This window comes from Parasteatoda tepidariorum, chromosome 8 (assembly GCF_982258835.1).
Source record: "Parasteatoda tepidariorum strain Cologne lab strain chromosome 8, Ptep-v5.0, whole genome shotgun sequence".
Lineage (NCBI taxonomy): Eukaryota > Metazoa > Arthropoda > Arachnida > Araneae > Theridiidae > Parasteatoda > Parasteatoda tepidariorum.
In genome coordinates, this window is record NC_141762.1 from 64,023,960 (window position 1) to 64,168,138 (window position 144,179).

Sequence of the window (144,179 nt, forward strand, 5' to 3'; positions counted from 1 at the left end):
TAAGAATAATTATCTAAGAATTTTTAGGAACAAAAATAAAATAAATGAATAAAAAAATTAAACAATTACAGTGAACTTCAATTTGAATAAAAATAATAAAAAAACGATAAACTAATTATTCTAACAAGTAATTAATTTTTTTTCTGAAGCAAGGAACTTAAGCCATTTGGACGCAAGTTTTTCTATTTTCCCGCATTTTCAAATAAAAATGTGTAGCCTTTTTATTTGCTTCAGCATTCAAGTGAAATTTCTATAAATATTTCTATGTGATAGAAACTTCGTATATATCTCTCTGTGCATTAAACAGTTAGAACCTTGCATATTTTTGAGTTTCAGTAACGTGAGGTTGCAATTTTAGTTAAAAAATACACTTAAAAATATTACACAAAGACTGTGGAATACGCAAAATTATTTCAATTTTATATCCATACTAAGAATTAAAATGATTAATTTACATGTTCATTTTACTGAATTTAATCTTTATCATTCACTATTTTCGTACTTTTTTTTTAATTTTAGTTTTTGATTAATTACTCTCGTATTATAATAAAAAATATTTAAACACTCAATTGTCTTGCTTGTCTTTAATCTTTTGTGAGCTTACCTATTATTTAGCTATATTTAGCTTACAATGCGCCCGAAAGAAAAAAAAAAACGGGCAACCCTGTGTAACTTTTAATCCAATGATAGCATCTTTCCGCTCTCCATACTAATGGCTCCAGGGGGTGACTCAAATATGCTAATTTATTAATTCAGACGATCTTTTAAGATACAAAATCGGACCCAAAAATGTACTTTCTCTGAATAAATATGCCTTTTTTCCATGGACTCTGATTTTTGACCCCCCAAATATCGCGATATCGAAAATATAGTCATAATAGTTTGGTCAGGTGAGCAATCCAAAATTTACAACCCCCCCCCCCTCTCTAGTGAAAATTTGTTTCTTTGCGTATTTGGCCATATTTCGAAAACTTTTGAATCGAATCGAAAATTTTTTGCACACAATAAGAAAATTCATTTATTCAAACGATAATTTCATAGAAAAAATAAATTTTGGTAAATATTAAATATTTTATTTCATAATAATCTAAAATTTCAAATTGTAAAGTATACAGTGTTTTTAGATAATTTATTAAGTTTACATGGAAAATACAAAATTTGAGCGAAATCGCTTAAATAGTTCCCGAGAAATCAAATTTTAAATATACAAATTTTTTAAAATTTGATTTCTTACGAATTATTCAACCAATTTCACACGAGTTTCGTACTTTGTAAAATTAAATACTTTATAATGATGTAAAAAAAAATTGCTGCCCCAAATTTCAAAATTTTTCAATTTTTATTAAATAAAATAATAAAAATAATTATTATTAACGAAAAGTTATTTTCTGCACGGAATTATCTTTGGATAAACGAACTTTATATTTATGTGCAACATATGTTCAATTCAGTTAAAAAATCTGCAAATAAGGTGAAATACGCAAAATGCAAAATTAAAATTAAGTGTTCCAAGAATTTGACCGTTCTTCTGACAAAACTAATAGGATCATATATCCCAGATTGCGTTTTGGGGGTCAGAAATCTGAATAAGTCGATAAAAAGGTATGTTTATTCAGAGAAAGAACGTATTTGATTTCGTAGCATAAAATATCGTCTACACTAAATAATTACTTTATTTGAAGTAGCCCTGTCGAACCATTAAGATTTTTTTCACATTCGTTAAAATTTGTGTAATATATTTTGTCATTTTTTGTCGCTTTGAAGCAACTTATGCTTGTGGGATACGTTTTGAGTAATATCACCCCTAAACTGCATTCTTCCTTCTTATTCTAGTCATTTTAAAACAACTTATGACGGTGCAATACGTTTTGTGTGCTATCATACTTAAATTGCATTCCTTCTACATTCTATTATTGTTTTAAAACAACTTTGCTTTGTCAATAGGATACATTTTGAGTGGTATCAACTATCAACTGCAAAATATTATTCTTGTCACCTTGGAGCAACAACTGTCAGTGGGACTCATTTTGAGTGACATCATACTCAAAATACAATTTTTCCATGATTATTATTTTTAGTTTTGAACTACTTATACCACGTTTTACGCTTTATTTGATACTGTGCTCAAAACGTGTGCTTCCTGAATTATTTTGTCATTTTAAAATAACTTACCGAGGTATACATTTTGAGTATATGAAGCATCTTTATTGTTACGTGTAGAGAAAAACTATAAATTATATCCCATAGTCAGATCAAGCCCACACTTATAATTTTTCTTAATGCATGTAACGAAACTATGGCAACTTTGATTCCAGAGCAGTATAAGTACCAACTAACTATAGTCTGGGTTTGACCTTAGGTTTTATGCGTCAAAAGAGATAGTCGATAAATAGTTGGCATAAGCGTCTAAAAATTTTAATTTCAAGTTTTCTCAACATTATTTCTAATAAATTATGCTGATTTAGCCACAAACTAATTTTGATCATTCAACTAGCTTTTTTTTAAATATTTATCTGTTTTCTATACATAGATTTTCTATTATTTGATTTCAGTTATTAATATCAACTGATAATTTATTACGAGATATTTAAAATAATTACGAACTATTGGATGAAATTTTAGGATTTAGGTTCATAATTTTTAGGTTTTTTACTTTTTTATACTTTTACATTCGGTTGTAAAACGTAATTTCAACACATTTGACAGATTAACGCAAGATGTTACTAACTTTTTCCAAACTGAAAATTATATTTCTAAACTAAAATTTTATTTAAAAATATAAAATTGCAAACATTAGGAATTTTATTAATTATATTTCAATATTAGTTTATTTATTTAGAAAAAAAATTAAATAAAGGCACTGTAATTACGTTATAAATCGAACGTTATCTATGAAGCGAATTTATTGATCTGAATGTGTTATTTAGATAAAACTTAAGAATATTTTAATTCTTTCTTCCTTGCCTTTAATTTTTTTTGCATTACTAAAACAGATTTTGTTATTCAGCATTGAGTAAAACTAGAAGAATCAAGAACGCAGTTTGAAAATTACTATGTCTGGTATATTTTTAACTTTTTTTTTTTGGATTTGATTTTCTTTACGTAATAGTAATTTAAAAATAAATTTAAAAAGTAATTAATCTAGTTAAAATACATTTTAAACTGATATTCACTTTTTTTTAAATTCCTCATTCAATTTTGATTAATTCATCAAAGATTTAATGCATTAAGTATTGTATAGTATTAGGAATATTGAGCATTATAAATGTTGTACAAAAGAATTGACCTGTTGAAACATGTTGAAGAGTGTCTGAAGGAAATGCTATTTGTTTTCTTATTACATTTATTTATATTAAATCAAACAAAAATCAACTAATGGCAATAATATTTGCAAAACTTAAGAACCTTTAAAATATTTAACAAGTACTTTTTATTTTGATGAAGATATTTATTAAACTTATAACTAACACGTAGTGAGTACGGATAAATTTCAATTTTTTCTTTTGATATGTTAAGCATAAACATACAGCATAAAAAGATCTGAATCGAATTACTGTAAAAAGCATCGGCCCTTAGGGTGCCAGGGTACTGGTACCTCTTACCGGAAAATCTATTTTTACCGGAACATGCTATTGAACAAAAAATCTTATGCAGCGCAATTTTTACAGTAATAATTTTCCTAAAATCACTGAATAACTCCAATTAAATGAATATTACTGCAGAAATTACGGTATATTATGTTGCGGAAAAAATGTATTTCACGGAAAATGGAATTTACATATGATGTACCCAAAATGATTTATACCCTAATTTGATGCGGAATTTTTTACAGAGTACCTTTCTTTTCTTACAATTACATTGTAATTCTTACGAAGAATTGTTAACTAAGTTTCTTAAAGATGAATATAGTAAAAAGAATTATTAATAAAGTGAATATAGTTTTCTCTCTTTAAAGTAGATGCTACAATATTTTTGAACTCGTATATGAATAAGCGAAAAAAAAATATATTTCATTTTTTTTTACTGTTTTAATAGATTTATTCTAAATTCTAAAACCAATTATGATCCTAATCTCAATACAGCTTTTTATTCTCTTGGCATTATTCGCAAAATGAGAGGGTCAAAAAATTCAACCTCTTCCCAAACAAAATAAAATGTTTCAACTGCGCCGGCGCGAAAAAAATCTACTTGCCGGTTATAGAGGCAAGCAACTATCAGAAGAGAATTTACTGCCGGCGACGATAGTCATGTGAAGTAGGTTCTTCGTTTCGTGAAGCCACGTTGTTCCAAAGAAATTTTTCTTGATTTTAACGAAGTTGATTTAACAACATTTATGCTTCCAAACTTTCATATCAATAATTAGAAACTTTAAATACAATTATTGAATACAAAAACACTAATTATTTGTGCTATAAGATAAGCAGATATATATAAAAAATAATCGGTGTTGATTTGATTAATATAAAAATAAATAGAGATTTCAATTAGTAAACATAAGAAAGAAGTGCTTCATTTTTAAACAAAAACATGTTGACTAACTGTGATAATTTGTTTAACAATCATTATTTGTTCCTAAACTACCTTTATTCTTTTGCCTTGTTTTTGTGAATACAAGAATCACGTGACCATGTGGATTAATATCTGTAATGAGTGATCAAAATATTGTACGCGAGTGGTTAAAATATTTGGATCTTGAGCAATACTATGAAAGCTTTGTAGATAACGGTTATGATGATTTGGAGACGTGTAAGCAGATCGGGGAGCCGGATCTCGATGCCATCGGGGTCCGGCAACCCAAACACAGACAGCTGATTCATCAAGCAGTTCGTACTTTATTGGAAAAGGGAGGAACCTCTGTTTATATTAACTTAGAAGAATGTGGAAGCCAAAGAGAGGAAGATTTTTCCAGGGATCAGAATATTCATCCTTCTTATCAGGTAGAGATTTTTGTATACTTAAGAATAATATTATCGCTTTCATTTACGACTTGCGTTTCTTTTATTTTTGTGCTGTTTATCTTATGAATAAATTGAATCAGACCGCTTTATCTTAATATTATTCAGGAATCGTTATTTAAATCGGTTTATCTTATTTTTGTGTTAAAAACGTCGCAACAAGACTAATTTTAAAATTTTTAGTATTATATTTACATTTAATTAAGTTTCATTTAATGATTCTTCATGAACTTTGTAGGATTTTTCACAATTGTTAGATTGATTTCAATACATATTTTTTTATGCTGAGATGATGCTTGTGATATTCTTCTTGTTTCATGAATATGAATATAGATAAAGATTATATTATGAATTAAGTAAAAAAATAATAATACATCACGTTCCAGCCGTGGGGGCCGGGGAGATAGAGTGCTTGCATTCCGATGAGGTGAACCGGGTTCGATCCACAGCGATGGCTGGGGGATTCACATTCTACACCCGACTCGCACCGACCACAATGCTGACGTAAAACATCCTCAGTGGTAGGCGGATAATGGGTTAGAGTCCCTTGTCGTCAGGCTAATCATGGGAGGTTTTCGTGGCTTTCTTCTTCATGTAGCTCCAAATCTGTGTTAGTTCTATCAAATCCATCAGAAAGCCGTCCACGAAGGCAAATTTCTTCCAATACTTGATTAAGGAGTTCTATTGTCTTCTGGATCGGGTTCAAAGCTACAAGGTTGCGGAGTTGAAGATTGGTAGTTGGGCTAAAAATGGCTAGGCTGTTCAACAACGGTTATAAAATAAATCACGATCAATATAACAATATAAAACATTTTCTTAAAGGTTTAAATAGAATTAATACTTCAACTTAAATATTGGAAATTTTTATAAATTTTTTCTTTTAAATATGGCCCTTTAAAGCATTTTTAAGTTTACTTATAATGTATTTTAATTCCCTAAAATATTTTAATAAATAAATATAAAAGTATAGATGATGGGAAAATGACTAAAATCACAAAATGTTCAATATTTCCCATCTAAAATAAACTTGAAAACAGTGGTTCTCAATTTTTTTCGGCTACGGAACCCTAAATTTTTAATCTTTTCTCGACAGAACGTAAACTTTATAAATAAATGTTCAGTTAATTCTGAACATTATAACCCATAAAATACTATATTTAAAATATCTAATTAGAGGGATGACGATTTTTCATCGTTTTATCATTAATTATCTTAAATTAGGTTTTATGTCCGATAGTTAAATTTGCAGTTCTTGTAAATTATCTAGTCTATTTATGAACTTGTTTCTGGTGTATATATATATAAGCTGAAAATCATTAAAATAAGATAAATTATGGTTTACTTTAAAAAGGAAACTAAAATGAACTGTTGTTGAAAATGGTTATTATGGAAACATGATTCTTTACTTCATTCTTTATTATTCGAATATTCTCTATTATTAGAATTTAGTTTGATAATTAAGTGAACTCCCTCATTACGTGTATTTTGAGTTTCCTATCATCGATTATATCTCTTTTAACGCGAATTAAATCAGAATTTACATATTTTTTTCCCAAAATTCACGAAGTACTACTCAAATACGACAGCAATACATTCTCCGGTCTGTTTTCAACCATGAATATTGTGAAAACATCTGAGCTTGCTGGTGTAAGCTTCATTAATTATTAGTGTTAAGATTTAGCTAGACCCTCTGAAGTATGCATGAAAGCTTGCTTCGGTATTAACTTGATGTCAAAAAATCGGTCACACAAATTTTAGAGTTTTCCTCGCCGAAATCGAATAGGTATTACACCCAGTTTTTACAGCGTAAATGTATCGATCATAATTCAAATAGATAGTTAACAGCGTACAAAACAGATATCAAACCAATTTCAAAATCTTGTATATTTCTCAGTATCAAGTATATGTATCGACCGTAAATGGAATAAATTTTTGAAAATTTAAAAAAAAAACGAAAGAAGACATATCACAGATAAGGTACAAAATCTTGTGTATTTCTATGTTGCTCTAAATGTATAGATTATAATTTAAATAGATATTTTACAGCGCTAAAATCTAAATTCATATACAAAATTCGAAATCTAGCGCATTTCTGAACTTCAAATAACATGTTATACAAATAATAAATAACAGTTAAAACATAATTCAATTACTCATTATATATGAAATTCTAAATCTTGCACATTTCTAAGGGGCTAGTAGAGGATCGAACATAATTCAAATATGTAATTAAAAATGTAAAGAAATACATCGCATACACAATTCAATTCAAATTCTTATGCAGTTCTAAAATGCTAATAGATGCATTAAACATAATTCAACTAGACAATAAAAAGACCCTATCATATACTCGATTCTAAAACCTGTTTGCTCTTTAATTGCCGGTTGATGCATCTCATTTGGTTTAAATGTATATTTAACAACTTTTTTAATAACAAAACAGTACATTGTAAATTACTAGAGACATAAATCTTTACAAATGCTTTACAATGCTTACAAAAGCTTTTCAGATACCGTTTTAGAAAAATTATCAAAAATGCTGTGACTTTCTCTATTATTTGTGCACTCTTTTACTCGGTGGAAATTTCAGCTTTTAGTAACTATACAAAATTCATTCTTTAAGTAACTATAACCATTTTTGGCTTATTCAAGATAAGCTATTAGAGGGCAGTTCAAATGTTACAAAATTAAATTTTTGGACTTATTTGGGTAAAAGTCTATTAAGAAAAGAATCAGAAAATGGTAAACATAATTTCTTTCAGAGTTTTCGTGAGACTGCCTCTTGTGTTCAAGTTGCAATATGAAATCAAACAAGAAAGAACAGTTCATAAGAACTGAATCTACCTTGTCCATGAAAACTGATTCGGAGAAAACAAATCTAAACGTGGAGAGGAAGCATTTTCCCTCAACACGGCCTATTTTTACTGTGCAATTATTCTCAGAGAGAACTGATTTCTCACGTCATCGATTTGTCAAAAGTTAGTAATCTTCAGCAAAGCAACAGAGGCAGATTCAATCACCATCTTTGAGAAAAATGGTTTTATACAAATACCGTTTTCTCCCCTGATCTAAATTTATCATCCAAATGTTATAATTTTTCACAGTACCAGAGGTGTTTCGTTTTCTTTGAAAAAAATGCGTTTAGTATCTTATGCATTTTAATGCAACGTTTTACTAGTACAAATAAACAGACAGCTTGACTTCTCCATTCCTTAAGATATATTTTCACAGTTTCTATTTTAGTGTTTAACGTATTTTATTATGTTTAAACAAAATCAAATTTTAAAAATACTTTTTAGAAAAATTTGATTTCTCAAGAACTATTCAACTGATTTCACTCAAATTTTGTATTTTGCCTTCTAATATTCTTTATATTTATATTCTTATTATTATTCTTATTATATTTATATTCTTCTTCTTATTATTATTATATTTATATTCTTCTTCTTATTATTATTATATTTATATTCTTATTATTATTCTTATTATATTTATATTCTTATTATTATTCTTATTATATTTATATTCTTATTATTATTCTTATTATATTTATATTCTTATTATCGTATTATATTATATTCTTATTATTTATATTCTTTAAAAAATGAAAATATTGTGTACCTTACTATCTATAATCTTTTCAACTATTATTAATTAAAATAATAAAAAAAATTAATATTTACTAAAAAGTATTTTTTGTTATTATTGCATAAATGAGTTTTTGAAATCAGTGGAAAAACTTTTGGATTCGCCTCAAAAGCTCTCGAGATACAGCCAAATACACAAAAAGATATGGCGAGATATTCTCGAGACATGGCGAAACCACATGGGGGTCAGAAATCCGAATGCAAAGAAAATATAATATGCTTATACAAAGAAAGTACATTTTTATATCTGATTTGGTTGGTTAACATGTCGTTTACGCTTGTTAATCAGAATATCTCACGTTACTCCCTCGAACCTTTAAAATTGAGTTCTAGAACGTGAAGATTCAATCATTGAATCAAAAATTAATCAAGGTGGTTTGCTTTCGGTTCTACTCACAGTACATTTTAGTAATTCGAAGTTTAACAATATCTTTTATCTGCTATAAAGAATATACGCAGATCAATACGAAATGTAAATTGACTTCAATCATGGTTAAAAATTCAATCATGGTTAACCTCAATTTATCTAGACTTTTTATTTTTTTTATTTCCAATGGCAGACATGAAAGACAAATTTGTAGCCAAGAACAATATAAAGAAAGAACAACAAACGGAAACAAGAGCTACAAAAATAAAGAGTCCATAGGTCTATAATAATGCATCTCGCCCACCAATATCGTTCCCACAAGGGCCCAGGAGGAAGTGCAGGGCAACGTCTCAGATGGTTAGCGTCCATTTCTTCTTGTAGGTTACATAATAGACAAAAGGGGCTTGGAAAGATTTTGATTTTATACAATCAAAATCTTTCCAAGCCCCTTTGTACAAAAAAAGTAATGTACAAAAAAAAGTATTAGAATTTCTTTAGCTGTTTACGAACTTATTTAACAGTATATTTATTATATTGTACTGAATGACGAGTGATAATCGGGTGAGCATTAGGAAAAAAATACGCATGCATAACACGATACATTTATTTAAATATTTCGAAAATTTCAAAAACTTGCAGAAAATGTATTCAAAATCGTGTAGGGCAGGAACAGTTTTTTCCTCGAAATTCCTCTCAAATCCGTAGAACCCCCGTCGTCTTCTCTCTTATGGCTTGTCTTCGTTCGCCCTCTCTACGCAAGTATAGGAACCAATGTTTTCCAGCTTGCCCCCTTTTCTAAGTGTCATAACTCTCGGGGAGAGCCAATTTTTCCCGGTTATTGATTTGTCAAAACTTAGTAATCCTGAAAACGCAACAGATGGCGATTCATTTGTCATTTTTGTAAGAAATGGATAAAAGCCATTCTTTCCCTTTGGTCTTCATTTGCAATTAGACATAGCCAAAAAATATTTATATGCAAAAATCAATATTATAATTGAGAAGCACAGCAGCTTTTTCAAAGATAAATTGCAACATTAGAAGTCTATTCTTTTGCTTAATGGGTTCTATTTGCGTTTCAATTTTTTGTGTTTTTTGATCCTCACACCATTTTATTGATATGTTTTGCTTTGGTTGTCATTAATACAATATTTGAAAGCACTATTTTTTCGGATATGATAGTGTGAGTTGCTGACGAGATTATATACTTTCCAAATTTTATTTTATTTCCCATTTTTAGTTTTAATGTTTTTTGAATTTGTGAATATTCTTTAAAACATTTTTTAATAATTTATTGCTCTCCTTTGGAAAATTTTTATGTCTTTTTCTTTGCTTTCTTTTTAACTCTTTTTAACAAACTCTTTTTTTAACTATATTTTAATTTTTAATAAGTTCGATACGTTTAAAGCTTGTACGCAATAAATAACACTTATTATTATTTTTCCTAATTTTTCCTATATCTTCTTCTTTATTCTTTTTGTTGTTATTATTAGCATAAGGACTCTAAAAGAAATTACATTGTTACATTGTTTATCAAAAAACTAGAACTTAAAATGTGTTAAAATTTGTTTTTATTTTTCTTCTGAATAAGAATTAATGTAAATTAATAAAACAACTGCGTAAAAAATGTAAAAATACCAAACTTTCACCAAATTAATCTAATTTAGTAGATAGATTCTCTAATAAAATATGAGCTGGTAATTAACTCACATTATCACAGAGAGTTAATATTGACAGCCTATCTCGTAGCCTTACATTTATATATCTGTTTGAAGTCATTTGCTAGTTTCAGTTTATTATCGAATTGTTAAAAAAAAAGGTAATCAAAAGTACATATTAGGATAATTAATAAGAATAATTGTTCATTTCAAAATATCTTCCTCGTTTTTATGAATATATTTTTTTTAAAATGTCGATTAAACAACATTGAAGAATTTGCTTTTCTTATACAAAAATCTTAATCTTTCTAACTCTTTATTTTAATAATCGAATGTGCTATGCAAATGTATCGTAGTTTTGTGAATCTGCCAAATTTAGCAAGGTTTTTTTAGTAATAAATGGCGGAAATATTCTAGCTATCTTAATTATCCTTTTCCTCCTGTATTTTAGAATTATACTGTACATACATGCAGCAACGAAAATAAAATATTCTTGGCTATAAATTTATTCTTCATCATGATTTTTTAATGTGTAAAAAAAAACTCGCTCATATTTATTCATGAAGAAAATACTCAGCTATAAATTTGAGGTCAGTTTCACATTCTAAAACAAAATAAATAAAAAAATATATCGAAGCGGAAGAATATATCCGGGATTTCCTATCGAAAAAAGAAAAACGAAACTGAAGACAATAAGAAAAAAATTATCAAGCAATGTTGCGAATAGTTTCGGCTGACCTTGCGTAAGGGTATCACATACGGACTTAAATTGCTCCCCGGACACTCGTTTAGAAAGGTGAGGAGATTAAAGTAATAAAAAATGAAGAACTGAAGGAAACCTGGTAACCCAGTAGAAGTTGGAGTGTTCTCCTTAGAGTGTTTTTGAAGTATATTTACTCTCTGTCTGCAGTATTCTGATCAATAGTACGTGTTTCGCTGGCAGAATAGTGCAATTGAAATCATTTTTATTCTGTATGATGCTTATTTTTTACCCACCCATATTTTACAGATCTACGAATGTTGATAAGTATTTCATAAAGGAATAATGTTTGTGATAAGTATCTAAAGCAGCGGCTCCCAAATGGAACCCTAGGGTTCCGTGGTAGAGTGCCGCGAGTTACTACTGTTTATTGCCTCGGTTTTGAAACATCTGATTACATTTTGATCCAGCTTATAATTCATAATTTATTTAATTTTTCTGTTGCCTTTATGAAATTATTTCAAGTAAAATGCCAATGAAATAGAAATGGATTTTTTAAAAGGAAATGGTATTTCTAATAACAATGTATTGAGCAAATTGTGAAAAAACAAGCATTTATAAAATATTAAATACCGACCGGCCTATGTAGGGGTTAGGGAACTGCCCTTGCATCAGAAAGGTTCTGGATTCGAATCCCGGGCAAGGCATGGATGTTCTTTCCTTCTCTGTATTATCTGTCTTTACTGTGGGAACAACGTTGACTCACCTAATATGGTGCCCTGAACAATTCTGCCCGGTAAATGCCTGAATTGACGGAAAATGTTAACACAGGTGGGCATTGGAGAAAAAAAAATCTAACTTATTATTTCCTATTGCGCTTTTCAAAATCAATTTTCTAAATTTTTTAAAAAGAATTGTGTTTACATAATAATCATTTTCAACAGCAATTCTTTTAATTTCTCTTTTCGTAATTTGGTATATTTTAATCATTTCAGCTAATGTGTATACATCAGAAACAAATTTATAAAAACACTAAATATAGAGCAAGGACTGCAAATTTAACTATCAGGCATAAAACCTAATTTAAGATTATTAATGATAAAGCGATGAAAAATATTCATTCATCTAAATAATTTAAATATAGCTTTTTTTTAAATAATAAAATTTAATTTTTTAATAACATCAAAATATCGAATCAAAATAACTAAATTCTCCATTAAGGAAATATATTTCCCTAATAAATAGTTTCAACATTTATAGCAGTTCTTTTAAGTCTTCATTTCGAAGTAAACCATAATTCGGTTTATTTTATTTATTAACAGTATATTTATATGCCCCAAAAGCAAATTCATAAATAGAACGGAAAAACACAAAGACTATAAATCGAACTGTTGCACAAATATCCCAATTTAAGATTATTAATGATAAAGCACTTTAAAACCTTCATTCCTCTAACTAAATACTTTAAAAATACTCTTTTATCGGTTATAACGTTCACATTCACCGTGGCAAATTTTATTTATAAAGTCGGGATTCCGCCAACAGCAGGCTGAGTAATTAAGGTACCTTAGCCGAAAATAATTGGGAACCGCGTCTCTAAGAAACTCCAAGAAACATAAATAAATAAATAAATAATTTTTTATTTATTTATAAATAAAAAAGCACATGATAAAGTTTTACAGTATTTGTACAGTATTGAGCAATTCTTTCATAGAATATTGATACAGAAAAATGTTCTATTAACGTAAATAACTCTATTTTTCTTTTTTTAATTTGTATTCAGTTTAATACTTATTACCTATTTTTTTTAAAAAAAATTTAGTCTAGTATGTTTGAATGTTTTAGATAATTTTGTTATTTTTACCCAGTTTAAGTTATTTTCTTATATTATAACCAAACCAAATAAATATTGCATGTGCAAAAATTCTTTATACTTATCGATTTCTTTTCCTTTTGATTTTAGTTGAAAAGACACTTAACAAGCAAAATATAGAGTAAAAAAAGAATATTATTGTCTACTGTTATATGTTTTCTTCACATGAAGTTAAAATGACTTAAGTACTAGAACTAATTTTTCCATAAATTAAAATAAATATTTCGCTAGGCAAACAAAACACTGTTATCAATTTAAACAATTGTTTTTAAGGGAAGTCGGTAGGGCTTATATCAAAAATGCTAAAACTGACATTTTTTTCAATGTACCTTTTCTCAGCATTTAAACAAGAGTTTTTCACAGAATATTTATCTATACATGTTTGTACCATGATAAATGCTAATGCATATCTTCGGCAGAATTTCTTTAAAAATATTATGAACTGAGAACTTTTAATTTTTTAAAAAATTTAATCAAAATTCTTTCTTTACCCAAAAAGTGTTCCGGTTTACGTTAAAATATTATCACAGCATACAACTGATATAATCTCAAATATCCCCAAGAAATTTCAAAGATATATCATAAGTAGTTTTTTAAAAAAGGTACTATGAAAAAAGGTTAGTTTTAGCATTATTGATATATACACTACAGACTCCCCCTTCGCATATTTTATGTTTCTCAAGCAATCTAAAACTATTTAGTTTCTTTTTTTAAACAATTACTCAGAATCAGATAGAAAAAGAAATGCAAAAAGCATAAACTGAAAACTAAATAATTAGTTCACTTAGCGATTTTTTTTTATTTAAGTTAAAGATACAGTACTTTTTTAATTATATATCACGCATTGCTTTACAACTAATTATCATAATATTATTAAAAAAGTAATTTTCACGAAAGTTATTCTAATTATTTTTAAGAATTATAACGATTATAACATCAACATTTTAGTTAAAATTAGGTTTTTAAGATAAACACTCGATAAAAAAATTTCTGTTGCACTGTGTTAGCTCATACATTATCATCAGAATGTCATTATTCATGATTATCGATCAGAAAAAGTTCACAAAAACAATGTTTTCTCATTTAAAACTGAGACTACTTTTGATAAGATTTGGTAACTCGGTCGCAGCATTTAAAGTGCACGCAAGCACGCAGCACCAAAAGAAAGCACGCACACATTCAAAAGTAATAAATCAGGACACATATTAAACTAAATGAGAGACTCACCAACTGTAATTATGAATAGTTTTAGGCAAATCCTGTGCATGCTTCATTTTTTTAAGTAACGATTTTACGCTTTAACAATTTTATTTTAAATGATAGGAATTATGTCGTGATTTGGTTTATGTATTTGCCCAATTGTTTGACCATGGTAAATGTCAATATTTGAGCAATAATTAAAGGCTTAGAATTCTTATAATTATGCACCTACTGAAAATGTCATAATTTTATTTAAGTTTATTGATTTTATGACAAATCGTCGATTTGTACTAAAAAACAGGTTATATGATAATTTATGATATGTTGATAATTATTTTTTTGCTTGCTGAAAAATGTTACGTAGCGAAAAGGTTCCCTCGGTAATACAATGCTTAAAAATAGAGCTTAAATAAACTCCAGAAAATTTTCTTTAAAATTAAATATATTAAATCATATTCTTTTAAATTCTTTGCCTGAAAGAGTATTTGTTTAGAAAAGTCGTTAATGAACGTGCTTTATTATCAATAAATAGATCATTTAATATTTATAATTTTAACTATGCAGTTTAGATCTGAAAGTGTTTAAACTCACCGAAAGAACGTTATATTTGACCATGCGAATATAAACTGATGACTTTTTTCAATGATAAATATGGAGTTAAAGAGTACTTTTTTATAGAGTTATTTTTTCCGACGGACTCGGCTTTCTGACTCTCAAAATATGGAGGTTGCCCAATCTAGGGCACTTGGTCAAAATAGTTTGGTCAGGAGTACAGTCACAAGTTTATACCCCTTAATGTTAATTTTACTTTTTGCGTATTTCATCACATCTCGAAAAACTTATTAAGCAAATCGAAACATTTTCGCACACAATTATAAAATTCGCTTATCAAAATACAATTCCATGCAAAAAAATAATTTTGATAAATATTTAATATGCATTGCAAAGCGCGAAATTTGAACGGAGTCTGTTGAATATTTGTGGATAAATAAAATTTTCAATATATGTATTTTTTAAAACTTGATATCTTAGAAATTGTAAGTTGTTCCTCATTTTTAATGCATTTTATTTCATAATTTATATATTTAAAAGTGTTCTTTGATGAAATATTCCGTAGTTAAGAAGCAATTTATTGAAATGATCAATCGTATATTTACAAGTCGTATAAAAGAATATCTCGATGCCAAAACGTATGGACATTTCGAATACGAAATTTGAATTTACATTACGAGGAACTTTGGGCATCAAAGGCAGTTTCCCTTTTGAATCTGGTTGATAAAGTTTCTGCAGCAGTTCTCGAGTGCGTTTGTAAAATTTAGCAATGGAGATTCCTTCACAATGGAGGCTTAGTGCTTTAGCTCACTCATTAGAAATATTTTGGCAAGTTCATGAGTGTAAAAGAGGCGTATGGCGCACTTGTGTACGCCATTATTCATCGATAAAATTATCGTGCCATTTTGTTTATTTGAAATTCTGCATATGTAAGAGTTCTGCATGGTACTGTTTTTACCAGATTTCATTCCAGCAAAACTTACTGCTTAAACTAAATCCAGTTATAATTAACACATTATACTCTTAACTTTAAAGGTACAGCTTAGATAATTAAATCATGTGAAAATATTAAACCGCCTCGAACCGATATTTTAACACTACCACTAAATAAACATCTCGTGTATCTTTCCGCCGATTTTCAGAAAAAGGGAAAACACATGCTAAAATATTTCTGTACAGATACAGAAAGTTTAGCAAGAATCTCTATTAAATAAGTTTTTGATCAGAAACATATAATCTAGTTTCTGTTCTGTTTTTTCCCTGTTTATTTCCCTGAAAGAGTTTTCCTTCAGATATTTCAATTAAGTGTTATTTATTTCGTAGGCAATACGTAGTAGTTTATTCGGTGAATATTCAAATAGTGTAGGTTTATTCATAAACAAGAAGAAAACTAAAGTATGAGAATAAATCAAAAGAAAAATGACAAAATTAAAATCGAAAATCACGAAATAGATGAGATAGAGTCATTTAGCTATTTAGGTTCTATTGTAGATAAAAAAGGTAGAAGTAGTGAATATATTAGACAGAGAATAATCAAAGCAAGAACATGTTTTAAGGGATAACATAGGTTTTGGAGAGAGTCACATATTGAAATAAAGACAAAAATAATTGTTTACCAAGCTATTGTTAGAGCAGTACTATTATATGGCGCAGAAACCTGGAAACAGACTAAGATCAAAATACAAAAATTAGAAACCTTTCAAAACAAATGTTTAATATTTATTTTTAAAATTTTCTGCCCTTACAAAGTATCAAATCAAAATCTATTAAAGAAAGCTAAAATAAGAACAATAGAAGATGAAATTAAAAAACGAAGATGGAGCTGGCTCGGACATATCCTTAGAATGCCCAAAGTAAAAATTACATCTGTTGCGCTTAAATGGGCCCCTGATGGTAAAAGAACAAGAGGAAGACCCAGACTTACCATCCAGCGCATGTTTTTGGGCGAATTAAAAGAATGTAGAATATCTGGCTGGGAGAAAGCAAGATCTATTGCTAGAGACAGGAGGCGTTGGAGGGATATGCTGGAGGCCTTAAGTGCCCAAAGGCACGTAGAGGATAAGTAAGTAAGTAAGTTATTCGGTGTGGTGTCTACAGTCTTCGTCTATCAGCCGGGTTTCGATTCCTCGTGTTATAAGTGCTAAAGCTTTTAAGGCACCTGAAACCGACATTCTAACACTAATAATAAGTCCTTCGACGTATTCTTCGACCGATATTGTGCCGAACGAAAAATACACTGTAAAAAATTTCTGTAAATACATAAAGATAAAAACAAGAATCTCTATTAAATTACGTTATTCCTCAAAAGTAAATAAAATAGTTTCTTGTACTGTTTTTTTCCCTGTTCATATCCCTAAAAAGACTTTCTTTCAGATATTTCAATTTAGTGTTATTTATTTCATCGTAGCACAACGTTCGGTGTTGTGTGTAGAATCTACGTCTTCCACTGCTTTAGCAGGTTTTCTTTACATCATCTTAAAAGCTAACGTCGGATAAATTTTTCCCCTTTCGATCTACTTTGTATCACTATATTTGTTTAGATAATGAATTATTTCATTATTATATTATTGATTTTTGACTCTGTTTGATAATAAATAGCTAAAAACTCTGTTACAATATAAAGTACTCATGAGCAGATTAGAATGAAATATATCAACAAAAAATTATAACCACATGTATATGGAATATTGAGAAAATTATTAACATTTAATGTTTAATTAAAAATGGGATGAAATATCATGGAGGTAGTAAGTAATTTATATTGTCGCTAATGTCTACTACACCTGTTAGTTTTATAGAGTAAGGTTTCCATAGCATTAAATACATTGAGTTTTGCTAAATTTTTGAAATTTGAAAAAAAATTATTTACCAAACTAATTTAATTACAACCAATTTTACACGCAGAAAAGAGACACATAGTTTAACACGTAGAAAAAAATATATGGTAAAATTACCGTTGTGGCACTTCTGGTTGAAGAGAGCCCCCATAATTCTGGTAATAAAAACCAAAATATATGATATTTACAGCATTCATTTGATAATTTTTCCGTTCCCATTGTAACGGTTGACCATGGTTTTCAAATTTATAGCTCTTATTACGACAGATTTAGTAAAAAATGCAAAACTGAAAACTATATTTTACCGAAAAAAAATTTTTATGTCGTACTTTCACGATAAAATTACCAAAGCTTACCACATTTGCCAAATATTGCCACATAGTAAAAGCCTTATTTTAATGGCTCAAATCATTACCAAAATCATTCCAAAAGTGCTTCGGTAAAAATTGTCAACCTTTTTGGAGCCAGAAAAAGGTAAATTTTACCACATTCAGATAGTTTTGAGAATACTTTCTTTTTCTCAGTGGAGCAAAAAATATCTTCTATAATGATATAAGAATAGAGTAAGATTATTTTTTGTAATATACAATCTTTTCAAATAAACCGTAATTAAAATGCCTGTTATAAAAGAAATTTTTTTCTGCTTTTTCATAAAGAATTTTTGTTTTCTTTGTAAAAATATTTGTTTGTTTTGTTTCTTTGTATTTGATTCGAAGGGATTTGCCAAAAAATAGCTTCATTTTTAAATTATAGTTTGTTCTTCAGTATTATAAACTACTAAAAACATTTCCTTTCCAATCGAATTTTTCTGCTCTAAGTTAAAATATGATATACTTGGGAAGTTCAATTGTTTCCCTAAGGAATGGAGAAGAAAAATGAACTGTAAAATTGATATAGAACAAGAAGCTCCTATTTCACGTGGGAACTCTGATAGATGAAAGCATAATTTATCCTTTTACGTATTAGACATTTTTTTATCCTCTTCTTTATCTTTTTTATAGTGGATACAGTCTCAAACAAGATCGTTTCTGATATGCTCTCGAAATATTTGCTTCATTTCTATCAGTACTTTAAAAATTTCGCAATTGATATTAAAAATGAATTTAAATTGAAAATTTTTTGGTTTAGGTTTAATAATGTTATACCGTTATTTTTAATAGAGCTGCTTAAGACGTATATTAAAATTTTAATTTCAGTTGCTACACTTACTTACGTGGTTTGCGTAGATATTAACTTGACTTTTTGAAGATCTTTCTCCAAGGAAAAAGGAGCCACAGTTTAAATGCCTTAGGCTTAAAGCAAATCTAAGGTTAAGGCCGAAAAAGGGCCACTCGTCTGGTGCCAAACTCTCAACTAAATACAAACTCGTCAGCAAACAGCGCTTGAATCTCGATGTTCAGCAGCCTACTTTGTTCTGGCCACACGATGGCTGGCTGTCAACAGAACACACACCATTGGCCTACGCGCTTACAGACCACCATTATGCAGCCTACTTTGGACTGTTTGGTTTTAGACCTTCCGTTCTGGTGCCAAAAGAAATTGCATTTGAATTAGCGTAGCCTTAGTTGTTCTGTCTCAACTAGCTGTTAATGGGACATATCGGTAATTATTTGTTGTAGTCTATCGCGGGTAACCTTATCCTGGCCGACGTCGAACATGCCCTGTTTCACGGAATTGATTCCACAGTCTAGCCATGACACTTATTGCCTCTCCAACAGTCTCTTCTACACTTGTTTTTGTCTCCAAGGATTCCAGTTCCCCGATAATACGCCAAGACACGAATTCTGGTGGATCGCATTTTCGTGACATTTTCTGGTATACTATTCCAGTTCCCCCATAATACGCCAAGACATGAATTCTGGTGTATCGCATTTTCGTGACATTTTCAAGTAATCTTTTCTCAAAATAAAAGTCAAAAGGTAAAGCTAAAAGTCAAAGGCTAGAAAACTAAAAGCAAAAAGAAAAAAGCTAAAAGACAGAACTTCCCCACTAAGATAACGAAAAACAACAGCTTCTGCGGAAACAAGCTTTCTGCACTTATATCCCTTTTTTGGTTTCTGATATCGTGCACGTTGATTTGCGCATGAAATTTTCTTCTTCTGTTATCTGTTATACATTAGATAATGGATGTTTTGTTTTGTCTTTGTTATTGGAAGAAATATTTGCATAATTAAGTCAAATCCATGAGCATCCTCTATTTTTTGAGCAGGGTATATGCATAGATAATCATTTTAATAAATTACTCCATAGTGTGTATTTTTCAATTCATTAATCCTACATGGTTTGAAATTTACAGATTACAATGTAATACAGAACAATGTAAGCATTAAATATGCATATTTTAAAAGTAATTCTTGATTTAGAAAGTTAAAAACACTATGTTAAAGGGTCAATATATCATCTACACTTTGGTTCACAATAAAAGCTGTCTATAAAATAAATAGATGGTACTTAAAATAATAATTAAAAAGTATCATTTTAGTCTTGGCGTAATTAATTTTTTAACAATGAAAAAACGATATAATGTTGGTTCATTTATTCCTAATTTTTTGACAATAAATTTCTCATGTCCTGAATTTGAGTACTTATACGATTATACGAGTTTTAAATATATATATGAGTCGTATTTACGATAGAAGAAGTCAAATATTCTACTTTAAGACATAAGTTAATGGATACTTTTATATAAGAAGCTATCTGTAAAAAAGCAAATTTTCAGAGTTTAGAAAAAGCAATTAATGAGTTACTAAGTAAAAATTCGTCTCTGTGTTGAAGTTGGTTGGTTGGTGTCGTATCCTCTATAGAATCATATTTCATGGTGTGCTTGAATAGTTTTTGTTATTTCTATGGCATTAAAAGAATACAAATCCTCTTCTGTGGGGTAGTTTAAGAGGTGAAGGCCTGCAGCGACTGCAGGGCAGTTAAAAACATGATATGGTGTCAGTTCCACATTAAGACAATTGCCACAGTTTTGATATTTTCTAGTCTTATCTGTAGAAATTATCATGTTTTTATGATGTTTTGTTCTTAGTCTGATGAGAGTAGTGGCTGTCTTCCTATCGATGTCAAGATTAGTTATTTGATCGTGGGTGTGTTGAAGTATTTGTGCTTTTTACTAGTTATTCATAAAAAGCTGCAATTTTGCTAGAAATTTCAGAGGATATTAAACCATAATATTCCTCAATCTCTGCTGCAACACTATAATTATATGGTACTAAGTTAAATCATGTAATCATATTCCTCAAAATTGTCACACTGTACTGTAGAGTCATGCATAGTGTGCTCACCTCAAAATGAGGAGACAAAAATTTGAATCCCAGCTACAGCTGGTCGATACAAATTCAATTCCAGGCTTGCACCCCCCACGGTGCTGAAGCTAAATTTTTTAAGTGGTAGATGGATCATGGGTAAGTGTTTCCTTACCGTTGGGGTAACTGGGAAATTCTGTGATTTTCTTTTCCGTATAACGCAAGTGCTGGTTAGATCAATCATAAAGTCCTCCACGAAGGATAGCATTGCCCCAATGCTTGATCCAGGAACTCTCCTGTCTTCTAGTTCCAAATAACAAAGCTCAAGAGTTAAGCATTGATAGTTGTAAACTTAAAAAAAAAAGCCGAGTGTTCAGTGTCGGTTAATATAAGAAAAAAACCCCCTGGAAAACTTAACGTGTTGTATGGTAATAACTTTTCTGATAATAAATTCATAATTCTGGGTAATAGAACCAAAATTAATAAAATAATACTTTTTTTCAGTGAATAAAATAAAATAAATATGGTACTATGGTTTCACTTAAATAAAAGCATTGCTCAATTTGAGACATTAAGGTTGTTGCAAATTTGCACCATATGATGATTCAAAGCAACAGTGTTATGATTTAACACTAAATCAATTTTCTGAGATTGTATTTGCTAATTTTGAGCAATACTTTTTGTAAAAATAGCAAACAAATTTCAATTTTTTTTTTTTTTGCGTTTAAGATTTATTGTCAAATACATTAGCTATGTACAACGTTATTTAGGGCAAGAGGGTAAAAAGTGACTATGTCAAGAATAAAAAGGAATACCCACGAGAATCATTAAGGCCACAAAACTTTAATCCCAAAAATAAAACTCATGTTAGAGAGAAGTCTGCAATTTTACGGGCGAATGATTTTTCCAACTCGTCGAACGTTTCATAACCTTTATGGCACTTTATGGAATAAAGTGGCAGTATATTCACTGTCTCGTTAAGATTTTTTTTGTAATATAGGTTGTTGAAACTTAATAAAAACTGATTTAATGCCTAATTTTTTTCTTGGTGATAGTTTTGATGGTGATTGCCTGTAAGTTACTGGTACACGTGATTAGTGTATGGATTACTATTATAAATCTAAGGCATTTGCTGCAGATCTTTCTAGCTTATACGCCTGCTTAATGAGAATATGCAGTTTTTATATAATTTAGAAAATTATAAGGAAATTGAAAAGTTTATAATATTTTTAGATTATGCGTTGTGGAATTATGTAAAAAATCGGTAATCTGTATTAGATTAATAAGAGATTTATATAATTATGCACATTTAATAAAGTATGATAATTACTGATAAATTGTTAAATTATATAATCTAGAATTTAAAATAAATTATAATTAACTAATTTTATGATGTAAAAAATTATAGCTTACTTCTAAGTTTCTACAGCCAACAAAATCAAATTTGGTACAAAATTAAATGTCTAATTCGGAAAGTGATCAAAACTAATTTACAGAAATATTAATTTCTTTTTAATGATCGTATGGTTACTCAAAATAAAGTTTGAAACTAAAACTCATAAAATAAAAGTTCTAAAGCTTTTAGTTGTTTTTTATATGCAATATTTAATGCACATATTGACGATGACTTAAAACAATTGCATTTCTAGGATATTTAAGAACACAAATCTTACAATTAGAGTTTCACTTTTTTTAAGAGTTCATCAAAGTTTATAGAAAACAAAAATGCAAACCTCAACATTTTTCAGTACAGTAGACATACTCTCTTAGAATACTTTTTAAATTAGATTGGAATTTCAAACGTTTTATTAAATATATAAAATATTTAAGAATGCATTACAGTTTCTAAAACACTGGTTTATTGACACACAGTTCCTCTTAATTTTCTCCTGAAGATTACTTGTTAAAAATAATTTATATTTATATTCGATAGCTTTTCCTGTAATCACTAAGTTCCTTTTTAATTATAAAAACAAAAATAAAAAAAAAAAATAATTAATATCAGATATGATTACAAAGGATTATTAGTGTAAGGAATATCGGGAATAATATATGCTACTTATAGGTTTTTATATCAATGTCATAAATTTGATAGGTTAGGTAGTGAAAAAGTATATTTTGGTGTTTTTTATCTAACAAGAGGATTCTAACCCACCCATGATCTGTCAATCACTTATATTTTATGTGGTGCGATCCATTAGCAGAATTCGCATCAACCAGCAACTGCTGGAATTCGAACCCGGGTCACCTCATCGGGAAGTGAATGTTCTATCTTTAGAGTCACGGCTGAAATATAAATATAGTTATTGTTCATGATATCAAACAATATAAGCAACAAAAAAAAAAGGAATAGCGTAAGGCAAACACTTGGTGTATCACTCCGAGAAAGTAGGCCCATTTTGAAAATTTTGGAAACCCGTCGCACCGCTACTCCACCCAAAAGATCAGTGCGATTCAAAGCTCATTAGCACAAGGCCTTGAGTCACGTATGACTTTGGGCACCGCAATTAAGTTGTTCAGCAAAGGCAACATGTGAACATTGTAAAACCGAGCCCAAAGCTACAGGGCGCCAGTACCTACTGACTAAAAATGATGTGGCTAAAACAAGCAGACAGCAATATAGCAGCACCCATCCTGTGACCCAGGAGCAGGGCCTTCCATCTAATGTATATTTTTGAACCTAGAGCTTTTATTAAAGCTATTACAGAAAGTACTGAAGTACAAGCAAGCACACGCAAAACACAACAAAATAATTTTTTTAAGTTTTTCAAAATAGTAAGACCAAAATTGTAAGACATTCCAAAGACGGAGGATTAAAAACATTCTGAAAACACAACAAATGTGCTTGACTTTAGGAATTTTCAAAATCCGTTGTTGCTCCATATCTGGACGATCAATAGAGTTGTGTGAAAAAAGTGAACAATCATACCAACATTAAAAAATTAAACAAACCATTATTGCTAAATTAATGCAATTATAGTACACTGTTAGAAATTTCTCTGAAAAAATGGATAAATAACTATTTATTGAATGGTTACTTTACCATATTTAATCAAAGCAGTCAAGTAACCATAAATAAAATGATAATCAAACTGTTAAGTTTGAGAAAAATTGTTTATTAACTGTTTTCACCTAATACGGTTAAACAACCCGAATTTTATCGCACCAACTAGAACCACCAAATGAAGCTACTTAGTTCTTTGCAACTACGGACATATCATAGCCGAGAGGGCTTATGCGTCATTCTCATGACAGGCAGAACTGGAGTTCGAGTCCTAGTGTTGACATCACAATATTTCCTCCATTCCCTTCAACACATGAAGAATTTCCAGTGTCCGGCACTCTCCAATGCCCATTACCTCACGAAAAGCCAAGCTCCTATGTCTAGTTAAATAATTAAAAAAAATTTTGTACGTTTTTGAAAAATGCTAGTAGTAAATGGTTAAAAAACAGTATAGTTTTGTATTCGTCGTTTTATAACCATACTTTTTGTAAATGGCTTCAAAACCATAAAGGAAAAAATGTTCCTTACCTTAAACTTTACGGTTAATTGGATGGATAGATAGCTGCCAGTTATTTTACCATAATTTTAGAAAGGAAATTTTAACAGTGTATTAGGTAATGTAGTAAAACTTCGATTTAACGAAAAATGATACCTGTTCAGAACTATTCGGCATTCAATACACAGTTCTGAATTTGCTAATATAAAGAAATAACGAAACAAAAACATCCCACGTTCTCAAAAAAGAACGTATACGAGGAAAAAAGAATATTTTCCTAACTCATGATGTACATTTCTTTTGAAAAAAAAGGAAATATCTTGTGATATTTCTGCAGCATTTTGTAGAAAACCGTGTAGAAACTTTTTGACAGCAAGTGATATACTGGCTATTTTCTTCTGTTTGAAAAACCTCTTTTCGATCTCGAACCCTAAAGAGGATTTAAAGAATAAAAAATTGACTCCAATCCGACCCATAAAACGATATAAAACATTTTAGAATCTGCGAAAAATGTTTAACAAGCTAGGTTTTTTTTCTTTGAAATACCTGTATTGATACCTTTTGCATGGTTTAGTACCTATAGATTTTATAGGGGGAAAAAAAGCATTTTTGGATGAAACTCGTAAAATATAACGAGACAAACTTCTTCGGCTTTTATGGCATAAGAGAAAAATGGTGTTTTTTTATCCGTTTATGATATGATGTCATTATTTTGTATTTTAGGAATAGTATTTGCTTCGTATTTTCCTAAATAAAAAGAAATTTCGAAAATATGCCACTTTGTTTATTTTTTAAAAGAAATTTTATGTTCTTGTTTGGGGGGAACATATAATTCATATATAATATCTTTGACATCGTTGCATATGGAGTAAACATAAATCGTTCATCTTAATTTTGCCATTGTTACTCTGCATTAAAGAAATTGAATTATATATTTGATTATGTTAATCTGAATTATAAATTATATTCTGTTTTTGTTAAATCTCTGAAAAATATGCAATTGTTGTAAAACTTGCAGCATAGCTGAAATGTTTATTAATGATTATTAATGTAAAAGAAATTCTTACTTTGAAATATTTTACATGGAAAACATTCTCTTAAAACAGATTTATGAAGAAACGAGTTTTACATTATTATCTTTGATATTTTCGAATTTTGCCTATTGTCTATCGTAGGTTTTCTTTATCGCAGATTTGCTTATTTTCTTGGAATTTTGTTTAACCCTTTTAGGCAGAATTTTTATTAAACATATTTTTAATACTTTGTTTCATTGTTTTGCATTAATTTAGCTCAAAATAAGAGAAAAATATTATATCTTACATTTTTAATGATTTATTTTTATGAAATACAGCAAGCAACACCAATGTTTTTTTCTGTGTTAAAAGTAAAATCTGTCAAACACGGCTAACTTCCAAATAACATTTTTTCATATGTGTACTTATTTGAAGTTTTGTACCCATATGCGTCAAAGGATTATTACCGTCTTAAACTACCATTTTATTAATTTAAAGGTGGTTGTTACGTCATTATGAAACACTGCTTCTCTGAACATTATCCTTTTCATTCGCTTATTTTCGAATAAAAAACAACTTCTAATTTTTTTTTGTTCAAAAGTCATTAATGGTCATATATCTTTTGATTCATAAAGTACGAGAAAAGGGAAATAAAGAATTTTGAGCAAATCTTTCAAGTATTAAATATATATACATGAAAACAAGAAATTTTTGATCACCTGAATCAGGTTGCATATATAATATTCAAAAAACGTAATCAAGAAGTACACTGTATTACGAGTATTTCTGTTTGAATCTTCGCCTTTTTAATGTTTCATATAGCAAAACTATAATTATATAATTTATGTATATATAAAAAACTGAATAGCTCACTTTTCTTATTAAATACCCTACTGCATAATATAAAATGTCTGATAAGATTTTAAAATATCTTTTTGTTAGTTGTATTTAAAAAAAATTGGAGTTTTGCTTTTATAGTTACGTATACTCTAAAAACTTAAAGTTTATTTCTTTTTCAAACATGACGATGTTTATTTTTTTATAAAACAAAACTAAATTTCTTTTGCTAAGCAAAATTACAAGCTTTTATTGCTTGATATCAACATAATTCCCTTTCTTTCCATCACTTCCGCAAGTCAGTGGGTAGAAGTTCCAGCAACCATTTTACCACATCATCAATCAAATCATATCTAGTTTTGTAAGCTGTTCCAACTCTTCATGACGTCAGGTAAATCCATATCGTCATGTTTTGTTCAGTTTCGCATTCCAGACCACGTGATGAATGAGGCGCACTATCAACACCAAGCTTTTCCTTCAAGTCCGAGTTTGGATTCATTCATAGATACGAGTATGCATAATTAACTTGGTTTTTCTAATTATTTTGTTAATATCTCTCTTAATATAAGGCTAAGCATAATGGTAGTTTAAACGTATAGTCACATTTTCAAGAGAATATTTATGTTAGGTTTTTCGAATTTTAAATTCGTAGAAAAACGTTAATGACATAATTGAATTTCTCAGTTTTGAAAGGAAAAAACCACTTAAATGTATAATATTTTTTAATGCCCTCCCATATATTGACATTCGTAATTTGGCATCGGAAGGCAGATGTCTTGACCACTCTTTCAGGTGGCACCATATTAATTGGATCTTTACCAAAGAAAGGATAGCACGCTGACAGGGATTTGAGCCCGGGACCTTTCATCCATGGGGTCAGCCTCCTGACTACCATACAAACAGGCCAGTCTGTGAAATATGTTTTGGCACACTTTGTGGCGTCATTTTTGGCTTTGACTGTGATAAAAGTAAGGTAATGCTCAATTTTGAGAACATGCAAGTTTGAATTTGATTTTGAAGGCGAGAGAAACGAGGAAGGTAATGCACAATTTTGTGAACATGCTGGTTAGAATTTGATTTTGAAGGCGAGGGAAACGAGGAAGGTAATGCACGATTCTGAGAACATGCAGATTTGAATTTGATTTAAAAGGGAAGGAAACTCGAGTGTCACTTTTCTTGATAGAATAGCCTTTGCCGATGACTCTTCGATTGAAAATATCTCTCATATACTCTACATTAAGATAGAATGCGAAGAAAAAAATAATACTCATGATTATTGCTACGGACATGAGAATCTAACTATTGATCTGTATTTACAATATAATTCATATATTGTCTGAACACTTGTTTCAATGGAAATTTAAAAACTCGATATGCATCTGCTGACATCACCGTGATACGAACCTGTGGTGTCCATGTTAGAAACGAGTGCTTTATCCCCTTCTAGTGCTTTATTCTGGATTTGAAAGTGTGTGTTGTATGTAATGTAAAAAATATTAAAACAATATTTTGTGAGATTATTTAAATTGAGGAAATAAAAGAAAATTGAGTGTTTTTACATAAGTTAATAAATTGTCCATTAGTTTATTTCATTTCCATATTTTCTGACATTTAGGGGTATATACAGATAAAATATTATAGTTAACCTCATTTTGTAAGCTTTAATAGGCCTTATGCTAAATTTGTTAAGCTTTAAAATGTCATACTTTTTTACGTCAGCGTATATTGATTGAAGGTGCATGTAGCATACTTCTACACTATTAGTTACAATGAAGTACTATAGTAAGTGATTACTTATTAGTATAAATTGAAACTTCAAAATAATAATTGAGGTAAAAAAAAATTACTGCGTTATTTTTCAAATTATGATTTTACGTTGTTGTTATTAATTATAGTGACATTTTCAACTTTTATGATGAATATTAAGATTTCTGGAACTTGATTACTCATGATTATTATTTTTAAAAAAAAACTGATTCGAGAGAAAAACGCTAATACTTCTTTTTATCATGTCAAATCCATCATATTTCAATTAAATAAACCATCATCTAGTGAAATGATAAGCACAAAGGAGTTATTATAATAATGTTGCAGTGCACCGCAATGTCCACTGGGAAATATGAGGACGGCGTTAAGAAAGGACGGAATAGTTTGGAAAGGGCGTTTAATACCTGCTTTCAGAAAATGTGGATATTCTAAACTGTATGGGTGTGACTTACGTTGCATACAATAACCGATACTGATCTAAAAATACAAGCAGTTAGACGGAAAATTAGTTTCCCGCTGCCTGGGGGATGCAGTGTAACGGTGTAAATTATAACAATCTTGCGATTTTTAAGCGTTATCGATCGCTCGGCGGTTATTAAATGAGATAATTTAGAGGTAGAAATTGTTAATCGATATAATGTTTCCGGCGTGAAAGTGATTAAAAAATGAATAAAAATGTTCTTTAAATTAATGAATACATTTGACAAATTTTATAAACTTGGAGTAAGTGTAACAAAAATGTCGTGGAATAAAAAACTAATTCTAAATTTTGCGGTTAAAGTTAGATTTTTTGAAATGTATGTTTACTTTAAACGAATTAGTGTAATACAATTCAAAAGAAACGCACAAAGTCATTGCCAAAATTAGTATACGATGTAAATATTTGTCTCGACGAATGAAAATTTCTGTAATCTTATTGTTTATTACTGCTATCTTATTGTTAGAAAAGATTGCTTACAACCACCAACTGCAAAGAAGTATTTATTATTATTTCTGCAAATTCATTACTTTTATTTTTATGCAACAAATAGGATAGATAGAGATTTGGTTGCATTTAAGGAAGCGTTTTTTTTTAGAAATTAGCAACTTTATTGTTTTTATAGCACTTTAAATTGCAAAGGTTTGATTATATTGATAACTGTAAAAAAGTAAGTAATAAAAAGTTTAAGTTTTAAATTCATAGCTGTATGTAAAGAAGTTTAAATTCCAGCTTGTATCAAAGTTAGCCATTTTTTTTCAATGGACATACACAAACATTCTTATTTTAGAACACATTATGCTGCAGTAATCTAGAAGAAGTAGCGTATAAAAGGAATAGTCTTAAATGATTAATATATACTTGTATGAAATAAAGCAAACTATTTTACTTGTAAATAAAACAATTTTCAGTACCTAATTTTTTTCATAAGTTATTGCACGCTAAACTGTCTATGTCTAAAACCGATGTTAACACTTAATAGTTTAAGAGATCTGTATGTGTGCAAAGATTTTATTTGTGAAAAAAAGCAATAAAATTTGTTTACAATTTAGTTATTGCAACTCGAGAGGAAATGAAGTGATTATGTCAAACCACGTGATTTAAATCAGATTTAATTGGATACCCGTAAGTGACATCACGCGTGTGTCGAACCTGATTGGTTTCTGAATGAGCAAATGCCGATATTTGCCTACAATGATGTTACTTGCAAGTACCCATTTGAAAAATCTAAGTTTTTCGACTGAGCACAGCTACCTCGCTAATTAAAGTATTTTTGAAAATCAAGCCATAAGAATTCAGAAGAAAATATCAGTAACATTTAAAAACATATCGATAACATATAGTTGAAGAAGCCATAGTTGAGCTAGAAGGAGCAGAAAATTTGACTTAAAAATGAAATAGCCTCTCCTGTTTTGTTCCAATTTAATACTTGTATGGTAAATATTTTTTAAACTACATAAAATTTAAAGGAATACAGTTCAATCTTAAGAATTCTGATCGTAAAATAAACAAGTAGTAAAAGTAGTACTATGTTTTTCAGGTTACCTAAATAAAACGTCGAAAAATCGTTCATGGAAGGAAAGGAATCTCTACTTCTGCAAAGTTTTACGTCTTACAGTGGAGAAATGAAGCCAATAAAATCGCGCCAAAGAAGCCTTTCAGATTTGTGTTTTTTTTTTCTATTTTGTTTTACGTTTTCAATTTCTTTTTCTATATCACAAGGAGCGAATTTCACGGCATGTCAATTTTCCCTCCTGCTGCCAGATTGATCGAACAAGAAAGTTTTTTTTTTCTTATTACTTTCGCTTCAACTTTTTGTTTATTCTCTTCAAAACCTAGAGGCGCAGAATATGTCACACAGAGCGAAAAAGCTACCTCGATATAACGCGCTTGTAGTTTCTTGCAGGGTAAAAAGAGTCTACATGTGATATGACTTAAAAGGAAAAGTTACCCGGGTAAAGTAAACAATAGAGAATTTTTATATAAGAAGATTGAAAGAGAAAAAGAAGGATTTTTTAAAAATTCAGAATAAGGCTCTTCTTCCTCAGATATACTGACAACGGAATATTCTGTATTTTTCAAAATGTTTCTAAGATAATTACGTGTTCGAGCAAAAGATGTTTTAAAAAATTACTTGAACTATTTTCCTTTTTTGAACAAATGTGCATTTGTGTGATTAAATACTTTGTAAAAAAATACCGACGATCATGGTGTAGATACTTATTACTTATTACCGTAAAATTCATTTTTACTGGAAGGTATTACGGAATAAAAAAAACCCTGAAAATTTGTAGTTTTTACAGTTATAATTAGCATAAAATCACTGAATCACTCTAATTTAATAAATATTACTGTAAGAATTACGGTCCACTATTTTCGGTAGTTACACTCAAAGTGACGGTACTTTATACCGTAACTTGAATCTGCAATTTTAGCACTGTAAAGAAAGTGACATTAAAGGTGAAGATCATTGACTGTAGGATCACAAATTACAGATTTGTAAACGCTTTACATATAAATTGATTCACTAATCCTATCATTCACTAGTATCGTGATTCACTGATTCTCTCAATTGATAATACTCTGATTCTCTGATTTAATTATACATTCATTTTTTGATACATATCCTTTTACTGAGAAGGATGTATCAAAATTTACTCAATTTCTGATTAACTAGTTCAGAATGATTATATAGTTGCAAACTATTTAAAATTCTAAGAGCTAGGTGAATAGTTGCAACAAAATTGTTTTCAGCTATTGTTCTTTATTATGTTGTTCTTTGTTTGTTATTATTGTGTTTTTGTTGAGAAATAACTGTTTTAAATTCACAACCGTTATGAAAGTACATTTTATTCATTAAAAAAAACGCTATTTCATCTGGTGATATAGATTCCGAGTTAACCTTAACAAGAAGTTAGTAATTACATAAGCAGGGTTTTAAAAGTTAGTCAAAAGCAATGTTTTAAATCTGCTATGATTCTGCTATAATGATTCAACGCAGTTATCATTCGTTTCTGAATTTATTGTCAACTGCTTTTTTCCTCAGATGTTAAGAAACAGTATTAAATATCAATATAGTACTTAAAATATGCGATTATTTTTCTCTAATGAGTTATAATAAAATTAATTATAATTAAATAACGTAATCTATATTTCGAAAAAAAAATAATGTAATAAAGTTATAATTCTTCAGCGCTGACAGGCCTCTAGTCTATTTAAAACTTGTTTCACTAAACGTTCGTTGATAATAACCATGAAGCGATCGATAATGGTTAAACAAGTTCACCATAACAGCAAATTGAAGACTCTGCGGTTAAATATCAGGAAACCGATTTTTCAACTAAATGTTCGCATTTTCAGATCAATATCTCTCTTTTTACGAGTAAAAGTCACACCCATTTAGTTTAGAATATTCATATGAGGGGAACGCAGTTTTCCGCTGATGTTTTGAAGGAGTTGAAATTTTGAATAATAAGTACTGTTTTTTTCATAGCCAATATAAAATATGAGGGAATCGTGATATTTTTTTTTATTAGAATAGTCTAGTATTTACCTTACTGTAATTAAATTTTTTATCTATTTTGCGCAAAAAATTATAATTTATTTGTTTCCTTTTAATACTCATTCTCATAAATAAAACTCTCACTATTGAGGATTCAGCATTTTTCGAGCTGTATTTCGTTAATTTTGAGTATTAATTCGTCACGAAATCATGTGATTTGTGATAAAACACGAACTTTAAAATCTATGACGAAAATGTTTCCTCAATTCGGAACCTTATCGTAATGCATTGTGGGAGATAACTAACTAAATTTACGAAACTGGAAAAAAGACTAGACTATCGAAAATAAAGTTATGAAATAAGTCGACCGGAATGTATGGTGGTCTCAACCCGGGAAGACCCGGGGTTCGAATCCCGCTTTGGACATGACTGTAATTTATCTCTCTGTTTTATCTATCCTTCTCATGTTGTTAGGGCACCATAAATCTACTTATATGGTGCTCACGATAAAGATATTACTCAGAATGTTAGATACATATGGCACTGCGAGTTTTTTTTTTTTCAAAAAATAGATGACAAAATATTTTTTCTTTTTAAATTTTGACGAAATTCGTTTCCTTGAAGAAGTGACGAAAGTAATTTCGCCTCTTTGACGAAATATTTACTAGGGACATATATCAGGAAATGGTTTTTTCAAAAACGAAGAAACCTTTGTGATATTTGAGTATTCATTTTCGACAGTGCGGGCGTAAATGATACTTAAAATAGAACTGGATACTATTTATAATACTACTACTTATAGTAATGCTAGTATTTATATTTTATAGCACGGCTGAATACTGCTAAAACTGAATTTTAAACATTCAGTCCGATATAAGCATCGAATACATTGTTCAGATTCACGATCTCTGTCATTATTGCAAAATAATCACAATCGAACAAAACACAGAGTGATTATATTTTATTGTACCTTGTTTGGACTCATCTAGAGACAGCTTTGTTTGACAGATGTGGATGAAACTTGTTATTCGCACTGCATGAAACATGAGGAAACTAAATGCACTTTAAAAAATTAGTAAAGTTTAAAAAATTGTCTTAATTTAGACAAAAAGATGGCGTTTTTCATGTACAAAAAATGATTTCTACAGGCTAAGGTGTAGAATCGGGGGTCACTTGGTTTGGCGATAATTTTCATTAACTTTTGCTGAATGAAAATTTTGCTGAATGAGAATGCCGTTTTTGGTGAACACGATATTCTCTCTAAATGAGGCCCCTAATCTATCACCTTCTTACAATTTCTATTTGGAGCAGCATTTGATAGCCAAAATTACTGACGTTTTTAATTATTCATCCCCATGACATTGCAGAAGAAAGAATGTGTGTTTTTAGCAAAATTAATTTATTAATAATATGTCAAGTGCATAGCGAAAATATTAGTGGCCCTGTTGCTACAGTAGATCGATAATCCCATAGTCTTAAAGTTAAGGGATTCCATCGTGTTTTGAACACGTGTTAGGCAAAAAAGAATGCACATTGAGCATTTGCTTTGATTTAATAAACTTTTGCAGCCCAAACAATGGTATTTTTTTAAAAATTTATTCCATTATGGGTTGAAATTTAAACTAATTTTTGTTGAAGATTTCTTTACTCCATGGAGCGTACAACGAATATGCCGATCTTCTACATTCGACTACCAGAAATAACTGTATGGTGGACCAAACAGGGTATTCATATTATACAGCAAACACTCTCAAATAATTCTTACAGGGAGTAAAATTCTGGTGAAATTATAGAACTGTTTTTTAAGGACATTTCTATTAAAAAAAGAATGTATTACTTATTTGAGTGTACTACTATTCTTTAAACCTTTTTTTACTAATCGTTTTTTATAGTTAAAAAGTATTAAGCATGTTGTACTAATGTATACACCCTTTTTTTTTAATTAAAAAAAAAGAATGTATTATTTCTTTGAGTGTACTACTATTATTTAAACCTTTTTTTACTAATCGTTTTTTATAGTAAAAAAGAATTAAGCATGTTGTACTAATGTATACACCCTTTTTTTAAATGACAAAAATGATTTTATGTTATAAAATTTTACCTGATGTTAAGTATGAAAAATAACTTTTTCGTTATGAAACAAGAAGAATTATAACTAACGAAAATAAGTCTTTCCAAAAATAAGGCTCTGGAGATAGAATACAAGTTAAAATCAATGTTTTATTTTCACAAAATGAAGTCGCCTTTCAGAAAAGCTAAATGCTTAAATTATTTCATACATTCATCTAAAAGATATTTTTGAGCAATAAAATTAATGTAAATTTAAAAATGGTTTTTATATTGTATCATAAATGGTTATTTGAAACTTCTCTTTTCATTTAAATAACTATATATCAAAGGCTTAAAATATTATTCGAATCAGAATCATAAATTCTACCCGCATTCGAATTGTTTGATAAAGAAAAATGTTTTCGTATCTCCATTCGCTGTCTGATAGTGAAATTTGTCTTTGGGAATTTTTACACAATTTATTTCATGATTTGGCATTGATTCACACAGCCGGCTTCTGAGAAATTGTTTCCCTATTTTGTGTTGGCGAATGTTTCCTGTCAGTGAAGAAAAATGAACCTCTATTGATTGCGAACTTTTAATGGATTTACCGGAAAATGACAAATGCTCCACTTCCGGGATTTTCTGCGTATTTATTCTATTTGAGTTTGCTTTTCTGATCTATATGGAGAGATAATTACCAAATATTGAGACGTTAGTTTTGAAAAAAGACCTATGTACATTTTTTTCAAAACAATATTGTGAAATTTCGTAACTTACCTGATTTAAATTTGATTCATTAATATATGTTCAGACATGAGTTCAGCAGAATGATTTATAATTTAAAACAATCATTCTGATACAGAAATTTATCCCTTATTAAGAGTCAGTCTAGTAATATTTATTATTTAGTGACTAGCTAGATTCAGTAGAAAACTTTTTAAAAAAATTCAGAAATTATAGCTGAATTAATTCAAATTTTTAACGAAAACTTTATCATTGATAACTACTTGGAGAAAAAAAATGTTTAATAAACTATTTCAATGCAAAACAAAAAATAAATATCTTGCAAAGGATTGTGACCAAAAATAATTATGAGAAGTTATTGTAAGAAATTTATTTAAGATAGTGATAAAATTTGTGTGCATCATTTTGTTCCTTATAAAATGCTCTAATTGAATCCGCTTTTTACAACAGATGATCCAGAAAGGAAATAAATGAAAATATTTTTGAAATTAAATTATTAAATAATGAAATTAAATTATAATTTTGAAATGAAAATATTTATTTAAATTACTTAACTGAACTCAAGTGAATAATTTAAAAATATCAAGCAAAAGTGTCTTATTTTACTTAAAGTTATGAAAATCACGTAATTCATTCCATTAAATCCATGACTATCTGTGCATGATAATAGGCAAAGCATTGTTTTATATGAGTTTATGCGTATTTTATTTCAATCTTGCGTTTAAACAGTTTTTAAAAAATTACATTATATTAATTATTAAATATATTTATTATGTAAATAAAAGTAATAATTATAATAATTATTTATGATTATTTAAATAAAAGTATCGCCTATAACTCAATAGTGTCCAGTTTAGGATTCGTCAGCAATAATGAGTTACTTCGTTATTACATTAGCTTTATTAAATTAATTCACTTTTGAATATTTATGTTTTTTATTTCTCACTCAATTAGTAAGTTAATTCTTTTTTAATTAGTCAGTTATTTCAGCATAAAATATATTAATTTCTTTTTTTGTTCATTAAAACAATGAATTTCCTAAAACTCATAATTAAATTATTTCGAGAAACATTATATTAACTAGTTTTAATAATGATTTTCTTCTTAAATAATCTCGAATTTTTCATCTGTAATATTTGCTAGAAAACAGCAAGTTTTGTCATTTCTGACAAGTTTACAGTTATTTAATATTAAAGTTGTTATAAATAACAAATTTCACTGTAATAAACTTTTAATCAACCTTGTCATTAAGTCATAGTGTTATGACAAATTTGGTTTTTGAGTTCACATAAAAACGGCAAAAACAATCATCACAAAAAAAACTATCTCCAAAAACAATCTAAAAACATTACTTAAAGCGCTATTCAGCATAAAGGAATTTATTTTCTTCTTTTTCCAAAATTAAAACAGCGCATGGAATGGAATAGTTGATTTTTAATCACATTTAAATTCTTTTATTATGAATTAAAACATGAAACCACATTCCATTTGGAGGTCAGACGTGACAAATTGTTGCCACCAATTTCAACCAAATATATATCTTCACGCTTTCCAGATTCATGCAGACGATAAAACCTATTAGAACTATAGAGTTACTTGCACTTAGAAAGCAACAGAAACGCAGTCACGTTCAAGCTATATTCCACCCATCTCCACACAACTGCTCTTTCCGAACGCGATCTTTAATCATCTGTTTGGCGTAACTGCAACCATGCCATTTCGGAACTGAAGATGAACGCGTGACCATAGATACAATCAGTAAACACGATGGAACAGTTTGAGAAACGTCTTATTTTCAGAATCTTCAGAGCCTACATGACTTTTTTTCCTTGATGCTAATTACATGTTATTTTGGCAACAAAGGAAGATAAAGAATCATTGAGAAACATTATTTTCGAACATTAGAAGAGTTTGAGCTTTTAAACTTTTAGAATGGAAACTCATAAAACTAATGATTCGATGCTCTCAGGAAATGAGATAAATTTGTTTACTTAGTTTTATAAGTTTAGTGTAATTAAATTTTGTATGCATAGCTTTCCTTATCTTTTTTCCTTTAAATATATTTTGTTCGTAATATTTTGAAAAAAAAATCTTTGGCTCATAAATAAATTAAATTGCGAAATATTTCTTATCTTATGGTAAATCATTTAATTTTAAAACTACGAACAATTTTTATTTCATTTTGGAACGTGTATTAAATCTCAGCTTGATCCATTATTGGGTAAGTGTGGCTAAAAATAGCAAAATGTTACAAGCTTTAAGTGAAAGAAATTATGTGAGATAAATTTTTTTTTCTATTTTCTCATTTCCATTTAAAATATTATAATTTATTCATTTTGAAACTTACCAATTTTAATATTTATTTAATTATTATTATTATTATTTTTTTTTTTATATAAAGTTAAATACTCTTTATACCATATTCTATGTATTTGCTTCATGCTTTTCTACAAAAATAAAAAATTAAAACTTTAATGATTAAAAAACTAAAATAATGAAACAATTTAAACAATTGCTTTAATGATTAAAAAATAAATGAATTTAAATGATTATAACAAATAATTTAAATGAATAAATAAATAATAAATGAAATTTATTCGAATGAGAAATTATTAATTAAAATCTAATTAAATTTATAAATAAATTATTAAATAGAACTCGTAACTTAATGAATAATGTTTTAACAAAAAAAATAAATATATGTCTTGAATATTTAATTGAATACTTTTAAATTCGAACAAGTAATGAATTTATTAAAATTTAAAATGATGAACAATTAATGTAGCAACTAAAATTAAAAGAATCAATGAAGAAATCAGAATAATTAAAAATTATTCTATAAATAACGAAATAATTCAAATGAAATTTTAAATTAATAAATGCATGAATGGCCGATTTTAATTTAAATGACTGACTGAACTAAAAGTTACGCAGTATTTATTTATCATTTATTTTGAGATTACTAGATTATATTTAGATATAATTTTTAAATATATTATTTTCTTGTTTTATTCTCATTGTTCGATTATTAATTCTCTTTAACTCGAAAAGAATATATGACGAGTTATTTTGCTACAAGAATAGGAAAAAATCAGAGTTTTAGAGATCTTTCAAATTCAAAACAGCGCTAAAAGTACTAATAAAAGAAACTTGAATATTCTCTAAGGCTAATTAAAGTTTTAAGCTTTTCAAACAGTAATACTATCAAACCTTTCAGAAAAAATTTCGATCGATTTATAGGAGTGATCTGTTATTATTAAAATCATTATTGATCTTATATTAAGTTTCAGCACACTAAGATAAAAGTGAATAAATGAAAAAAAGTGGAATATATAACTGCTTCTGTACTAAAAGTTTGAATTAAAATCACTAACATGACGCAGAAATATGTCGAATTTTTCCTTTTTGTTATATATTGGGAAAAATACTAACATTTCTCCCTTACATTATCAAAAATTAAGCATGTCTCCTTAATTTCTTGGTGATGGATAATTTTTCTCTCCTAAATATTTACTCAATTTGTCTTCTTACTTCGTTATAATTTAACGCATGAGCCAATCTTTTATTTTTATTGCATAGCTGATCTGTAATTTTCAAACTTTATATTTACTTTAGATTTTTGAAACTCGCAAAATATAAAAAGAGCTCACGTTTTCACCACTTTCTTAATAAATATGTATTTTCAGAAACTGCGCGTTTTCCTTTAAAGTACATTAATTCCGATGGTTTTTCTTTTGTTGAAAAACTATATTTACAATGATTTTACCTGCTCAGGCACATTCTTGTCAAATTCCTGACACTTTCACATCAAACTGTTTCTTAGTATTGTTTACAGATTTGTACTTTATCATTTACTAAATTGAAACAGATTTCTGGAATTTTTAGAAATCAGCACACACTGTAGGAAAATTTAAATCAAATTCAAGTTCTCAGGGTTACTGCATTTCTTACCATGAAATTCACTTTTACCAGAACATGTTTCAGAACAAAACAATCTGACAGACCGTAATTTTTACAGTAATATTAACTGCATAATCTATTAATTACCGTAAAATTACCGTAATCTGAATTTTTAGAGTAATATTTACCAAATCAGTCTAAAATAAATATCACTGTAAATATTACTGTATAATATTTTACGGTAAAATAAATTTCACGGATGATGCACTCATACTTAATCCATGTGTCGCCGGTAAATAATACCGTAATTTTATCCGGAATTTTTACAATGCAATACGCAGAAGCGCCTTATTATCTCTTATTTTGCAATTATTTTAAAATTGAAAATTTATATTAAACTGGAAAAAAATAGTTTATATTTTTTTCTAGTTTCTATTTTACCTAGAAAAAAAATTTTAGTTTATGTTTGAACTACAAATTTTTAACTAGAATTTTTTTCTAGTTAATAATTTCAATTAATAATTTCAATTAATAATTCAATTAATAATTTAGACTATAATTTTTTTCTAGTTTATATTTAAACTAGAAAAAAATTTAAGACTACTAAAATGATGAACATCAAAATAAATTCCAAATTCAGTAATTCCTCTCAAAAACATCAACGGAGAATCTTATTAGAAGTAAAAAACATATTCAACCACGTAATTTACTCAAAGAATCAAAAATAATAGCAAGTTATGATGAAAAAATAAATAAAAATCTCGTGTGTTTAAAAAAAAATTGAATAATTTTATATCCATTATGTTAAAAATGTTTTTTCCTCATAACATATTTTCTTCTTCTAAAGTTCGACTAATTTTCTTCTTCTCCATCTTTTTTCAGGATCATGAGGATGAATCTGGTAGAAAGTCATCAATCTCAGTTGATGGCCATCCTCCCACATCCTCCCTCTTTTCATCATCACGGTAAGAAAAACACACTTTTATTTCTTTTTTTTATTCTATTACTTTGTGACTATTACAAGCTTATGCTTCTGACAATTGATTCGTGTTTAGTAAATGAATTTCTAACTTAAAATGTATTTTATTAAAAAAATATTGGGGATTTTGTTTATGCTATATACGTAAAGACACTAAAGATCGCGATAAATTTGAACAATACAAGCATGTAATACGCTCATTGACAGGCTCATGAAAAGCCTGTCTATCATGGAGAAACTTATTAAATATAAGTTATTAAATATGAAAAACTTATTAAATATGAGTATTTCATTATTTAGTATCATACAAAATTATTAAAACATTTCATTTGAGTAAAAGAATTTTTTTTATCTCTACCTTAAGGTCAATACAACTGCTCGGATATTATCAATAATGAAAGTATAGATATTGATATTTGTTTATTAATAATAAACAAATAATTCAATTGAATAGAATAATAGATTTTAAATATGCGATGCACCACGTAGTGGCAATAAAGAAATGGTGATAAATTAGAACAATACAAGCATGTAAAGTGATAAACTCATTATCAGGCTTACGAGAATTAAGTCAATCAATGAAAAATCTATCATGATAACATGAGCATTTCATTACATACAAAATCACTGAAACATTTCATTTCACTGTTACGAAGAAAAAAATTGTCCCTACCTTCGGTGAATACAACTACTTGGATATTATCAAGAATGATTGACAAGACAATTGGTTCAGTTGAATAGAATAATAAATTTTAATTATGCTACGCAACACATAGTGACACCAAGAAAATGGCGATAAATTGGAACAATGCAATCAAGCGATAAACCCAGGCTATAAAACTCCGACATCAAACTTTTCGGCAGGCGTATGAGAAATCTGCTTTTTTAAAAAATAGCTGAAACATCTATCATAAAATCATGAGTATTTCATTGTATACAGAATTATTGAAATATTTCATTTGATCAGAAGGAAAAAAAATCTTAACTGTACATGAGGATCAATATTACTACTTGGATATTAATAATAATGATACTATCTCCGATTATTAATAATAACCAAATAAGTCAGGTTAAAAAGAACAATTTCTGAGAATGTATCACATTAGGATTAAAAAAAATATGCCCCAAAATTCGATCGAAAAATTCAAAGGGTTGATACAAAAATCTAAAATCTAAAAATTTACCCCAAAACATAAACCATGATGAGAGAGTGAAAATCGCAGAAATATCATGTAGGCTCTGAATTAAACGAAGAAGAAAGCTGTGTGAGCATGATGTTATTCTTAATTTGAGTTTATGTATTCCGTGTATGTTAGCGCTGCAACATATTTTGTCCTCCAAGCGCATGATCATAATCTAACCAATAAAGTAAACAGGTTGCGTGGGACCAATTACATGGCCTCTATTTTCACAGTATTTCAATCGATGTAGTTTTTCCAATAGAGATAGTCTTAAATCAAAAAACACAACTGCCATCACCACACGAGACCAGGAATCGTTTTATGATCTGTTTCGTGTCCTATTAAGCTTTAAAGAAGCTTTACAATTAATTTGAATACAAATACTCGTCGTGGAACAATGTCCAGAGTCCATTCTGTATTCCACGTGCTCTTCTCACGTTTTTGTTATTACGCATGTTCAATTTTTGTTTGCATAATTTTTATAACAAACGTAGTTCTTAGGGTACATCTTGCGGACATTTTAATAATTTTTTATAATTTGTTTAGTATAAGTGAGATTTTCTATATTAATACCCGGTTAAAAGGAAGTCAAATTTTTCAAAAATCTCTAAATAGACTAAAAAATATTGATGGAAAATGCTCAAAAAAATTTTACACGCTCAAGATTTACAGAAGATTTGCTTTTATCGAATATCATGCAAATATAATATCAGACGGGCTGTTAAATGAGGCGTATCCCTACATTTTAAGTGCTTAACTCTCTGTTTTGTTACGACGCATGTCTATGCCGTATTTACTTAATTTTAATAATGTAGGCATTATTTTGTAGTTTAGAAGGTTGTAGTCTCTTTGTAATTGTTTTCCGGCGTCACCTCTATACCTGCATGGCTTGTCCCCTTCGCAGTGTAGTTTCCGACACCATGTTCAATCCGCAGAAGTGCCCATGTATGACCTACATGAGCAAAGATGCATGTTGTAATGTCACAAAATGTTTCAGCCCACTCTAGCTGGTTAGAATCGGTAATGAAAGCGATCACTTTAGGCAACAACAATTACTAAAACAATTAAACAACAATTACTACAACGATTCTCTTCTGAAAATATAATAGAATTGTCGAAACATTAAATTACAAATTGCCACTAAAAGCACACAGCAAATATCACCACCACCAGTTAGGTGACACTTTAATATCTTTCAGCGGATTGATGGCAGGCATTTATCAAAGGTTATAAAGTCTGTACTTTCCTAATCATAGTATAAAGGTATTTCCTGCCCTTTCTTCTCGAGTGGATTTGTGAAGAAGTTTCGTTCTATCATTCTTATATACAGTTGGCTAGTTTCAAGATGATGATGCGAGCAGAAAGGGTGCCGCGTGGAAAGAGAGCATCTCTAAAGGGATTTAAATTATTCAGAGTTCGAGAAGGGGTTGCTTTTGAGAATCGATAGAGGAAGTAGTTTTCGGTTGATGCACTCTTCGAAGTTATGAGAGAAGTTATAAGTGACTGTACTTATCGAAGAACTTCCATGAATTTACTGTTTTGGAGAAGATTTCAGTAAAGGTGGATTTCATTCCTTTTTATATTAAATATCTTGTGTTTCACCAATTTTATTTCGTATTCAGTAAATTTTTTTAACGAGTTTTACTTCAATAGTTAATATATTAAAAGACAAATGTAATACGATTTACATCTGGGAACTTTCACTGCTCTACTAACAAAGATTTAGGGAAAGCTGAATCTGTAGAAAAAGGTAAAAATGTTCCATAATTTTTTTTAGTTATATTACAATTACAAGGATCGTTAGTAAAAAGTAATTGAATAGTTGTATATGGCTATTTTTTCTATGCTTACGATTGCAAATATGAAAAAAATTAGAGAAATAAATAAATAAAATGTCTGCTGAACAAAGAAATTTATAATTTTTCAAAAATATTATATTGTTTAGAAATTTATAGTTTTTTTGGTTACTTAAAAAAAATATTTGCTCTTATTTTAAATTCGAAGAAATTTAAAGAAGAAATTTGTATTTCTATTGAATTATTTTTATATTAAACTATTTTGAAGGACAATCGATTTATAATTACATTTTTGGTAAAAATAATAAAGGGTGATTATAATTAAATTTAACTTATTTAGACCATAGAGTTCGTTCTGGCAGTCAGATGTCAAAAAAACTTGGTATGAGGGTTACATATTTCTTTTTATCATACGTTTAGCCAGGGTTGATTGGCCATAAGCTGATTTGCTATAAGGGCAACATATCAAGACGAGAAGTATCTGTAGTTTCAACATCTTTTACTTTGGAGCAAATAAGAAGATACTATCCATGACATGGGCAGCATCTTCGTGGATGAAAATTATTATGTAGAACACCGATTCTCTTGAGATGCTTCCCTTGAGAACACAGATTTTCTAAATGTTCTTGGCAAAAATATCACCATTCCTAATTTTTAGCCGTGATGGCTCAGGGAGTAGAGTGCTCGCCTCTCGATGAGGTGACTCGGTTTCGATTTCAGGGATGGCTAGTCTATACGAATTCTGCCCCCGACTCGCACCAGCCACAGCGCTGACGTAAAGTATCCTCTGTGGTAGATGGATCATGGGTTAGAGTCTCTACGCCGTTACATTTTCTGTGGAGGTTTTCGTAGTTTTCCTCTCCATGTGACGCAAATGTGAGTTTGTTCCTTCAAAAAGTCTTTCAAGGAGGCTGATTTCCGCCAGTACTTGATCCAGATGCTCCTTTGTCTTCCGGACTGGGTACAAAATTACAAGTGTTACGGTGTTGGACACTGGTAGTTGCCGAGGATGTGCGGTATTGGCCCTCGTTAAACTGTTCTACCTTAAAGTGGTCGACCTCGCGTGCAGGTCGTTGGGCTACCGAAGAGGGGGTGTCATCCCCTCTGCAGAGGATCAAAATTGTGATGACATGTCTTCGGACCATTCTCAGGGATGCTTCCCAGACCGTCGCCAATAGCCCATTCTGCAGCTCTAATTAGAGGTAAATGAGCTACTGCAGTAAATGAACTACAACTAAACGTGTGATAATAAGGACAACAATTCTTAAAACTAAAAATTTTTGGTAAACGGTTACCATACAAACGGAAAAAGTTATTAAAAATGAAACGATTAAATATCGTTTATTTTGAATTATGTTTTTTTTTTGCAAGAAATCTCATTGCCACATAATACGGAAATTTTACAGGAATGTTTTTCACCATGCGATCAGTATTAAAATTAATTTCAGTTATTTCAAATTGCTCTTCTTGACACAGAGTTTATTATTCTGTTATAATACTCAAATAGATTACAATAGAACAGAAGAAATAAAACATTTCACAATTTCTGAGAAATTTTTTATGTGCTATTATTATGTTTTTAACATATTTTCATGTTATTATTATGTACTATCATTACGTTTTTGATTAAATTATTTATTATGTTATTTATTGATTGATTTCAATTCCAAAACTGCATTGCATAAATTATTGATATTAAAAACACTTTCGAAATGAAATTGCTTGCGCTGCTTTTGTAAAGCCTAGAATAAGGGAAATACAAAATGTAATTTAGAGTTATAAATGAAGAGTATGGAAATGATACAGATTTAATTAATCTCATCTTCTAATAGTCAATATATTTTTCCGAAATGGCGGGGAAAGTATCAATCTTATGGGCTGAATATATCTCACTTTCTAATAATCAATATATAGTTTTCGAAATAACGTAGAGAAAATCAGTAAGGCAGCGCTTTTCAACTGTACTTGGTTATCGGATCCTGAGCTTGAAATTAATTTCTCTACGATCGATAATTTGATATTGAAAGTAAAGTTATTACGCCATCTAATTTTGAAATATTCTGAAAAGTAGCATAAATTTCCTAAATTAGAATTCTTTGCGATGTTGCATGGATTTTTTAAATTTACCACAACTAATTAAGTTTTATGTAGAAACCAAAATGAAAATCTTAGTTTTCTTCTAAAATTTCGCTATTTAAAAGTTCGTAAAAAGTGACATAATTAAAAATAAAAGTTTTTTTTTCTTATTATTCTTTGATTAGGGTATATTTTACAAATATATCGGTTTGAAATACAGAGAAACTGTTATTTAAAAAATAATAAAAATATTAAATATTTGTTATAAGTTATTTTTGCATGGAATTATCTTTGGACAAATGAATTCATCAATTGACTGCAAATATTTTTCAATTAGCTTAAAACGTTTTTGAGAAGTGGTGAAATACGCAAAAAGCAAGATTGACATTAAGGGGTTCAAACTTTGAACCACTCTTCTTAGGTAACTCTTAGCACCCTATTTCCCTGATTGCGGCTACCCTGTATGATTTGGGGATTAGAAACCCGAATCTGTCTAAAAACAGATACGCTTTTTCAGACAAAATACGTTTTTGTGTCAGATTTCTTAACCCCTAACGATCGGTTAATTTTCAAGAAAACGGTGATAAAAGTGCCTATTTTGCCAAATACACGTATTTGATTAGTGCTGACATCTACTTCAAAATAAACTAACTATCTACAATTACCTTAAAAATATTCTGGTACTGCCATCTGGTCTGTAAAATGAGAAATGAAATGTTTTCTGGGTAAGAGAAATGAATTATTTTATTCTTATTGGCGCGTTACTACTGAACACTCCAGTCCGGAAATTTCACGAGAGCGAGAAATAGAGGGCAAAACCTCACCCCGTCATTTTCAAGGGAGCGAGAAGGTATGATCTGCTCTAATTATTTAGCATATTTGTTGTCACCCCTTTGAGCAATTAAGATTGAGTCCTAGAAAGGGAAGATCTGATCACTATATCAAATGTTATTTAGGGTGGTCTGTTTTTATTTTGTGCATTATACCAGAAAATCTTTAATAACAATAGAAGACAACAATACATTTTAAAGGAACTTTCTCAGAAATGCATACTTACTGCATAATCAGACTTTTTAGAATTAGCTATTTGCGTTGTAGTTTATTTAACAAAACAACTTCTTTTTCTATTTCTAATCAATTGCAAAAAAGAATTATCAATAATTTGAATAAATAATCACTTTTATACTTTTATGATGTGCATGAATAAAATCTTGAGTCATGAAAATTTTCATAAAACTTCTTAAAATATAATATCAAGTCAATATATTGTTATCACTCAGTTTTAGAATTCATAGTCACTGGTTGTGATTAAAGAACCCATTCTTTTTCTTTTGTCAAAGAGATTATTATAAATAATAAAACTGGAAATTTTGCAGCAATTGTAAAAATTATGAATGTGGGTATTTAAATTGCTTGACTGAAATTTTAGACTATAGTAAAAACATTATTTATCGAGAAATTTTAAACTTATGCACCACACATAAATAAACATGCCCCACGTATTGAAGGCATATTGAAGTTAGAACATGTAAAAAAAAAATAATTAAATGTCTTTTCAAGCAATAAAATACAAAAATTTCGTTATATTTTAAGTATCTCATATTCATTATTATAAAAGGACAATACAAGGAGAATAATATAACAAAATTATTTTACCAGTTTCATTAGAATATGCCAGTTATGCAAACATTTTTAAATTTTATAATAAAGCTATGCATATCTATAAGGCTTGTATTAACTTTAATTCGGCATTATCTTGGTGATAAATAACTTTACTTAAAGAATTTTATTCACCCTTCGAAGAAGTTACACACATAAAGTTTCATCTTTGTCTTTCAATTAGAGATTCTTATTGCAGACTAAAGGAAACTAAAAAGTACATTCCCTTTCACTCTAAGTCCCGCATTGCACTGATCGTTTAGACACAATTCCCAACAGATCACCGAGGTCAAACCTCACTGGCTATGGTCAGTGTGCGGGTGGGTGACTTGAATTATTCTGCAAAGGGACCGGGGGTGTGAGCTAAGTCCTCGTTAAACTGTTCTACTGTAAAGTGCTCGACTTTGCGTGCAGGTCGTCGGGCTTCAGAACCGGGGATACCACCCCCTCTGCAGAGAATCAAAATCGGATCCTCCTCAGGGATGTTTCCCAGACCGTCGCCAATAGCCCATTGTGCAGCTCTAGTGCGAGGCAAAAGAACTACTACAATAAATTAACTACAACTAAACATGTGATAATAAGGACTAGAATTCTTAAAACTAAAAATCTCTGGTAAATGGTTATCATATAAACGGAAAAAGTTATTAAAAATGAAGCGATTAAATACCGTTAATTTTGAATTATGTTTTTTTTACAAGAAATCTCATTAACATAAAATACGGTAATTTTACCGTATGACTACAACATGAACTACAACAACAACCCTTTCACTTTAAGTATTCATTTACCATAATAAATAAATTGAGTAAGAAAATGCTATTTTCACTTTTTTAGAAGGAAAAAAAAGAATTATATTTACTCTCAGAAAACATATTACACGAAACTTTAATCATAAATATTGATAATTATTTTAAAAACAAACTTAAAAAAAAACGAGTTGTAAACACAACGAGTTGTAAACACAATCGAATGACAATCAATGCATCACGACAAGTTGTCAAATCGAACCTATCAACTCCTGGGATTAATTCCTAATTAAAAACATTTCTAATCAAAAATATTTAATAATTTGAATAAAAATATTGTTGTTTGAAAATGGAAACTTTTGGACAAAAAAAAATGAAGACTAAACGCACCTTTTTATATCGGAATATGAACTCTTTTAATTCAGAAAGTTATGTCTTCATTCCTCAATTTTAAATGAAACAGCGGTTTGGATATGGACAAATGGAGATATCGTCATTCTTTTAACGAATCAAAAAGCAGCTCATACAGAAATTTCCTGTATATCAGTTTGAAAACCCTTAATTCTGTTGAAAAACTGCATCATTTGAAATACTATTCGGAAAAACTCTTTTTAACTGGATAATATTGTTAAAATATACTGCAACGTTTTTTGTCTGCTTAATATTTTTAAATCATTAAAAACTACATTACAACGATTACTGTTACAACGACTTTTTATAGTGTAGGCCGTATTACATAAAAAAACGTAGTTTATTTTAGAAGTTTTATATTAAATAAATATCAGTTAGGAATTTTACTTTGATATAAAAATTTATTTTTCAAAAAAAAAATTTATCCCAGCATTTTTTTAAAAAAATATATCATCTTTATTGCTTGTTTTAATTTCTTAAAAAATATTTTTATTAACTACAAACATTTTTTAAAATTGATTTAAACTTACGTTTTTTTTTCTTCAGGTTCCGTAGTTCTAGCAGCACGTGCATCGATTCGGATTCTAGAGGTAAATATTTCATTCTGTGTATTTAGCATCAGTGTTCATTAAATGAATTTTACAACTAATAGGAAAATGGTAAAATCCATTCAAGAGTATATGATAAATAATCCTTTGTGGAACAAGGGAGGAAATGTTCATATATGACAAAGAGATGATTAAAGGTCGAAACCTGGAAATGGATGTTTGATTTATATGCTGCTCTAAACTCACCTAAACTACAGTGTTAACTGTAAAATTTTTATCCACTACTTATCTATGTTCATTAGTTAGATTACTAGAGTAATCCTTGCCGAAGCTGTAATTCTTTTGAGAAGACAGGTATTTAAGACAGGTAATTAGAGCTAACAGGTATTTTCTCTACATGGGTAGAATTTACTTAAAAAATTTTCTGAGTTAGTTCGGCAGAAACAAAATTCGGCCAACAATCGGATTACTGAAGTATCAAATTTCTCAATAATGGAAACCAGTGTAGAGGCCTTCTGCCTTCTAGGTGGTGTTGGGTCGTTTCAGTCAATATGTTTTCTTTCAAAGAGAATGCCTAAATGTCGAACTCAAGAGTATTCTTGTCTTAGGAGTGGGAATTGAGATTTCACGGCAAAGAATTTGAACATGTGTACCTGTAAATCACCCTTGAATTGGATGTTCAACTCTGGTACAAAAAAATTATTTGTAAAATGATTTAATATTCTTAAATTTAATTTGTTCAGAAAATAAGTTTAAATTTGTCGCTCATTAATTCTCATGTGCAAACTTAAGTGAAAAGAAGGATACGTTTTAGATAAGTTTTCTGTGGTTGCATCAATTATTCCTTTTTAATAAACATGCCGTAATTGGAACTAATTTCAGTAATATCAATTCCATAACCTTTTACAAAAAATTATCAAAACAAAACATACTTTTATTTAGCAAAATATTCCCGGTACAAAAAAAAAGATTAATAAGGTTGGATTTTTCCTTTTCCACATTGATGTTTCCCAACTAATAATCATGTAAGTGCTCAACATATACCATTTTTACACTCATTCAAGGTCAGGCAACTATTTTATAAGGTCCACACCCAAAAAACGCCCACGCCTACTCAGTATTCTTGTCACGTGATCTTGTCTTAAAAGCCAATAGGATTGCATGTTTGAAGAAAAAGTGATAAAATTAAAGATTGAGAGATGTCGGATGAAAATTGAAGATCTTTCCTACAGTCTTCGAGTGAACACGGTGTCACGATTTGTTGAATTGTATTCATTTTTATGCAATTAGTGTGATTAACTGATGTATTCCTGATAAAAATCTGTGTCTTAAATCACATTAACAGCTGTTACCGTTTTTTAATCATTACAGCTTAATATTATGAAGAAAATTTATGAGAGGATTTTACAATGCATGTTTAATTCAGCATATTTCAGGTTAAAAGACTGAATTATAGGGATGGATTGTCTTCAGAAAGTGTAGTGAAGTTTCACAGCACCATAAATGACGAGCATAATTCTAAACTGTGAAGTGTTATTAAATATTAATTACTAGTTACAAATATAGCCATGTTTGTCAAAGAAAAACTCCAAACATTCGATGCGAAAACTAAACTTTTATCTTTCGTGGGAGAGAGTCTTCATTCAAGAGTTTTCATTAAAAATCATTAAAAAGAAGAATTTCAGAGCAAATAAACGTTTATTACAGATTTTTTAAAGTTTGGATCTTACCATAGCTGTTTGTTTATAGTTGTAAGTCAATTCTATCAATATCACCACTCTGTTTATAATCCAGATCTAAAACTCCAGGATTAAAAAAGTTGTTAAATTTATTCAATGAGGATGAATTCTTATCAAAGGATGATATGAATAAATCTATGAATTCTGATCAAAGTTTGACTTGCAATAAGAGAGTTTACAAGATATGAAGGAAAGTATTCATTAGAACGATGTTGATAAAATGCTTGAATGGTTTGTAAATATGGTAAAAAATACAAACATTTACGATAAAAACTCACAAAAAAAAAGCAAAAATGCATTTATAGTAAGTACTAAAGTACTCAAAGTTCACTCAAAACGTTCTAATTGTTTTCACCTTTGGTGACAAGATTTAGCTTTACAGGAAGGAAATGTTTGCATAGAAAATGTAAATAATTACCGGAATTATTATTAATAGTTAATAGTCAACGGAATATTTTTCATGAGAAGCAAAAGTTCATCAGAAATGTTTTTGTTAAAAGTATGTATTTTTTCCAAGTTTGACAATATATATAAATACCTTCATGAGACATTATTTAGATAATATTAGCGTAAAAAGCTTGCATTTTCTTACAAATCTGAGAGAATACATTGAAATTAACAAAAATAACCAACGTTGAAACATTTCTTGAGCAATTTCTTTAAGAAAGTTAGATTAGTTTCGAAGTATATAAATGTTTTTAAGGAGGTTAAAGAAGAAGAATAACAAGTGAATATAATGAAATTTTATAATAACTATTGTACGAAAAACTATAGTAATTAATATATGGAAAAAAATATACAAGAACATTTTATTTTCTATAAAATATTAATTTGAAAAGTAGAAGAGAATAACAAAGAAAAAACTGCAAATCATCATTGCATTTTTTAGAAGGCTGAAATGGATACCGAGAAAAAAAATCTCGCATATCTAAATTCCGGCAGTCACTTAATATAAAGTTTAGAGAATTGAATTTCCACTGAATAATTTAAAGATTCGATTTCATTTAACTGTTGAAAAGACGGAGAAGATTTCTTGAAAAATACGTACCGTAAATGTTAACCTTTCAAAACTCATTATACATTCTGAAGGAATAATTATCTCTGATTGCAATAACTCCAGCAGTTTTTTGAAGATAATGTAATTTTAAAAATTTAAAACCTTCCGTTTTTCCATATGCATACTTAATGAAACAGTTTTAGTAATAAATTATGGATTTAAGCGCCATATCATTTCTGCATATAGAAAATTAATAGCTCTTTTACGAAAACCAATTAGCGTAATCTAGGACAAGTCAATTTTCCGGTTTAAATTATGAATGATGTTAAACAGTTTTATTTTCTTGGCATGCGAGTTTAAAAGACATAATTAATATTTCCCGTTTTGAAAGGATTATTGAAGTCTACGCTTTTCAAAATTACCACCATTTATTGTTAAATCTTAAACAGATTGTGGTGTCTTTTTCCGTTATTTAAAAAGGCAATTATTGCACGCGGTTTAACTCGAAGTTCGTAATGTTTAGAATTTTTATATTCATGAATATCATTCGTAACGGAGAAAAATGCAAATCATTTATCTAATTACTTGAGTGGCCATAATTATTTTTATGATGTGTTTGTAAAGTTGGCGTGTTATTTATTGTGTCATTAGATAGAAAATCGGACAGAGAATTTTTCAAATAATTTCTATCATTTTCAGAACTGAAAAACTGTTGAAATATTTTTTATAAATATTTTCGTTTACAAATTTCCTCAATGATGAAGTTTAACGTGTTTTATTATCTATCTTTTGAAGTTTCCATCTGTTGATAATATTCATATAAAATGTTTTAGACCGTTTAATGTTTAATATTTACGTTGAAGCATTTATCTGTTGATATAGTTCCATATATTTAACAGGAATTATTTATTAAACATGATCAATTATGTATGATTTTCACGTTGAAAAAAACAATATGGATTGCTGAAAATTCCAAATGAAGAATGAAAATTTTAAGACATTGAAATATTTATCTGTTGTTTGAATTTAGTACGATTCACAGAAACCAGTGTAACATTTGTGATACAACTAGGAAAAAATGTTTTGCAGTAGTTTACCGAAAAGCATCAGCTTCGTCTTAAATTCTGCAGATAAGGAACCTAATTGTAAGTAATTATAAGAGTATTTTTTTATTTAGTTTTTTTTTCAAGAACTCTCTAAAATTGTTATTACCATTATAGTTTTATTTCATTAACGAAGAAGAAATTTTAAATCTTACTTTTAGTTTCCACTTGGGAAAAACAGTTTCATCAGTAAAAACTATTTTTTCATTATAAATTATGATTAACTGCGATATTTCGTGTTATATTTCTTGAATGTTTGAAAACTCTTACTTTTAGTTTTCTCAAGGGGAAAAAACATTTTCAACCTTTAAAATATATTTGCAACTGTTCCGTTATGTTTTAATATTTTCCTATATAATTCAATATTTCTCTTGGAGATGCTGAAAGCTGCTTGAAACAAATGAATTATTTAATTTCAAAACAGTATGGTGCATAAAAACTAGTATTTTGAATCATTCCTTAATAAACGAAGTTGGACGATTAAGAGCTACTTAGAAAATTTAAAAGAATACTAACTACACAAAAAAATAAAATGCAATCGTTTCCTATAACTGAAGTAGGAAAATCGGGCTTAATTTTTAATTTAAAAATGAAAATTTTAAAAATAAATTTTAAATCAAATTAATTTTGCTCCATTTTTTTAATTTTAATTTTTTAAATTATTGTTCAATTTATAAGAAATAATATCGGAATCATTATCACAGTGGAATTACTATTGGAATATGGTAAGATTTACTGTGTTTTTGGCTGTATGAGAACTCTAAGTAACTCGGTAATTTTAATCGAAGCCAATTCGTAATTATTTTTGGTGAAAGTAAAAATTAAATATAATTTTTTAATGTATTATACAATTTGTTAAATGTGGTGGAATATTTTAATTTTATCATGAAACCTTAGAGATGGTATAAAAACCATTTGTTTGGATCAATTAAATTCTCATTTCTGTATTTTTTACTACATGTGTGGTAATAAAAACTATAATTTTGAAAATTAGAATTTCTATTAAACCGTTACCATATGAATAGATGAAGAATTTATTTGTGAATAGTTCAAATATTTAATATTTTGGTTCTATTAGCCTTTTTTTTTATCTGAAGTGTCATTACCAATCAGTATGGTCATTTAACTAACATTTTGTTCTCTGCGAACACTGTTTTGAATTTGATTGTTAATTTTCTTGATTAGTTACATGTTTTAAAAGGAAACTTACATTGAATATTAGGAAACTTTATCGATTTTATGGATAAATTTAAAAACCTTTATGTTTATCAACGGTAATTTTCATATAAATTTATGCGTTTCATAACATTAACTAATTTCATTCTTGCTCCTTTTTTGGTGTTACCAAGACCTGAATTCTACAAACCAAATATGAATACTTCAGATATCGTCACGACTTTACATTCTACAAGAATTTATAAAACACCTTATAGTTTAATTTTTAAACTTGTTAACTGAACTTTATTTATTAATTTGAAGACTTGAATATGCTTGTAGAAATTAAATATCAGAAACACTAAAAATGGTCAAAAATTACTTTCTTTTTCACTTTTTTTTACAAATAATTGCTTAGAATAGCATTAGAATACATTTATTTACTTAATTTTCACTCCTCTTCAAATAACATAACCAAATTTTGATTTCAGAATGATGATTTAAGTTACCTCAAATATTAGGGTAACATACGCAAACATCTTTTAATTTTTTTATTTTGTCTTTAACATATAGGATTTAGAAAGCTTTCAAACTATAAAATTATACCATAAACTTAATAAATAAAGAGTATAACTATAGATCTACGTTTTAACATAGTTGATTACACGAGAGAGCAATTATTTATTGCTTTCTGCTGTAAACTAGTACAAAACCAAAAACTGGAACGATTCCATTACTGTAGTGTCTGACTAGTACAAAAACAAGACTTTGGGCAAAATTTTTGAAAATGAGTTTATTGTAAATTTAGAATCCCTTTACTCGTAGGTTTCTAAAAATATTTTACTTTTGTTTGTACTTTAATTATTTACAAAGTTATAGCAATTTTTGTGCTAGGTGATAACAGTGGATTCACTATAATAATTTTAAGTCTTTAAATGCGTTTATTTTAAAATCACCTTAAACACGATATCTCATATTATTTTTAAAATAATTATCTACAATGATTCATGAGTGTTTATGATTATAGCTCACATGTTTTGAACAACAGATTAAGAGAAAAAAGTAGAATTTACTTTTTTATGCGTGCTTGTTGGCAAAGAAAAGTGCAAAAAGTTTTAAAAATTTGCTTTATTATTTACATTGATCCCTATCTCAGTAGTAAGTGCACTTGATGTCAACTTTATAGTTCAAAACGTAGTTGATAGCCTTCGAAATTAAATGCTCTAAGGATAATTTTATTTTTCGCGATAGAACTTTTCTTACAGACTTTAGTGTATATGTAATAGGTATGCTTTATTTTTGCCTAAAAAAGACCATTAAAATAATAACAGTAATTTTTACCAGTTGCATAATATTTGAAAAAAACTTATGTAACTGGCAAAAATTATTGTTATTATTTTAATGGCCTTTTTTAGGCAAAAATAACGCATACCTATTACATATACGCTAAAGTCTGTAAAATATATATATATGTATATATATATATATACATTTTAACAAAATATAGACTCGAAATGTAATTTTTTTATAAAAAAATGTAGCTTTAAGAACAAAACTAATTTTAGATTTGAAATCTCTGCACCTAAATTAGGCAATATCGAGTATTTGTATAAATGCAAAAACAATTTTCTTCCCGATTGAATTTTTTAAAGTGGGAATTTTAATACGAAGAAAATTAGTGCAGTTTTACTTTTACAAAATTCATATAAAAATTTAACAGAAATAATGTCCATAATAATGTCTTACTATGTTTTGCATTTATGATTTATTAATACAGTTAATTTCATTCACTCTTTTAATAGCTTTTTTTCCCCCGAATATATTGTCAGATCTTAAAGTGAAACACATCATTATTGAGTGCATATTTTTTCCCTAAAAAGAGTTTCTCTCATGAAATAAACGATTACTTCAATGTTTCGTTTCTCGAATTCCAAAACAAATTTTGAACTAAACAATTCGGGATCCAAAATAATTAACATACCCGCAATTAAATAATTGTAATCAAAAGAGCCTTTCACTGAATCGCTAATTTCCCAATTTTCTTTCTTAGATAAGTACTGTGTAGATGCAACAGGAAAAAGGAAAGCAGGAATCGGAAAATTCTTTCGCCACCTGAGCAACGCCAAAACATCCCCCAGGCATGTTCCAAAGCCAATTGCTAAGGGTAACTCTCAAGTCGAAAAAACAGAAATCGATGGTGAGTAGTAACTTCTGTCTTATTTGGCAGACTGTCGATAAGATAGTCAATCAATGGTAGTTTCCTTGGAGTTTATCTATTTTAGCTTTTCACGAATATCTTACGTGTTCCAAACTCACTTTTTTGAGCTACTATTTTGAAAAGATTTATTTTTCAACATGTTTCAACTTTTTGGACTTATTATTGTTCTCCCTTTAGTCGACGCGTTGTTCCATCAGTAATAAGATAAAAAAGAAACTTATTTTTTATTTTGATGCAATTTCGTTTAATATTATTTATTTTATATTTACTGTGAACTGAGAAAAATTGCATAGTTAAATCTACCAGAATATGGTAAAATGATACCGCAGAATATGGTACAGCGTAATTGTCTCTAAAGGAACATTAGAAAGCTTGATAATTTTTACCGATGGGCTTTAGTAATGAGTTTGGCAAAATTGGCAAAGAAATATTGTTTATTTCATATTATTTATTATATTATTAAAGAAATATTGTTTATTTCCTATTTTATAATATGAAATATGTCATGAAATTTAGTAATTTTATAGTGAAATCTTAGAGCATGGCATAAAAATCACTTATTCGGTTAAATATAATTTTCAGTTTCGTATTTGTACTAAATGTGTGGTAATACGAACTATAATTTTGAAAACCAGAATAACCAGGTAAACCGTTATTATATGAATGGAAACTGATAGCATACGAATGGTTTAAATACCGTATATTTTGGTTTTATTAATAGAAATGTCTTTACGATGCAACATGGTTATTTTACCACAATTTCTTCCTCCGCGTGGTGTTTCAAGTCCTATTTTACTAAGTAATATGTGGTATGCGTTGAAAATATTTCTTTTTTAACTTGGTGCAACTTTATCTTCATAACTTTTTTTTCATAATAATCATCGTGTTATAAGTTTTTTTTTTTCAGAATTACTATGTAGCACATATTGAAGAGATGTGATTCATATTCTTCATGCAAATTTGCTTCATGTTATTAACATACTCATTATTGGGCTTACAAATCTCTTTTTTGGAATTGCTATGTAATGCATATTGAAAAAAGTTGTTTTTCTTCTCGATGAATTTTTGTCACCGTATTACTATTTTGTTTCTTATCTTGTATCAAACTCTCTTTTTCCGGAAAACTATGTGGTACACGTAGAAAAGATTTGTTATTTAAATTTTGTCTACTTGTAATAAAAATTTTTTACAATTTTGAATGTTATAAAATCTTTTTATCATTTGAAGCTGAAACAGTGATTTTAAGCTAATTCTTTGGCAGAAAAAATTTAATTTTTGTTTTGAGTTCTTGGCTGTTGTTTATTTTTAAACAGTCTAACACTGACATAATCATTTTTGATTTGAATCAACCAGATCGAGATAATATGATTATAAAAATAATTTAAGTGATAAGTAATAAATTAATTAATTTAAGGGATTGTTAACATTTTAGGCAAATAAATAAGAATTTGTCATGAGGTTGAAGAATTTCGTAATTTTTTATATAAAACACGTTAGATTTTTAAAAGAAAAATATTTGCATTCAAAAAAATTTCCTTCCTTATCTTATTTCTTTTAATAATACGAATATAAAATATTATGCTGTATTCAAATGAGATAAGTTATGATATAAGTTATAGTACAATTAATGAAAGCTATTGATTTATCCGACATCGAACTATTCTATTACAGATTCACTTTTCTAATTAAAATAATATCTATAATTAACAAATATTTATCGTAAAAATTTACAACGAAGAATTGAATGAAGGAACTGAAACAAATTAAAATAAAATAATAAATTTATTATTTTTTGAAATAATTAAATATATTACTTTTAAAATCTGTTAATTTTTAAAAGTTTTTAATAATGTGCGCTTCATAAATTAACTTAGTTAAAATTAGCTTTGAATACTCATAAAGCACACCCATTTGGTATTTAGTTAGAATTGAAAATATTTCCTTATAGGCTAAGAATACTAACAAATAAATTAAATTTGTTTTGTTATTGACAAAAATAAGGAAACAAAATCAAGAAATTATACTTTTATAAAATCATTTAACATAAGAATGATAAAAGCAAATTAAATCCAGGGTCCTCAAGAACCAAAAGTAATAATTTTTGGGGGATTTTTTTAACTAAAAAAATAATTATAAGCAATTATTCTAACAAACTAACTTAGACAAATTAACGTAGGTACATTTTTATTTAAAATGAAACATAACACTTTAATATCGAAAACTAAAGACTTAAGTGTTTTAAAATTTTTAAATTGTTTTCTCTTTTTTAAAAAAAAATATCTTATGGAAAATTTGTAAATATTTTTTGTATACTTATTGTAAATTAAGGCAAAAAAAAAATCCAAAACAAAAAATAGGTTTTTAAGAATAATACACAGATGTGACTTGGATCTTCTTAAATTAACAATACAGTAATTTTATATATGGAAATAAACAGTTTCATCCAAAAGCAAATGTTGCAATTATGTAGAATAATTACTATTTTGAAGTGCCAATTTTTCATTTGTCCCTAATTAGGCTATTTTGTTTGCTTCAAGTAATCTAATCTTTTGACTTAAAGGCAAAATGCAGCCCCTATGCTATATAATTAATGAATGCAGTTCTACATAATTACCATTATGCATCCTCTTATGCAATTCCCACATCAACGGAAATGTATTTCACGAAAACTGATTAGATACTTCCTGGTAAAGCATTCTAAACAACATATATCACTACACTTGTTGGCTATTTCTATTATTAAATAGCCAATAGGGAACTAGTAATTTAACTTATTTCTCGAGTGTAAGTCCCAAACAATGTAACTTTAGAGTAATAAAGATATCAAATTTTTTTTAAAATCTTATACGTAAGAATAGTAATATTCATTTTAAAAAAGGCCATCCTTTTTATGATTTTAAAAGCTATTTTGCAGGAAAAATTAAGTTATAAAATTATTATTGAAATTTTATTTTGTTTAATTTTTGATAAAAATAAAATATCTAAATAGCTGAATTTGCCAGTTTTATAAAGTCTAGCTATAATCATAAAATAAATAATATCAAATGTTAATATCTGCTAAAAATATAAACTCTTATTTTTAAAAAAATTCCTATTTTTGAATAGACAAAGTTCAATAATTATTATTTTGCAGTATGCTAAGTTACTTGAATAAAATATTTCAATATTAAATGGGGAATTGAAAATATGTGCTTATTTTTTTACCTATATGTCAAATGTTAGGTTGCCTAATTAAATTGATTTAAGCTAAGTTAACTGAAATGTAGTAATATGTCACTGAATATTTTTATTATTTTTATTAAAAATTTTCTATATTTATGAAGAAGAAATTTAAATAATGCAATACAATAGTGATATCAGAAAGTGACAAAAATGTGTCTCAATATTTAAAATTGCATAACAAGTCAAAAAATTAAACAATTAAGCTTTAATGAAATATGCTTTTCCATCAACAATAATTTGGTTTTTATAAAAGACTCTTTTTACATATGAAACTATTTGCAAAAAAAATGTAAGAAATTTAAATAATGTAAATATTTTATTAAATTAGTACATCTATTTATTTTTCAACGATTGACTTTAATAAATAAAATAAACACTGTACATCGAAGTACTACTTAATTTTAAAGTTCCTTTTTGATTACATAGACTTTAAGTTCATGGTAAGATGTTTATAAATTTTTGAGGCTTTTCAAAAAATATTTCGATAATATTCGATATCGAAAATATTTCGATAATATTCGTTCTGTATTGAATATTATTTATCTTTGTCTATTATAAAATATCATTTAGGTGCTGGATTATTTATTAATAAACAATTTATGATTAATTGATTCGAAATAAAGCAATGAAATAAAATAAGTAATACTTCTCATAATTTATTTATCAACAAAGTCTTATGTAAACTGATCTCCAAGTAATCAAAATATGACATCTTAAAATGAAAAAAAAATATGGCAATGGAATGATATCAAGTAGTGAAATAAAGGAAATATGAATTAGAAAAATATGCGTTAAGTTTGAAAATTCTCCTTTCTTTACTTTTAAATATAATTTATTACATTAAAATTTAATGACAATTTAAACTACAGTTTTTAATATGAATTTCAAGCATGACAAATTCATGAAATGATCACGAGAAACTCTTTTAAAAATCTGTAATTTTGAGTTGAAAGTGAAATTCCTTTTTTTTATATTTTAGACACAACCAATGAAAAAAAAGGAAATGTTAAAATTATTTATAAATAATAATTCATGCAAGAAATTCATCAAGTCGATATAAATGATTAAATTCAAAGTTAAAAAAAATAAGTTTGAGATGACGTAGATACAGTTACTAAGCATAAATCTTTTCCTAACCTTAGCTTAAACAAGCGACAAATAAGAAAAAAAAATTGAAATGATTTCAAAATTCGTCATAGAGTGTGACAGATAAATGTTACTATTACTGGTGCTGAGCTATTTTTTTAAGATCTCATTATTATATGATTCTTGGAAAAATATTTTTTTATACACAGCTGCAGCTCTTTTACATTTCTAAACTCATGCTTAAAATAGTATTTACAATTCCGTATCTCTTCCAATGTCAAAACTTTTCGTGCCGTTGATTGGTCAGGAATCATAAAAGCAACTCAAATTGCCAAACAGAGTTCAAACGTGACTTAACATGCTAATTTCAACGGCCTGTTACATTTTGGAACATTTCGATTTTGGCGACACAAAAGCCATCGGAGAAACGCCGAGAACGCCAACGCTTTATCAATTCAAAGTGTCTAACATGCCCATTTGTCAGAAAACTACCAGTGCAATTCGCGTGCTTCTGTAAAATTCAATGCCGTCGGTTACGTGACAACAAAACAGATTCGTTAGTATCATTCAAACGCTTTGATAGAAATCTCACGTTGTTGCAATTTTTAGAATCTGATATTTGCTACATTTGTGCCTCATAGTAGAATGATTCTCTTTTTAATAATTATTTCTGGCTTATTATAAGCATAGGAGTTATTTTAATCGCCATTAGTACTTGATATGATGCTTGAAACTACTCTTTTTAATGTAAATACAATATTGTTATAAAATAGATCGTTGTAACTAATATTAGTGGCTATTTTTATTACCAAAAGTAAAGGCTATAATTTCAAAATTTAACGCTAGAAAAGGTAACCCTGAATATAGTTGATCTTCTTCAAAAAAGAGATTAGAGCAGTTGAACTTAATATAATCTTTAAAAAATTAATCTAGATGTCAGAAAGAGTTTAAAAGGTTTAAAAGATTTTAAACATTTGGAAGATAACATAAAAAACTTAAAGGAAGCATTTCTGTAAAAATAAAATAAAACTAGAGAGCACAGAATTTAATATACAAGTTTTAAATCAATACTCTACGGAATGTTTCGATGTAAGTTTGTTCTTAAATTATTTAAAAAAACAAAGCTATATACTGATATGAAAAAGATATTAGTTTGATTCTTATAGTATTAACTGAAACATCTTTTTTAATAATAATATTTTCTTGGAAATTAAAAATCAGCTTAAAAAAATTAAATACTGTATGTTTCTATTTTTTTCAGTTTTAAAAAAATTTAGATTTAAACTTTAATTAGAAAAAAAATAGGTAAGAGAAATACACAAGAAAACCCCTTTTTTTAAGATGAGCCAAGAGAAGTATTTTATTTATTTTATTTTATTATGTTCCTTCCGAATTTTTCCTTACATTTTTGCTTTATATGAAACGGATTTGGATAAAAAATTACTTTATAAAAATACCTTAAATGTTGAGAGGCATATCAAACCTCTTTTCAATATAGTCCATAAAAAGAAAGTAAAAACAAATTTTGCTTACGCTGTTATTTATTAACAGCACTTCTAATGCTCACTTTTATGAAATGGTATTATTTGCAGACCGGATCAGGAAAAGCCCGAAATAGCATGGTTCGTAGGGCGTTGTGTTCATATCCAAGAGGTCGTGCGTTCAATCCCCGTCGGCCGAAGACTGCCATGCAAAAAATGGTGACAGGTGGACATTAAATTTGTCTGATTATAAATTCCTTCATGTACCCATAACAAATTAATATCTCTGAGGGTCCTGAATTAGAGATTTATCGTTCCCTGGTTCAGATCAAAATTGCGATCTGTGGATGCATGAATGTATGTATAAATGGGTCCGCCCTCTAAAAAATGTGTTGTGACGTACGCGTGTGTCAAAAGTCGAATTCTTGGCTATAGGTGGCGCCACCGGACAACAAGAGGAAGTGCACTCCCACTTTTTTTTACGGCATACTACAACAATAACATTTGTAGACCATTTCTTAATAAAATCCAATAAATAAAATTGCGCATCTTTTTTCACACCACTTAGAAATTAAAATTATTCCGTATTGAATTGGGTGATTTGCCATACAAATAAATAAATTATTTTAACTTTCGTCCTTCAAAATTTTCCCTCAACGACTTCTACTTTTTCTCACATATTTATCTTAAATATTTTTTGTCCTATTTGAGATGCATATGATTTCAATATAAATTAGTTGATTCATATTCTTAAAATTCAATAACGGATGTTACTGTTTAAATAATAAATATATAGATAAATGAGATTATTCAGTTTCGCCCAAGGTTGGAGTCATGCCAAATAATATTGCTCAAGAACTTCCTCATGAAAAAGTATAGAAGCAAGGAATGAAAAAATAACTAAATAGAAAGTTTGAAAAACTTTTTGAATGCTTCTTTAAAAGTTCCTGGAGCATTTTATACAGTAAACCAGGGAAGCATTATTTATTAAACGAAACTGAATTTTGATAAAGTGAAATAGATATAGAATTTGTTTTACTTAACAAAAGCTTAAAGTTTCGTGGTATTTGAAATCCATTTTAATAAAATTCAGCTATGGCTTCTTCAATATATTTATTGTTTCTGGTCAAATGGATATTAATTTTATATAGTTTTGAAGTAAGTATTTTCTGTAATATCTGATCTTTCAAATATTAATTAAAAAAAAGTACTTTGTCTATTTAGTAGTAAATGTTTGTCAGACTAAGAGGGATAATTTGTAACAGGACTAAAATTTAATATTAATTTTTAATGAAAATGTCTTTTTTCGAACTACACTATTGGCCATTAAAATTGCTACACCAGGAAGGAATGCGAATAACAGAATGATATTTATTGGGCGCATAAATTATAGTTGGCAGAAAAAGATATTTGAATGAATAGATCCTGAGGAATCAGTACTCAGAGCAGCCTCCCCTGGCAGCAATAACAGCAGTTGTTCTCCTGGGCATCGAGTGGAACAAAGATTGGATAGCATGGAAGGGTAAAGCATTCCAACCAGCTTCAATATTATGCCACAATTCATCGGCCGTTGTGACTGAGAGTAATGGAGTGCCAGTCGTTCAGTAACCATTGACCAGACGTTTTTAATTGGTGAGAGATTAGGAGAACGTGCTGGCCAGGGCAACAGGCGAAAAGGAAGGTCAGGACTAGGACTGGGCGATATTAGAAATTATATATCGTGATATATCGTCAGTTTTGCATCGCGATATAGCGATGTATCGCGATATAGTATTTTTGAATTTCATTTACTTTAAGGCACAGAAAGTCAGATTTCTATCAAGACTTCATACGCATATTGATTTAAATCAATTTATAAATTTGAAAATATATATGTTTTGCTAAAGAAAGATATTAAATAAATTGACTAAGATGTACAAATCTTACTTAAAATATTTATTGAAAAAATGTGTGTAGATACAGAATGAAATATTTGCACTTCTTTATCGTTTATAAGGTATAAGCAGTCTTAATTTAAGTTAACCCTTAAAACACCCTTAATGAAAAAAAATATTGTTATTAAACAAAAGCTGATTTTAAAATTTCAAAATATATTTTAATTAAAATAAAAGTTAGATTGACTAAAAGCCGAAGTTTAAAATTAAAAATGTTCGAATTTTAAACTAAAAAGTAAACATAAGAATTGTAATAATTTCTTAAAATTTTCGTTCTCTGAAAGATTTCTCAGTTTAAAAATAAAAAGGGAATTTTATAAAGATATCTAGCTGAAATTATTGAAAGAAAATTTAAAAAATTAAAAAAAAAGTTTGTTAAGAAATTCATTATACACTTAAAACAAAGTGTTAAAAAAATTTTTTTTTTTTTAAAAAAAAGAAACTTTTTTTAACAAATCAATATTTGCTTGTACTATTATGCGTAAATAATTACAGAATTATTAAGTTCGATCGTAATGTTCAAATTCTTAATAAAGAAGTAAACACAAGTTTTGTTATATTTTCTAAAAATGATCACGCAAATAACAAAAGATTTCTTAGTTTAAAAATAAAAAAATAAATAAAAGTGAAATTTATCAATATATTTACCTAACAGCATAGGAACAAAATTTAAAAAATAAGTTCGTTAAAAAATAATTTGTATGCTTAAAACAAAGAGCTAAATAAATTTTAGAAAAAAAATGCTTCTTAAACACTATTTTTATTATTATTTCATATAAATAATTAAATTAAATTAAATAATGAACGAACGAAAAACAAAGTAAGGCAAAGTTTCTTAATTAAATTCTTAAAAATAGAAACAAAAGAATTGTGATATTCGGTAATATATTTAGCTAATTAACTAATAATATAAAACGAAAATTAAAAAAAAATAATGATTTTACTCTCTAATAAAACGAAGTAGTAATTGATAAAAAAAAAAGAAATGTATAAAATTCGCAAACTTTTCAAATTCTTTTGAACAAATAAAGTTTATTGACTTATGTCCAAAAAATAAGTTTTGTTTTAACTTTATTTCTAAAAATAAAAACAACTCAAGATTTATAAATTTAAAATCAGTAATAGAAGCCCATTAAATTATTAGAAGTTTTATCCGAAAGGTTTTTAATAAATTAAAAGAAAGTAAAAAAATAACCTAACAAATTTATTTACTTTGTAATTTAATTCCTTATGGGTGCCTTAAATTAGATTTCCGATAATTTTCACATTTAAAAATATAAAAAAAGTTTTGTCAGAAAATAAATAAAAAACTTATCTAATTAATGAAGAAACTTTTCTTTATAAATTCTTTTCAATAATAGATTGCGTTCAGAACAAGGTTACGACGGCGATCACGAAGTTAATCCCATTGAAAATAATCTACAAGAAACGATTTCAAATCGCGAAGGTGCAAAAACGAACATGTGATATAACGATATAAAGTCTCAAAAGTGATTCTGATTCTACCGCTCATCAGTCAAGGCCGTCTCAACATAACGAAACAATATCGTCTTCCACAGCGCGAGTTGTCATCGGAACGTAAGAGAAAGTCCTTGCGTGTATCGCTATATCGTTATATCGTCTTCTTCACTCGACGGCTTAAATCAGATTTCAGATGCATCGCTTGGAATGAAAGTTGCTGTATCGGTTTGCCGATATAGGCGTTAAATCGATATGTCGCGATATATCGATTTATAGCCCAGTCCTAGTCAGGACAGTGCGGACAACATGCGGTCGTGCATTGTCCTTGAAACATAGCGTTATGGAGGCCTCGAAGATAAGGCCGAGCTACTGGCCCTAACACATCATTAATGTAACAGCTGCAGTTCAAATTTCCGGCAATGCGAACAAGAGGTGATCGAGACGTGTACCCAATGACATCCCATTTGACGATGTCGAATGTATGCTGTCAGGGGGCGTTCTCCACGATGTCGCGAAACACGATGCGACCATCATGATGCTGTATGCAGAACCAGGATTCGCCTGAAAAGACGACGTCATGCCATTCCTGCGCCCAGGTTCGTCGTTGATCACATCATTGCCAGTGATGCAGGTTCTGACAGTTCATGCAAACGTTTTCGAACTCTTCGTGCAGACACTTGTTGTCTTTTCAAATAGCCCCATTTGTTGACTCAGGGTTCGTGACGCAGCTATAAAATCTCTTAAGGCCATGTGGAAAACATGTCTGTCTTTTCCTTGGCTGTTAATGATGGGTGCTGCTGAGATCCTGTACGGCCTCTCTTATGATCGTCATGAACCCATCGATTCCATATTCTGCTAACAGTCATGGGATCTCGACTTACGCGAGCAGCAATACTTCCGTATAAAAAACCGCAATCCCAGTAGGCCATAATTCGATCTCGATTAAACTCAGACACGTGATGGTAGACATTTCTTCTTCTTACACGACATTACTTCTTCTTCTTCTTACTGTATGAGAAACTTACTGTCAAATCTCTTTTTTTTTAATACACATTACAGTTGTCGCTACCGCCGCCTGCATTGTCTGAATGCACTGATAGGCTAAACATTTGCATGCCACAACATGCTTAACCCATCCTCCAAATTTCACGTTCGTGGTGAGTTGCCTTTCTGGTGTAGCAGTTTTAATGGCCAGTAGTGCAATCAGTTTACAAATGTAATATGGAATTGACAATTGAGAGGGTAACTGCTGTAAAAACAGAAGGAATATACATATATATATATATATATATATATATATATATATATATATATATATATATATATATATATATATATATATATATTGCCAATTTAGTGTGATAATCTATAGGATGGTAAAAAGAAAATAACTATCTGCAGCGGTGTGCTCGAAAGATGTTCATGTTCCACGGAGCCCGAAGGTTCCGTGGAAGGATGAAGGGATGAAGGATTTTTAGCTTCCGAGAAAAGGATATTTTTTAACCAATATTTATATCCAATCAATAATTCGCGATCGCAACGCTCGAGTACGCCGTCTAGCGGGAGCCTGTAAATATCAGACATTTAGTAGTAGACATTTAGTTAGTTTCATTTAGTTCCATCGAAATCATTGACAGAATCAGACGCCATTTTTTAGCAGCAAATAAGAAACAAAATTTCCTTAAGGAAAAGGCCGAAGAACTTGAAAAAAATCTCCAGAATATTAGTAAATCTTTCAGGAACAGAACACGCCAAACATTTGAAGAAAAATTCCTCAATAATTTTTAATTTCTATTATCAACAAACTTGCAACTGATGACTTCCGATTTCGGATAGTGTTACAGATGTGTGTATTATGGTAAAATGCATTTCTTCTGTCTTCAATTCATTACGAATTAAAGTGAAGTCAACATTGCTTTCGTCATTCCAGTGAATAAATATGAATTCAGAACATACAGAATTGTAATAGTTATAACATATTCTTCTTCGTTATAGAATAGTATATAATTCGGAAATCCATATAATTCGGAAAACAACAATAAAAAATTATCCAAGTTACTTGAAATAGGGCCATTTGTGCTGATTCTTAATTAATTTTAATCGTTTTCTTGGTAAATATTTTTTAGTTTTGAAAGAATAAGTTCAACTAGAATTCAGCTATTCTGTTTTTAGCTACATATTCAAATTCATATCAATTATAAAATTCTGCTGTGTAGTATGTTATCGAAAAGTAATGAAGGGATAAACTATGTATCTATTATTTGAGAATAAAGTTTTCAAACATGGAACTTATCATTTTGGTATTCTCCGGGAATTATAAATCAGGTAAGTGCAATGATTTTAACAATAAAAAATTTGCTTGTAAATATTTTTTTTTTTCATTTGATGATAGTTCTCTACAGAATGGTTTTTTACGTCTGATTAAGAACTATAAGAATAATAAAAAAAGAAACAATATGAAAGTTTTTATTTCAATGTAAAGAATTCTTAAAATCGTTTTTTTATCCTAAGAATTCTTTATTTTCCGTTTTTTAGTTTATAATTTTTTGATAAAAATTGTTCTCAAAATACTTTTTTTGAAAAATTAAATGGTATAACATTATGTGTTTATGTATACTTCTTGTATATTCCAATGTATGAAGCAATATGATTCAGATAAGTATGGAATAAAAATTCGGTACTTACGTATTAACCCCACCGCCGCTACAGATTTGGCGGTTTTTAAGTGCTAATCTACATTTAAAATTTTTGCGACAATTCATAAAATAAAACACTTTATTTAAAATCAAAATAGTCAATCGGATTTCGGTGGAAAACGAGCCGATATAGAGTTTAGCATAGATTCAAAACAATCATATTGCCATATGAACTCTGATAAATAAGATTCCAAATGAAATAATATTTCCAAAACGTACTTTTACCAAGATAAAGTTTTATGTTGTGGGAATTGGTACATTTTCGTTTTTTCGGTAAAATATTTCCCTCCTAAAAAAAAATTGAAAACTTGAAAATTGTTGTCAAAAAACTTTGTTTACAAAATTAAATTTCATAAAATTATGAGGCTTATGTATACTTTTTGTTCATTTTAATTTTTGAAGTAATATGATTCTTAAAACTATAGAATGCATAGTTTAAAATGGGCCTTTCATGTTATATCATTAAATTTAGTAAAACTATTTCTCGGACATTAGGTTTTAACTCTTATAAGAATATACATATTTTTTTCTGTTAATGTACAAATATTTTTCCGATGTGTTTTGGATATTCCTTCTCTAATAAGAAGAGATACCATTTTGTTTTCGCTTGCATAAGAAAGAATATCAAGCATTTTTCTTTTTTAAATTTAATTAGCCACAATAAAGAAGGAACGTTGCAATGCTACGTGCTGCATTAACGACGTCTCTAGAGTAACTGAATGACTGTTCATATAGAAATCGCAGGTATTAGTCTCATACAACAACGCCCCCTATAGTTCGTTGCGATCGCGAATCCCTAATTAGTTTAGTTTTTTGTTTACTTATGTGAACCTCTTTATGTAATATACGAATTAAAAGAAGTAGCAAAATTTTAAATGCATATATTTTTTTCAGTGACAATTTAATGAATAAATTATGTGAAGATTACGCATTTCTAAATATTTCTGAAGCATTTCTCATCGACCTTTAAAAGTAAAAATAAAATAACTAAATTAAAGAATTATGTTTTTTGGATAACTATTCTCATTGTTTATAATAGTCTTCCTTAAAAACCAGAATTAATCTTATTTTATTAATTTTAAGCAGTGGTTCCTGAACTTTTTTGCCTCACAGACCCCTTGCCATGTTTTTCCGTTTTGGATAGATATTGTTTTTTTGTAAATTCATCAACTTTAAATGTATTTTTGATAGCTTTAAATTTTAACTGTAGTGAAGTGTAGTGAGAAAAAAAATACATGTTAATTTTATACATTTATCAATTAAATTTAAACTTATTTAATTTATATGTTGATGGAATAAAATAATTACACTATAAAACCCGTAATCCGCTACTGATATTATAATAGCGGAAATAAGTTTGTATACAAAACTGTAGTAGTGTATTGTCGGTCTGTTTATTACGTCTTCACGCAAAAACTATCTCAGTAATCTTGTGCGCAGATGAAGTTGGAAGTCTAGCTAGCTAAAGAGTTGACACAGGTAAGTCTACAATTTACCGCGGAGAAATACTTTTTGTTACAAAATAAAAACCTTTCACGCAGAGAAAATAAAAACGTACGCAGGCAGAGCTGCAGGCAACTGCTAGTTTATAATAATTCAGTTTCATATATCAAAAAATAATCCTAATAACTTAAAATTTAATAAAATTTTTACTTCATAGCGGCTTTTATGAATTATGTAGAATGTGGGTAGATATATGTCTTTATATTATAAGGTAGTATAATGTAAGTAAATAGGTACTATCAGTGTATGTTGATTATTCCATTCATGAAATGCCAAAATTAAAAGTAAAGTCACGACCTGCTCTTATGAGATCCACTATCGTTGACCCCCATTTTCATTTCATGGACCCCCAATTTTTTTCCCTCGACATGAACCCCCAATTCTTTTTTCACTTGACATGGACCCCTTGCTAGTTGTCGTCGACCCCTGGAGGTCGATCAGCCGACCAGCTTCGTTGATCAGCCGACCAAATTTTGGATTTACGACTACCAATGTTCAACACGGTTTTGTGAAGGAATTTTTGATGGGACTAACCCGCATTTGCGTTACAGGGAAGGAAACCACGGAAACATCTTACGGTTAGCCTGACGGAAACCCATGATCAGTCTACAACTGAGGATATTTTACGTCAGCACTGTGGTCAGTACAATCCGGGTGCGTATCGGCCAGCCATCGCTGGTATTCGAACCCGGTTCACCTCATAGGAAGACGAACACTCTCTCCTCTGAGTCACTCTGACTTTCATTCTATATTATTCAGTTTCAAAATAAATATTTGTCTTTTTTTGGTTAGTATACCGATGCTAATGATTTTTTTTATAAGACTGGGGAGGATTCTTTCAAAAAATGCTAAATCGCTTAGTGTTTTAATGCCGAAAAAATTAGCAACCGCTAAACTATTGTACCGTATTGCTTTGTTCACTAAATTTGACTAAAAGTAATTATTATCGAGAATAACATGCTATTCATGCTTTTTACGCAACAAATAATTTTTTTTCTATAATCAAGTAATACTGAGTTCAACAGCTAATTCTATAAATGATTATTACTTTTTGCGTCAACTGACACTTTATACATGAATTATGTTTTTTAAATTGCTGTTTTTAAATAGAAAAATTAAATAAATTGTTTACCATTTCGAAATAATATGGAAACATGTTTATTGACTTTAATTAATTAATTAATGGATGATAAGTCGCAGGCTAAAGGAAAATTCCACCATTTTGTTAAGCTACCAGTACTTTGTTGCACTTAAAACAAAGTAGATAAGTCTTCCGTACTTATAAATAAGCATGATCTCTTGTTGACTTATTACAATCAGCCTATATACATGTGGGCAAATTAAGAAACACACGGAGAACCTCTCAAGCAGACTGGATTTTTTTAAAATTATATATTCAAATAAACGGAAATAAATCTATTTATAATAAAGCTTCTGTACTCTGAACTTATTATAAACTGCTTGAAAGAAATAATTTTAATTGAGAAAGGAATCATAAATTTATAATTAGTCTAATTGTGTGTGAACTCAGTGCAACAAGCTTTAAATGTGCTGAGCTGTGTGGAAAATAATGAGGAGGTTTTCAATTACTGTGATGCATTTAAAAATGATTGCGGCTGTTTGCGAAGAGCCGTATTATTCATTTGGTCCATAAACTTGTTCTATCGTTTACTAACAATGTATACAATATGTATTTAATTATTGTCATACAAGCCTCGGTAGCTCAGGAAATAGAGCATTTTCCATCCAAAGAGATGACCATGGTTCGAATCCTAGTGATGACAGGGTGATATGAATTTTGCTCCCGGCTCGCACAGACCACAGTGCTGACGCAAAATAGTTTTAGGCTGTAGACAGATCACGGTTTAAAATGTCCTTGCTTTCGGTTTACTGTAAGAGGTTTCTGTGGATTTTTCCTCGAAGTAACAAAAAGTCGGGTTAGTTCCATCAAAAAGTCTGTCACGAAGGTTAGTTTGTCTCACTGCTTGATCCTAGTGTTAATTATTTTCTAGATTTGTTTCAAAATTACGAGGCGAAGAACATTGACAGTCGTAAACTCAAAATTAAGAGTGCAGTGCTAGGATGGTTATAAAATAAAAATAAAAATCTTCATTATGAAAGAGCAGTACACTATTTACTTCCTTTTCTAAGTCATAGACTAAAGTAGGGCTGTCCAACTGCAAAGAGCCCACGGGCCAGAATTTCGGTCACTGATCAACTGGCGGGCCGCAGTTCGAAAAAGTAGCACAATAACCTTTTACCTCTTATACAGTAACAATTAATAGTTGAATTATTAATCATAAAACAATGGAACAGAAGGATTATAAAACAATTTGCTTACATTTTAATGGAAAAACTGAGGCCGATCAGCTTGAATAAGAAGTTGGCGGGCCACACAATATGTGTTGGCGGGTCGCATGCGGCCTGCGGGCTGCCACTTGGACAACCCTGGAATAAGGGATTTAAAAAATCCAGATTAATAACTAATCTTTTTTACACATCTGTTTAAATCCTTTTCAATTATGATGTCCCTAAAACTAAAAATCTATTAAAAAATCTTTTAACGAACTTTTTATTCAATTTTATGCGCAACTTCCATACTTCAGTTACCTTTATTGCTTCTGAGATTACATGAGCCTTCAGATGAATTTCTTTCTACGTCATACAATAATACATAAATGTTTATTGTGAAATAATCACACGAAACGAAGAAAAGAGTCCATAAAATCGTATACAAATTTAAAACCCAAAAAATCCCTTCAAATGAAAAAAAATTAAATTCAAATTTTACAAAATTGCTATTTCTTTTATTAAAATTACACTTTCACGAAATTTTATCTAACTAATTATTTTTATTTGCACATTATATTTTGAATGATGCAGATCCTTCTCATTTTTCATTTCCAAAACAAATAAAATGTTCAATCGTAGAGTTACATTCATTGTACCTCCAAATTTCTTTATTTTCCGAATTAGATTACTAAAAAAAAAAAAAAAAAACTCATTTCCCTTTTCATCTAACTTTAGAAAACGCACTCCAATATTCGCTATACGCCTCAAAATATTCCTAATTTATTTCTCGGGAAATATCTCCATTTTCTTTATTTCTATCTCATATTTTCTTTTCTTTTTTCATACTTCCTTTTTCTTCGGTGACAGTCTAGTAATCGTAGCACGTTCTAGTTATTTGCCTGAAATGAAACTAATCGAGCTAACACATGGAATAACTGAGTTAAGATTTCCGTAAGAATCGTCATTAGTATTCGTTTTCAGAAGCTTTAGGTTCGATTTTCATTCCAGTAGCGCAAAAAAAAAATGTCCAAGGAGCATGGGCTCTAAATAACCAAGCTCATTTTCTTCGGCATTAGCTTGTAATACATGTAATAAATTTATGGATGTTTTTGTAATATTTTTGATGTACCTAATAAATATTATCTGTGCTTCTGGAACATGCATTACTGTTAATGACGCACATTGTCATAAAGCATGTCTTTTTTTTATGTGCTTTAAGAGAACATGAATTAGTAATTACCTTAACGATATTTTATTTAATTCAGTGTTAAAAATAGTAAAAATATACTGGGTAAAATGTGATTATGACGAAATGGTATACTGTAAAAAAATTCCGGATCAAATAATGGTATATAGTACCGTAATTTTGGATGCTTCATTTGTAAGATATATTTTTATCGTAAAATATCATTACGTAATTCTTACAATCATATTTATTCAATTAGATTCATTTAATGATTTTACGGTAATTATTACAGTAAAAGTTGCCATATATCAGATTTCTTAGCTCCGTAACATGTTTCGGTAAAAATAAATTTTACGATAAAAAGTTTCTACTTCTACTTTTAACCGTAATTTGATCCGAAACTTTTTACTGTGTATCGAGAGAATTATACTTAGAATCAATAAATTAAAATATTCCATACACACATAAAGCCAAAACAATCTCATTATACGAAGAAAAACCTCATATACATCTTTTACAAAATTGCTATTTAAAATGTTTTTTTTTTATTAAAATTACTCTTTCATATAAATGTGGCTAACTAATTATTTTATTTGAGCATTATATTTCGAATGAAAGAATTTTATCCTTGTTTTTCATTTCAAAACAAATAAAATGTTGGATTGTTGGGTTACATTCCTTATACCTCCAATTTTATTTATTTTCCGAATTGGATTACTCAAAAAAACTCATTTCCCACTTCATCTAAATTTAGAAAACGCACTCCAATATTCGCTATACGCCTCAAAATATCCCTAATTTATTTCTTGGAAAATAACTCCATTTTCTTCATTTCTATCTCATATTTTCTTTTTTTTCCTCATTTCCTTTTTCTTTCACCAGCGACAGTCTGGTAATCGTAGCACGTTCTAGTTATTTCCCTGAAATGAAACTAATCGAGCTAACACATGGAATAACTGAGTTAAGATTTCCGTAAGAATCGACATTAGTATTCGTTTTCCAAAGCTCGAGGTTCAATTTTCATTCAAGGAGTGCAAAAAAATGTCCAAGGAGCAGAGACTCTAAATAACCAAGCTCATTTTCCTCGGCGTTAGCTCGTAATACAGGTAATAAATTTATGGATGTTTTTTGTGATATTTTTTATGTACCTAATAAATATTATCGGTACTTCTGGAACTTGCATTACAGTTAATGACGTACATTGTCATAAAACATTTCTTTTTATTTAATGTGCATTCTCTTAACAAGAGAACATGAATTAGCAATTACAATAATTGTGTTTTATTTAATTCTGTGTTAAAAGTAGGAAAATGTATGCTGGATAAATTGATCATGCCGAATTGGTATATTGCAAAAAAATCCTAAGCAAATTACTGCATGAAATACAGGGTTTTTGAGTGCATTATGCTATAAAATACATTTTTACAGTAAAATATTCCATTTTTATTCAGTTTCAAAGTTTGAATACCTTAATGTTAATTTTATTTTTGCGTATTTCGCTGTATTTTGAGGGAGCTTTTTAACCGCACTGAAATCTTTCTGCACACAATTATAAAATTCCTTTATCCAAATTTAGTTCCATGAAAAAAATAGCTTTTAATAAATATTTATTATTTTATTTAATAATAGTCGAACAAATTTTGAATTAAAAGGTATAAAAATTTTTTTACATCATTTTAAATAATGTAATTTTACATGGCAAAATGCAAAGTTTGAGCGAATTAGATTTCTCAGGAACTATTTGACCAATTTTGCTGAAATATTTTCATTTTGCCTTGTAAAATTACATTCTTTAAAATGATTTAAAAAACTTTATACCTTACAATAAAGAAAAATTTTGATACCTTTTAAATGAAATAATAAAAAGTAATAAATAATTACTAATAGTTATATTTTGCATGGAATTCTCCTTGGAGTGACGACTTATATATTTGTGTGTAAATTTTTTTGAAATCACTTAAAAGTTCTCGAGATATGGGGAAATACGCAAAAAGTTAAATTTACATTAAGGGGTCCAAATTTTGTATCACAAACTATGGAGACTATATTTCCCAGATTTCGGCTACCCCATATAATTTGGGGGTCATAATCCAAATTCGTCAAGAAAAAAAAGAATGCTTATTGAGAGAAAGTTCGTTTTTTGTGTTTGGATTTGTAACTTCAAATATCGCTTGAACTAAATAGAATATTTGAGGTTATCCCCATGAACCTTCAATATTCCTAGAACATAATGTCCTAGAACGTGAAGATCTGATCATTAGATCAAAAGTTAATCTGGATGGTCCTATTTTTTTGTGCACTGTACATTCCGTTATAACCTATTTATAAATGTATTTACTTTTCAACGTTTTTCGGTTTTTGGCACAATGTTCTTATCTTAACTTGACATTCACATTAATTACTCACACGAGAACTAGTTAATCAAACTATCCTACTACTTATTTATTTAAATATTAATTTTCGAGCCTTACTGCAATACTTTTTCGACAAAAAATAGAAAAATGGATATCATCAGTACTAAGGGGGCCTATGCTTCATGTAAGTATTAGTTGTGACAGTAAAATTTTACTAGAATTTGTTTGCTTTTAATTTTCTTTAAATCGAAGAACTCTTTTAGTTCCTGCTTTTATTAATGTAATCATTGTATGAATTTATTTGAGCATTATGAAAAAAACATCTACACATTTAAGCATTTGCATATTTTTTTTAAATATAACCTAAAATCAAAATAAAAGTCTACATTTTAATTTTTATAACAAATCATTAGCAACAAATGCAATTAATTACATAGCAATACATTTCACTAGTATCGGTGGCTGAAAAATAAAGTATTTAAATGTAAATTTTAAGTAAAAGAAATTTCAACAAATCTAATTATATAAAGAAATTTTTTGGAATATCTTAAATCTCATTTCTTATTTTGACGCAAAAATACTTTGCAAAAAATCATAATTTGAAAGATACGTTATAAATGCTATGAAGAACATAGAAATATGTCTTTTTTATTATTTTCTTTTCCATTCCAAAGTATTTCCAATTAATTTTTTTCCTTTCCTATCTTTTCTTTTCCACTTTACTTAATTTACTACTTTAAGAGAAAAAAAATAATGGAAAACCATTCCATCTTTCATAAAGTTTTTAATTAAAACTCTTTTAATGCAAAGTGAAAATTATAAATATACTGAAAATGAGTAGTTAAAAATGAAGCTAAAAATAACGCAATGTATGTAAGCGCAATTTTTCTTTAATTGAGGAATTTTATCGTCTATCTATTTCCAAGTGTAACTGGAGCTTTTCAATAATTGCTTAGTACAATATCTTACTTTAAATTTATTTAGAAGAAATGACAATTATAATTAGTAAATAAGAGTAAAATTAAAAATTATAAAGTTTTTGTGCTGGTATGAGTTATAAGCAATTATGCTATTTTCTTCATAATTTATGAAAATTTGTTTTGCTGATTTAGAAACTGCTTTTGCTTAATGTTGAAAATATTAATGTTGCTCATTTATATTTTAAAGTCAATTTTAGAAAGTAGGGTTATTTTTTATATAGCCTAAATATTTTGTTGAAAATATATTTCTCGAACTTATATTTAAGGAATTTATGTTTATTACTTCAAAAAATATGATAAGTTTTAACTAATATTTAATTTTTGTAGTTTTTAATTAGAAAAAACTGCTCTAATAGTTATTTATAATATAATTAAAAATCTTCTAACAAGAAATATGTCTGCCGAATATATTTTATTTAAAACTCAATTATTCAAGACTTTAATTTCGCGAAAAAAAATATTTTAAAAAATAAAAATATGTAATTGGAAAAAGTATATTTATTAATGTTACGGACTTAAATTTCAAAGCACTTAAAAAGAAAGGAAAAAAAGAAAAGAACCAAAAGTACAAGAAATGGCTTAAAAAGCTGAAGCAGTAGGAAAAATATGTAATTTTTTGGAACATACAAAATGCAAAATATACGCACAAATGATTTTTATTGTGAATTCAATTATTTAATTTTAATCAAAATCTGCGTTACTGATGTGCCTGAAAATTAAATAGTTTTTTTTTTCAAATCTCTCGACATTCTCTAGTTAGACACATGTTATAATCTACTTCACTCGGTACTTCAATGTACTTCACTCTACAAAAGTACTATATAATAATCATATGGTAATTCTTCCATTCATAGTAACCATTAACTGGGAAATTCTAGTTTTCAAAATTATAGTTCTCATTATTTTTCAATTTCAAAAGTAATTTAATAAGCAATTTTAATTTTAAAAGCACTCAAATTTTAAAAGTAAATTTAATTGAGTAATGATTTCTGGGCCAATCTTTTAAGTATCATGACAAAAGGAGCAAATATAACCACATTTATCAAATTGTATCGTGTATTATTGTTAATTTCACCAAAATCATCACTGAAGCGCTTTGGTGAAAATTACCAAACTTTTTGGTGTTCCTATGGAGGCAAAATTATACACGATAAATATTACTAAATTGAGTCAGCTTTAATAAAAACTGTAACTTTCAAAAACCAGAATTTCCAGTAAACCGTTACCGTATGGAAAAGGAAATTAACAAACGAATGGTTTAAATACCTTGATTTTTTGGTTTTATTCACCAGAATAATGATATGTTTATCCGAAGTAACATTATCGTAGACTGCTGTAATTTTACCGCAATTTTTCCGTGTAATGTAATCAAATATATGTTATATTGATTTTTGCTTAATAATATTATCAAATAAATTTAAAATAATAGTAAATTAATATTTTTTTCCGTTTTACTCAATTTTCGTTTTTGATTGTATAACTAAAGAAATGATTGATAATTTATACAAATGTTTATGGAAAAAAATGTTTCTAATCTGAGCTCTATCAGTTTTATGCGCAAGCAAATACAAATTGGAGATTTTCAAATAGATCCACAAAACAGTTCATTTTTTCAGTTTGTCTGGTGGAGAAGATAATTTATTACATTTCTCCTTTATTTCATTTTCTGAATTGGAGGCAGGGGGTTTGTATTTTTTTTCTTTCTTCTCCATTATTTCTTGATGTGTTTTCGATAAATCTTGACCACTGACGTACAAAAGATGTCCAGGATATCTCTCCTCTTGATCTGAGATAATTCCACGAAAAAGGGGAAGTACAGTCCTCGAACAGAAAAGACTTTTATGGTTCGGAGGGGGACAAGGAAGTGCATTAACACGCCATCCTGTATACGTATAATTTGCTCTGTTTTTTTTTTTTTTTTCATTGTGTTTTTTTTTCCATTGAAAATGTCACTTAGATTAATTTATATACCCTCCGTTGTACTATCAGTATTAGTATTAATAAAATATTACTTATTGCAGATTTTTTTTTTCGTAGTTTAGCATTTCTAAATGATTTGGTTTCTGTGAGAAAAAGTAAAACATGGTATTAAATTGAACACTCAAAGCAGCAGTGGGGACGTTCACGATAATTTAATAGAGGCTAAATAATAATTTTTGTGCAAATTACATTTTATTTCTTTGTTTTTAAGGAAATAAAAATCAAATTTTAAAAAAAAAATTATGTAAAAATCGTCATGTATGCGTAAATTTTTTTTAAAATTACCGCACTGCGATATTTCTGATTTAAAAAAATTAATTCTTGATATTAAAACTGAATTAGACGATATTTAAACCACCGGTTTTGTAATTTTTCCGTTTAAATGGTTTACCGGAAAATATTGGTTTTTACGCCCTTGTGCAAATTAATTGAAACAAACTCAATAAATTCAGAAAACTAAGAGAAAATGATATTTTATTTAAATTTATACAAACTCAAAAATTTTTAGTGCATAATATGATCGCCACGACACTTTATTAACATTTGGACATGATTCGGCATGGATTCCACTAATTTTTTACAGTAACTTATAATATTTGTGTCCTTGTACCACATATGAATTAACGCCGTGATTAGCTTCTCCATAGTTGTACAGTCCATATTTAATAGGCGATTCTTGCATATGGCCCAGAGATTCTCAATTGGGTTGATAGCCGGAGAGTTCCGCGGCCATTCCAATGTCTCAATTTGATTCTCAGACATGAATTTCTTGACAATTTTGGACGTATGGCAAGGAGCTAAATCCTGTTGAAAAATCCCTGTTCCATCAGGGTATCGTTTTTTCAACTCTGGAACAACTTTTTTACCCAGAATAGTAATGTACTGCTCAGAACGTATCATACCGTCAATAGGCTGCAAAGGCCCAACCCCATTGAAACCAAAACAACCCCAAAACATCTTCTTTAAAAAATACGAAAGAAAAATTTGTTTCAATTAATTTGCACAAGGGTGTAAGTCACATTTTTTTACCCCATATTTAGTAAAAAATTCAAGATTGAAAATTAAATTTAGCCGAATAAATGGCTTTAATGCAATGCTCTCGTGTTACTTTATAAAATTACGAAATTTCATCACATATTATTACATAAATTTCATCATCGTTTATCAAAATACATATCAAAACCTTTCGGTAAAATTTACCGAGTGTTTTGGTGTTCCCACAGTTTTAAAAATACGGTTAATATTACCTTATTCAGTTAGTTTTGACAATACATTGTTTCTTAATGCAAGGTATCTTGCTTAGATCTGAAACATAATTTAAGTTCTCTATAATGTTTTTAATGCCAAGCATATCACGTTTTGTAAAAGGAATTCTTGCAGTTTATAAATAAGAAAGCACGTATTTAAGATTTTAAAGGTCCACTTTTCCCTTTCGAAGAATGTTTTAAATGAGAAACAAAGTTTAAAATACTAAGTTAAATTTAGTTTAATTTAAGCAAAACTTTAGTTGAGTTATAGTTTTAAGATTAAATTACAGTTAAATGATTACAGTTTTAGAGACAGTGTAACAGTATTCTTCATTCTCAAAATTAACAGCATTAAGAAAACAGCATGCATATTTGAATATTATCGAAATTGCTTTTTCCTAGTAAACAGATACAATTACAATGGCACTGTGTTATGATGTTTCCAATTTGTTAAAGCTCCATAGAGATGTAATACATTTTTTACCACGTAAATGCTTATGTAATGATAAAACATCAATCGAATCACCATCCCCACATAAGTAAACATTCATTTTATTATAATTTAAAATGTAAACTTCAACCCACTCTCACAGAACCAATTCGATTTTCTTAACACAAACACTCACTTCTCCCGAATACCTTTTCTCGTATCTGAGACGCGATTTCCATTTCTATTTGCATATGCAATTTTCACTGTTTATGGTTATTCTGTCAATAGAAGTATCTGATAATGAACGCTTACTTCCAGGAAATTACTCACTCTATTAACATAGCTTTTCACTGCAACCGTATTCACCTTAGTCATTATTCATACTTCTAGAGTTGAAATGCATTTTTGATTACACAAACATCTGGAAACGACGGTCGTTAAACAACGGCCCAAAAATGAAATTAAACGGAAATGTTTGATTACTTTGCCCGATTTTAAAGGAATATACTGAAGAATATTTGATTTTCTCTTTTCAGATGTATCAACAGGCAATAATGATGCGAATGAAGAGGGGCAAATGAAAATTATCAAAATGGTGCAAGACAGTCACATATCAACACCTTCCAAACCTCCGCAATCGGTAAGTATGCGATGCTCAGTATTTTGATTTATGATATATTTTTAATGTTATTAATAAGGTCAATTTATAAGCTGATATAATATTAAAACTGTTATTATGATTTTAAAATATTGTACACCAATTGAAATAAGTTTACCTGATGAAAAGTGATTTCTAAAAATTTTGAAACTTAAGGGATAAGTTAAGGGACTGTAGGGTGGAAAAAAATAACCATATTTGGGAATTTCTTTCTGTAAAAAAATGAAAAAAGTCAAAATTCTAATTTTTTTTCGAAATAATATTAAAGTTCTTTTTTCACTACCATAAACAGACTCTTATTTCAAAAAAAAACTTTTGTTTTAAAAAAATTTTTTTGCAATTTTTTCAAAACATTAATAAAATTAAAGTTTATGGCTTATTGTATTTTTAATTAATTTTGAAACTCGACTTTCATTCGAGCCAATTTTGAAGACACGGTAATTACAAGAATGGCATTATTAAAAACTTCTCAATGATTTAAAAAAACTACAGCATAAATGATGGATTTTAGATTTATTCTTTAAATCTTTAATATTTTAAAGCATTTTTTCTCTTATTTTACGTTTTTTGCTGCCCTTGAGTTAGTTTAATTACAGAGCTAAGCGCATTCATTTCGCAAAGATAGGTGTAAACACTTTTTTTAAAAAACTGATACTTGATTTTTTTACCTTCTTTCTTAACTAACTGAAGTGAGCTGAACTTAGTCATTTTTAGTGAGTGTTTCTTATTAAGAAAAAAATTATTTTTTGCAACTTGACTGCATAAATCCTAACGTACCGAATTATTAAAGAAACACCTCCAAGAACTTATCGTAAGCAAAATAAAATTAAAATAATTTTCATAAGGCTGAAATCACCAAGGCAGCTTAATATACAGTGCTGAAGATCGTAATAAATGCTCATTTACAGATATGTGATATTACTCTATATAGGAAAACATTCAAGTGAAATTACACGTAAGGAAATGACATATCTCGTCAAAAGATCATAATTCTGGTTAATAAAACTGGTATTTGAATCATTCATTTGGTAATTTTTCCGTTTAGATGGTAACGGTTTACCGGAAATTCTCATTTTCATAATCATAGTTCTTATTACTATACACTTAGTAAGAAATAAAAAACTTAAAAGTGAATTAAAATTATTAATTTAGCTCCAAAATATCAAAATAAAATTTCGAAATTTTTACCCATTTACTAAATTTTATCACAGGTTATAAAACCATATTAGACTATCAATTTTACTAAAATCATTGAAAAAGCGCTTAGTAAAAACCTTACTGAGATTATTGTAGTTCCCATAGACCAGAAAATCTTACCATTTTCTGGTAGTTTTGGTTATTTTCTTCTTAGTCTAACTTTTATAAAAGCGGTTATTCTTACGCTTTTTCCCAAAAAATTTTGTAAAAGGAATGTCATTTATTTAAATTGCTGGTAAAAATGCACTTTCAGAAAATCTTTTTCAGAATCTTTTACATATCAAAACAAAATTTAACTTGTCAAATTACTATTTTTTAATGTTGTTGAAGGTGTTGGAGCACCTTATTCTTGTTAGAATTTAGAAAAATAACGTTCCAAAAAGGTTTTTTTCTTCTTTTCTTCAAAAGAGCTGTTTTGTAGCTGTTTTTAAGGGATAAGATTCATCCTTTTCCTTTTTTACCTTCTTAATGTCTTATAGTTAAATAATTGTTATAATGATTTTAAACATTCCGATAAAAATTATAAATGAAATTTATTAAATAAAAAAAATCTATTTTATCTTTTATCAGCTTGTTTCTGAATTGGGAAGAACCATGTCATGGTCTTCACAAGGCTCAAAGAAGAAGGACAAAAACTACGTATCTTTATTTATCAATGGTAAATTTTACATTTGAATATATCATTTCAATTATTCTGTAAGAAAACTTTAAATTTGCTGTATTTATGCTTGATACCATAAGTTTAATATTTTAAAATGCTAAGCAATAAATATATATTCTTATAAAATGTTCCTTTATTCCAAACATAGTATTGCTAAATTGATTTCAAAAAAACTATATATGACAACTTATAGCAGTTTCAGGGTGGCATGCATTTGATATAACTACATTTTCTTTATATTGTGCAACCCCCTCGCATTTCAGTGATCTCTCCAACAAAAAATTCTGTTTTATATTCTATCGAAGCGATGTTATTTTAACATCCATTAGAACATCCGCACATGATTATTCTTAGCGAAATATAGCTGCACTTACTATATTTGAAAGATTCATTTTGAAACTAAGAGTAAAACAGTTGTACACTTTCAAAGCAATACTGTAAAATAGCCCTCATCAAAGTAAGGTAAAAAGTACCGGCACTGAGGGAGACAATTTTTTTTTACCGTATTATCCATATTTACTGTAAAATGCTGCTGAACAAAAAATCTGATCTCGTAATTTTTACTCTAAAACCATTTAACTGTAATGAAATAAATATAAATATTACTGTAATAATTACGGTATAAATTTTTGATGTAAAAATTGACTTAATGGTAAAATGGATTTTGTAGATGCTGCGCTGAGGATGCTTCACTGCCTTGATGCAGAGTTCATTTACAGTGAATTATTTCCATTGACATTTGATGAAAGCTTCAATGAAAGTATTTAAAGTAAAAACTCCATTGATGTTGCAGCATATTAAAGCTGAACCATCCTAAATTCCATATGGATAAAGGGGGAATGATAGGACTCCAGGGATTTAATTTCTAAGTGGTCGTGATCTATAATCAAAAAGTTCATGAAATAGGAATTACTTCTCATTAAAAACTGAAACTAAATATTGGAAAGTCAGGCGGAAATAGGCATGAAATCTTAGATTCATTCATAATAGTAAAACGATGCATTTACAATCTTTGTGGATTTCTTATCGAATGATACAATAAATCTTCCAATTTAACTTTTCTTGGTTAAAAAACTTATTCTCTCTTTTTGTGGCCTTTGGTCCTTTTGGGATGCACCAGGAAAATAATTAACCAAGAGAGCGTAAGCCCTCGTTGTTGATTATTTTCCACTTAAAAGGCATATGCGAATTATACAGTTATCTAATGGTATGTAAGAAATTTAAAGTTGCTGCTTTATACTTTTTTTTAACTTTATTGGTTCTGATAATGGTATTTTCGTTTTTATATAAACAAAAAAACAAATTATATAGTTATTGTGTACTATTTCTTGTTAATAAAATACTAAAATATGTGCATAATGTTTGCAAACTAATGCTTATTTATTTTAATATAAAAACTCCATTTTTAACTTTGTACTTTTCAATTAAAATGCTTTATTAGGAATTGGTATGTGAAAAATATAAGTTTAAATAATACAGAATGAAATAAAAATTACGAAAGAGTTAACAATAATTTATCTTCTCGTAGAAACATCTTCCAACAATTCCAAATCTTTTTCATCCGATCCAGTTAAGGAGCTCCAAAACGAATTATCCAATGCCATTGAACCAAGTCCATTATCAACCACCACAGAACGTGCCAATCACTCAGCAAATTGTTCAACCTCATCCACAATCGACCCACACGACAGCACCGTGCCTACTGCATGTGGCGGTGATTGTGGCAACATAATGTGTAGTCTTAGTCCTGCCTGTATCGATGATAGCTTTGAGGAAATGAAGACGAAACGCATATCACCAACCACTGAAGATGCTTCAGCTGACGACAAGAGCTTACGACGGAGATCTAAATCTGATGGGTGCTACTCGACATATAAGTGCAAAGGTAGCAGTAAAAACGTAAGTATAGATTTGACTTATTTTTAATCATATGCGGTACCAAATCTCTTCTTTTCCGATATTTTTCAAATCCTTCCGCTAGGGATATTAAGCTTGAGTAGTATGAAAATGTGATACAGAATTAGACCACTAAATATATAAGATGTTGTCTGCAATACTGTTTTTTGCTTATTTCCAATGCCCACCTGTGTTAACATTTCGTCAATTCAGGCATTTACAGGGCAGGATTGCTAGCCATTCTTTCAGTATTATCATATTAGGTGGGACAACGTCACTCCCACAGTACATAAGGAAACATAGTACATAGAATGAAAGAGCATCCATGCCTTGCCTGGGATTCGAACCCAGAACCTTTCCAATGCAAGGCCAGTTCCCTGACCCCGACACAGTTCGGTCGGCTAATTTTTTCTTTCTTTTTATCTTTTTCTTTTTATCTTTTTCTTTTTATCTTTTTCTTTTTATCTTTTTCTTTATCTTTTTATCTTTCAGTAATATTTTATTTATATTTATCAAACAATAGATATATTATGGTTTATCCGCAAAAAAGTTTGTTGTTGTTCATTTACGTCGCACTAGAGCTGCACAATGGGCTATTGGCGACGGTCAGGGAAACAGGATGATCCGAAGACATACCATCACAATTTTCATCCTCTGCAGAGGGGACGGCACCGCCGCTTCGGTAGCCCGACGACCTGCTCGCGAAGTCGAGTACTTTACGGTAGAACAGTTTAACGAGGATCAATACCGCACACCCTCGGTCCCTATGCACACTGATCCAAGTGGTCACTCACCCGCACACTGACCGCAACCAGTGATGCTTGACTTCGGTGATCTGCTGGGAACCGTGTCTTAACGATCAGTCCACTGCGGGACCCACAAAAAAGGTAGCTACACTATATGTTATCTGACCAAAGACTTTCTGCAGTAAACAGAAGCATTGCAAGTTATCTATATGCTAATTATGCACGTAGTGGCCATTTCAATTTGACTACTTGAAAGTTTTGTGAATACGATTAAGTCTTATTTATATATTAGGAATTTTATTACTTGTGTATGGTAGTCTGAATAAGACAAGCCCTAACCACGTTGTTGACTAAAAAAATCTTGCAATGAGCTTACATACTTTTAAAAGCTATTGTTAATAAATAGATTATAATTACACAAAGCATTAATATTTTTAAAATTACTATTTTATAAAATCATTTAATTGTATTTTAAAAACTTATTTTTTTCTGACAGTTAGATTCATAAATAAATATCAAAATATTGAAACAATAGTTACACTCAATACTGCTAGTAGGTATATCATTCTATGACGTTTAGATTGTATTTCATACTGAATGTTTTATAATGTAGTGATAAAGTTGACACATTAAAGTAGTAAAAAGTGAGAAAAAAAAACATTCGTTACATAGGAAAGTGTATTTTTAAATATACGTATAGCAGTAAGTTCATTTTTTTAATCTCTTTTTTGCAAATAGCAAGTAAATTTAAAGTAGAATTTTTTTTAAAAATTACTTTTGATTCAACTTTAAAAATTCATAAATTTGAATTTCCATAAGAAATATTAACTATTAGTTTTAAATTTATTTTTTCCTTCCTACACAGATTCCGAAAAAACATATTAATTTAAACCCCAAATCGGTATTTCATATCGTTAGTTTTTTTTTATTTAATTGTGTCCTGAACATGTTAAGTTTTTCTTTAGGTTTCATTCAATAGGTAACAATGTAATAATTTAAAATTTATGCATATTTTATAAAGATTTATTAAGAACTTTAAAGCTATAATATGACAAAGAAACATTTTAAAACACTAATCTTAGTCTTGTGAATAAAAAAAGTATCTTGACTTGCGTCTGAAACTGTATTTTTAATACATTTTTCAGTAAATGAAGACTTCAGTTTCTAAATATATAAACGTAAATGCTAAGCCCTCAATTTTTGAAAATATATTATTTAGTAAATCCTAATTATAAATAACTAATTATGTGCTTTTTCACTACAAACTAAAGATTTATTTATTTACAGAGCCCCAGTTTAGATTCGTCAAGAGAATTATTATCTCCACCAGCTCCAGAAGATTCAGATGAAGTTGAACAGGTAAGACTGGTGTCAAAATTTTTAAAACGAACCATGGAAAAGTTTTTTTTTAAAATATCCTCATTTCCAATAAAAAAAACAAGAAAATTGAGAAAATGACATGGAAGCTAAAAAAGAACAAAAAAATAGGACACTAACAAAGAACAAAATGATAAAGCGCCAACTTTCTATACTCAATTCTAAACTTTTTACTCAAACTTTCATAATAATGCACTAGTACTTAAGTAAAAACAAACGCAATTCGACTTCCGAAAAGACCTCATAAATGGGATTAAAATGCATTTTAGAGTAAAAAAATGCTCATGAAGAAACAATAGAATGTCAAAGTTGAAACTTTTTTAACGTATTTTAGAAGCAAATAATTAAATAATGATATTTGACTATTTTCTCTAATTACATATTTTATCTAATTTATTTCTAGGAACACGTTGAATCTACGTGCATACCTCACAGTTCTTCTTCCACGTCCACGTGGAGTGGTCGAGTTAGGGATCTGAAAAGAGAAGTGAAACACCGAATATGTCGTCTGAGATCTTCTAAATATTCTAATGCATCATTAGTAAGCATAGTTTGATTTCTAACAAACTAAGAAAAAAATAGCCTTGATAACATATCCTAAATTAATTTCTATCTCTTAATACTTTATTCGCCGACCGGCCTGTGTAGGGGGCGGGGAACTGTCCTTGCATCAGAAAGGTCCTGGGTTCGAATCGCGGGCAAGACTTGGATGTTTCTTTTTTTGTCTCTCCTCTGTGTGTGAATGTGACCCGCCCTATAAACGGGTTGTGGTTGTGTGTTGTTGTTGTTAATTTTACGTCGCTCTAGAGCTGCACAATGGGCTATTGGCGATGGATATTTTACGTAATATTTATGTGGATATTTTACGTAAGAACTCTGGTCGGTGCAAGTCGAGTGCAGAATTCAATATCGATCATTCATAGCTGGGATTCAATCCCGCTTTTCTTCATTGAGAGACAAACGTTCTATCACCTGAGCTACCATAACTCTATAGCCACAATTGTAAGGGCTTGTGAAAAATTGCCAAAAGAAACAACTTTCGACTTATAATATAGTCCAGAAAGGTGTAAGAAAAACTGCAAGTGGATGCTGATGTTTTCTTCCTGAAAAAAGGTGAATGCAATAAAAGCAACTAATTAAGGATATAGAATCGTCATTATTAAAATTCACAACGAATATATATCCGGACACAAATATCAGTTTTGAACACCATAAACTAATTCAACATACATTGAAAGCAAGGGCTAAATTGAGTAATCAGTGCTTCTTTTCTGAAATATTTTGCTCTTCAGAGACATTTTGCTCGCAGACATATGAAAACACGTTTATTGGATGCACTCTATTTCAAAATGAACATCACCTCATGACTATAATAAGCCTCGTGTCAATAATTGCAATCCGAAATTTGAATTTATTGATTGTTTAATTATAACACTATACACCTATTTCTATAAAAAATGAATCGTAATTGTATTTATTTATGCTCCAAAATTATCGAAACGACTCACAATATTAAAAATTTAATCTAATATAAGGCTTTAAATACTAAACACAGAAAAAACATTTCAAATGTTTAAGGAAACTTGTTATAGTTTTCTCAATTGCTACTACGAATAATTAAATACATTGCATACATTTTTTATTGCGGAAAAAATGTCCGTCAATCTTCTAGTCTCAGTGCTGCCATCCAGTGTGGCAGAAACTAGACGTCCAAATTAACATGGCCAACGGTATCTCACCCACTGTGGTGGTCCTCAAAGAATGGATACCACTTCTGGAGAACGCACTAGGTCTGCTCATGAGTGCGTACTTGTGCAGCTCATTGGAAATAAAAAAAAATAATCTTCTCTCTTAGATATTTCAAATGCCTGTTAAGAATAATGGAATTCGAGTTTCTAATCGTAGTCGTTATCTGACTGAACTTAAACACTCATATAAAAACAAATTTTTTATTTTGTTTAAAAATTACGTCAACCCTAAGCCTAAGAAAATTAAACAACTGTGAAAACATATTTTTCTGATTGCAGTCAAAAGTACCGTCAAACCATGCTGGTTTACTAAGATTAAATTTCACTGCGAACACTCGCATTTAAGACACGGTTTAAATGAGAGATACTTTAATTTTTTAAACACATTCCTGTCTGGAAGTTTTATTTCATAAACTGACAACAAATTAATAATATCATATCCCTCATATTTTAAGATCTAAACAGCTTGTGAGTTGAGCTAGTAACGACGAGCATCCAACTGGATAGTCGTGTGAAATACCCTCGAGTTTCAAAACTGTCTTGATCAATCCTTTAACAGCAGCTGGGGGTGGCATGTCTTCGATTTTGCAACTGGAATCAATATAAAATGACAAGAGATAGGGAGAGAAAACCTAACATGCCTTCGTTAACCGTTTCAACATTTTACGAAGATTGACTGATAAATTAATACTTTCTCTTCTGCGCCATTAAAATGTAATGTTGATATCGAAGCAGTTTATCTTAATTGATTGGTCGTGGATATTAATTTAAGGATTAAAATTTTGACAGATAAATATAAACTATGGTGAGATACGTAATATTTAATCTTCTTTTATTGGTTGCAGTGTATGATGGTGGATTTCAAGATTTAATTTCCGTTAAAATTATTTAAAATGTTGATTTAGATAACAGATGAGGGAACTAGTTCAGAAGACTATGTACAATTATTGAAAACAATAGTACCTCCAATATTTTATTTTCTACTCTAATGCAAAATTTTAAGTGATATTTAAGAAAATAAGACTTATTTCAAGAATATTAGCATGATATGAATATATTTGACATTGGAATGTGATGAACGTAGTATATTATCCTAATATATAATTGTAACATGATATAAAGCAAGATATAAAAAGTATGAATCTTTTTAACACTTTGACGCATAATTTGTATTCAACATATTTTTTATACTTTTTTAATTATTTTGTAATAATTCAGGACAAAATGAGTGAAAATTTTTATATTTAGCACTTTAATAGTTTATAGTTATGAAATAATGCATGAAACACTGGTATCTTTTTCTACCTTAAAGGTAAAATCCTCCACATACGGCTCACTTCCAAACCATAATTATCACTTCCAATAATTTTTTAAATTTGCACTTATTAATTTAGATCAAGAAAAAAACAGTTATTCATCAGGGAAAATTCTTTAACTTACAAAATCAATTATTAATAATAGTTTGAAATATGAATGATAAAAAAAAATTTTTTTTTAGATTTTATATTTTAGCATTTCTCAACTTAAGTGTAAAAGATATACAATTGTTCACAATAACTTTTTACTTTTTTTTAGGTTAATGAAAATACTGTTGTGGAAAAAGAGCCACATTCAACCGAAAACCTCGCAAAAGATTGTGATAATACATCCAGTAAGTGACATAGATAATTAATTTAATTTGAAACCAAATGGGAGAAAATATAAGATATAAAATAGGAGATAAGATAAATGATTGAAAATTAGACTCTTCCGCTATCAATATGCAAATAAATGAATGTGGGTTTGTATAAAAGTGGATAAATAGGATATCTGCATGCCAAACAGGTACATCTAGTAAGTGGCATAGTTCAAGATTGTGATAGTACATCCAGTAAGTGACATAGTTCAAGATTGTGTTAGTACATCCAGTAAGTGACATAAATAATTAATTGACTTGAAAAAAATATTGACTTATGCCGATTAAATATTAGTCTCTTCTTAGCTGCAAACAAATAAGTGAGCATGGTTTCGTTTAAAAGTGGTTATATAAAATACCTGGTACGCTAAACATGTACAGATCATACAAATTGAGCTTCAGGTGCAATTTTTATTTACAAAAGGTAGCATCTTTTTTTCGTGTTAAGACGAGAAAGGGTCATTTTTGAATGAGTTCTTCTCGTTTTGATGCAGGTATGAAGAATATTGTAAGCTTCAGTCAATAAGTGTTCAGTTATTAAGCAAATCACAAATTCATTTGTTTGAGCATTTACTGTGGGATGTATCATTTATTCGTATATAAATTCCCACTTTCAATCCTTTTCCTCCATAATTTACTCCATTATTCATTTATCCGCTTATATATTCATTTGCTCACACGTGCATGAGATTTCTTTCGTATTTCTTCGTCTATTTCTTCTTTAATTCCTCGTTCTTCATTTAGTAATTTTTGTTTCCATCATTAGTTGATTCAATTTTTTTTAGTCTCTACTGGATTTTTTTTTAACTTTAAACCACACATTTTGCAAACAAAACCCCGTTTATTCCTGATATTTTCACCAAACTATATAATAAATTTTTTCCCCAGAGGAATTAATTTCAGATGAACTTATTTATTTCTTAATTTTTCCTTATTTAATTCTAATTAATTCATTTATTCACTTGAGTATTTTGTTATTTACACTTCAACCATTTCTTCGGTCATTTAACTCAATTGTTAAATTGATTTTTGTCTTTCTTTTTTTGGTCCTTGTTGCTTTTAGGAAAATGCAAGTTTTATTTTCCTATTTTTCGCTTTATAACGAATCTGTCAAAAATAATTTACATACCTCTTTTGTTCTAACTTCATTACACAACCATTAAAATATCTTGTTTTTTAATACCTTTAATGCACATATCAATTTAATATGATGCTATATTATTAATTTCCTGTATAAATGTAACGTTTTATACATTTTATTAATTTGAAACGTCTCTTAATTACATGTTTTATACGAGATTATATGCAATACTTATGTTCAGACATACATATAATGGGTTTTTATTAGGGAGATTAACCAATTGACACATGAACGTAAACAAGTGCAAACCGGTTTCAGGCGCGGTCACACGGTTCGTCAGTTGAGGACGTGTTTCTGTGACTTTTATGTCCGGTGTTTATGTGTTTCGCAGTTTTATACTTAATTGCAGTTATTTGTTTATTTTTTGTTTCGTGTGCAGTGTGTATAAATAAATATTTTGTGTGTATAAATAATGAGTTAGAAAATTTTCATCATAGGTAAAAAAGGCGATCCTTCACCATGTAACAAAAGCTGAAGTAATGGCCCTCGGGAATACTAAAATATTTTCAAACCGCGAAATATCACGAAGATTAAAGGTTTCCAAAAAGATATATATATAGAACAAAGACAAGCAACGCCATCTAATAATTAACCAACTCATTTAATGTATAAACTGTTACTTTAGCTAAATCTTCAGATAATTCAAAAGGATGTTTTTCAACCACAACAGCGTAAGACCTAAAACTGAATTTCTTGAATTAACTAAAATTTTATTCAACAAGTGAAGATAATCAATTAATTTCAAGTTATAATTTAATATCATAGCTACTATTTATGTATTTCAGATCATCCAAGCCCATTATCAAACAGTAATCATGGATTTAGCTGCTCAGGAGATGAAGAAACTTCCATGGAATGCAACAGGGTATTGGGGAAAGCAAGGGCTCTAGTTGATTATACTCCCAGTCCATACGATAAAGACGGTCTCGCATTTAAGGTACAGTATAAACTGCAGCATCCTTGAATTACAAGTTAAATCCAGGATAACTCTTCATCTTAAAAGGGCAATTTTAGTTAAACACATGACGCGCAAGGCACAATTGACTTTTTTATTTATGAAGCATATTTGTGATGTTCTCATTAGCTAAAAAAAACTAAATTATACTAAGTGGCATGGCAGTCCTTGAAGGGTCAAGATCTACTGTAACCATCACAGTTTTCTTGACTTTTGGCTCCGGGGTGCCGGAGCAGATTTTTCGGTTGGGTGGTCAGCCAAAAGCAGATTTACCAGGGTTTAGTCTCCAAGTATGTTTGATACCTATTTTATCGTACCATTGAAATGATGAATGAACTCTGTCGGATCGGAGAATAGGACCCCAGGCCTGTGGCATGGCAGAGCTAAGTGCTACAACCCAGCCACAGGGCCTCCATTAGAGTTAATCAAGTTAAAAATTCCACACTAAAATGTATTTCATTCTTGTAAACACATATTTTAAAATCAAGAAGAGGCCCATTGCAAAGCCAAAATCTTATTTTTACTCCTATGAATTCTCCTTTGAATCTTGTTTCATTCATTGTAAGAACGTTTGAGGAGGTTGCATATTCTTTGCAACAACGTTTGTGTTTGGAAAAACATTAATTTATGATATATACTTTAAATACAAGAGTTTAGATTGCATCTTCATAGATAAATAACTCAACTAACGGATATCAATGTTATGAATTCTTGAAAAAACTTTCTAGCTTTAACCAGAAATTGTAATTGTGTAAATTAAGCTCATTTAGCTGTCCATTAGTTCCGTGGTACATATTTGAATTTTTTCATAATTTTCATATGAATACCGTTTGATTAGTAAGTGAATTCAATACTGATCCAACTCTATAGCCCACGGATGTGTTTTCTGTCCTAATTTATCTCCTTTTAAAAACGATGTCTTGGATTCATAACTTCATAACTTTTATATTATCCCTTTCATATTTTCGTTTGGCCACTGCGTCTTTTTCTTGTCTTTAAACTATTCTGCTTTCTTGCCGTTGACGTGATTTTGTCCTGACACGAATAGTTGTCTTCAGCTGCTCAAAACGTGCAAATTAATGTTTGAATCATAAAGCAAAAGAATTTAAAAATGCATAAAAATTTATTTTCAAGTTCAGTTGGCAATTTTTATTAAATAGTTTGCAAGAATATCATGTATACGTATGTGCTTTACAGGAATTCATATTTTAATAAGAATTGATTTCTTCAGTAAGTTAAAACTGATTAATAATTGATTGGTTTCCGTGCCACGTATCGAGAGGAGCACGTTCAGAAAATTTTAACTTTTAAAACAGTCATTAGACTTCCAACTTTTTCATCAAATCAGTTTATAATATACAGTTAGTTTATAATATAATTATAACTCTCCAATAGATTACGAACATTCGGATTATGGAACAGCAATAGAATTCAGTGTGAAACTATAGTTCCATATAGTGAAACACGTCGATTTTGTAACGTGATCTGAAATAACTAAATTTCAAAGTAATTGAAAGTATATCATTCTACATTCATGAAAATATATTCCATGATAATGTTTCTTTTTCACGATGTTCGAATTGTACAGAAAAAAATAAAGAATTTATTGTAAATCAGTTTTTGCCTAGAAAAATCAACATAGCAACAATTTATTAACCAGTTTATGAAAATTAATGCTTTTATTATTATTTCGAAAATACGTAAAGCGTGCTTCTTAAATTATAATTATTACGATAAAACATTAAAAATAAATACAAAAATCAAGGTTAAACTTTGTGAGGAATTTTATTCTGGAAAATCTTATATCTAAACAAATAAATTTCATTTATTAACATTTTTAAACGTTTAATACATGATAAAATGCCTTATGTAATATAATCAACTATATATTTTCATCTAGATTTTTTGTATTTTAATAGAAAGGTGATATAATTGAAATCTTGGCAAAATCAAGTTCCGGTTACTGGGTTGGACGATTAAATAACCATATTGGAAGTTTTAAATTCATTAATGTGGAAGAAATAATAAACGATGAAAGGCGTTGTTCACAGAGGCGTATTTCATATTTTCAGCAAACAGCCGAACAACCAAAAACATTAGAAGAACTGTTGGAGCAGTTGGATTTACAGGTAATGTTTACTAAATGATAAAAAATTAAAATTTGCAAAATGAAATTAAATTTGTTTGTTGTCAATAATAATAAAGAAACAAAATGATAACTTTTAAACAAAGTGACTACTAAAACTATATTAACTGCACTTTAAAAAATTAGGAATCAAGTTGCGGTAAAAAGCACCGGCACTCTGGTTGACCGTACTTTTTATCTTAATCATTTCTTAAATAAAACTTATTTTTGATTTATAAAATAAGAAAAGTCATTGAATTCTTTTCACTTAGCAAAAGTCTAAAGTTGCACGATGTTTGGAAATTCTTTAATTGAAATTTAGTTATGCTTTCTTCAATACATTTATTATCTTTGGCCAAATTTATTTTAAATTTACGCAATTTTTAAGTAACCTATTTTCTCCAATATCTGAGTTTTCAAAAAGTAATTAAAAGGAGACTTAGTATATTTAATATTAAATATATTAAATGCTTATCAGATTAAGAAGGGGTAATTTGTAATGGGACTAAATATTAAAATTTAACTAGTCTAATAATAAAGTTTTATTGCTAATTAAACTACAAATTTAATAAGTAACTGACAATGGGGAAGGCAACTGGTAGCTAAACAGAATAAAGTTTTATCCTAGGTGCAAATTTAGAAAGGAAATTTATAGCAAGCTAAAAAATAACTACTCTGAAAATAAATCCGAATGAAATTGATGCATTTTACGGTAAAATGGATTTGATGGATCGTGCACCAAAAAGGACAGTACATTATTTCGAAATTTGATTAAGAGTTTTTTACACTGTGCTTATCGTAATAAACATTTACATTCAGAACGTGTTTCGGAAACTTTGCTTTTTCTAGATTCAGAACAATGTAAATTTAGACTTAAAAAATTTAATTTACAAAAAAGAACGCTACTGCTACATAATGCTTCTCTTTGATCTAACATTTAAGTCTGTGTTACTGATGCCTTGCGTTTGAATAATATCCATGTAAAAATTACGAGAAACACGTTAAGAAATGCTCAGAAATATCAAAAACATGATTTTGATCTATTCACAATAAAAAAAATTAAAAAATTATGGAATAGATTTTTATATCTTCAAGAAAGAATACGAAATTTTTTCTTCCTAATGAGTCACTTTCATCAAACGCTTAAGTGCGTGTTAGGAATGTTTTACGTTCACCATGAAAAGATTACGCTAGACACATTTAGAAATGCTTAAAAATGTCAAAAACACTATAGATCTAGATCAGGTATTCCAACTTACATGAGGCCGGGACCGCAATTTAAAACACCAGTCAAATGGCGGGCTGCAACTTTATCAAAATTTTAAATAGGGCAATTTTATGTTTGAAGGAACATTAAATATTACTCTCAGATTTCTATCAAGTTGTACAAGACAAAAGTGTTGAATTACAAGCTAAAATAAGTCGATTTTTACCTGAGAAATACATTTTTTTGCACCGTTGGGATGTTAAATTTCACAGAAACGAAAGAAATTAGGTTTTTTTTCAACGAAAGAAAAGTATTTTAAACCAATATAGATTTTTTACGAAAATTGTTCACAATAAAATGACAACTAATATATTTTAGCTCGCGGGCCACAAAAAACGGCTTCGCTGGCCGGATGTGGCCCGCGGGCTCTCAGTCGGTTACCACTGATCTAAATTCAGAACAATGGAAAATCGAGAAATGAAGTACAGTGAAACCTGCCAAGTTGACCACCCTTGTAAGTTGGACACCTGCATAAGTTGACCTCAATTATCAAGAACGGAATTTTTCCTATATAATATAAAGAAGCAAAACCTTTGTAAATTGACCACCTGTCTATCTTGTATGTTGACCACTGAAATAAGTCAATTTTGTCTAGGAGTATTATGAAATTCTATTCTAAAACCCTCATAAGTTGACCAGGAAAAAAAATTCTGAAAATTTTCTGTCATTTTGCAATGTATGTTAAAATTTCACTTGTTTGGTGAAATAGCGCAAAAAGCTAATCTAAACCCTTTTGTGAGTTGACTTTGCATAAAAATCTGGGGAAACTGTAGGGGGTCAGGTTTTGACCATTTCTTTCATTCAAAACATTGGGCTGATGTAAAGTCTAAACAACAGCGCCAAACAATAATGAGGGAATATTTTTATAACAAATAGGTTTGTAAGTGTAGTAATAACAGAATAAATTTCAAATGATTTTGTTTTGTTAAAGTTTTCAAATTACATGTTTTCGTGTTCTGATATTTTAAGAGATTATTAAGTCAAGCGAAAAAAAGTTTTTAAACATATAGCAACATGATATAGGAGACGAAAAAATAAACAATGGCACAACCCCTCTATAAGTTGAACACTTGTCTAAGTTAACCACTAAAACAATGCACCACAAGTGGTCAACTTACACAAGTTTTACTGTATACGAAAAATTTTACTTCATAATGATTCAATTTGATCTTTAGTTCAAGTCCGTGTTACTATTTGTTTTGCGTTATCCATGAAAAAATAACGCAAGACAAATTTTGAAATAATTAAAAATATCAAAAACACAGTATATCTATATTCTGAACAAAGGAAAATTGGAAAATAACGGAAAGAATAGGAAAAATTATACTTCGTAATGACTCATTTCAATCTAAAGCTTAAGTTTGTGTTACGGATCGATTACGCTTAGGCTAATATTCCTGAAATAATTGCTGTAAACGGATTATATAATACTCAAAAAATCTAACAAGCAATTTCTCTAGATTCAGAATCTTAAGAAAATTTGAACTAACTGTTGAAGGACCATGAAAGAATGAAATAGTTTTTACTTCGTTATGCCCCACCTCGATCAACGTTTACGTGCACATTTATGTTTAATTCCTTATCCCTAAAATAATTGCATGAAATTCTCAAAAATGAATTTAATTTAATAACAATCAATAACCAATAATTATTTAACTTAATGACACTATTTTACTAATATGTTTATCTAAAATTGCATAAAAATCATCTAAATAATTTTTTTTCATAAAAGCATTGTTACGAATAAGACAAATCTTTTAAACATTTATATTAAAAAAAGCTGCATTTAGTCTGCTATTGTTATATAATTTTAAAAATGAACCATCAAGATGGCAATCCGATTAGATATCAAGAGTTATAAAAGTATCGATTACCAATGTATCCTAAATTATATATTTTTTTCGTTTTTTGCAGCACTTGTGCTTTGTGAAAAGAATTTTGAAAATTTAATATTAAAAGAAATGTATCAATTTTGAAAATAAATTCTTTAATTTTTTCAAGATTCTTTTGTTCCAATAAAAATCAGTTCCTTATTTCAGGAAATTAAAATCCTTAATAGTCAATTTAACAACCTTTTCGATCCAAAATTCTTTAATATACTAAATCAGTTAAATTAAACTGTTTTGACTCATTTAGACTGTTTTGACGAATTCATAGCCAAACGATTATTTTACTCTGAATGAAAAATAATTAATTGAAATATTCGTTTATATTTTCAGATATATATGAACGTATTTGTGTTAAACGGATATCATAATCTAGAAACATTGAAAAACATTGATGAACAAGAGCTGATTTCACTTGGATTGTCCAATTTTGAACATAGAATGAAACTTTTGAATGCATTAGATCAAAATACAGGTAAATTAAAGAAATAATAATAACACCAATACATCGAATAACATTGTATTTAAAACTTTTACTGTATAAGAAGTTTTATAAAGCTGTTAATGATGCAATTAAAATGCAATACACTCTTTTAAAAACAAAAGTCATTTTAATTTCTCCTCGCCATTTAATGCAAGTGCGTGTTACTTCCAACATAAAGTCCTCCACAAAGAGAAATTTGTCCCAATGTTTAATCCAAGAGTTCCTTTGTCTTCTGAATAGTGTTCATAATTATTAGCTTACGGAGTTGAATATTGATAGTGATAAACTTGGGATGGTGTCCTCTATTCAAAATCTGATACTCGCTGAAATTGCAAAATCTTTGTGAATGCAAATATGATATGTGATGAGTTGTAATGAGCTCCGTAGTCGTATATTTGAAACCTCCCACTTTCGATTTCATTATTTTGTTTACGCAATATTATTAATAGCTGCATTCGACGGAATCATTTGGCGGACAATATATTAATTATATATACTTTAATATTTATTTAAAGTTAAAAAAATGGACATCAATATTTTCCTAAACACCTACGTATGCTAAAAACTTTTTTAAGAACATTATTGGAAAAAAATTTATTTTGTACTTGTTGGTCAATATCTATTGCAGGAGCCGTAATGGCTCAGGTGATAGAGCCCGTGCCTTTCCGATGAGATTACCCGGGTTCAATCTCAACGTGAGCCAGTCGATACGAATTCCGCACCCAGTTCGCACCAACCACAGTGCTGACGTAAAAATATCCTCAGTTTTTGACTGATAATGGTTGGAGCCCCCTCACAGTAAGGCTAACCGTGAGAGGTTTTCCTGATTTTCCACTCCATGTAACGCAAACGCAGTTTAATTCCATAAAAAAGTCCTCCACGAAGGCACATTTATCCTCATACTTGATCCAGGAAGTTCCTTTGTCTTCCGGATTGAGTTCAAAATTACAAGGCATGCGTGGCACTGAAATCGCTTATAATATAAATACGATATAATACGGGATGTAAAAGGTTATGTAGACCTGCATTTAAAGTACCATATTCGTCCAATTTGATAAAACAATAATTGTTATAGTGGATATTTTATTTATTTTAAAATTATCCATTATATGACAATAATACCTAATATTTCTTTTTTACTTTTTAGCAGTTTTTTATGCATTTTATAAACTGGAGTAAAAAATAATAAGAAACAGTTAAAATTTACGATAATGTGAATTACTATGATGAATTACTATAATGAATACTTGCATTACTATTTGTCTAAGAACAATATATTTTTCTTGCTGGTTTTGTTCAAAATTCTTGAAACTTATTGACAGTAGATTGGCATTCGTTAAGAGTTACGTACTTTTATCAAAAAATTGCACTCCCTACCTTTTAATGCATCATAATTATAAAAAAAAGAAATGCCGATAAATCTGCTAAAAATATTTTTCATTCCTAACTAAATCTTTGATAATTTTTTTGATTCAAGCAAAAATGTAATTATTTTTATACTTTTTTAGGTTTTATTAACAGCCACGCATGTGATGAAGCACCTTTATTCACACATCAGAGAACTTGCCAGGACATGATTCCTAGTCCCCGACGCTTTTCAGCAGGTAGAAAAGAAAGTGATCTTCGTTCTATCAACTTACCTCCCACTTACAAAACACATCTATCGAACTCTATTAAGTCAAATCTCGAATCTCAGTATAGAAATATTGAGACCAATAATCTAGATCATGGATTACCCTCTGTTTCTAGATCGAAACCAAATTGCAGTGACACTAAGCAGCAATTTGATTTGGAAAAAAAGAGGGATATATTAAATATCCCTCTACAGGAAACGCCGGACAAATTTTGTTTCTACTCAGACCTCCAATCGAAAGAAAAAATACACTATTCATACGGGAATGGTATAAGCGCTTATTCAGAACAACTCTACATTTCGAGAGCAGGACTTATTATAGACTCGCCCATTAAAGAACAATTTTTTTCGCATGTAAACTATTTAGAGAAATTTTCTGATCTTCCTGTATCTGGTCAAGTTTTGAACCACCACATGAATGGAGCTGTTTATCCCAGCAGTGGAGCTTACCTCACCAAAGAGGAGAGATATTTAATGGAGTCATCAAGGAAAAAGCTAAAAGACCAAATCCAGGCTTATAACCCAGATCACGAACCTTTCGGTGTGAGTCCCGAATCAGAGTTTAATGGCTATGTGAACCCACCTCAGGAAATAGAGTATCGCAAGTCTTCTTCCGCTAGTCAGAAAAATGGTGGTAAATCTTTGACATTGCCTCGCAAGACTAGAGACAGTTTAAGTAATGATTTCCTCCTGTATCAAGTGGCTGATACTAATCCAATAAAGTCAGAGAAAAAGTCAAAAAAGTCTAGGAGGAGACGGGAAAATTCCCAAATTCTGCTACAGTGTCCACCTCAGTATTTTTCTACCCTAGACTATTTCGTGGCAAAGAAACTTCAAGATGAGCTCATTGATTTATGCACAGAACCCTACAGTGATAAGGTAAATATTAAAAACTAGTGATAAATATATTTATATAGCTTTAAAGAACTTAATTCCTGACAAACCAAGACGTGATGCAGTTGCGGCCTTCCGCTTATATACAGGCCACGATTGTCTTTCTGCTCACTTATACAGCATAGGCCTTTCCACCACGACTTTTTGTCCACTTTGTAAATCTGGAGAGAAATTGGGTAGGGACTACCTGCTTCTATGTGGAGCCCTTCATGGACACACTGAGTCCTCAAGATATTGGGAAGCAAGAGAACTTTTAAGGCAATGACTTCGGTCTTCTTTCTTTGTTATTCGACTTACATTTGTATTTGTTATTCATTTCATTTTTTTTATTGTGCCTTTTTGCCTTGCCGTTGGAAAAAAACTTTAAAGAACTATAGAGATTGTTCCATATGTATGTGTGGAAAATAAAATACCCTGCATAACTTTTGATGTAATGATCGGATCTTCAATTTTTAGGACTCAAGTTTAAGGGTACGACAGATTGACCTCAAATATGCTAATTAATTAGTAGAGACGATAAATTAAGACACGAAATCCCACACAAAAACGTGCTTCCTCGGAATAAATACACAATTATTATGATGGACTCAGATTTCTAACCCCCAAGATATAAGACCTATGTAGGACGTATCCGTAATCTGGCAAATGTGGGCCCCATAGTTTGGTCAAGAGAGCGGTCAAAAGTTTGGACCCGCTAATGTTAATTTTATTTTTTGCATATTTTGCCATATTTCAAGAACTTTTTAAGTGAATTGAAAAATATTTGCTCACTGCTATGAAATTCGTTTATTCAAATATATCTCATACAGAAACATCCTTCAGTAAATATTTATCATTTTTCAACATTCATTTAATAATGGTTGAAGAAAAAATTTTATTGCCTGGTATACAATTTTCACACCTTTTTAAAGAATACAATTTCATAAATAAAAATTCAAAATTTGGGAGAAGTCATTCGAATGGTAGCTGAGATATTTCATTTTTAAAATATCGTATAGTTGGAATTCGATTTTTTTTATTTGGAATTAAGTATTTCGAATTTTTTATTTCACCATGCAAAATTACGTTCTTTAAAATAATGTAAGAAATTGTGTAACTTACATTTCAAATGTTTTTAGGTTATTATTAAATAAAATAATAAAAAGTAATAAATATTTACTAAAAGCTATTTTTAATGAAGTTATTTTCTAATAAACGAATTTTATAACGGTACGCAAAATTTTTTCAATTCACTTTAATCTCCTGACCAAATTACGGGGACCATATTTCGCAAATTGTAACTATCCCGTATATTTTAGGGCCAGAAATCCAAATCCATCAAAAACATGGCGTATTTTTTAAAAACAAAATACGTTTTTGAGTCTGATATCGTAACTTATATCAATTGCACTAATTAAATAGTATATTTGAAGTCACACCCTCGAAAGTTTACGATTGAGTCCTAAAAAGTGAAAATCCGATCATTACATCAAAAGTTATTCAGGGTGGTCTGCTTTTTTTTCTCTTTTTTTTTGCGCACTCTACATAGTTTAGAATCCATTCCAAAAATATAGTAAAAAAGTATCGACGTTTCTTACCATAATATAATTGCATAAAATAAAAGAATTATACGGACTGACAACGTTTGAAAAAAGAAAATTTTTAAGCATCGAAACCATTTTGACCACGTGACGAATCTTTAATTATTTTTTACTAGTCATATTTTAACTGCTATCAGTTTCCTCTGACAATTAAACAGTTTTAACTAATATTTCTAATCTATCTTCTCGTGATTATGATTCGTGTATATTCTATTAATGTTTTACCTTTTTCCGCCCTTAAATATTAATTCACTTCTATTTTAATATCTGTGATAATAGAATATTATATTTGGGTATGTTCGTAAACGATCTATTATTTTTTGTAAAGAAAGCATCTCTTTCTTTTATTGCAGACTGGCTTTTGTGGTATACCACCGGCCTTGGTTCAAAGATATGCAGATGAGCTTCAACAAGATATATTTGACGTTGCGGAATCCCTTGACCGAGAAAGAATTCATTCGTTACAGCTACGTGGTAGACAAGCTGTAAGTAATTTAATCTAGCTCTTATCATGTAGCTTACACTAATACAAATTTCTCGGACAAAATGGTTAGATAACAATTTATTTAAGTGTTATTTTGCCATATTAACACAAAATGAAAATAGATAAAATGGTATTCTAACTGTTAGCAGTGAGAAAACCCGTTCATTAACTGCTTTCACATAATACGGTTAAACCAAATCTTAAATACACCAACTAGGTCCACCTAATGAAGCCACCTAGTTCCTTGCAAATAGGTTTATATTATAGTCAAGAGAGCAAGTCTGTCAATCTCTTGAGCGACAGAACGGTGTTTAGAGTCCCAGCGTTGACACTACACTATATGCTCCATTCCCTTCTGTACATGAAGAGCATCTAGTGTCCTGCACTCCCCGATTTATAACCCTGGTCACTAAGAATACGATACTCTCATTCCCTGCATAGATGGCAACACCATGCTATAGCTGCTAAACTATCTAGTTGTAAATGGTTAAAGAGCAGTATAGTTTTAGATTCATGGTTTTTCAACCAGTCTAATTGTAGTAAACTGTTTAAAAACTGTAAAAGTAAAAATATTCTTTACGGTAAACTTTATGCTTGATTGGACGGACAGACTGCTGTCAGTTATTTTACCATAATTTTAGAATGAAAATTTTAACTGTGTACTGTATAGACATGTAAAACTTTCCTTTTATTCGTTTTTGTAAGATTTCCAAACTTTGCTACTTCAATAAAAACTTTTTTTTTTGCCATGTGCAGTATAAAATAATAATTTTCAAAGCATTAATTCCTAAATTATGCTCCTCTCCATTAATATTCTTAAAGACTATTCGTTAATCACTATTCTTTTCGTGCCTGTTCCTTAAATCATTTTGAAAGCAACGTTGATTTGCAGGTAATCAAACAGTATCTAAAAACTGAATTTTTCCAAAATTGACCTTCATGCTATAAACTTTTATGAAATATTTAGGATTTTCTTTAGATTTTATGATTTCTAAGAAGATAATTTTTTCTATTTTCATTTTTGTTTTTGAAAAGATATGTGTTTTTTTTTCCATGCTGGTTAAATTATAGCTAGTGATGAAACAATAAAAATACGTTTTTTTAATATTGTATGTGAATAAATTGAAGTAAGGGGAGAAAAAAACATTACGAAATGACAAAAAAAAAAGCGGACTAAGTCACAGGAAAACAATTCTATTTAATTTTCAGCCATTCGAATGCTATTGAAAATGGTGAAACAATCCATTTTTGTTTTTATATCGTGTGCTTGCTGCGTATTGCAGAAAAGTAGCCACCCACCCCTCGAAAATTAGAAAATTGGCCAAAAAAGTGCATCAAATCACTGCTCTTGTTCCCGAGATATTCGTGTAAATACTATTATAATACAATTTGAATTTTATTATTTTTTTAGTATAATTAATTGTTAGCTTTAAAAAATCGAGAACTCTGATATAGTAACAGTAACCTTGAAAGGGATATTAACACCACTAACAATTCACAGGTGACTTTTGATTCACTGTTATATGTGTAAAATATGCTTTTTTTACACATGATAAAATATGGTAAATGTGGTAAAATTTTTAAATTTTATTGTGACACCTTAGAGCATGGCATAAAAACCTTTTATTTGGTTTAATTTACTTTTAAGTTTTGTATTTCTTAAATAAATGCATTGTAATCAGAACTATAATTTTGAAAACCAGAATTTCCCGTAAACTATAACCATATGAACGAAAAAATTACCAAATGAATGGTTTAAATACCATATACTTTCGTATTATTAACCAGAATTGGGGCTTCTTTGCTACAGAAATGTCATTACCATAAAGAACAGTTATTCAGTTTGCAATTTTGTACCATAATATTACGCATATTTGCTGCAACCATGAAGTCATGTTGAACCATGTTTTGTTCAAGCCACAATCGTGTTAATACCACACTATGGTTTAACTTATTAACCCTTTTCTTATGGTGTACTATGCTGTACAATCACATGTGGTCCACTTGTTGTACCTGCCGTAAGCAAATGGTTAAGGTTTCATAAGTGTGAGTGGCATTATAACCTTACAAGCTGCAAGAATTTACTAGCAGTGTGTGGCACAAATCACGAGGAATCTTTTTTACTAAATCAACGTAATGATTATTTTCCTTAATAAACAAAACATAATTATGTTTCAGGTACCAAATGATTTTCTGGCTGATTCCTGTTGTGAGCCAGTTGTTGAAGCCAACTATAACAGCCTTTTTGATTGGTTAATATCTCTAGGTCTCCCAATTTATGAGAAGTTGCTGAACAAAAATGGCTGTACTGAGCTATATCACATGATTGGTGTAACTGATAAGGACTTGCAACGTTTCGGAATAGAGAATGCTAAACATATCCGTCTATTAAAAACTGCCATAGAAGCTCTGCATATCCATATAGAGCATTGTCAATACATAGCATAACACTGACGTTTTGGTGAAACAAAGTTTGGTGAAACATATTAATAAGCACTGGCAGTTAGTAATTTTTGTGATCTACACCATTAGGATAAAAGTAATTTCTTCTTCTAGGGAAAAAATTGAATTACTAAAATTTAAGAGCTTGAGTAAATTATTTGAACTATCATTTTCAAATTTTAGTGAAAAAATGTTATGGAAACAAGATATTTAACGAATTACTATTTTTTTTGTCATATTCATTTAAAGTGTTTAAGAAAGAATTGTGTAATTGCAATCCAATTACTTGAAAACTGTAATGAATAACGTTAAATGTAACAAAATTGATCAAGTTTTAAACATTAAACTAGACAAAATAATCGGACAGTTTTATAAAAAAATTTTTAAAACATTCAACGTCTTTTAAATTGATTCAATAGAGCATAAGTAAATAACTTGAAGTATCATTTTCTTAATTTTATTCAGAAAGTAAAAAACAAGGTGTTTAACAATATCAATTTAAAGTATCTATGAATTAATTATGCAATTAAAATCCATTTACTTGCAAATTATAGTTACATTAAATTTAACAGAAGCTTACAAGATTTAAACATTAAATTAGACAAAAAAAATCGAGCGGTTTTTAAAGAGGTATTGTGTAATTAAAGTCCAGTTATTGGAAAATGATAATCAATAGTATAAAATGTAACAAAAATCTACAAAGGTTTAAATAAAAAATCTGACAAAATAATCGAACAGGTTTGAAAAATAAATTTCAGCGTCTTTTGAATCGATTTAATACAAAATTTCAATCAAATCATGAATATTATTTAATTAATTTATTTTGTTATTAAATTAATTAATGTATTAAAATATGTTAATTAATTTATGTTATTAATAAATCAATTTATTTAAATTCATATATTTAATTCTGCTGTGGTTAATAGAGAATTTTTTTCATTAAGTTTCAAAATTAGTTAAGAAGCTCACTGAAAAATAGCACTGCTAACTAAGCACTGAAATGTGTTCATGAACTCAAACAGGAACTTGTTAAGTTTGTTATCAAGATGACGCTTTCATTGCAAATAGCTGTTACTATAGAGATATTGTTGTATAGTTTTTTTTTCATTTGGTATCATTATCTGTTGTGAAACATTACGACAAGATTTGAAACTTTTGGTGAAATCTAGTTCCCTAAGAATAACACAGCAAACTGCTTTTTCTTCCCACTTCCTTTTTTTTCTAACTTAATTTCACAGTTATTTTTTTTTTATTTATATAACATACAGTAATTGTTTTCAAAATTTATGCACATTAAAAATGGCTGCCTGAGCCATTTCTATAGAAGAAAATTACATAGTATTGTAATACTTTCACATTACAATATTATGTACACTGCAGAAAAAAATCGTCAAATATAAGGGAAAAAACTAGCCATTGCATTGGTGTTTCATTTTAAAACAGTTTATTTTGCAAAAAAAGTTTGTTTTGCCTAATTTATCATGTTAAATAATGCATACTGCACTTTTTAAGTAGATAATTTCAGTTAAAATAGAAAACAAACTTCATTTTAACAAAAAAACTATCATTTTAACAAAATATTGTTATTTTAACAAAAGACTGTTATTTTAACAAAATACTGTTATTTTAGCAAAACAAATTGTCGAAATTGTTGGTTAGAGTATCAATTAAAATCGGTTAGACCAGTCATTGCTAGGATTTGAATATGAGTAACCTCATTGGAACGCAAATGCACTGTCCTCTGAGCTACCGAAGCTCTTATTCTTTAAGTGAGAAAAATTATATAAACTGTCTTTAACTTAAAAATTTTGTTGAAATCATAAAGTGTAAAAACATTTAAAACTATCGTGGCCCCATCCTCAGAAAATTGTCTGATAACTTAACTTATCAGAGCGTTATATGTAAAGAAAGCTAATATCTTCTGATTTCTCAATTTCATCTTCATATACCTTTTTATATTGCTTTTGATTGAACCAATTTTTTCTTTCTCCCTATAATACTGATTTAGCATGCTAGAATGACAAGAAATCGAAAAAAAGATAATAAATAAATGAATAATTGTAAAATGATTACTAGTTCTGGGTGTTTAATTACTTCAAATTACAAAATCATGCATTTTGCTTAATTTTCAAAGCATTTATAAATGTAGAAAACAGTAATGTGAAGCAAATTTATAATTGAAAGGAGTTTTAAAAATTTATTCACTTTTGTGCCTTTATAATAACTGAATTCGGAAGGAAAATTTAAAATATTTCTTTTATATTTGTAAAATGAATCAAAGTTATTAATTGTATTTCAACATTTAATAAAATATAAATTCTTTGACAAAATTGTATATACGTAAAGAATAACACGCATTATATCTAGTCCATTTTATATTTAATTTATGTACATAAATAAATATATGTGTATAAAATTGTTAAATGAGTGTAATATATGTAGATGTGTATATAAATAAAAATTAATAAAGTATCTTTTAAAATTTGCTTGTGTTTCTTTAGGAATTACTTAAATAGGTAATTTGGTCTTGATGTTTGCATTTATTATTCCATCAACTCATTTTATTTTATATTTTTTAATTGTGGAATTCTTGATATATTCTAGAGAAATTGAAGCTGATAAAATTTTCACAATATCATAAATTAAAAGTCAATTTTTACTTGCTAACCCAATATACTGTGCGAGTACAGGGGTTCGTTTCGATTGGAGATGAATAAAACAGTCCTTAAGATTCCAAAAATCTATTCGAAGTATCTTCCAATTTTCAGCACTCAATTACAAGACCAATAACCGGCTAGTATCCAACAAATCAAAGGATTTGAAACCTCAGACAGTTAACAAGAGACTCGAAAATCAGAACACCATTGCATATCCAATATACTGTATGAGTACAGGGGTTCGTTTCGATTGGAGTTGAATAAAACAGTCCTTAAGATTCCAAAAATCTATTCGTAGTATCTTCCAATTTTCAGCACTCAATTACAAGACCAATCACGGGCTAGTATCCAACAAATCAAAGGCTTTGAAACCTCAGACAGTTAACAAGAGACTCGAAAATCAGAACACCATTGCATATCCAATATACTGTATGAGTACAGGGGTTCGTTTCGATTGGAGATGAATAAAACAGTCCTTATGATTCCAAAAATCTATTCGTAGTATCTTCCAATTTACAGCACTCAATTACAAGACCAATCACGGGCTAGTATCCAACAAATCAAAGGCTTTGAAACCTCAGACAGTTAACAAGAGACTCGAAAATCAGAACACCATTGCATATCCAATATACTGTATGAGTACAGGGGTTCGTTTCGATTGGAGAGGAATAAAACAGTCCTTAAGATTCCAAAAATCTATTCGTAGTATCTTCCAATTTTCAGCACTCAATTACAAGACCAATCACGGGCTAGTATCCAACAAATCAAAGGCTTTGAAACCTCAGACAGTTAACAAGAGACTCGAAAATCAGAACACCATTGCAGTCAGAGACTAATGTTCTCTGTTCTCCTCAGTGAAGTACACTCCCATTTATATAGGCTTGATGACGGAACCCAAAAACTTTCTATATAATTCTGGACAGTTCTCGTATAACTCCGTAAATATTATCCTATCGTTTCATAACTCAAATTTTCTAGAACTATCTTTTTGTCGCCAAGTATCACCAAGTCATCAAAAGTATCACCAAGTCGCTAAAATGTCACCGCACCAACTCTCCTATAAGAAATGCATTGCGCGTTATTTTCTCCTATATTGCGTTAAAATTGCACAATTTTCTTGCACATTTTCTAAATTAAATGTTTATTTAGAATCCGTCTGAGATATTTAGCAAAATATATACAAAAGTAAACACATATTTAATTCGTAATTTTTATATTCTAGTATTTCTTAAGAACAAAAGTTATCACTGAGTTTTATTTTGGATAATTTTATATTTATTATTTTTATTCTTAAAATATAGTCAGGTTTAAAGTTTAATTAATTTTTCATCGTTTCTGGATTTTTAAATGATAAAAAACAATTTAAAACAGTGATTTTGAAGGTAATTAAAATTTTTATTTTTTTAAATTCACAAATGAATTAAGTTTAAACATGTAAAAAGGAGAAGTTCTAAATTTTATTTAAACTTTATCATTTATTGTGACATAAACAATAAATATATTATTTTGATGCAGTAATTTCTATCGCAAATTTATCTACATGCGTTTTGAATACTATTAAAGTTCCAACACTGAGAAAAAAGTATGGGAAAAACTACTATAGGATATGGTGAAATTTTACCTGTTTCTAGCTCTCGGGAGACGCCATAAAGTTTGATAATTTTTACAGTAGAAGTTTGGTAATGATTCTGTTAAATTTAGCAATAAAATATAATGTAATATGTGATAAAAATTGGTAAATGTTGTAAAATTTGGTGATTTTATCGTGACACCTTAGACCATGGCATAAAATCTTTTTTGGGTTTCATTTTCTTTATATTTTTTACTAAATGTGTGGTAATAAGAACTATAATTTTGAAAACCAGGATTTCCGATAAACCATTAGCATATGTACAGAAAAATTACCAAATAAAGTTTTAAATACCTAACTTTTTGTTTTACGCGGAAGTATAGTTTTTATTTTTATTTTATCAAAAATTTCAATACTATATTTTAACAGAGTTTTTTTTTCCTCCTTATATATAAGGGTAAATGAAATTTTTTTAAAAAGTCTCTCTCTTTCACTGAGTTTTAAACAATAAAGAATAGAATGCAATATTATAATTTTATTACGTTTTTAATTCATCAAAACTTATAAATATTACTATTTTCTTTTATCATTCATATTGATATTTTACTTTTAAACTTTCTGAAAAATAAAATGGAGGCAAGTTTCATGCAAAAAATTTCTTTTAAATTCTGTTATCATTTTAAGAGTTTTCTTTTTATTTAATTTTTTTATTTCATTTTGAATTTCTAAGCAGGAAAGTAAGAAAGTGTATTCTTTACATAAACTTTGAGATTAGGAATTGAGAAATAAAAGTAAGGAAGTCGTAAGTTTAAAGTTTTTTGATACCATAACATCCCACTTCACTTTTCATTTCTATTTACTTTTACGAACGATATCGACGTTTTCTCAGCATAATACTACTTGAGGTTTATTGTAAGTTGAAAAAGAGTAGAAAAATTTTTTTGAAATCTTTCTACGCACAAAGTGATAACGTCAAATAAAACAGTTATTTCCTGGAAATTCTCCCCCGAGACTATAAAAAGAAAGTACCGAAGTGTTGCGTAACGATACAACGGCAACTTTTAAAATTTCAAAGTAAACAAAACTTGTCAGAATCAGTAAAAAAAGAAATCCTCAGGGAAATGGTTTAAAAAAAACTTTTAACTTGGAGATTGGTATCAATTTAAATGCCTTATATACTTAAAAATGTATCTTATAGTTTATCAGTAAGTAAGGAAATCGATAATCGCTTAATTGAATTTCCGATTTAGATTTTATGACTTATATCATGTAAATCATTGTACACTGATTTAAAAAGTATGGTCATACCTACCGGTTTACAGTAAAATTTGTCTTGTTTATTGCTCTATTGAAATACCGAAAAGAATAATTTTGTATACCGGAATTTCCAGTAGACCGCTACTATACGAGAGGAAAAATTACCAAATGAATGATTTAAATGCCGTATATTTTGATTTTATTAACCAGAATTATGTTTTTCTTTTAACAGGAATATTATTGCCATACAATATGGTAATTTTACCAGATTTTTCTTTTCCGTTTATAGAAGCATATTTTAAAATAAGTTATAAAGAAAATATTGTGTAAACTCATTTAAATATAGTGACGAATGTATTCTTTAGGCTATAAGGGCTCAGTGATTAAAAAAAACTGAGCTGTTACAATTTGAGACAGGATAGTTTCACCCTCTATGATGGATTAAATTACTCTGACCAGTGTCCATCCAGTCAGATCCAGAAAGTCCAAGCGAGATTACATGGTTGGGGAATGTGGTGGATAGACCTGGTGATTACTTACAATGTAATTTACATATTAGGGGAGAGTGGGGTCAATTGTAACAGGGTACGATTGCAACAGAGCAAAAATTTTGAGTGTCGGGTTCTAGATTTGGTTCCTAGGTGGCGCACAAGGTGTATTTAATAAATCTACATGTACACCCCTGCTGGCAACCATTTTTATGTATTTTTGAAAGAGTTACATCACAAAAGATATTTTCACGCTACGTTAGTACTTTTTTAGTATTAGAATATTATATTGTAACAAAGTAATTTTGTTTAAACAAATAAAATTTTTTAACCGAATATGTAAGTGGACACCTTAATTAACATTTCAATAAAAAAAATTTGTTTTGTTGAGTAACTAGCATTGTTTTTAACAAATGAAGCTGAAATGGTGTCTTGGGGACGATTGTAACAATAAGTAAAGGGACGATTGTAACAGTTGAAAATAAATAATCCTATGTTTACAAACCATTACTTAACTCTTTAAGAACCACCAATAGTTTCCTATATCATTTATATCATGTTGCATGTGTATTATTTTATTTGTCACCTTTCACAGCACAAATTAAAATTTTTAACCCCTTAAAGTTAAAAATTTAACCCTTTAGGTCTCTGCTCATTATTATTTTTACTCCCAAAATATCCCTACTATTTTGATCAATAAAAAATCTATCACAACTATGATAATATGTATAATTAACTATGTTTTAGTTGAATTTATGAAATGTTACAATAGGGACAATTGTAACAAGTGCACTATTACTGTCAAAAAGTGTTAATAACTAATATAATAACATTTAAAATAAGGTATTTTTTTTTAGAAGAGGATAGTCTACTTTACTCGTCTGTCAATTAATACTAATAATATATTGGATTTTTTGTTAGTTAAAAATAGTTAAATAAAAAATGTTACAATTGACCCCACTCTCCCCTACCCTCCGATAGATATGCAGTGATCAGAAAAATCCTTTTTGAAGCACCATTAAAAGTAAATCCAAAGTCACCTCCAATAACCCGTTAGTGTAGCTATAGTGCAACGTTTACAATCATACAATAAGTTTGTAAAATCAATTTTAATTCTTGGGTTTTCTATTAATGTAATGAAATCTAATTTGAAAATTATATTGAAACAGGCTTCTTCAAACAGTAATTTTTATCTCCAAAATGACTCAGATGGCACATCTATATTATATAAAACGCTAATACGCATGTATCAATAAAACCAATGATATTTCTTTTCTCGCGTTGGCAACAGTTTTCATTTTTAATTGATAGTGTAAGAGTTAAATAATAATTATATTATTTGGTGCGTAAAAGTAAAGTTATTTGTGTAATTGTAGTTAATAGATTGGAATATTTGGTATATGTACTAGAAATTGGATATAGTCATGATTAAAAAATAGTTAAATGATTGAAACGTCGGGATAAATACATTAAAGGCCGAAAAGTATAAAAGGTAATTAAATTAAATTAAGGGGGATGTGATCGTTAAGGAAAGTGGTAGTACAATGCTAACATGGGATAACAATAACCCAATAGGTCCAAAAGGTCACAAAGTATGAGGTTTGAACAAATTGGATAAATTGGTATCACCGAATTTAGAATAAGGGTGAAACTAAAAATAATTAAAGATAAAAAGATAAAGAAACAAAGTCATGCTATATCCAGATATAAGTATTTAAGATAAATGGGGTAAATTGATGTTTCCAATATTATCAAGAATACAATGCCCAAAACAATAATAAAAGGGTACTCACCATACATGAGGACATATTAAACAAACAGACATCAAAGGAAGACGGGGAAATAAGCACTTCAGCACTACATTCAATTATTAACAAATTATTTTTATTTAGTAACAAATATCGATCGTTACAATTACTGCACAAGAATGGCGATTATTAGAAATGGGTGATAAGAGAATTAAAACAATGAAGGCGTCATACATAAAAGTAAAATATAAAAGAACGAGTAAATTAATCGTTAAAATAAATATGAAAAGAAAACTTAAATTTGAGAGGACTTTTAATGTTAAAGAGAAATTAGAGGTATAAACTGTTGATTTTAAATTTTTCAGAAATTGATTACAGCAATGGATTTAATTTAAAATAAAGGTTAAAAAAAGTAAAAAAGAAATCCCTCGATACGGACCAAAGTCCGCATCTCGGAGAACAAGGAACCAGCCAGAAGGCTCGAGAGAAAGAGAATGTCCTCAAAGTGACTTAAAAATTCCTTAACTGGTATAGAACCAGAAAAATTACGACCAATTAAATTTAAAGAGGTGGAGAGTTTGAAATTTAAGGTAAAGGTATTGGCTAGTTAGCCCCCCTAAAATTAAAAGAGGAAAAAGAAAGGCGTGAATAGAGGGGTTGGTTAACTTTCCCCACAGGAAGTGCGATGACCGCAACGACCATGAGAAAGGTCACCAAGAAAGTTAAAAAGATTGCTAAAATTGAAAAGAGGAAATAACGTTTAAAGAAAAAATTGAAGGCTTAAATAAAATTAGAAATAAAATTGTCACATTACAATAAGTGAATATGTGACAGATAGGATTCGGCGAGCAAGAGCACGTAGTGAGTATCATGTGGCTAATCTATATTACATAAAACGCTAATACGTTTTAATTGATAGGCTTCGGCGCGCAAGAGCACGTAGTGAGTATCATATGTCTAATCGGGTGAATTCTCACCGAATTATCAAAAACATTCTCACAAAATTATCTTCATCGAAGCCGATGCTTTACATCCGGCGTTCAGTGCTGTTTCATATTGTTTTACAACACATGGTTTTAGCCCTTTGGTGGGAAAGACTTTAAAACAAAACTTACAAAAGTTACTTTTCTCAACAACTGAAATTTAGAATAATGTGATTAAGAAAAATATGCGAACTGTTTTCAATTTCAAATTAATATTGAAATGCACAGGTTTAGAATTTTCTATAGTGAAAAGTTCAGTGTTCAAAAAAGTATACAAAAGCTAGACGTTAAGAACGTATCCAATGAGCGAGCAAAGCGAGCATCGGATTGCGAAGCAATCCGAAATGAACTGCGAAAGCAGTTCCGGGGGTTGGCGAGCGCCAGCGAGAAGGGGTCGAAGCCTCCTAGTATCAATTTAAAAATCTATTTATTGTAGCAGTTTATATCACTTATTGCATATTCCACTAACTTTTAGTACAGTAAAAATAACGGTATATCAGATTATTTGTTCCGCAACGTGTCCCATTTAAAAGAACTGGCATCTGCTTGGCGGTATTTCTAACCGCAACTTAATCCAGAATTTCTTGAAATGTTCTTACAATTAGCATATTAACAGAAATGATTTTAAGTTATTTCATAAAATATCCAATGTCAGAATAAGAATCAAATTTTGCACCAAATACATAATTTACATATCAATATATTTTAAATATTTATTTTGATAAAGAATAAGTACAATTAAAAAAAAAAGCAACTTCTAAATGATTTAAACAATTTCATTTCACGTACTGCTAACCCCATTCTTTACATGATTAGCATAACAATTTAATTTATCTCATCTAATAAAGCTTGAACATTAAAATGCATGAATATAAATTTTCAAACCAATTTACATAATTAAATTGTTACCGACATACATTTATCATCTAAAAGGAAACCTACCTTAAACTACAGCGTATAATTCTTATTCATATCATGGAGTAATATTTTATGCTAACAAGTAGATACAGGGTTGTCATGCTAATTTAAACTATAATATCAAGTCAAGATTAAGTCAATACCCAACAGAATTTAATTATTTACAAATGTCGTGAGAGGCAGCGTAAGCATCAATAGGAACTGATTAAATATTACTCGCCTCTCATAATACGAGCTTGAAGTTTGAGGTCTTTACTTGCTTAGAAGAGTCAGGCGCAAATATGATTAATTCACAGAATTTGCCATTTCTAACTAATTTATTTTCATATGTAAATAAATTTGGGATTATTTTTGAGAGAATTCCATATCTGAAACATTTCAATTCAAGTATAAATTAATTATTTTCTTTAAATTCGAATTGAATAAATCTAAAATTCAATTTATGCTGCAGGAGTCAATGACTCCTGATTGATTTTTAACCCTTGATTTACTGAAAACAATATTTTACTGAGATGGATTCAAATTGACCGCATGCACAAAGAACCAGAATATGACAAAATTAACCATGTTTCTGCCTCTATGAGAACACCAAAAAGTTCGGCAATTTTTACCGAACCGCTTTGGTCATGAGACAGTACCTGACCAAATTATTAGACGCACTATAAGATTCTAAGTAAAATCTTAATTACCAGGATGTGTTATACAGCTTTATCGTTTTTACGCGACTTAAACCGGTTTGTACTTGTTTACGTTCGTGTATCAATTGGTTAAGTTAACTGATATATAATATAAATTCAAAGATTGGATAAATTAGACCAGGGGATTCCAACCGGCCGCCCGGGGGCCGCATCCGGCCCGCAAAGTCTTTTTTTGTGGCCTGCAAACTTAAATATATTGGTTGTCATTTTTTTGCGAAAAATTTTCGTAAAAGATCTATATGGATTAAAATACTTTTTTCGTTAATAGAAACCTAATTTCTTCGTTTCTGTGAAATTTTAACATACCAACGGTGAAAACAAATGTATTTCTCGGGTTTTGCATTCAAGAAAATATTTATTCAAATACAAAAATAATCGTGTATGTTGCTCTTTTTTATTTCATTTTTTTTTTTTTTTGTATTTTGTAAATATTATTCAGCATGTGTCTATCAGAAATTTTCTAGAAGAAATTCTCCGATTTAACTTTTTGAAACCACTCATTTTGGACGAAATATTCACACACGCATTTGTAAATTTTAAATTTAAAATGTAAATCAATATTCTCTGGTGGTTGCAGCTGACAAACCTCAATTTTCTCATTAAACATTTTGTGTGGTACTATGTAAGTTTTAATACCAACCTTTTTAAAATTTTACATCTTAACAATTAGATATCTGTTGCACATTAATTGTTTAATACAAAGGTGCACATTAAAGACATTGTAGCCCGAATTTTTATTATTTATTTAATATTTTGAAAATATTATTAGTAACAATTAAGTATTTTTAAAAATCTACTTCTTATTCTAATTTGTAATTCAATACTTTTGCTTTGTACAACTTGGTAAAAATGTGACAGTAATATTTAATGTTCCTTCAAACATAAAAGAGTCCTACATTAAAGTTTGATAAAATTGCGGCCCGCCATTTGATTTCTGTCTTTAATTGTGGCCCCTGGTCTCATATAAGTTGGAAACCCCTGAATTAGACGATATATTATATAAATATAGAATGTTTATTATATCAGGTATTATATTAATATATTATAATAACTAGACTAAATTATTTGCCGTACTGTAGTGTTTGAATAATTATATCTTTTGCACGAGTATATGCAATACTTTTATATTTAAACATACATGTAATCCGTTTTTATTCAAGAAACATTTTTATATACTTCCTATTTGTTGTCATTTTTAACATATTACATTACAACATTAACCAATTGATTCATGAACATTAACAAAGTATAAACCGGTTTCAGCCACGTAAAATCAACAATGCTGTATCGTATCCCCTGATAATTAAGATTTTACACAGATTCTTATAGTGCGTCTTATAATTTTGCCAAAGATTGTATAGTTAAATTAAGCATAAAATATAGTTTTATTATATGTGATATTTAGTAAATGTGGCAAAATTTGGTAATTTTATCATTATTTCTTAAAGCTTAGTATAAAACCATTTATTCTGTAAAATTTACCTATCAGTTTTGTATTTTTTACTAACGTTTTAGCTATGAAAACTATAATTCTGATTAACGAGAATTCCGATAACCTATTACCATATGAACGGAAAAATTACCAAATGAATCATACAATACCCAACAGAATTTAATTATTTGCGAATGTCGCGAGAATCAGCGTAAGCATCAATAGAACTGAATAAATATTATTCGCCTCTCATAAATGCAAGCTTGAATTTTGAGGACTTTACTCGTGAAGAAGCGACAGACACAAAAATGATTAATTCACAGAAATTGCCATTTCCGCTTAATTTATTCTCATATTTAGATACATTTGAGTGAATCATATTTCTAAAACATTTCAATTCATTAATAAACTAATTATTTTTCCCTAAATTCTATTGAAAATTCAATTTTTGTTGCGAAAGTCATTGACTTTCGAATGTTTGTTAACCCTTGTTTCACTAAACCCAAAATGTTACTGAGATTGAGTTAAATTGATCACATACAATGAGAAAAAAGTATTGTTAAAACTAGCACTTTTTACTAAATCTTTGGTAGCAAGAACTATAATTTTGAAAACCAGACTTTTATAATAAACTGTTACAATCCCTGTGTACGACAAAATTACCAAATAAATGAGTAATGCCTCATGCTTGAGATATATTTTAATATTTTGAATTTCATTACCAGAATTAAGGTATTTATTTTACCAGAAATGTCAATTATTATACCGTAAGGTAGGTTTACCAGAATTTTTCGTCGTGTACTATTTTATTTAAAAGGTTGTCGTTGTTAACATCACTTGTATCCGTCAGGGATATATTTTAAATATAATTTTATATGTTTAAAATATAAGAGTCAGTAATAAAAATAAGTGAATCAGTTATAAAGAGAACAAAAACGAATGATTCAGAAAAAGAACAATAAAAGAAAATAGATTACTTATATATAAAAGTAATATCTCGAGAAGAGATTTTTGTAATAAAGATGAACGATTGTAAAAGTGTGCACGTGAACATTAATTATTTTCTTATTGCATATTTAGTATTCCATGTTTTGGCAACAGCAGTTCTTGTGTACGAAATAGATTTTGAGTTTTTAGAATAACGGTGTGTGTAAATTTTAATAAAGTATTGATTTGTTTTTCTTTTAAAAGTTGTTTCTTACATTATCAGAAGTGGGATAAACAGGCAACTGTAATTAATTTTGAGTTTTAAATGGCATTTTTATCGCGACTTCGCAAAGATCAGTTACGTTACGTAGCTAATGAGTTATCTGAAGATGTTTCGTCTACTACTTTGAAAATCCCTGACTTGAGAAAGTTAATTGGTAGAAAATTTAGTTGAAGACGCCGAGCGCCTTCGTCTAGAAGAGAAAGAAAAAGCCGATCGCCAACATGCATATGCATTGGAAAAAGAAAATATCGCCAAGGGCAAACAAACAGAGCCAAGTCGAAGTACAACTAATAATCAAACTGTTTGCTACAATTGTTATGATATCGGCCATTCTGCCCGTGATTGTGTAAAGCCAAAACGTCCAAAGTTTTGTACTGCCTGCAAAACAGAAGGACATGGTACAAAGGAATGTCCAAGGAGAGCGTCTTTCCCATTAGTCAATGCAGTTTCGTTTTTACCCAGTTCCAGTAATAGTACAACGAAGAATATTATCATAGAAGAAGTAAATACTAGTGCTCTTATGGATACCGCTGCTGATATATCTATGTTAAAATATAGTTTTGCACAAACTCTTAATAAAAATATTGATTTGTTTTTCTTTTAAAAGTTGTTTCTTACATTATCAGAAGTGGGATAAACAGGCAACTGTAATTAATTTTGAGTTTGAAATGGCATTTTTATCAATTACAAATCCCAAATACTCAATATCTGACATTCCGAATTCACATTTAGATAGCTTCAGTGTTACCCCAGCTTTTAGCAACTTTTCAAGTACTTGTCGAAGCTTCACTATCATATCATCAAAGCCGATCGAACCAAAGAATATATCGTCAATATAACACGATACACCGTTCCAAAGCAAATCACCCAAAGCTAATGACATCGCTCGCTGAAAAACAGGTGGTCCATTCGATAAGCCAAAAAACAAACGTGTAGGCTCATAATGTCCATCAGGAGTTGTAAAAGCTGCCTTTCGTGAGGATTCTTCATCCATTGCTATCTGATTAAATCCTTGACATGCATCAAGGATGCAGAATAAACTAAAACCAGACAGTCTTTCAAGCAAATCATCGATGCAGGGTAATGGAAATTTATCCTTAATAGTTTGTGAATTTAAATATCTGTAGTCAATTACCATACGATGATCACCAGTTTTCTTAGATACAAGCAAAACAGGACTACTGTATTCAGAAGAACTGTCACGAATAACACCCTGATCTTTTAATTCTTGAACGATTTCTCTTAAAACATGTCTCTCGTAGTTCGAAGCTCGGTAGGGTGAACGAGAAACAGGTTTACTACCTGGTGTCTCAATGATACGCATTATAGTATTATTAATGCATCCTAGTTCATCTTGTTTTAAAGCAAAACACAGCCTAAATTCATTTAACAAATCGCATAAACTTTGCTGCTGTTCCTTATTTATTGATGGTCCAATTTTAACACATTCTCTATCGATAGGATTTCGCACAATTTCTAGATCTGTTTGATGATGGGGACAATATTACTGGAAGTAAGGAAAACTTCATTGCTTGTGAACCCATAAACGACAACAACAGTACAAATCAATGCAACGACGATCCAAATAAAAATTTAAGCCAAGATAACAGTAGACCAAAGAGATGTAAAAAAGTGCCGCATTACTTGAAGGATTATAAGTTGTTTTGAAGGAACGAGGTCGTCCAAAAGTCAGGATGGTAGAGTGTAAAAGTGTGCACGTGAACATTAATTATTTTCTTATTGCATATTTAGTATTCCATGTTTTGGCAACAGCAGTTCTTGTGTACGAAATAGATTTTGAGTTTTTAGAATAACGGTGTGTGTAAATTTTAATAAAGTATTGATTTGTTTTTCTTTTAAAAGTTGTTTCTTACACGATATATGAAAATATGCAAAAGCTTTGAATTATATAGCTGGTTTAGAAAACCAAGTATATAACATCAGATGGAATGGTTTGGTCACATCTATAGGCGTGATGACGATTATACTGTTAAGAAAAACAGCGTTCCACAAGCCAGAGAGGTAAAAAAGAGAGGCAGACTACTTATTGGATGGTTCTATGGAGTAGAAAAGTGGCAGGTCAGTGTAGAGGCTAATTGATGAAGAATAGCTGCATTTGATATATTGAGATAGATGCGGCTGATTCAGACAGTCATGACCATCAACGAAAGATAACAGAGGAAAGAAAGGAAGACTGTTATAATTATTTGAAATAATAAATAAATAAATTATTTGAAAATAAATTTGTTGTGACCGGTAAATATCAACATTTGCTTAATTAAGAAAAACTCTTATTGTAAAGAAGTAGTATTTCCTCACTCATTTCATATACTTTAGATCAATTTTGTGAGTAATATCCTAGAGTTTAAAATCCTGACTGGAAGATGCAAATGCTTATTACTCGTTGATCTCAAATGTTCTGCACTTCAGTTATTTGGTTTTGACTACTTTTCCATGCTACATTGCTTTATCTCACTGAGAGTACTATATTTCCTTGTTAATACTATGTAGCATGATAAAGTGCAAGGAAAATTAAGCGAAGTGTTTGAGTAATATGTTATAATGCAACATATCTATTTTTATTCAAAGTGTTTTTTTAATAGTATTGCTTTTATAATTTATATTATTAGAATTCTAAGCAAAATTTAAGGCAAAAAGTACTCACATCAGGGGTTGTAAATTAATATTTAAGCATTTCAAAAGCATAAATGCTGCCTCATTAAGTAAACGAGAAGGAAAATAATAAAACATATTTAATTTCAGAATGAAAAATTACGAAGTTGAAAGCGGAATATTGGAAACATTTCCCAGTTTTATCAGGCAATCACACATTTTGTTGTTTAATCACAGGGTTTGATGTTTATCATACCTTCATACCGTTTTTAAAGCATGATTTTACAGCTATTGATAGCATTTTTTTTCTTTATTTATTAACGTCAGGCGCTGAACAACCATTCTTCGCCTCGAAACATGACGGAAGTGCTTATTTTAACGTTACCCGATTCACACCTGTGAACACGGAGACGAGCAGCATTACCCACGTCACACTGCCACAGATATCCGCCCATAGAGTGGGCCACAGTCACAGATCACACCACAGAGAACAACACAAAGAAACATCCATACTCTGAGCGGGATTCTAGCCCGCAACCTTTAGCTACGCAGTCAGGCACGCTGATAGCTTGGCCACGGCAGTTTTTTGCTTTTTAATTTTCATTATTTTGCGAGAACTAATGAGAGTCCTTTTACAATTTTCAGTTATCTGAACCTGATCCCACATTCAAAAAACATCATCCGAAATCTCAAAGGAAAAACTGTCAAGATCAAAGTTGCTGTGGTTACTGAAGTTTCGCAATGGCACTAACTAATTTAGACAAAAGTGTTTAAAAATCCTCTGGATTGGAAAATCAACTAAAAAGTCTCTACTCAATTCTAATTTCAATGATATATAATAGGTATCGTTTGAAAACTAATAAGTCTCCACTCAATTCCAATACTCCACCTGACTATAATTTCAATGATACATAATAGGTATCGTTTGAAAACTAATAAGTCTCCACTAAGTTCTAATACTCCTTTTGGCTCTAATTTCAAGGATACGTAATAGGTCCCGTTTTAATTTCCTATTGTTTGAGGATTGTCTAATATACTTTATAATTTTAATAATTAAATCAATATGCTAAAATCAATGTGCCCAAAAATGTTATATCTACCCTTAAATCTAAATTTTATTTATGGGAATTAGCCTTGTTTTTTAAAAGATTAGAATGTGGTGTTCGAAAGTTTATGTATTAAATTACAGTGAAACTATAAATATTGGATACTTTTGCACCTTTGCATAGTTGATTAAGCATTTTTACACATTGTACAATTTTATGCCTTTGTACATTGAATTATACAAATTTATTCAATGCATAATAGTATACTTTCATATATTAGATTTTATGCTTTAATGCAATGAATAATAGTGTATTTCTATGATTAGAATTATAAATATTTATGTTTTGTATTATCGTTCTAAAAATTTTAGAAAGTATTAAAGGGCAAATTATTGCATTCTAAATAATTAAAATTACAATAATACAGTAATTAAAGTTAACACTGTCTCTTTCTTATTCATAACGTAATGAAAGGGTATTTTCTTTTTTTTCAAAAATCACTAAAGATCAATTAAAAATTCATTTTCAATTAATTTAAAATCGACTTCATTTTCCCTCAAGGCACAAACCATAGAACACTATTGAATTAAATATGATAATTTTAGGAAGAAATATTCAGCTAGAAATTAAGAAAAACATATTCAAATCTCCTTGAGAGAAATGCTTAGTGAATTTGAAATTTAAAATTTATATTCCTGAACTCAATTACTTAGTTTTCTAAAACATCCTTCTAGCAATAAATCTTACATTTGAATGTTCATTTGTAAATTAGTATTTTGAACATTGTACTAATAAATTATTAATAAACTATTGGACGTGATTCATTTTTTTTGTTCTATGCGAGACATAATTGAAATTGCAATAATATAGAAAATTCAATGAATTTATAATACGCAAATGTATACTTCAATGCGTAAAAGGATTATTTTTTCAGGTTTTGCAAGAACATTCTTAGCAACTAATGGCAAGTTGGCAATACATGAAACTATTAGTACTTCGTCCACTGACTAGGCATTATATAGAGTAACTGAAAGCAAAACGGCACAGTATGAAATCAATAACGTTTTTCATATTGCCTAAACATTCTGTCAGATGACTAATGTCATATTGTCAAAATATGAACCGACTAATATATCCTGTATTACGTAGGCTTTAAATAAAGGGACTAACGGCAAAATGTAAAAATATAAAATTATTATTGTGTTACTCATTATCTAGGCATTCTATAAAATAACTGATGAAAACCCGCACAGTGCAAAAGAACAAATACCTCGCACAATGCCCAAGCATTCTTTAGATGACTAATAAAAAACCACAAAGTTTCAAACGATTAACCATTCGCTCCCCGAGTACTTTAAAATACTGTTTGAGCTAGTGTAAACATTAAAACATTTAAATCGCATAATACAATATTTGCCAGTCACACTTTATCTAGACATTCTCTAAAATAACTGATGAAAAACCGGTATAATGCGAAAAGATAAATATTTCACACAATGCCTAAGCATATTTACTTCAAAAAACTTTAAAAATGTTGGAGGTCAACTAACTTAATGCTAAAGACTGAAATTAACATTTTTTATTCAATGATAAAGAGTGTACTGTTGTAGGGATCAGAAACATGGGAACTAGCAAATATCTCAGAGTACAAAACTAAATAATTGGCAAAACAGATAGTTGAGAAATATTATAAAAATATTCTGGTCTCGGACTATTTGAAATTCAGAACTGTACAACCAGGCAGGAACCAATCACCATCAGTATGAAAAGAAAACGATGGACACAGATAGGGCATGTATTATTGAGAGAGCTTCCTACAAAATTGTCATCAGCCGCCTTAATATGGGCAACAGAAGACAAATAAAAAGGGGGTAAACCCGAGCATTAGCACGGGTTTACCCCCTTTTCATTTGGAGAAGAAAGGTGGAAAAGAAAAGAAGACAGGTGTGCTGGACGAACTTGTCTGATGCGAGATCTTGTGGAAAAGGCTAAGGGAGCAAGCGCTAAGTAGAAAAGATAAGGGCCTTATGTGGAAGCCAATTAGTATACGAAAGTTAAGAAAAATATCAAAATTATATGTAAAGAAAACTCTGTTTCAAAGGGTTAATATGGTGCCAAGTTAACCATATTGTATGGTTTCAACAGAGTGATACTTAGCGTTATTATGGTCTCAGACAGCGATATTCAAAACGATATAGGGATTAGTTTTGAAATAGCGACACTGATGAATATGGTAAATAATGTAGTGTAACGTTTAACTGATTTTGCTTATCGTATATAGGAAAAAGTATAGATGCAATATGAAATGCAGTTTTGAGATTTTCAACGAAAACTACTTTCATGATTAACATAAAAGACAACAATGTAGGTTAATATAAATTTTGTAGACCAAGTTGTTTTAGAAGTTAAGCACTTTTGATGTAAAAATTTAGCAAACAGAAAATAAAGTAAATGGTTTTTCATTTCTTATGTTAGAGTGCTGACATCTTCACTTGATAGTCTAGAATTATCCCCTTAAGTGCTGCTTTTAAGCTAATGCAACAGAAATCGATACTAAGTAATAAAATCTATCTTTTTAGAAAGGAAATCGATGCTGACGTTTAGCGTTACAATTTTTTTTTATGTCTCAATTAGTTTAAATTGTCAGTACTGAGAGTTCTTGTCTCATCATTTTAAGGAAAATGCTTTTTTATTTAAAAAAAAATATTTAGCACATGACACGAGTCACGAAAAATAAATCGGTTGATTTACTACATTTCTATGTGCGTCTCACGTTTCTGCGATGTTGAAATCTTGTAATCGAAATTTTGACAAATTTCAAACTAGTTGGAGCACTGAAAATTTTTGTTAAATTCTGTACCCGATGGAAATGAAAGTTTCAATAATCCCAGATCACTTCAAATCAGATATTGCTTTCAAAAATAATTTAACTTTAAAAAATGACAATCGAGTGTCTGTTTTTATTGAGGGGAAAATTTTATCAAATTATCTCTATGCAATTGATTCATTAACTATTTATTTTCCAAATTATCATTCATAAAGAACAATGGGAAAGATGACCAGTAAAGAAATGATGACCAGTTTTTTTTAAATATTTGCACTGCGTAATGTATGTTTTTAAAACGTAAATAGTTATGTGTGTCATTTAAAAGAAATCATTCCATACTTTTTGCAGACAATTTGAAACTTTTACTTGACAAAAGAATGTTGCTTTTAGTTGTGGAAAAGAAGCTAAATATTTATCAATACAAGGCCTACTTTTGGAAATAAGTTTGCAAATAATACTACATTTTTAGGACGAAACCTGCATTTTTAGGACGAAAATTGTTCCTTAATCTGTTATTAATTATAATAGTGCCATACTATTTGCCGTCGAGCTGTCATTTTTTAAATTTGACAATCGAATGTCTTGCGTTTCTTTTAATCAACCAACTAAAACTATTTACTAGTTAGAGCCACGAAACCTTCCTTTTTAGGACAAAAATCATTTCTATATTGTGTCATTGCTTTAAAGAATGCTATCTCTTTTGCCGTCCAACCTTCATTTTTCCCCGAATTGGCAATCTATTGTAATGATTCTTTTTTCAATTAACATCCCGAAATAATAGGATTTATTAGGGAAAAGGTATTAAATTTAAAATGACATTTACACAAAAAGTGTTTTCAGAAATTTTCCCTACGAAACCAATTGTTTTACATTTAAAAAATATTCCATGTACAATGGCGGAAAAAAAGAGATTTGATTTAAAATCCGTAAAATTATATTTAAACTTTAAAATAAACAGCATTGTCGATAAAATAACAACTGTTTTGTAAACGATCCTTAATAAAAGAATGGACACCATCCGAAAAATTAAATTTAAAATCATCACTTTGACAAAGTTTTGAGACGCTCGGAAAAATTGTGATAATGTTGTTGGCATCAAGCACAGGCCATTTTTAAATCTTTCATTCCACATGATCTGGTACCAACCGAACTGATGCTGGGCGGGCTACAAGCCGCCACTGAGGATCAAACCCCAACCCTTCGGTGTGGCAGCTCAGTATCTTTATCCACTGAGCCGTCACAGACATTCAGTATTTAAAATAATTAAGAATAAGAAAATTAAACATATTATAAAAAAGTTTTGCTATAGGAATCACGCAGTAAACTTTAGAGGTTGGCGAGTGTTAGAAACCAGGAACAGAGCTCGCTAGTAATGACGATTTCAGCGTACAAAATAAATTCTATCCTGACATCATTGAAAAGTTTTCGTTTGACGATATTTGACGGTTGTGATGCTGCTACATCACACGTGTGTTGTTTTCTACTCCTCAATAGTTTTTTCAGTTTTCGTTCTTTTAACCGCAATAGCCTGCTTTCACTACATTTAAATTGATCGATTGATTTTTCCATATCGATGATTCCCACCTTAAGTTTAATCGACTAGCGCTTTGCTTCTCTCTCACGGTGGCTTCCTCGACTGACGCCAAGAAGGCACGCGGAAAGGAGCAAAGTCACTAGTCGGTTAAGGTGGGAATTATCGATATGGAAAAATCAATCGATCAATTTAAATGTAGTGAAAGGCTATTGCGGTTAAAAGAGCGAAAACTGAAAAAACTATTGAGGAGTAGAAAACAACACACGTGTGATGTAGCAACATCACAACGGTAAAAAATTACTTGTTTTCAGATTTGAATATCTTGCCTATAGAAACGGATTCTGCCCGTAAAAACACTCTGGTATGTTACAGTTATATGCACTAAAAACAAAAATGCATGGAAATTTACTGTTTCGGGCTTTGTTCTTAAAGCAGGCCTTGTCCTTAAAATTATACAGTAAAGGAACGTTAAACAATCTTTTTCCGACAGTGCGGATCATAAATAGTTTCTACTTATGATATCATTCATTCTACTTATCTACTTATGATATCATACTACCAAACATTTTAAATTGTTGCTGAATGTTGTGTTTTGCAATTAATACAACTGAAATTCGGGTTTTTAAGCAAAAAAGGAAACGGAAATGCATATGTCATTTACTCTTTAAAATGGAATTTCAATTTTAAGAAACTTGGACCACAGAATCCATAAAATTGGATTAATAAATAGTGATACAACTAATATCAACTTTTAGCGTAATAAGATTTAGAGTGAGTAATCAATGAAGCTATAAAGGAATTTGGCTAAAAGTTTTTTTTTTAAGTAAATCTGAAACTACGGGTTTTGTGTCATTTTTTGCAGCAACATAATTTATTCTAGCTTTTAACATCGTATTATTATTATAATATGTAGCTTTAACTGTCAAAAATCAGTATGATTAATTAGTAACAGTGTGAGCAATTTTATTGTAAGATTTATACTCGAAGAAATATCAAAGCCTTATGAAGACAAATATTTAATTATTTAATACAGTCTTTTTTCTTCCATTTGAAGTGAGATTCACTTAAATCAATGAGACAATGCCCGCATTTCTCAGTGAAAAATGCTTCAAATTTATTTTCATTTGAGATTTGAATTAATTCTCTAAAGTATTTTGAAAGCTTCAACTATATATGAGGCTTGGTGTTTGTTTTAAAAGTTTTTTGCTATATTTTTTATCTTTTTTTAAATCTTTTCCAGTAGAACTAATAGAGTAAAATAAACATGATTATAATTTTGAGAAGTAAAATTGTACAATAATTTATTTAAAAAAAGTTTTTTTTAATAATTGAACTTTAAAAGTTTTCACTATAATTCGTTATTTGTTACTACGTCTTACGTTTTAATCATTTAGGAGAAACCACAAAATACAAAGACAGAATTTTAGATTATTTCAAATTAAGCAATGATTAAGATTACGTAAAAATACAGCAGAAATAGCATTTCAATGTGAATTTAGAAATATATAGATCTGTCAATTCTAAAGCATTTTTGCATTGGATTATACCTCACGCAAATTAATATGTAGATTTGTACTTAGCAATATGTAGTATTAATATGTATCTAGTAGTTACAATTAAGGGTAGTAGATATTTAATATAATCATTTTTGTAAGCAGGCTTGCTTTAATGAGTTTAAATAGAAATATGTTTGGTTACTTAAATTTTCATCGTTAAGGTCAAGTTCCCGAACATCTAAAAGGTGCATTTTCCCAAGAATAATCTTTCAAAATTTTACTACATAGAAATTACTTTGAAAAATTGGTGGGATAACAATTTATTTAATTACTATTTTAAAATATTCAACTAAAACAGACAAATAACCATAAAAAATGTTTTTCAAATTATTAAACTGCGAGAAAAATAGTTTATTTAATCATGAACGTATACTATTTTCATCTAATACGGTTAAATTACCAGAATTTTATTTTATCCACGCCACTGTCTGAAACCACTTAGTTCCTTGCTGCTGGGTACTTATTATAAACGTGGGGACTAATCTATGATTGCAATAACCAATTGTACCAGAGGTTCGAATCGCAGCGTTGATATCACTTCCATTCCTTCATCAAATACACAATTTCCAGGGTCCTACTCTCCCCATTTGATGACCTTGGACTTTCAGAAAAGTAAACTCTCTTTCACGCATAGATGGCAGCACCACAGAGATATTTAACACAAAGTCTAGTGTACCCTGATTCTCACGATAGATGGCACTACCAGAGAAACTAATTAAATCACATTCCACTGTTCAATTGGCAAAACACAACTAAATCGCAGCTTAACTCCAATGTGCATTACCAAATGAGAAGCCTAGCTTTACCTAACTCGTATGCTTAGTTACATTTCATTCTTACTGTTTTTTAACCATACGGTTTCAAAACCGTAAATGTAAGAAATGTTCCAAATAGTAAACTTTACAGTTAATTGGATAAACAGACAGCTGGCAGTTTTTTTACCGTAATTTTAGAATAAAAATTCTAACAGTGCATAAGCCATATAAAACTCTCTTAAAGTTAATTATATGTGTCCCTTTAAAAAAGAAACTACGTAATCATAAAATTAAAAAGCACTGCCCACACAATTTACAGTTTAGTAAATTATATAATAAGAATCTTAACTTTATCCAACAATGTTCAACTACAATTGCTAAATTAAATTGATTGCTTGTGCTGTAGTTATTTACTAATATGACGACCAATCTTTTTTAGTTAATATCATTCATATCATGCTATTTTTATTATTTTATTACCACGTTTATATAAACTTGCCTTCGTGTATGTCTGTCCGGATGGAATTTTGTAATCGATTTTAAACTAACTTCCAGACTAGCTACAAACTTCAAATTTGGCACATAGTTCAGAATTGGATGACAATGCATGAAAATGAAGAGAAAAAAGACATACAAAGTAAAATTAAATTAAAATTTAAAAAAAAAAAAATTTTCGAGATTGTCTTTTGTTGTCGATTCCATTATTTCAAACTAGTATTCGCGATCGCAACGAACTATAGGGGGCGTTGTTGTATGAGACGCTTACCTGCGATTTCCATATGAACCGTCATTCAGTTACTCTGGAGACGTCGTTAATGTAGCGTGTAGCATTGCAACGTTCCTTCTTTAATGTGGCTTATTAAATTTAAAAAAGAAAAATGCTTGATCTTCTTTCTTGTACAACCGAAAACAAAATGGTATCTCTTTTTATTAGAGAAGGAATATCCAAAACACATCGAAAAATATTTGTACATTAACAGAAAAAAATATGTATATTCTTATAAGAGTTAAAACCTAATGCCCGAGAAATAGTATTACTAAATTTAATGATATAACATGAAAGGCCCATTTAAACTTTACATTCTATAGTTTTAAGAATCATATTAGTTCAAAAATTAAAATGAACAAAAAGTATACATAAGCCTCATAATTTTATGAAATTTAATTTTGTAAACAACGTTTTTTGACAACAATTTTTATCAAAAAATTTCAAGTTTCAATAAAAATCATTATTTAGAAACTAAGAAACGTAAAATAAAGAATGCTGACGAAACAAAAACAAAAAAAAAAAAAAAACAATTCTTTTTTGTCGCCATTTTTAGTGCTACGAATATTCGTCTTTGGGATTTGCCAAAAACAAAACAAGATGCAATTTTATTTTTTCAGGAGGGAAATATTTTACCGAAAAAACGAAAATGTACCAATTCCCACAACATAAAACTTTATCTTGGCAAACGTACGTTTTGGAAATGTTATTTCATTTGGAATCTTATTCATCAGAGTTCATATGGCGATATGATTGTTTTGAATCTAAGCTAAACTCTATATCGGCTCATTTTCCACCGAAATCCAATTAACTATTTTGATTTTAAATAAAGTGTTTTATTTTATGAACTGTCGCAAAAATTTTAAGTGTAGATTGGCGGCACTTAAAAACCGCCAAATCTGTAGCGGCGGTGGCGTTAATACGTCGTAAGTACCGAATTTTTATTCCATACTTTTCTGAATCATATTATTTCAAACATTGGAATATACAAGAAGTATACATAAACACATAATGTTATACCATTTAACTTTTCAAAAGTATTTTGAGAACAATTTTTATCAAAAAATTATAAACTAAAAAACGGAAAATAAAGAATTCTTAGGATAAAAAAAAAACGATTTTAAGAATTATTAACATTGAAATAAAAACTTTCATATTGTTTCTTTTTTTTATTATTCTTATAGTTCTTAATCAGACGTAAAAAACCATTCTGTAGAGAACCATCATCAAATGAAAAAAAAATATTTACAACAAATTTTTTACTGTAAAAATCATTGCACTTACCTGATTTATGATTCCCGGAGAATTCCAAAATGATAAGTTCCTTGTTTGAAAACTTTATTCTCAAATAATAGATACATAGTTTATACCTTCATTACTTTTAGATAACATACTACACAGCAAAATTTTATAATTGATATGAATTTGAATATGTAGCTAAAAACAGAATAGCTGAATTCTAGTTGAACTTATTCTTTCAAAATTAAAAAAAACTTACCAAGAAAACGATTTAAATTAATTAAGAATCAGCACAAATGGCACTATTTCAAGTAACTTGGATAATTTTTTATTGTTGTTTTCCGAATTATATGGATACAGAAATATATACTATTCTATAACGAAGAAGAATATGCTATAACTATTACAATTCTGTATGTTCTGAATTCATATTTATTCACTGGAATGACGAAAGCAATGTTGACTTCACTTTAATTCGTAATGAATTGAAGACAGAAGAAATGCATTTTACCTTAATACACACATCTGTAACAGTATCCGAAATCGGAAGTCATCAGTTGCAAGTTTGTTGATAATAGAAATTAAAAATTATTGAGGAATTTTTCTTCAAATGTTTGGCGTGTTCTGTTCCTGAAAGATTTACTAATATTCTGGAGATTTTTTTCAAGTTCTTCGGCCTTTTCCTTAGGGAAATTTTGTTTCTTATTTGCTGCTAAAAAATGGCGTCTGATTCAGTCAATGACTTTGATGGAACTAAATGAAAACGTGATAAATTAATGTCCGATATTTACAGGCTCCCGCTAGACGGCGTACTCGAGCGTTGCGATCGCGAATTACATGTCAGTTGAAAAGATTTCTATTGTCGGAGTATTTTTATTGGCTGAAAAATCACGTGGTAGGATCCAGTTTTTCCTCATTCATTTCCAGATTGTTTTGGTTGTCATCAGCATGAAACTAATAAAAGTCGTAAAGGTTGTATTCCTAACTTAAAAAAAAATTCTATTATTTTAGTAGTGGTCTTGTAGTGTCTTGACTACTCTTGACTAAGAAAAATAATCTAAATAAAAATATATATTTTTGAAAACCACTTTTTTTGTAGTGAAGAATAATAATTGAGAAGTAATAACTTTTAAAAAATATAAAATTAAAATTAAAAAAATTATAATTTAAAATAAAAAAAATTCGAAATCAAAAATAATATTTTTAAAAACCACGTTTTTGTAGTGGAGAATAATAATTAAAAAAAAATGAAAAGCGAAAAACGTGGGGCGCATGAAATACATAACAGTATATATACACATACATATACACATTTTCTTACTCATACGCATGCACAGCCACATATACATCCACATATATATGCATATACACAAACATATTCCACATCCACATTCAGATACAATTACAATTACAGATATACATACACATATTCTCAAGAGCACACATACACACACTAATATAACATTATTGTTATGTATTTCATGCGCCCCACGTTTTTCGTTTTTCAAATTTTTTTTTTATTATTATTCTCCACTACAAAAACGTGGTTTTTAAAAATATTATTTTTGATTTTGAATTTTTTTATTGAGTTTTACAAGCTTTTATTTGCTTTATTTGTTTTATTTTTCGCTTATTTTTGCTTTATTTGTTCATTTGACTGCCATTAAAAATGCATTTGGTTACACAATAAAGAACCAAAATATATATAAGAATAAAAATTTCTAAAAAATATAAAGTGCAAAATTTGAAAAATGACTCAATACACGACGATAAAAATTTTGGTAATATGATCATACTTTCTAGTAATGATATTTCTGGTAAAAAAAAACAACAACATAATTTTGAGTAAGGAAAACCAAAATATACCGTATTTTAACCTTTGATTTAATTCTTTTTGCGTTCATATGGTAACGGAGTGTCAGAAAAACTATTTTCAAATTTCTGATTCTTATTATCTCTCATTTAGTAAACAGCACAGAAATGAAAAGTAAATTTAATAGAATAAATTGTTTTTCTGCCATGCTGTAAGGTATCATGACAAAATTACCAAATTTTATCACATATTTTAAAAGTATATTTTATTCTTAATTTTACCAAAATCATTATCAAAAGAATTTGGTAAAAATTACCAAACTTTTCAGTGTTCCCATTGAATCAGAAATATCGCAAATCTTACCGAATTGTTGTAGTTTTGCTCTTTTTTTTTCTCAGTGCATCTCTTCCATGGGAAATAAAACTGCTCTTGTATGTTTTAAAATTAACAAACATAAATTTATTATTAATTAAGGAAACTAAGGGATTAATGATAAGAGATAAGATTATTGGAGGGCCCTACACTTAGGCGGAATCATTACATCAACCGAGTCGATTTTCTTTCATAAATTAAAAGAAGTTAAAATCATAAACTGTAATAAATTGCTCATTAAATTATGAAGTTATTTAATTCCTCTTATATTTTATTTCCTTTCTTTAAAATAAGCGTGTATTTTGAAATTAATTGGACTGTTTAAAAATGCGCAAGAAAATATTTTAAAGATATATTGTACACTTGAATGAACTTAATTGATATTTCCTTACAATGCTTTAAACATCACATTTTTCCTTAAATCCACATTCAAGGTAAATGTCAGTATAAATTTAAATATGAATATTTTAATTAAGAAATTGGAAACTCTTGCGAGACAAGATTAAAGTTAATATGATTTTGTCATTATAATAAGAGGCATTTCAAGTGGAATTATTTTTGTTTTTGTTTGAGACACATCTATATAAATGTTTCCTTGATTTCTTATTTTTATTATTTGTTTCTTTCAAACTCCCTCCACTTTTCCAGAAAATTTCCGAGGATATTTCCATATGCTCGTTATCTCTACATAATTGTCCTATCACGCAAGTAATTGGAATTATTATCTTCATAATCTCCAGGATATCAAATAAAGAATGCAAAATTAATGCCTTTTCCATTGTCTGTACATTTTTTGTATAAAAAAGCGTATTTATGCTCTGATTTTGTTGTTTATGAGTTTTATTTCAATAAATAATTACTAAAACGCTACTAGGTAGCCCAAAAGTCAAATATCCTTTCTAAAGAGATCAAAACCAATTATTTAAGACATCAAACTAATTTAAAGTTAGAAAGGAATAATTCAATCCTCCATCCATTTTGCTTGTATTCCAATGTAAAGTACTTTTCAATGACAGAAATTTTTCAAAATTCTTAAATGCCTAATATATATATATATATATATATATATATATATATATATATATATATATGTATATATATATATATATATATATATATATATATATATATATATATATATATATATATATATATATATATATATATATATATATATATATATATATATATATATATATATATATATATATATATATATATATATATATATATATATTACATTCGATTTGATTTGAATTTATTCGTGGATATAATTGCATTTATTCGATATTTTAACCCTACACTCATGTTTTTTAAGGTTGAGTGCCCCTGCCCGGTATACTTTTGCCTGGTATACCCTACACTGATGTTTTTTTAAGGTTAGGTGCTACTGCCCGGTATACATTTGCCCGGTATACCCTACACTGATGTTTTTTAAGGTTAAGTGCCACTACCTGGTATACATTTGCCCGGTATACCCTACACTGATGTTTTTTTAAGGTCATGTGCTATTGCCCGGTATATATTTGCCCGACACTCCAAACACTGATGTTTCTTCTAATCTATCGTCAGTAAGTATTAAAATATAGAATAAATATAAATATATCAAATAAATATATTAATATTAACGCATAAATTAATATAAAATTGAATATAACAAATATTTCAGACATTCACCAAAGCGACTATGTGATTGTTGATATTCTCCTGATTTCGGTGTTTCACCGTAGCATATATATATATATATAATATTGTAATAATATAGACGAAACAAAATATATTAACTTATTTTTATGACTTATTCATCAAAAGAGAAATAAGTGAAAAAGTTTCTTCGAATTGTGCTTTTTACTGATTTTATTTGTTCTGTTATATGGTTCCTGATTTTTTTTATGTAAAGATATTCCTATGTTAAAATTTCCAATTGAAACAATTTAATGTAGTATTACAATTTATTATATTATCATATTTAATGTAGTATTATTATATGGTATTACTATTAATATAGTACTATTTTGCTTGTATTGAAATTCTAGATTGAAATTAATTGTATAAACAGATTGAGTTATAAGTTGAAAGACGTTAATAAATAATAAACAATGAAATTTGTTTTTCATTGAAGATCAGTTAGAATTTGTCGCCTGAAATAAAATTTCTTTAATTATTTATTATATACATGTCTTAATTATTATTTCATTTCAATTTATATAATTATTATATAACTAACTAAATTCTAACATATTATTATGTAGAATTTTGCAATAAATAAACAACCTTTATGAATAATGCAGTTTTAATTAAAAAATAACAAAATTAAAAGGAATTAGTTTGGTAGTTTAAGATCTCATTTTCAATAAAAAAAAATTTAACTTCGAAAGGAAGAAATTACTAAAATAAATCAGTTATTTGAGAGATAAGGTAATTTCGTTTCAAAGAATTGCTTTTTTTTTCGATGCTAAATTCTTTCAATTAAAACTGAGTGAAGTATCACGGCATTGAAATGATTTTTTTTTCCGATTTCAAATCTTAGAATAAGAAGATATTCAATTCAATATTGTTTTTTTTTCTGGAAGCTTTACCTGCTGACGTTTCAGATTTCCAATAAAAGAGGGATTTAATGAAAATCTTTTCACTTGAGATAAATTAAACAAACACTGGGTTAAAAAAAATACCAGAGATCTTTCTTTCCCCTTTCAAAGAAGGTGACGTTAAAAGTTTAAATAAGAGTTTTTACCCTGTGTTTGAAAAGTTACTTTTTTTTCTCCCCAAAATAACTGCATTCGCTTTCTATTGTTTTACAAAAAAAAAAGAATTTTTTTTTAAATTTTTCTTTTTTCTAAAAAGTTAAAATGCATTTAAAGAAATTTGGCAAACATTAAAGTGACAATGCAATGGGAGCAAAGTTATTATTTTAGTAAAGCAAAGTAATTATTATTAAAGTTAATCAAAGAGCAATAAACTTTCAAAATAATAGATTCCTCATTGAACAATTGCTGTTAGCACCCGGAATCATCATACCACTCAAATAAGCCATATTTTAAATACGGCTTTTAAGGGAATAATATTTGCATTTAAGTTCAACCATATCATCGTATAATCAATTTGAAAGAGAATGCATAAATGTGGAAATTTGTAGTCAAGCACGGTACAATATCAAGAAAAGGATGCAAAGCTTTTCTCACTAGTCCTACTAAACACTCCCATGACTTTCACAGATAACGAGATAATTGACGTAATAAAGATAAATGGGGATTTTAATCCAAACTACGATGTCATAAAACTAACTAAAAACATACCCCATAAAAGAGACAGCACAAAGCGTCACATCATCATCAGAGTCAACCACAGACTTTTCACAACACTTCTAAAACTTCAACATTTTTTCACTGGACTTCATAGTTGCACCATCAAGAAAAATTTGTATTACTCAGATGCAGAAAATGCCAAACAATTGGACACCATCAAAACTCCTGTACAAAGTCTCATTGTTATTGTGAAAAATGCGGCTACGAAGGTCATAGTGTTGAAAACTGCACAGAAAGGGAAGAATATTGCATAAATTGCCATTCATCTAACCAAGACTTCAACCTAAATTTGGACTGTCACCACAGAGCCTCCTCATCATCTTGCCCAACTTACCTACACGAACTGAAGGAGTTTCGTCAATCCATTCAGAGTTGAGATTCCACTTTTTAACCGTCGTGAACTAGCTAGCAAACCAGGCAAACGCTTGGAAATATACTTTATATAACTAAGAACAGATTTCTAACATCTTCGCCCTTGTTTCAAGGAATTTATTATAATTTTTTTTCCTTATTATTAGATAGTTCTATTTTTTTTTCTTTTTTTCTTTACACATTAGACAAGAAAAATTCAATCTTTCAAGCCGAACAGTTGGCAATCCTTGAATGCATTAAATATATTAAGAGCACTGAAAACTTCAATAATAATGATAGTTATATCATCTGGTCAGACTCAAAAGCATCAATATCATCAATACTTGATTTTGGCACAAATAGTAGAATTTCTTTTGATATTCAACAAGAACTTCAACACACTTCAATACAAATTTCCTGGATTAAAGCACACAGCAATAGAGTAGGTACCCGTTCCTGGGCTGGAGTGATCTGGACTAGTGGCCAAGTCATGGGCTATATGGTTAAGGGTTTTTCATAACCTAAGTACATGCTCAGGGCTTGGAGGAAAGAAAAAAAAAGTCAAACACGGTATGGTATTGAGGCCGAGGAAATTTCAACGATGTTCAACTTGTTTTAAAATTTCTCAATTACGTTTTTAAAAAACAATGTATTTATCTTGTTATTTTTAGTTAAAAAATAAACTAAAAAGTAGCCCTTTACTTGCTTCAACCTTAGTTTTCTACCGTAAATCAAAATAAGGTTTACATATTACACTATCTGGCCACTAATGACCGGACACCCCTCATTTCGGAAACATGAGTTGCTAGTATCAAGTCAGTAGGGCGTAGGGCCGCCACGCGCCCGAATCACAGCTTCAAACCCTTCTAGGACGGCTATCTACTAGGTGTTGGTACACGGCGGCAGGTATTGCCCGCCATTCCTCCTGTAACATGGCGAAGAGTTGAGTGGTTATTTTGTGGCGGTGTGATCTGGCCCTCAACCGGCGCTCCAACTCATCCCAGAGATACTTAATTGGATTGATGTCGGGACTTTGGGATGGCCAGACAAGTTCTTGCACCCCCATTTCATCAAACCAGTCCGTGATGGCATGTGCTTTATGAATGGCAGCGTTATCGTGTTGAAACACAAACGGGCCATTACCGAACTGTTGCCACAAGGTGGGAAGCGCGGAATTGTTCAGGATGTCTCTATACCATTCTGCGTTCAGGGTTCCACGCACTAACACCAAGGGTCCAAGGCCAAACCATGAGAAACAGGAACACACCATAATTCCTCCACCGCCTAACTTCACAATGGGGACAATGCACTCCGGTAGGTACCGTTCTCCGGGCATTCGCCAGGTCCACACTCGTTCATCAGAGTACCACAACATGTAGCGTGACTCATCATTCCACATAACGCTTTTCCATTGCTCTACTGTCCACTGGCGACGTGCTCTGCGCCACTGAAATCGGTGGCGGGCGTTTGGTGGAGAGATGTTTGGCTTATGTGCTGCTGCTAGTCCATGGAATCCTTGTGCAATCAGCTCCTGACGAATGGTACGTGTACTGGCAACACTGCTTGATGCAGCCCGGAAGTTGGTAGCGACAGTGCCCAACGACATTTGTCGGTTTGCCTTCACTACACTTCGAAGAGATCGTCGATCCCTGTCGGACATTATTTCGGGCTTGCCGGGTCGGGACTGCTGTTTTATCACTCCCTCTCGTTTCCATTTCAACACGACGTTACCAACTGTTGACCGTGGTATCTGAAACTTGTCGGAGATGGCACGTATGGAATGACCAAATCGGTGGGCGCCTATGATCATGCCCCTTTCCGCCTCATTCACCTCTCGCCGTCCACTCATTTTCACTGTTTACGCTTGTATGACCGTTGCCTGCCTGCAAATGGTCTTTCCCCCACCACAGGTTCCGTATTTATTCCACCAGGACGAGTCCACCTGCCTTTCAAGGGGTGTCCGGTCATTAATGGCTAGATAGTGTATCTGGTTATACCACTACCAGATTAAAAAAGCTTAATTATTTGTTTGCCATCAAAACACAGTAATTTGAGTAACATCTAATATAAAATCATTATACAAATTTAGTTTAACTATTTTGTGATTACTGGTTAAAGATCCAGTTGCACTGTAAAACATTCCATTTCAAATTACTGTTGAAATTACAGGCATACCTAGTGCTTCTTGTCTTTTTTACAGTAAAGGAAATTTTTATCGTAACATGTTGCGGAACAAAACATCTGATGTACAGTAATTTTTACAGTAATAATTACCTAAAAATCATTGAAGCACTCTAATCAAATAAATATTACTGCAAAAATTATGCATAATATTTTACGATGAAATAGATTATACGGATGAAGCACTCAAAGTGCAGGTACTTTATACCGTAATTTTGGACAGGAAATTTTTATAGTGTAGAATATAAAAAGAAAATATTTGCATATTTGTTGATCATTTTAAATTTTACAACCGTCGTTGAACAGCTGACCTAATTTTTGGGGGTTTACGACTAATAGTGTTCAACTCCGTAACCTTGTAATTTTGAAACCTATCTCCAGAAAACAAGGGAACTCCTGGATCAAGTATTGGGAGAAATTTACTTTCGCGGAGGACTTTTCGAAGAAACTAACCCGCATTTGCGTCATGGAGAGGAAGACCACAAGAACCTCCCACTGTTATCCTGACGGCATAGGGACTCTAACCCAACTAGACTCTACATAACTAGGACCTATGATACGTCTACCACTGAGGATATTTCACGTCAGCACTGTGGTTGGTGCAAGCCGGATGCGTAATTTGCATTGACCAGCCATTGCTGGGATTTAAACCCGTTTCAGCTCATTGAAAGGTGAACGCTCTACCCCTTGAGTCATCACGGCCTTAGATGTTGATTTATTGTTTTTTAGGTACAAACCTCTGGAGGACATTGCCCAGTTCAAATCATTTTCCAAGCTTTTCTTTGCTTCATTCAATTCGGCCTTATTGCTTAATTAATTATACTTCGACTTTATATGCGGCTTCAAAGTTTAACTATTTCATTTAAACCATAAAAATACTCTTTTCCGGCAATGCTCAAAACGATACTGCTTTATCATGTGAACTATTTTAAATTTACTAAATTTTAACTAATTATTTTATATGTACTGTCGCAAGGACATATTAGTATTAAAATCCATTTTGTTTTATTCTCCGATTCATCTAAATTTGTCTCCAAATCTTTAGCTTGATCGAAGCACTAGAGAGCAAAATGTGAAAACAAATAACATGCAAATTTCAAAACCATATGTAGACCAGTAGTCTGCACAATTTTTAAACAGAAACTGGGTATAGATGGTGAAAAACTTTTGACACATTTTAACATTTTCGTTAGAAAATGTTCAAGAATTTTTCCAATTAAATTCCTCACATATAGACGCCTTAAGTCTATATAAGGTCATTCTTATATAGACGCCTTAAAGAATAACTTTTATTAGAATTGTTATAAGGCAATATCATTTTGGCCAACGATAAAATCATTTTTAGCAATGATCAAAATAATACGTATCTCCCATGTAAAATTAAAACCCAAGCTGTTACATTTCTTGTGATTATTGTTTATGTTCTTGTTAGAACATAAAAATATTCTGAATTAATGAGCTGACTTCTAAGTATTTCAACTGCTTTATCTCCTATCTCTTAGATGCTTTATCTCTGAAAGATCCTATTTAAAATCGTTCTTGGGACCATCCTCTGCTTCATCGGATTTGGCCAGAGCTAACTTTATTTTAGTTTTCCGATTTCAGCTCGATCGAAAGCCTTGATTGCAAATTGCGAAAATACTTCTTCTGTTTGTCTCCTTAGGCTTTTCATTAGACGCCATCTGAGAAATTTTCATTCCACGTAACTTTAATTACAGCAAAGTAAGCTTTAATTTAGACTTTCCAAATTGTATCTAAGAAAAAAGAATTACTTAAAAGTTTTCTAAGCAGTTGATTAGAGCTGTAGTAATGCTTCAGCTTTGTTTAGATTAACTGTGATTTTTCAGACATGCTTATTAATTAATATTTGCTTGAGAATATAAATTAGGATGTTTAGATTTGTAACTAAGTGCAGCGCTTTTGACAATTATTTTTAAAAACAACTTTACTAGTCTTTAATTGATATGTGTGTGTTTCTTTTTAAGAAATTTAAATTAAGATACCAAGTTTTAAATTCTCTTTTGTATAACTTCTTCAAGGAAATATGACAAAAAAATAATTGCGTATTTAAAGTTTAAGATTTTTTCTATTCAAAATCTCATTTTTACTGTTTATATTTGTGAGTAAGATCACCTCCTCGAGGTAATTCTAATTGTAGTTCTAATTTTTTCTACTCAAAATCTCCTTTTTACTGTTCATTTTTGTGAGTAAAATCACCTCCTCGAGGTAATTCTAATTGTAGTTCTAATTTTTTCCTACTCAAAATCTCCTTTTTACTGTTCACATTTGTGAGTAAGATCACCTCCTCGAGGTAATTATAATTGTGGAAGGGGCGATACACATAGTCAGGGCAAAAAATTTAAGTTTCAAAAGTATTATTCAGAATACACTTGGGCCGGGATAGCCTTGTCGGTAGGGCGCTGGACCCATGTCCGAGAGTTCGAACCCAACCGGCCGAGGACTCCCCGTGTAGTAAATGGTGACTGATGCACGCGAAATCTGTCGAGTCGTACAGTCCTCCATGTTCCCATAACAAATCAATACCTCTGGGGGTAATGGATTGGAGATCGATCGTTCACTAATTCAGGTCAAAATTACGATCTGTGGATGAATTAATGGATGCATGCTTATAGGGTCCACCCTATAAACGGGTGTGACGTATGGGTGAGGCAGAAGTTGAATTCTTGGCCATAGATGGAGTCACTGGAAAACAAGAACAGTCACACCCCTCAGGCTAAAACAGGCATACGTCAACAACAACAACAACAGAATACACTTTTTGCTCATTACTATGCAGAATAAAAAATAATAGCATTAATTTAAAATGCAGTTGCCATAAGGTTTAAATAGTTCCAATATCCCCCACGTAACATTTAAATGAAAACAACATGTCAGAAATGTTACTTACGTTTAAGAGGATGCTTTACTCTCGACAAAACTTATTATGACAAATTCTGTTTTAGCTGCATTAGTAATTAAAAATTTTAAGCATCGAAAGAGGTTCGAATTCATATTAACCTACAAAAAACTATGAAATTTACGTTGCAGATTTTTTTTTTCTTCAAAATATCAAAATTCAAATAAATTATGGCAGGATAACTTCTCGATTGGGGAATAGATCTATATATCGGAACATAAAATTTTTACAGCGGATCACATGAAACAATTTAAAACCTTTTGAAATTGTTTATAAACACATTTCTGGAAAAATGTTGAATACAGTAGGGTAATGGTCGTTACAGTAGGGTAACGGTCGTTACAGTAGGGTAATAGTCGTTAGAATAGGATAATGATCGTCACAGTAGGGTAACGATTGTTACAGTAGGGTAACGATTGTTACAGTAGGGTAATGGTCGTCACAGTAGGGTAATAGTCGTTACAGTAAGAATTCTACACGTTAGTGTTTGAATGAAAATATTTCTTAGAATCTTTAAAAATTATTATGCACTAAAATATTACATACATTACCTTTTACGGATGATAAAATTAGCATGTTTTTCAATTTTTAAATTCATTCCTGCTGTATGGTTTATTTTATTTTAGATTTTATAACCGTCATTGAACAGCCGACCCAATTTTTTGGGTTTACATCTACCAATGTTCAACTCTGAAGCCTTGTAATATTGAACCCAATCCAGAAGACAAGGAAACTCTTGGATAAGGTATTGAGAGAAATTTGTCTTGGTGGAGAAATTTTTGATGGAACTAACTCGCATTTGCGTTAAAATGATGAGGAAAACCACGAAAATATCCCATGGTTAGACTTATGGCAAGGGGACTCTAAGCCATGATCCGTTTATCACTGAAGATATTTTACGACAGCACTGTAGTCAGTGCGAGCCGCAGCGGAATTCTTATCGATCCGCAATAACTGAGATTCGAGCCCGGTTCACCTCATTGGAAGGCTCAAGCTCTAACCCCTGAGCCACCACGGCTCATAAGCCTGACTTATTGGAATTATAAAAAAATGCTCAGATGATATTGTTAATTGGAAGAAAATTGGCTGAATGAGTGAAAGTAATGTGACTGTACCCGCAACAGCAAAAAATGTCAGCTGTTTATTTTCTTTTCCCTTTTAGAGTTGGCGTTAGATTTCTAAATATGCTTAATATTAATTAATTCCAGCAAGTAGATGATTTAACAGTTTGTATCGTTCTTTTATTTTACATTTCTACTTTATTAAAACAAGAATATAAATAAAAATTTTTTCGCCATTATTTTATCGAATTAAATTATAGCATGATTATTGATAACAGATTAAAATAAAGCTTACTTGTACTTTTTTTTAGCTATAGAAAGCTCTTTAGTTTTTTTTAGGCCAAAATCTGAGTTTTTATCTTTATATATGCGAAAATACTGTTAAAATTTCACACAGCCTCAGGCGTTTTTCTTTTTCAGGTCAATCTATAATCTACAAAAAATTCAAGTTAATTGAAGTTTTAGTTTCACTGTAGAAAAAATAAATTTTCTGGACACTGCGGGAAAAAAAATGTTTTCCGCATAGCAAAACTGGATTTTCCATGCTATTAGATAAGAAAAAAGTGTATTTGGGAAAAATAATTTCCTATTTTTGCCTATTTTATAAACCACCCAGTGAGTTAAAATAATGTCAAAAATTTTATACTTTACTATTCAAATATTTTTGCCTATTATTTAAAAAATAATAATAATTATAAACTGAAAGTTATTTTTTGGGTGTAATTACTTTCTGGTTAAACGGATTTCCTATGTGTGTGTAAAATTAATCTACTCACTCAATTATTTCTAAGGATATGGTGAAATGAGCAAAAAATTAAAATGAATATTAAGGAGTTCAAACTTTAGACAGTTCACCTGGCCAAACCTTTGGAGCCTTATTTAGCAGATTGCACTCAAGCATTTTGTAGGGCCAGAAATCCAAATGCGTCAAGAAAAGGTATGTTTTTTCAGAGAAAATGTGTTTTATGCTTGATTTTGTAACTTAACATATCGTCTGACTAATTTATTAGCGTATATTTCAAGTCAACACCTCGGACCATTAAGATTAAGTGCTAGAACATGAAGAACCAATTATTAAATCAAAAGTTATCTTGGGTGGTTTAGGGTAGCTTGTCCATTTATTGATTTATTTAGTTATTTATTTGTTGTTGTTGTCTTGTCCAGTAGTGCAAGGAAAATTAAATTTGTCCAAAAGTATCAAAAACAGCTTTGGCCACATCAATAATCTCTATAGAATAGAGGAGTTGCTGCCAGATGGATAATGAAGAGCTTCGCCAATATGACTGGGCAATCAAAGATATGGTCGGGAGGGAGTTCGGTGTCGATGCAGTGAGGACAACTTCTGTAGCTTTGAACCATATATTGCACTACTCATGGAAGAAGAAGGTTTCCAGAGCCTACTAGGAGGTTGGACTTCTGCCTGTTGCTCAGCGGAAGGTATTTTATTTCCCTTCTACCACCCGACAGAAACCAATGCAGGCATTCCCCAATCCGCCACCTGGGGACGCACCCTCTAGGGGTTACAGGCTCCCCCGAAGGAGTTATTTATTTAATTTATTTATTTAATTACTTAATTAATTGTATTTATTTATTTAATTTGATTTAATTTATTGAATGTTACTCAATATAGTAAGTGGAATCAATAAGTAGTGTATATATATATATATATATATATATATATATATATATATATATATATATATATATATATATATATATATATATATACATATACTAGAGGGCTCCACCCCCTGCTCGCTGCCACTCGCCAATCCCCGATAATTGCTACGCAATTACGTTTTCGTTCGCTCCACCAACAAAATTAAAGTCGTTTTCCTGGAGATTAGCTGACAATTTTTCTGCACCAACATCACATAGAGAGAATATGATAGGATTGTAAAATGTCAGAGGTCCTTATTATCAGCATTATAAACTTATACAAAGCAATTTTAATACAAACAATATTATAAACTTATATAAAGCGAGGAAGCAATATTATTAAACACATTACTATAGGGCATTAGTCGGAGATTAATCTCCGTATCCGAAGCACGCGTGGCAGAGTTGTGGTCGCCAAGCTGGGCGATGTTGAAACCTAATCGTGATTCTGATTGATTTAGATTTTAGCGTTATTTTTAAATGTTCAACGGTATATGTAATTTCAGAGGTCCGTTAGTTCTACGTTGGATATCGGCTGGTAAGGTTACTTTCGCTTCTGTTCAATAAGATTGAAGGTATGCGGGCAGTCATAAAAAGGGACTTTAGAAAAAAATGTCATCGCCAGTCCGGTACCACAGACGCCATTTTCGATTCATATTTCGCCGAATTTATGTGGCGATGAAGGTACGCAGATTCTATTCATGATAAATTTAGACAGTATCTAACTGCTATTAAAGAATTCGGTGCACCTAAATCTGAGAATATTCAAGCTTAACGAAGAAGTGAATTGCTTTTTTAATTTTCTTTCTGTGCTTACTCCATTAATTTTTGTTTCGATTCAAAATGCATTTTATTGGGTTTATTAATTTTGCTCATATCGGGTTCATTGCAATTTTATAAAGTTTTGGCAGGTGTTTTGCTGAAAATTTTCAATGTTTTTTTTAAATAACATTGTATTTTGGCGGCCATTTCTGTTACCACGGTGTTCCGAGCAAACAGGAATGGCGCCAAACATAAGTCGGCAATTTCGCCAAGGGGCACCCTCAAGTATATTTTTACCCCTAACACAAATCATTGTTGATCTTAT

The 144,179-nt window shown here is 29.5% G+C and overlaps 2 protein-coding genes across 2 annotated transcripts; one reads left to right on the plus strand and one right to left on the minus strand.

The window, feature by feature from the left end:
* Positions 1-4,213: 4,213 nt before the first annotated feature.
* On the plus strand, positions 4,214-104,830 carry LOC107436158 (SAM and SH3 domain-containing protein 1). Its single transcript, XM_016047750.4, has 16 exons — positions 4,214-4,937; positions 39,710-39,792; positions 48,222-48,265; positions 55,268-55,414; positions 79,824-79,927; positions 81,713-81,800; positions 83,332-83,702; positions 85,733-85,804; positions 86,226-86,363; positions 89,146-89,221; positions 91,172-91,323; positions 93,261-93,470; positions 96,953-97,094; positions 98,612-99,615; positions 101,564-101,695; positions 103,873-104,830. Exons 1-16 carry the CDS (start codon positions 4,647-4,649, stop codon positions 104,140-104,142), a joined length of 3,324 nt encoding a protein of 1,107 aa, XP_015903236.3. The 5' UTR covers positions 4,214-4,646; the 3' UTR covers positions 104,143-104,830.
* A 30,837-nt stretch (positions 104,831-135,667) lies between these two features.
* LOC147806200 (uncharacterized) lies at positions 135,668-137,123 on the minus strand. The gene is made up of 2 exons (XM_087149586.1): positions 136,542-137,123; positions 135,668-135,769 (listed from the first exon to the last, which is right to left on the minus strand). The coding sequence occupies exons 1-2, from the start codon at positions 137,121-137,123 to the stop codon at positions 135,668-135,670; spliced, it is 684 nt and encodes a 227-aa protein (XP_087005712.1).
* Positions 137,124-144,179: the final 7,056 nt, after the last annotated feature.

Coding starts and splice junctions, on each gene's coding strand:
- LOC107436158 (XM_016047750.4), top strand. CDS start 4,647: ATGAGTGATCAAAATATTGTACGCGAGTGGTTAAAATATTTGGATCTT. Junction 83,703..85,732: donor GCAAAGGTAGCAGTAAAAAC/GTAAGTATAGAT, acceptor ATTTATTTACAG/AGCCCCAGTTTAGATTCGTC. Junction 86,364..89,145: donor AATATTCTAATGCATCATTA/GTAAGCATAGTT, acceptor ACTTTTTTTTAG/GTTAATGAAAATACTGTTGT.
- LOC147806200 (XM_087149586.1), bottom strand. CDS start 137,123: ATGAGTGGACGGCGAGAGGTGAATGAGGCGGAAAGGGGCATGATCATA. Junction 135,770..136,541: donor TAGGCGGTGGAGGAATTATG/GTGTGTTCCTGT, acceptor TTAACCATATAG/CCCATGACTTGGCCACTAGT.